This window comes from Brachycentrus maculatus, unplaced genomic scaffold, assembly GCF_059751285.1.
Source record: "Brachycentrus maculatus isolate JH-2025_06_01 unplaced genomic scaffold, ASM5975128v1 h1tg000528l, whole genome shotgun sequence".
NCBI classification, from domain to species: domain Eukaryota; kingdom Metazoa; phylum Arthropoda; class Insecta; order Trichoptera; family Brachycentridae; genus Brachycentrus; species Brachycentrus maculatus.
Window position 1 is genome coordinate 150,344 of NW_028281274.1, and position 122,402 is coordinate 272,745.

At 30.8% G+C, this 122,402-nt stretch overlaps 6 protein-coding genes across 11 annotated transcripts; 1 reads left to right on the plus strand and 5 right to left on the minus strand.

The window, feature by feature from the left end:
* The first annotated feature begins 15,156 nt into the window (after window positions 1-15,156).
* Window positions 15,157-117,335, plus strand: LOC148301693 (glycine receptor subunit alpha-2-like). Of its 5 annotated transcripts, none has more exons than XM_088272849.1 (10): window positions 15,170-15,723; window positions 40,163-40,239; window positions 92,680-92,747; window positions 105,696-105,916; window positions 108,406-108,488; window positions 109,406-109,555; window positions 110,502-110,700; window positions 113,021-113,243; window positions 115,880-116,032; window positions 116,434-117,335. In XM_088272849.1, the coding sequence occupies exons 1-10, from the start codon at window positions 15,677-15,679 to the stop codon at window positions 116,650-116,652; spliced, it is 1,440 nt and encodes a 479-aa protein (XP_088128975.1). In that variant the 5' UTR covers window positions 15,170-15,676; the 3' UTR covers window positions 116,653-117,335. The 5 variants fall into 5 exon arrangements, with proteins under 5 accessions (XP_088128977.1, XP_088128975.1, XP_088128976.1 ...); XM_088272850.1 differs by having other exon boundaries at window positions 15,198-15,723; window positions 116,437-117,335; XM_088272851.1 differs by lacking the exon at window positions 115,880-116,032 and having other exon boundaries at window positions 15,157-15,723.
* Window positions 51,455-56,605, minus strand: LOC148301694 (15-hydroxyprostaglandin dehydrogenase [NAD(+)]-like). The gene is made up of 5 exons (XM_088272861.1): window positions 56,513-56,605; window positions 54,989-55,180; window positions 53,895-54,068; window positions 52,984-53,138; window positions 51,455-51,590 (listed from the first exon to the last, which is right to left on the minus strand). The coding sequence occupies exons 1-5, from the start codon at window positions 56,603-56,605 to the stop codon at window positions 51,455-51,457; spliced, it is 750 nt and encodes a 249-aa protein (XP_088128987.1).
* LOC148301695 (15-hydroxyprostaglandin dehydrogenase [NAD(+)]-like) lies at window positions 61,092-67,542 on the minus strand. Its single transcript, XM_088272855.1, has 5 exons — window positions 67,290-67,542; window positions 66,302-66,529; window positions 63,432-63,605; window positions 62,798-62,952; window positions 61,092-61,775 (listed from the first exon to the last, which is right to left on the minus strand). Exons 1-5 carry the CDS (start codon window positions 67,395-67,397, stop codon window positions 61,643-61,645), a joined length of 798 nt encoding a protein of 265 aa, XP_088128981.1. The 5' UTR covers window positions 67,398-67,542; the 3' UTR covers window positions 61,092-61,642.
* LOC148301696 (15-hydroxyprostaglandin dehydrogenase [NAD(+)]-like) lies at window positions 72,505-78,095 on the minus strand. Of its 2 annotated transcripts, none has more exons than XM_088272857.1 (5): window positions 77,936-78,095; window positions 76,276-76,509; window positions 75,367-75,540; window positions 73,970-74,097; window positions 72,505-72,724 (listed from the first exon to the last, which is right to left on the minus strand). In XM_088272857.1, the coding sequence occupies exons 1-5, from the start codon at window positions 78,026-78,028 to the stop codon at window positions 72,595-72,597; spliced, it is 759 nt and encodes a 252-aa protein (XP_088128983.1). In that variant the 5' UTR covers window positions 78,029-78,095; the 3' UTR covers window positions 72,505-72,594. The 2 variants fall into 2 exon arrangements, with proteins under 2 accessions (XP_088128983.1, XP_088128984.1); XM_088272858.1 differs by having other exon boundaries at window positions 73,953-74,097.
* Window positions 80,886-86,138, minus strand: LOC148301697 (15-hydroxyprostaglandin dehydrogenase [NAD(+)]-like). The gene is made up of 5 exons (XM_088272856.1): window positions 85,972-86,138; window positions 84,391-84,624; window positions 83,388-83,561; window positions 82,078-82,232; window positions 80,886-81,110 (listed from the first exon to the last, which is right to left on the minus strand). The coding sequence occupies exons 1-5, from the start codon at window positions 86,062-86,064 to the stop codon at window positions 80,981-80,983; spliced, it is 786 nt and encodes a 261-aa protein (XP_088128982.1). The 5' UTR covers window positions 86,065-86,138; the 3' UTR covers window positions 80,886-80,980.
* Window positions 117,336-117,623: 288 nt separating the features above from the next.
* Window positions 117,624-119,841, minus strand: LOC148301698 (mitochondrial inner membrane protease ATP23 homolog). Its single transcript, XM_088272859.1, has 2 exons — window positions 119,594-119,841; window positions 117,624-118,097 (listed from the first exon to the last, which is right to left on the minus strand). The coding sequence occupies exons 1-2, from the start codon at window positions 119,798-119,800 to the stop codon at window positions 117,900-117,902; spliced, it is 405 nt and encodes a 134-aa protein (XP_088128985.1). The 5' UTR covers window positions 119,801-119,841; the 3' UTR covers window positions 117,624-117,899.
* Between the last annotated feature and the right edge of the window lie 2,561 nt (window positions 119,842-122,402).

Below are 122,402 nucleotides of genomic sequence, written 5' to 3' on the forward strand. Positions count from 1 at the left end.
ATATTTAAATCTTAAATTAGCAATTATAATATTATGTTAGAGAAAAGGGATAAAATATGTTTACCGTTGTGAAAATATATAATCTAGACCTTTTCATATCAGTATGCCCCTTATGTATCGTAATATCAATCCTAGAGATGTAAATATTTTCTAAATATTTTTAACTGTTCATTGAAATGATTCAGTAAAACGAATTTGTCCAACAAATAATGTTAAAGTAGGAATGTAAGATTTTACGTCCATTGTTCATTATTTATAAAAATACATATTTCACATATTATTCCGTGTAAATGTTATGTTTTTTATGGTTCATATTCCAGGTAAAGTTACTTAAAAGCAGACTTATTAAATTTACGCTTCATGTATTGACAAATGGAACAAATAATGGTAAAGGTAACAAATGCATATTAAAAAAATATCCTGATAAGTCGAAATAAATGTGGAAATATCACTGCAGTACAGTAAACGTGTGTTTTTTTACCTTAGCTTAGCTACCTCTGTTATGGTTATGACAGTATTGAAAACTTTTATTTCGTTAAAGTTTTTAAAACTTTTCTCGAATCATACTATGAATAATTCATGGCTATTTATTTTAACGCATTTAAGTGACTTTTGTAACGTATTGAACAGTATCCAATAAATATAAGTTTATGGCTTGTTATTATTAGCTACTTGTATAAAAGATTGTGTGATTCGTGATTTTAATATACCGCTTTATATTAAACTGGTGTAATTAGTTTTCCATTTAATTTATGAAAATTACTTTCGTTTGAAATTTAAAATTAAAATTTATTTTAATTAGCCCAATCCAAAAAACAGGTCCTTATGAAGTTTTCATTACTGATTTGTTAAAAAAAACTTATTTTCTTTTTCAATCTTTATCTGCACCCAATGGTGCATAGAGTATATCGTATCGACGCAGGATTATGTTGATCGTTAATCGTATAAGGGTAGGTGATGAGTCATGCATTTCTTGTCAGTCCAGATTTGTATAAATAGATATGGGAGTAAAAATTATACATATTTATTTAGACCTCCCCCTAGGAATCGAATCAAAGACCTGCAATACGGTAGCCAAATGTTCTTACTACTATGCAATGGAGGAAGATTAAAATACACAAAACATCAAGCTAAACATATAAACTGAATTCGAATGTTTTACCTTCTAAAAAGCGACTGGTTTTGTTTTCAATGCCGATATTTTCACATGATTCATGATTTTATCCCTTTTCTCCGAAATTATCAACCCTTTACACCATTCAAGTGAGCAACTATGTCGCCTGTTAGCATGGTTCGCGGGTAGGTCGCCATAGAACCCAAATATTTCAGCAGCCCTCTCGAGTTAGGGTGGAATGGCTGTGATTTCGCGTTATCAGATTATCATCCCCTGAACCTAAATTGAGTTCCCCCTGAAATATTCCACTGCTAAAACAAATATACGGAACGTTTCGCTATGATTTAAATAGCAAACCACAAACCCGAACCGTATTCACAGTCGTTTATATTATTACCAGAGGGAGCATAAACACTTACATAAACCCTCATTCTGAAAATATTTTAAACTATTATACGTAAAATATATATATATATATATATATATATATATATATATATATATATATATATATATATATATATATATATATATATATATATATATATATATATATATATATATATATATATATATATATATATATATATATATATATATATTTATATATATATGTGTGTATTTATAAATTTATTTGTAAATAAGGAGTATTGTAAGAAAAATGAATGATATGACTCAATCAATTAAAACATGTCAATGTTTTCATAACCGGAGAGCATGTATGGTTGTAGAGGAAACACCAAGGAAGAGGTTGTAAGAATGTAATGTCACGACAGAAGAATGTGGCATTATATGCATACCCCTGCAGACACGGTGTGATATTAATAGTAGTAGTAGCAAAAATACGATAAGGAACTGCTTGCAATGCAGTTTTTCGGGACTTTTCACACAATCCCTTGTGATTTTTTGTATTAAATAATAAATATGATTTATTTTTAAACAACTTTTTTGAGTGTCTGCATGTTTTTTTATACTAAACGTCAGAGATGTAAGCATTAGTGTGATTGGCCTGAATTTTACTTGTGACATCTGATTTACCACGATGTTAGAAATAAGGTCCTCTTAAGGTGATCAATATTAAGAGTATGTGTTCATTAACTTTTCACAATAATAAAGTATTGTGCGAACCACCTGGTATTTTATTTCGTCTCGTTCTTACGTAAACACTACGAATACGGTGCAATTTTGCTTTGATGGTCTTTTTTGACTCCTCGTATTTTACAGCTCTCGAAACGAAAAACGTTAAGCCAATATTGACAATTTCTGGTATATTTGTTTAAAGAAGAGTTTTAAGGGTCTCACCCACTCTCGAAATGTTTGGCTCGTCGGAAAAAAAGCTCGAGCCAAAAACGCTTGTAATTTCCAACACACGTCTGAACAAGTCAGTTTGACTCAGCCAATGTGTAGGTTTATTGCAAAAATATCCACGTGGTCAAAGTTATTTATAGATAATAGTTTGAGGAATAATCTTAAGTTAATAGACAAAATAGGTTCTTTTGATCCTAAGAGAACTAAGGAAAAATTATCAGACCCCGATTATCAGACACTGAGTGAACCTGAGCGGCTCTATATTAGAAATAAGAATCAAATTATGATAGAGTGGGTTCGAGCCAAGAATCTCTGACTCAAGAGTCCGCGACACTAATCACGGGACCACAGCCCGTTACTACCCGATACATATCGCGCACTCCTTTCAAGAACGTCATAAATAAAAATTTATAATTTTCAGCTATGGATGTTTTTGGAATGCCCATAAAATGTACTATATCCCAGAAAAAGAGCCATATTTTTAACTTAATATTTACCTGCTACAGGGCAGAAACTGTTGTTTTTGCATTTTGAAGAAAAGGTATTGTTTAATTATTTTTTTTAAATATGCAAAATATTTTTGAAATGGAGAAAAAAACTTCAAGTTTTACCTAAAAAGATCTGTTGTCTGTCTGCACAGTAAAAAGTGCAATAAGTGGCTTAATATTTATTTTTAAAACATTGTATTATATTTTTAAGTTTTAAAAAAAATTCTCCTAAAAAATCAAGTTTTTTGATTTATGACGTTCTTGAAAGGAGTGAGCGATGTAACAAATATTCAAGATCCGATCCTTGGACTATATTTACGTACTGAAAAACTCCTAAAAGCGTATAGCCTTAACCATCCTATCACAGGTCATAAGCCCAGTAAATACCCAATAATTACCCAGACTTCCAAATTCTTCTTCATCTATGTTGAGATGTCAAAAATGTAAAAACAACTAAAATAAAAAAAATGGAAAAAAGAGAAAATCCGGATTTTTGAACAAGTATTTGGACACAATCAAAATGTTGCAATATGTTTCCTAAATATAATAGTTTTTTATAAATATTGCATCGATTTTACCTTTTTTATATCCGCATTGCTGCATGTTATTAATTTACTTGTGAATAGTATCCAGATTCTAAAGTGTTGGAAAGTTTCCAGCCGAATTCCTGCGCAAGAGATACGAGTGTGACAACGACCCCTGGCGAGCCAGAATTACATTATTGATTAATATTATATAAAGGTCTTCTTCACGGCAATTCAAATCCCGTAAAAGCTCTTTAATGTCTTTCAAATAAATTCTGTTTTTTTACCGAGCATTTAAATAGCTTTAAAAAATATGCAAAAATGAAATTCCATGATTTTTTTTTTATAAATAATAAGTCAAAACATTTTTTTACTGTACACCGTACATAAAAATTGGTAATTTATGTTTTACTTAATAAATACCAATATTTCTTAAAATCTACTGGAACACGTGTTTCGATGCATTCCGCATTATTTTCAAACATGTTTGAAATACGTGTCACAGTAGATTTTAAGAAATAGTGGTATTTACTACGTAAAACATCAATTAAAAATGGATAGATTTTACCACAAAGTGACTGCCGAATCAATAAATGAATCAAATTGGTAAGTTTATCTATTATTTTCGACATTAATCACGTATTTAAAAATATACATAAATTAAGAAATAAAAAATTAGGTAGCATAGATTCTTCAAACCTTTATCCACACCCCAATGGTGCATAAGGCACTGCATCATATAAATGCAATTTAAGCATGTATATTACATGCTTAAGTCCAAGTGTCACCGCATGTAAACAATTTTTATAGGCCGTGATAATCATAATTTATGTCTCAAAACTTGATTTCTGTTTCAAAGCAGGATTTTTAAAAGCAAGTGCGTCGATATCAAATAGCAACTTGACTTCAGGACTGTCCGAAGACAATAAAAAGAATTTTGTTTTTGTTTTGTATTGTTTATTTACATTTAAATAGAATGTTCATACTTATTTGTTAAAGATTTTTTTTGTATTTACTTTAAACATTTCATTATTTAAAGGACTAAACATCCCCTACCCCCAATTAGTCCGTTATATCGAGGTTTTACTGCACATTATATGTATATTTTCATGCCGCCTTTCTTCCGCTTCGGGTCAGAGGTCATAAGTCACCACCCGGAAGGCTTTTGCAGGGACTGGTATGTATCCAATACATATGTAAGAGCTGAACACTCCATAACCATAAATATTGGTCACAATCCAGCTACAAGCAAAGCAAACACGTAGACGATTTGGCACTAAAACTGAACTGAATTTGAGATTTATTCTGTCTCACAGTGCAGATATTTTGGATCATTTTTGAAAATGCTTTGGCAAGGCATTTAAAACATCTTAAACTTTTTTTAAATGTTACGTAACGATAAACATTATGAACATTATAAAGACCTTAAAACCTGGTTTAAAACTTGTGGAACATGGTATGTATAGTTCTTGTATGTGCTGCACAAACAAGAGCTTATCTCTGAATTTGTACAAACTTGTATATAAAGATACAATATATATTTTTTAAAAATGTGTTGAAATGATCGTATAATCTTACGGACTTAATTAACCATCGTGCCGCTTCCTAGCAGGAGTAGGCAAAGAGAGTAGGAGGCCACACCACTCGGTTATTTCAAACATAAATCACATATTCCGTAATTATGCATTTCCTCATACATCCCCCTAGGTTATTATCAGTGATGATGATAAGATACGATCTAACAAATAATTGTACAACATGTTTTTTTTCTATTAGAATTCCAATAATTTTAAAGATTAATTTAAAACATAATTTCACGAAATTTAAAAATTAATTTCAAAGAAATTATTAAATATGAAGTTTGCTCTATTGTTAATGAAAGTTAAAATCAATAATTGTTGCTCATGAACGCTTTTCTTGAAAAAACAATAAACATATTGTTTTTCGTACATATCAAACAAATGACTAGTATTTTTTCACAATTCCACGATTTTAATGTAATCTCAACTAGTAAATGTATACGTTATATGAACAGAATATTTACCGTAATTTGAAAGAGTAAACTGTCTAGTCTCAAAATAAATTCTTTCAAACGAGTTTTGCAGTTGGTCTCATGATAAGTCTTTAGTATTTTTTTTAATTAATAACTTTGTTTCATTTTCTCATTCAAACCCTTATCCGCACCTCAATGGTGCAAAGGGCGATGCATCATATATACGCAGTGTTATCTTGATCATTAACACATGAAGGAAAGGTGATCAGCCCTCCGCTTCAGATACCAGTCCGGGGTTATATTGAATGAATATTAAAGTGAAAAAATCACAAATATTTATTTAACCCCCCTGAGAATCAAACCCGGGACCTCCAGTATGGTGGCCGAGCGTGCTGACCATTATACTACAGAGGCGGACATAATTAAATTAATACCTAATAAACCAAAATAAATTTCATTAGTCACGTACATTACAATGAAGCAATATCATTTAAGTAATCACAAAAAAATTAAGCGATAGTGGTGAAGTTTGTTCCTTCACAACCATTTAAAATTAGAGGGTAGAACATTCGTTCACCCTCTAAATTCACAAGGATATCCTGAAATGTCCATTATTTGGTCAGTCCACAGAGCTGGAGATGTCGTAGTTTTTTTCTATCTCAAGCCTCATTAGGTAGTTATTCGTTCTTTGCGGGACAAAATATAGAGAATTCTCCTCAAACAAAATTAAACGACATAAAAATTCTTTTCATGAATAAATCCACGAAATATTATTGACACGTCATTAATGAAAAGAAGATGCTTCTTTTACAGAAAAAAATCCTTTGAACCCTAAACAAACGCTTCTGATTTACAAAACGAATGAGTCCGATGAGGGCTTAATCTATCTCATCTAATTGATTCATATATATATATAAATATATATATATATATATATATATATGTATATATATATATATATATATATATATATATATATATATATATATATATATATATATATATATATATATATATATATATATACAGGCAATTTTAACACCTTCTCACCTCTTTGCATCAATATGAAAAAGAAAAACACTTTCATCTCCTTCAAGACAAAAATATATTGCGTGAGACAGTCGTTTGCCAAAATAATGCGGGTTCCGAAAATCCAATAAAATTTACAGGCGAACGAAATTGGACAGATGTGATAAAAAAGTTCGCTTAAGCGCGACAATTGACTTATTTGAGCTTTTTTGAAGGAAAATAAACGTTTATATTTTTATCACCCCTGTTCGCACCCAACGCTGCACAGGGCGCAACGTTGGATCGACGCAGTGTCGATTTTTTGATCGATTACACGAGGCTAGATGATCAGTCCTGCTCTTCTAACTTTTGAGTATAGGAAAGGACTTTTGCTTCAATTAGTTCTCAAGGTACTTATTATGAGAGAGGATTAATAAGCAGGAAAAATAAAATAAAACTGGCATCATCTAGGGTTTTCGGGGTTGCAAACCGAATGGGTTTATCGCGTTTCAACTGTACATAATTTTAATACAACCAATTTAAAAAAAATAGCATCTCAAAAAAGATGAAGAAGAATATGGAAGTCTAGGCATTAACGAAGCTGACAACCGTCATAGGATGAATATGAAAATAACTCCTGTAATTGGAAATAATCGAGATTTTGTGAACAAGTATTTGGACACACAAAAAATTATGGACAATTTTAGTGATCTTTTTAACTTGAAATCTAAAAAAAATCATTTTTTCGGCGTACGAAGCTGGTCGATTTTTTTTATTAATTATCTAGCTTTACATATTTTTAAAGGATTTAATATTAGAGCTAAATGATCAGTTTCACTGTATACTTCCTTTTGTAAGATGTCGATGTTTTTTTCTTGCCGATAATTGAAAGAACCTACATGCGCTGGTAACATAGGTGTAAAATGTATGCAAGGAAAGTGATTTGCTAATGAATATTGAGAAATCCATAGTCATGTTATTTTAAAGAGATGAATGTATAATAGATCTGTGTGAAAAATAATAGTAAATGGGGAAATTGAGGTGAAGAATATTTACATTAAACAGTGTAATTTGGCGTTCTATTCTCTCTGCTTACCCCTGTGAGGTAGCGCTGTGATGGTTACATAGATAGTTTTTTATTTTGAAATATTATGATCCCCTTAATTCTGATTATTGGAAAAGGCAATCATTAAAAATATTTTACTTAAAAAACTATGAACTAAGCCCAAGTTTAAATTATCAATTTACATTTGATCCACCAAGTCACTCATTGTTGTTTAATTCAGTTGTATTTGTGATGAGCATTCATATCGGCGACATCCCTTGAAAACTGAAAAAAAATCTGAAAACTGAAATGTTTGAGACCTTTCGATTTCCAAACACAGATGGCAGACATGCATGTTAAAATAATACAATAAAACAAAAATGACACAATGTATTGTGTTATCTTAATAGCAATAAATATGCTAAATTTCCATTTGATTTATTTTTTTTTACTTTACTATAAAATAAAACATTGAAATCCGAGGTTACTCAAAACTATTGAAGAAATGAGCTTTCAAAAAATGCCAATAGATGACATTTTAAATTTCTTGCTGCTTTTACTTATTCATTTTACTGTTGAGTATTTTGAACATAAAGCATTGGATACAGATATTTTTTTAAATACTCGTATAAAACTTGTTACCAAAATTTATTTTTAATAGTTTAGAGAAAATATATAAACGCTTTTTAAGCGTGTAATAAAAATACATAATCTTACACCGTGTACAAACCATTCAAATTCCATTGCATTTTACATATAAATGATCTAGGGCAACAAAAAAAAACAACGAACAACTAAACAGTTAAGATATTTTAAACTATATAAAATAAAACAATTTTGTTTTAACTACTTTTTAAAAAGTTGTTTTATTTTATAAAAAAAAATGTGCCACAAATTCAAGAAATATTTTAAACTAACCTACATAAACCCTCTCAGATATGATTCGCTATTAGATTAAATTATTGATAAAAAGATAATAATTAATTATATTATACATATACTTAATGCATTTCCTTTATCTTCAAAGAAATGTATTTCTCTGTGGATGATAAATATATATACTTATTTTTAAATATATAACTTCAAAGTAGATTTTTCAAAAAATGCAGTTGATATTAACGAGTAAAATTAATTATTTTGTAACTGTATTTCACGACTACCGGTTTAGGAATAACCATTCCCACGTCAAGTCAACTAAATGGTTTATAGGTGATCTTAGAAGGAAGGAGGGGAATAGTTATCTCGAAACCAGCAGTCGTGAAATAGAGTTTTAGAGTTAATTTAATGAACAATGAATGAAAAGGATATTGTTATAAATCTTTTTTTTTAATCTTTGTATATTTGAACCTTTTAAAAACTTGTTTTTTTAATGAACATTTACAAAAGGGGTGTACAGTTTTATGAAATACTGTAAATACCAACAAGTTTATGAATGAACAATGAATGAAAAGGATATTGTTATAAATCTTTTTTTTTAATCTTTGTATATTTGAACCTTTTAAAAACTTGTTTTTTTAATGAATATTTACAAAAGGGGTGTACAGTTTTATGAAATACTGTAAATACCAACAAGTTTACATACTTTAACTTCAAACCCTCATCCAAACCCAATGGTACATAGGGCGTTGATATGATCCCGTATTATATAAAGGCAATGTGGTCAGTTTAACTGTTCAAGTACCAGTCCATGTTAATATTTAATTAGAAAAAACAATTATGACATCTCAACAAGGCTGAAGAAGAATATGGAAGTCTGGGTATTAACAGGCCTAACGACCAGTCATACGATGTATAAGTGATCACTTCACACACATGTAACATTCACCATTCTTACCATAATTGGTAACCATACTACTCAAAATTTGGACGTCATATGTATACATATATCAACCTTATGAGTCAAACATATATAATAATAAATCCTTTGTGGAGGAACTCACATTTATGAACAAGTATTTCGACACAATAAGTATTGTGAAAAACCACTTTTATTTCAATCCCCATGGAAATTGAAATCGAGACCACCAGCATGGTAGCTAAATGTACTAACTACTAAGCTATGGAGGTAGTGCCAGATAAGTTCAAATCAACAAAGACATCTTTATATAATGAAAATCAATCAAATAAAAACTGTGATAGGTTATTTACTAAAATTACTTCATTATTAATTTATGTAAAAAACAAAGGGTCAGAAGACGTCAATATTATATTTTCATTTGATTTGATGAAAAGCGATAAGGCCTGATTGCACCCCGCTTCCTTCCGGTTCCAGATAACTCGAACCCTCACCAGTCACCTTGTCGGCGAGACGATCGATCACCCTTAGGCAAACAATCATCCCCTGCGATGGAGGTTCTACTTCAGGCTAGTAGAACCACACTGCTAATATCCGGGCATTGTGCCTGCAATTACTAAATTGAATTTTACCTCGCTATTTTTAAAGTAATATATTTTAAGCGTCATTAGATAATGTCTTGGTTGCTAAAATATACTCGTATCATACATTAGTACCTCATATCTCTTATTTAAGACTGACTTTATATCAGTTAGAAATAGTGAGAGTGAGATTATCTTTGGAAAAAACTAAAAACACATTTCGCTCACTCCTTTCAAGAACGTCATAAATCAAAAATCGTCAATTTTCAATTGTACGTGTTTTCGGAATGCCCAAAAAATGTACTATATCCCAGCAAAAGCGGCATATTTTTAACTTGATATTTACCCGCTACAGGGCAAAAAGTGTTGTTTTTGCATTTTGAAGAAAAGGTATTGTTTTATTATTTTTAATATATAGTAATATATATACTAATAATATACGAAATATTTTTCAAATGGAGAAAAAATCTTCAGGTTTCACTTAAAAAGATCTGTTGCACAGTAAAAGTCCAGTAAGTGGTTTGATATTTATTTTTATTACATTGTTTTATGTTTATGAACTTTAAAAACGTTCTCCTGAAAAATCAAGTTTTTTGATTTATAAAGTTCTTGAAAGGAGTGAGCGATTTGTTTACTAAATTATTTCTACCATGCTCATTTTCCCAAATCATTCACAGTTAAGCGCCCTTGTGGAAGTATTTTACGTAAATGGCACTATTTAAATTATCCTAATTTATTGTTATACCGTACATTCACAACATTTTGTGTGTCCAAATCCTTGTCTTTATACCTTGACTTTATAAAGTAGATTCACAACATTTTGGATGTGTTCAGATCCTTGTTCACAAATCTATGGTACTATGATACTTAGATGTATTTCGAGGGTACTGTGAATATCCAGAATCCCATATACTTCTTCATCAATGGTGAGATGTCAAAATGTACAATTAACTCATGAGTGGAGAAACTCAGATGTTTGAAGAAGGATTTGAACACACCCAAAGAATAAAATTAACCGGTGAAATTATAAACTTCATAAAAAAATCATCATATTTTCAGGCGTCTCCCGGTATGTAAAATAAAAATTTGGAAAGGATCTTGTATACATTTTAAATCAGGGTTTCTTTTAAATATACAGATAAACCACAGATACTACAAGGAAATTACACTTGAAACGATAAGTGAATTATATGAAATATCAGTTCTGAAAAGTATGATTGTCAATCACGGGTAGAATAGTCAATGTAATACATGTATAAAATGATCACTTAAACCACCCTTTGATAGGCCGTTAATACCCACACTTCTTCATCTTTGTTTAGATGTCAAAAAACATCGTTAATTATAAAATGTCATTTCAAAATATATGTATCGATTTGAAAAGTCAACCTCTGCTATAAAATCTAAGAAATTATTGACAAAATATTTCATTGCAAGGTTAATTAAGGCTTAAAGTATTTTTTGCTTGAAAAAACTTATGCTACCCATAAATAATACATCATTTTTCAATATAATTAGTTTTTTGTTGATTTAAGCCACGGCAGTCATTTATCATTGCTTTCAAGAAAACTCATATATTTAGGTTAATTTACATAAAATTATTTATCGTGATGTTCTGATTAACATAAGTCCAACCTCACTACCATATTTTTTTAAATATATTTTAATATATTTTTATTTCCTTCAAGTTTTGTTTACGGCGCACACATATTTGTGCGTTTCAGAAATATTACCTTACATGTTCCGGCGTTGTGCACATTTTTGTGCATTGCGGTTTCCTTCAACTTCATATAAAAAAAATACGTATTAAACGTCCAATTTTTTATTTTGCTTTTCTATATAGTGGATAAGTATCACTTTAATACAAAAATATTACCGATTTTTCCTTGTCATAATTCATTCGATGCGATTTAATATTGCCCGCATCAAATTTCATTAAAGTAACATCTTTTACAAACTTCACCGTAACTAATGTGTGTATATTTCCATAAGTGTAACTTAAAGTTATCAAAAAATATAAATTCATGTAAAGGGACAAAACACACATTTATTTATAGTGACATCTAAAATACATGAAGAAGCATATGGAAGGCTGGGTATTTATAGGGATTTCGACCTGTCATAAGTTGTTTTTAAGATCACTTAAAACGCGTGTAACATTCACCATTCTATACATGGTTGATAACCACACTACTCAAATAAATGAAGATGTATTTGATTCTATCGACCCATTCTTTCACGTGTGTTTATGGCATAATTTATGGTTAAGTTGAGTAAGTTATTTATTTAGCAGAGACCTTCAAAAAATGTGAAAGAATGTATCAATTTAAGGATTAATACAACATCCAAAATTTGAGCACTGCAGTGGTCAATCACGGGTGAATGTTACACGTGTATAAGGTGACTAGCGTATGACAGAGATTTAAATGATGTACCCTGATTTGCGAAAAAATATTTGGACACATTAAAATTTTGTGCACACAATTATAGTTTATTGGTATATATTTTTTTAAACCTTCTCTCTACCATATACATATATTAAAAGCAGCGTTTATTTTTCCGTATTCAAGCGTACTAGATAATATTACGAAGAAAATTAATCATCTATTCTAAAAATATCCTTATCTATTGTATATCCTGTAAATAAAATTTTCTTGACACTTCATTTTTTCTATTACTGATGAATTATATTTCTCTTTAAGATACGAAACTTTATTTTTAAACTGTTTCTCACAATGATAAGTGTATAGACAATAATCAATTTCATTAGCAAACATTGTTTGTAATATGTACCCAAACATGGTTTCTAGTGTAACTAATAATTGTGTTACTAAATCAGTTCATTGCTACTATTATTATGTTTGTTGATTGATTTTATCGCAAATAATTGTTTGATATACATATAATCACGATCATATTGATTTACTGTAATTTTGTTTATTAAATGAGTAATTTTATATCCGCTTTGATAAATAATTATATAAATAGTATGACTATTTGATTGTTATTAAATTTAACATGTGTTTTTATAAACTGTAATAATTATAATTTTTGACATGAGTAAAAAAGGATATGGAATTTTAAATATAATTCACCATTTCACCCGCGATTTGTCTATCACACTTCTCAATATAACTAACTATAGATATATATATATATATATATTTATATATATATATATATATATATATATATATATATGTATATATATATCTATATCTCATTGATCACTGATCACTGAGCATACGGTGATTACTTTAATCAGCCTGTGAAGGGTCGTAAGCGGTGTTAATTCCCAGACTTTCATATTCTTCTTCATCTACGTTGAGATATCAATATGGAAAAATAACTCTTTTGTGAACTAACCTTGATTTGTGAATAAAGATTTGGACACACTCAAAATATTGTGAATATTCCTAAAGCAAACTGAGTGCCAGCTCTCAGTAAATCGTACAGTGTCGTTCAGATTAGGGAATCGTTCGGATTTCTTAAGGCTTTTGATAAAAATGAAGAAGAAAAAATAGGTTGATGAAAATGCTCTTTATTTTTCATTTTTATTCTTTACTTTCGAACAAACTGGTGTATAAGGGCTAAATTACGCATTCGTTTCCAAATCATCAATTCTTAAATGTTCTAGTTGACCTTTTCAGCCCAGTTGATTAAAGCTTTCATGGCTTCAGGAGATTTAATATATGGGATGGCATCAGCTGCTCGCCGTCATCAAAATCTCGAAATCGTACGGATTACAGCGCGTTTCGGATTACTGAGAGTTCGGATTAGCGAGCTGGCACTGTATTGCCCTACAAAGGCTAGTAGCACTAAAGCATCAAGCAGAAATACTAGTAACACTAGTATATTGTGATAAACCGTTTGTACAGTCAATGCATATAATAGTAAATAAAATGTAGTAGAAGAGTGGGAGCGCAGCAGGAGAAAGGGTAGAACCACGTGTCTGTCGGGGAAGACCGCCAAGTGTGGACCGAATCGGATTTTCATAAATTAATTTTAAAATATTAATTACCTGAACATTTCTGTGATTTTATGCTATCATTTGTCAACTAACAGTGTTCGCTTGACTTTTTTTATAAAAAAATAAATATCAAGTACCTTTGTCAAATATTTGAAAACGGTGTATGATAGATGTTCGAATGGTGGTATAGGGAAAAAATGCAAGACTGTATAAATTAGGAAATGTGTGTTGAGATGGTTTGAAAATGTAAATTGAATGACTGAAAAGAGAACAAACAGTTACAATAATTAAAGAAAACACTTCGTTTTTTACCACTTGAGTAAAACTTTACTTTAGTAAAACTTCGTATTTACTCAAGTGGTAAAAAACGAAGTGTTTTCTTTAATTATTGTAACATGTCTTACCACAAAGTTAATGCCGAAACAATAAATAGAACAAACAGTTAATCAAATTTTTGAGGCGTATTTGGTTGGTATAGAAGCAGAGGAAAACTTGGCATGATCAAGTATTTCAAATACTTGGGTTTGGTCATGTTAAGAGTTGGGATGATAGGCGGGTTTGTATGAGGAGATGCATGAATGTAGAAGAGACGAATGCTTGTAAAGACAGAGTGGTGTAGCGTTCGATGCTCTATGTTTCCCCTGCGTAGAAGCATCGTGATGGTTACTTAGTTTGTTAAATATCAACAAAAAAAACATTTTAAATAATTATTCCATTCAAATCAAAATAAAAAATGTAATAAAGAGCTAAATCCTTTGTTTATAAATATACTAAAAAACTTTGTGGAATTAAATCAAGAAGTTAAACACTTTAAATATTATTGCTCACCTCCATATAGCAGCGCGTTAGACTACTATGCTGGAGGCCTCGGGTTCGATTTCCAGGAGGGTTAAAAAAATGCTATTGATTTTTCGCTGTAATATTATCTTGGACTACTTATATTTTTTCCCATATTTAAGTGTCATTTGAAAATAAAGAGTTTACGCATGTGTGTGTGTGTGTGTGTGTGTGTGTGTGTGTGTGTGTGTGTGTGTGTGTGTGTGTATCTGTGTGTGCGTGTATAGTAAACGTACTCCTAATTTTGACAGATTCGTTATTATCATAAGCCTTTTCGTTTTATAGCACAAAAAGCTAGGACTATTAATATGGATGTCGACATGAAAACATAAAATAAAATCGTCTATGATAATTATGAATTATGGCAGTACTCAGAACACTCCCAGGCGCACCTGTAAAGTACTCCAACTTGGTCGCTAATGTATCATTCCGCACTCCGGCCCTGTCGCGTCAGGCGTGTAGCTGCGCAGAAATATTGCAAAAGCGTACCTAAAGGTTCTGCCCGTGACCTAGCGAGAGGCGCGCCAAAAGCAGTCGGCGACAATAGCTCGCCAGCACATCCAGCGGCGGTGACTGCATGGGGTGGTCGCTGCCACGGCTCGCCATTTTGGAGACAAAAACGCGGGAACCACTCAAACTGTCAAAAATAATCGCGCGGGAAAACGAAAAATTATCAATTACCAAGTGCCTTCTTTACACGGTAGATAAATTAATGCTATAATGCACGCTGATAACAAGAAATTCTGCAGAAAATCAAACTTATTTTACTAGGATATAGATTGTTAGGGGGTTCTTTGTCGCGTTGAAAATGGGACAAATCGCTGGTGCAAAAAAGTGTTGTGACAATGTTTGATGTTGGTTTTCTTTCCGTCCAAGCAAATTTTCCTCGTGCCTTACTGCAACGAAGATTATGAAGTATTTATATTTTTCGAAACAGAGTGTGCCTTTCATACAGTGAGTTCAGAAAAGTGCCTTTGACTCCTGTTACCGTCGTGCCTAGCTACTTCATCATCATGAGGATCTATGGTTTAGTTGGACTGCTTGCGCTGGGTCTTGCAAGGTATGATAAATTCACTGTAACGTTAAAAAAGCTTCAGTCGTAAAATTTAAAAAAAGATACATTTTCATTTTTAACATAGTTTTCAACATTAAAAGGTGAACATCGTGTCAAAAAGGGTATTTTAACATATTTACTCGTAAATATGTATATTTAAAAAAAATGTATTTTGGTTGTGTATCTTGGGCAGAATTATGAATATTACACGTGTATAAAGTGAATACTTGAACCAGCCTATGCCAAGTATAAAAATACCTGTAAATACTCAGATTTTCATACTCTTCTTCATCTGTGTGCAGGTACTGAGATGTAAATATATAAAAACAACAAAAATTCCACATAGTGATGATCAGTGCTGTATCATTGTCATGCTGTATCAAAAAAGATGCTTAATAAATAACTGTGGTATAAAGCTTAGTAACAATTTTATAAAAATTCCCTGTTAAAATTATATTTTGCATGTACATATTTTTTGTAAAATGTAGTTCTTACAAATATGAAAAAACAAGGAAACGTGAAAAAATAAAAGTAAAATTACAAGTTTATGTATTAATTTTTAAATCAAACACAGATTTTTTGTGTCTACTAAGATGTATTTTACAAACAAAAACACATAAAAAAACTAAGTTGTATTTTATTAACAAAACACATAAAAAATATAATTATACAAATTGAACGCCAAATCAATAAATGAATAAAAATACAAGTGTTTAGAGAGTTTTTAGCAAAACTTACAAATGAACATACTTGTGGAACCTCTTCGACATCTGATGGTCCCTATTGGCACCCAAGTAGTAAATAGACTACCGCTTCGAACGGATTTCGTATTTACTCGATCGAGATTATATGTACAACATAAAGGCAGGGAGATCAACTATATGCTTGATGGCAAAAAAAATAGTTGATGTGATCCAGATAAAGTGAGGAAAACTCAGGGTGAAAGATATCACTGCCATATGGGGAAATGAAGAAGTAATAGTGGGTAACATAGAACAGACAAAGGACGATAGCAACAATGGCAAGGACTCGTACGGGGTGGTAGCTTGTGTAACTTGGATATATAATAATAATAATAATAATTAATTCCTTATCCGCACCCCAACGTTTCATATAAACGCAGTGTTATCTTGATCGTTTACACATGAAGGAAAGGTGATCAGCCCTCCTCTTCAATTACCAGTCCAGGGTAATATTGAATAAATATTACAGTGAAAAAAACACCTATATTTATTTGACCCCCCCTGGGAATCGAACCCGGGACCTCCAGAACGGTAGCCGAGCGTGCTGACCATTACACTACGGAAGCGGACAAAACTTGGATATAGACAGATAATTTGTAAAGGTCTCTTCAACTGTAACTGAACCATTTAAGAAAATAATGTGAAATTGACGAAAAACAAATCATTTAAATAAGTTTAATATCGCTCACTCCTTTCAACAACGTCATATATCAAAAATCGTCATTTTTAAGTTGTGCATGTTTTCGGAATGCCCAGAAAATTTACTATATCCCAGCAAAAGCGGCAAATTTTTAACTAAATGTTTATCCGCTACAGGGCAGAAAGTGTTGTTTTTGCATTTTGAAGAAAAGGTATTGTTTAATTATTTTTTTTTAATATACCTACTTAATATTTTTCAAATGGAGAAAAAACATTTAGGTTTTACCTAAAAAGATCTGTTGCATAGTAAAAAGTTCAATAAGTGGCTTCGTATTTATTTTTAATAATATACATTGTATTATATTGTTAAAATTTAAAAACAATCTCCTGAAAAATCAAGTATTTTTTATTTATGACGTTGTTGTTAGGAGTGAGCGATATGTGTACGATAAAAAATATTTAATATTAGAATCAAACGTTCAACACGAACATCCGCATAAGTAACATACTACTACTACTACTACTACTACCCTCACGCCGTTTCCCCGCAGGGGTAAGCAGAAAGGATGGAACCCCACACTCTTCTGTCCTGACATACACTCCTTGCCTTCTTCACATCCATACTTCTAGTCATGCATGCCCTCCGATTACGCAGACTTTTGACACCACCAGATTTTAGGTTCTGATGGATCTGATCGTGCCAAGTCTTTTTCGGTCGTCCTCATTCTGTTTACCCGCTAACATTTGCCACATATGTTTTCTTAGTCATTCTTTCGTTATCCATTCGCTTCACATGTCTATACCACCGTAAAGACCTCTTCCTAATATTTTCAATTATTCCTTGTTCAGCCTTACATTCTTTTCTTACATCTTCGTTTTTAATGCTATCATACAATGATTTTCCACACATTCGTCTGAGGGAGCGCATTTCAACAGCGTTCACTCTGCTTTCATCCTTCCTTTCCCAGTTCCATGTTTCGCTTCCATACATTTGTGTCGGTACCAGCACACCGTTGCAACGGTTGTGAACCGCTAGCTTGGCTTCCATGGACATATTTTTATTCGCAATCACTCTGTTCAAAGCACCATTTATTATTTTCCCTTATTATATTATTATAAGTTCCCTTATAATATTATTTTAAGTAACATTACATATTATAATCGTTGTTGAAATAAGGGGTTTGAATTAAAATAGTCATATTATTATAGTGCCCATAATGCCGTAAATTATCATGCAATAAGGAATTACGACATAACTTTCTGATAAAGCTATTATTTAAAAATACCTACAGTAAAGACAGTGTCTGATATGTTTGCATATAATTTTTATTTTATTTTAATTAATTGTGTTTTATACACTGTTGTAAACAGAAAATATTGTTTTATTTGCTATAGTAAACAATATTTTTGAGTACTGAACTGAAAAACTGAAGCATATAATTAATTTTAATAACGTTGGTCACTATTAAATGAACATTTTTTTTATTTATTTATTTGGATTTTAAACCGGATGTTGAATTTTAAAGGTCAGTTTCATTTATGTTTGAATTATTTTTTATTTTAAATACAAATTGTCTTTGAAATCTGAACCTAAAACCTTGGTATCAAAGAGTCTACACACATTTCGCAAGACGCTTTAAATGTGTTTTTTTATAGATCTAAGCTTCCAGATATTTTATTATATTATTATTTTGTGCGATGGGTATATATTTATAAAATATCGGGTCTTTATACCAGTGATCCTTGAATTCTAAAATAGATCTTTAATGGCACTTCCACGAGGGAAAACATTGTTTGATTCTGTTTCAAAATAAAAATACATGGTCTCTTCTTTTTCTTGTTTTTCGAGATAAACGTGAATACAAACTGTAATTCTTTTTTGAACGAGTACTCGCTATGACGTTAAAGTTCAAAAGAAGTTACATAAGTGCAAAATAATAAAATAATATCGTGTTACTAAATCAATATTTCAAGTACAGATATAATATTTCGACATCCCTGATATTTTGTTTTAAAATTGTAATATTTTCAGGGTCATCGCCTTCATTTACTTCATTAAAAATCTACCTTCATTTAATTTTTTTGACATCTCAACATACATAAAGAAGAATATAGATGTCTGGGCATTTACGGGGCTTACGACCGTTATAAGCTGGTTTGAGTGATCGTGGGTAGAATTGGTTAATGTTACACGTGTGTAAAGAGATCACTTTATGACGGTCGTAAGCCCCATAAATGCCCAGACTTCCATATTCTTCTGCATCTATATTGAAATGTCAATGTCAAAATATATAGTGAAAAATAACTGCTTATTTGAGATAATCCTGATTTGTGAAAACGTATTTGGACACACTCAAAACGTTGTATAAAAAAACTATCTTTTAATAACGGATACATGAGTAATTATAATTATATCTCAGCGAGTGGAAGTGGAAAATTAAGAACAAAAGAAAAAAAGATCGCGTGTAAACGCACACGTGGAATCTCCTTAAAAAATAAAGAATGGTGTTTAATGTGAGAGAAAGAGACATCTCAAAAGAAATACAAGAATACAAAATTCCCATAAAAAATATACTGAATTTTTGTAAATAATAAACAACAGAAATATTTGTATTTTTTAGGAAAATATCGTATTTGATACTGAACATAGAATCTGAGTGAAACTTAGCAAAGTGTCAAAAATAGTATTTTTGAATATTTCTATGATATATAAAAAAATCAGCTAGTGATTAAAATACGGTGTGTTTTTACGAGCTTCATTGGGCTGTTATTTATTTATGTGTAGTATTGGACGTAGAGATTGTTTCTATTGCCAATTTGAATGCTATTGTCGCGGTGTACTTGCGGTGATGTACTAGAGGAAAAATTCCCCCGCCAAGTCAGCAAGGTCAGGGGAGGGGCGGGAAGGGGGCCGGGGGTAGGAACCAAGGCTGACCAACGAAAATACATCAGCACCCAGCTAACATCCGGCTATTACAGATAAGGCCGTATTCTCAAAATGTCCGCCTCCGTGGTGTACTGGTCAGCGTGTTTAGCTATCGTGCTGGAGGTCTTGGGTTTGATTCCCAGGGGGGGGTGAAATTACATATTTTTTTAGATGGGAATTGCATTTATTATTTATCTTGCTTATTGTGTACAAGGTTTATGGATCATTTAGTGGATTTTTGTTTCTTCTAGCTAATTAAATATGTTTTTATATGAATCTGTGTTGGGAACAGGAGGAATAATCTAGTGTGGGCCAAACAGGAACTTCTCAGCATTTGGTCATTGCTAGGAGGAAAATACATGTTAGTAATGCCCGCCTCCGTAGTATAATGGTCAGCATGCTCGGCTACAGTTCTGGAGGTCCCGGGCTCGATACCCAGCGGGGGTTAAATAAATATAAGTGATTTTTTTCACTCTGATGTTTATTCAATACTACCCTGGACTGGTACCTGAAGCGGAGGGCTGATCACCTTTCCTTCATGTGTTAACGATCAAGATAACACTGTGTTTATATGATGCAGTGCCCTATGCACCATTGGAGTGCGGATAAGGGCTTGAAGAAGAATAATAATTTTACACTGTTTAATATTTATTTAATATTACATTGGAATGGTACCTGAAGCGGAGGGCTTACCACCTTTCCTTCATTGTTAACGATCAAGATAACACTGCGTTTATATGATGCAGTGCCCCATGCCTTATCCCTCATATGAACCTTATAGTCTTGCACACTTCACCCTAAGGTTTCCAATAAACATAAAAATATTTATAAAAATTATTTAATTAACGGAACGTTTCGGGAATCGCACCCGCATTCGGCCATTGAGAAGTTGGAGCCGCCCCCCGAAAAGCGATACCGCTAATCGGATACTAGATAATTTACAGTTCTAAAACATATGTACACTACTTTCTGTTTCTCGCACACACCAATAATATATGAGTATTTTATACCGACAATTTTACTTTTACTACCGCAATTACAGGTAAACTGCTTCATTTGAAAATTAGTCCCTTAGTGAGGTTATTGTCCTGAGCTAAAAAAATAAAAGCTCTATTTTTAAGCCGTTCGTTGTTTTTATGAGCTTTAAAGTTTATTCAACTCAAGCCATTGAATAACATGTTTCTTGACATCTCATCAAAGATGAAGAGGAATATGGAAGTCTGGGCATTTATGGGGCTGACAACCATCATCGGCTGGTTTAAGTGATCACTTTACACACGTGTAACATTCACCAATTGTACCCATTATTGACAACCACACTACTCAAATTCTTGGAAGACCTATATATATGAACCAATTTTTAAACATTGTTCTTGAATCACTAGAACTTCACTAGAGACATCTATTTGTGAGATGAAAATAAGCTTTTTATTGAGCAGAAACTCTTCATTAGTATGTTAGGTCCGAGTCCTGGATTAATCACACACATGAGAAACGCCAGAAAATATCATTTTTATTTTTATCATTTTAAGCTTGTTATTTGACCAGGTAATTTATTTTTAACATTTCGAGTGTGTCCAAATACTCGTTCACAAATTTGGATTATTTCCAATTATAGGAGTTTTTTCATATAATATTTTGACTCTCATAATTTGATGTCAAAAAATAATATGAAAAAACTCCTACAATTGGAAATAGTCCAAATTTGTGAACAAGGACACACTCAAAATGTTGTTAAATTGTTTCTGTTCTTTCTTTATTCTTCGTCTTCTTCATGTATCATGTCAGTTCCCTCTAGTCGACTATCACTAGAGAATATGTGTCCCTATCGTAGGCAGCTCTAAACAGCTGTTACACTCTTCACATGATTTTGATCCAATCCTAAAACATTTTTTTTTAAGAATTTCAAATTTCAAATGATTTTTTCTAATCACGGACAATCATTTTATGCTGTTTATTAAATAATTGTTGCAATAACTGTGAATAATTTGTAGAACGTATATTGTTTAAAAATCAAACACAGAAATGGACAATAAGTTTTGAGCACCAAATTAATGTGCGAACAATTATGTGCTACTGGTAGCTACTTGGCTGGGCACCACATATGTACATATATATGATATGAAAGCACCTGAAAATGTAAGTCCTCATAAACATGAGTATTTACCCTCTAATTTTAACCCCTTATCCGCACCCAATGGTGCATAGGGCACTGCATTTCGAGGCAGTGTTAACTTGATTGTTACTTACACGAAGGAAAGGTGATCATTATTGCGCTTCAGGGACCAGTCCAGGGTAATATTAAAAAAGTATTAGAGTGTAAAATTACTGATATTTATTTTCACTCCCTCCTGGGAATCGACCCCGTGACCTCGAGCATGGTAGGTAAACACGCTAATCATTACACAACGGTAACAGACTTGTGTAATTAAAGTAAGGTATTTTATTAAAAATTAAACACAAATGGATAAAAACATTGTGCACCAAATCAATGTAACAATAATTATGTTTTACTTGTACCTACTTGGCTAGGCTTTATCTGAGCACATGAAAAATTTATTCATAGATGCAGTATTTTATAAATGTGGATTTATTATACGGTAAATTATTTAAAATTAATCGTAGAAATGGACCAAAAAATTGGGACACAAAATGACAAATCTTTTTTACCAAACAAATTAAATATATAAATAACAAGTATTTTCACTAAAATATTCATTGCCAAAAGCACATCTAAATGCACATTTTCCGTTTTTTTCATGTTTTCCAATGCCAATATTCGCATTCTTTAACTATTTTATGTGATTTAATTACGTCATTTGAAATTCTTTCAAAGTAACGTAAAATCAAATGTCATGTTTTAGTACCGGACAGGTGTAACTCACTCGTACAGTAGTAGTGTGCTTTCAAATCTATTTTATGCCATTATCGCAACGTAGACGACAAACATAAATTTAAAAATTATGTCACCATTAATGTCTACGACAACACTTTCCCGCTAATTATGTGTATAAGAGTTTATTCGAATTTTGAAATGATCTTTTATCTTTGATGACATCTGTTCTCAGATTGCCTTTGTATTAAAACATGAGTATTTCTATTTTTAATTAATTTGCACAAATCTATTTAAATATTATAAAATTACTGCGTGCAGAAAATTTATCAAATAAAGTTGTACCCAGTCACTCGTTACTGTGGCTCAGACTGGTCAAAACATAACAAAAAGTAATACACGAATGTTACACGTGTGTAAAGTGATGACTTAAACCAGCCTATCACGGTCGTCAGCCCCGTAAATGCCCAGACTTCCATATTCTTCTTCATTTTGATGAGATGTCAAAAAATATTAAAAAAGAATATACCGCACACATCTTTTTATTTATATTTTTTATGAATATATTGAAAATTTATGAAACAACAGTGCATTCGAGAATATTAAAAATGCTTAATGGCAGTGGTTGTCAAGAAGTATGCTGCCTGCCATGAGTAATGCTGAGTGTTGGTTCCATGTTCTATGAAAGTCTGGGTATTTATAGGGCTTACGACATAGTATGTAAATTACTTGGGCCTACAGCTTTAATCTAGCATGATAAACAATTAGGGCTAGAATCTTACAAACATTTCATAAAAGTATCTGCTAATTAAAAAACTTACTCAACTCGACCATAGATGGTGCCAAGAACTAGCATGTGAAAGAAAGTGTCAATTAAGGTATAGGCAACTTCCGAAATTTAAATAGAATAGTTGTCAATCATGGGTCTTCTTCCTGGCCATATCCCAGTTTATTGTCCCTCTTGACTGCTGGGGTCAGCTTTCCTCGTCCTCAGGTTATAGGTCTTTCTATCCTGGACATCACCTAGGCCATGCCTTTGAATCAAGTTATATTTCAACATCACCCATGAATTTCTTAGTCTTCTTCTAGAAAGCTTTCGAGGAAGATCCATCTCTATTGCCTGGTTAACTACACGTTCGGGTTGTCAATCATGGGTAGAGTGGTGAATGTTGCACGTGTACAAGATGATCACTTATCCATCCTATGACAAGTTGTAAGCCCTGTAAACACCCAGACATTCATTTTCTTCTTCGTCAATGTTGAGATATCAATGTAAATCACCCCTTAGTGGACAAACTCAGGTTTAAGAAAAAAATGCAAATTTTGTAAATTTGACTATTGTTAAATACAAATAAAGTAAATAGCAAGATCCAACTTAAGAATAAAATAACATTTCCGGCAACATTTACAAACGAGCTTTGCGAATTGAAGGTAAAGTTGAACTACTTACAAGAGCTTTCACAGTATACCTAGATAATTATAGAAAACAGTGCCCCACACCAGAGTTAACCCGCGACTTCTGCTGATAATAATTGAAAGCTCGCGTGACAACATTTCTGCTCTGACTTGACGTTTAATTCATTGCGTAAATAACCTTTATTCGTACAAAGTATAAACCATAAAAAACAAAGAGGAGTGGATATGCAAAAATAATTTTTAGCGTTTGTGTTTTAGCTTTAAATAATTTACGATTCAAAATACGCTAGCTCAATTTCAATTTGTTAAATATATATGTATCTTTTTTTTAAATTAAAAAGAAAACTCCACACTTTAGACAAGTAACGACAAATCCATGGCAAGCGAGTCATATGTATATTGTCATTTTACTAAAAATACATCGTTTTATTAATTAATTCGGCATTAACTTTGTGGAATGACATTTAGACTGTTTTTAAAAAATTAACACTTGTTTAATACCACTTAATGAGTTTTATTTCATTACTCACGACTAGTTTCGAAAACAACAGATATATTTAAAACTAGTGTGTGATAAAATAAAACTCAGTAAGTGTTATTATATAAGTGGTGTTTTTATAATAATTATACATCGCACAAAAAAATCTTAATTTTTCTCAAAGGTGATGTTTTATTTGTTCTAGTATAGAATAAAAACCACATTCTTAAATCTCTAAAAAACCAACTCAATTTCTTTTTTTATTGGAGTGTTTTTTTGTATCCTGAATTGATAAAAAGGAAATTCAGTTAATAAAATTACTTTTGATATTTTAAAAGTGATAATAGATCAGAAATCGGCAATGCCGAATATAAAATGAATGATTGATATTTTTTTGAAATTAAAGTTCTTTCATTATGCTGTAATCTTTTCACTGTAATTGGAACTACGCTTATACCCTAATTGATATGACAGATATTTATAAATCTGTTTTTAACTGAGATATCTTCTGATACAATTTCTTCCTTCAACCGGCACATTCTCTTTTATTTTATTTATATTCCTGCGCTTCAATATACCATCAATTGAATACCGCCTAACTTATAAACACCGTAAACGATATTCAATCCTTAATTCATGCTTTATGCGACTTTTATATTACAACTAGGTGCTCTCAGCAAAAAACCATCTTTCACCCCCAATGTGTTGAAATAAAAGACTTTAATTTTACAAATTGTTACGTTCGCAATAAATGTGTGTATGTGTTTGGGTGTGTATGTGTTTGTGTGTGTGTTTGTATGTGTATGTGTTTGTGTGTGTGTGTGTGTGTGTGTGTGTGTGTGTGTAAGTTTGTGTGTGTGTGTGTTTGTGTGTGTGTGTGTGTGTGTGTGTGTGTAAGTGTGTGTTACTACCTGAACGTTTCATTTGCACGAAAGTCACTAACTAATTGACAGTATACTGACCTTTATAAGCCCATAATACCGAACATTAAAACAAAAGATGTAACAATTTTGGGTTTTCCGCGTCATATTTTAGGCAATATTGTTCGATACAGATAAATGTCACTACGGTTTTAATTTGGTTAGATAATTGACGTATAAAATTGACGAGTGAAAGCCAAAATGTTGTATTCACTATTTTCTAATGTCGACTATGAAAATTTTAAATTTAGTATTTAAATATCTGCATTGTTGAATATGCTAAAAATATCTACTTTATAAAAAAAAATTGTGTACTTTTAAAATAAATCGTTGAGTACTTTTATCATAATTTGACGATTAAACATTGAGATTACAATATGAGATTCGTAAACAAATTCCTGACGTTTTTCATGAATATATTTGTATATATTTGGATATATTTGTCCTAAAAAAACATACGTTATCATTTGCATTAACATTTTAAACCATTTATGTTTTCCGAGTTGTTTTTTTTGTAATAGTTTCGAAGGAGACAGTACAAAGTTTTCACTTTCCAGTACTTGAAATCGTCAGCATAATTAATGATACCGCGCCCAAAATAAAATTCACATTTTATAAAAGATAACTCCCAGGGGACCTTCATACATTCCCACGTAATATAACGAAATTATCACGCACCATAATACGAGCTTTATTTATAGATGTTATTAAAAATCTAGCATTAAAAACATCGCCGACAGAATAATTTTTGCTCCTGTCTCACGCAATTATATTTAGTTCTCAATATAAAAACTAATCAACTATCCATATACGAGTATATACTGAAAAACTGCATATAATTATATAGGTTTATACCGTTTCTCATGATAAACCTATGTTTATGGTTAAACTATAAATGCAAAACGAAACAATAATGTATATTTTCTATTTTAATAATAATAATTCGTCAGGATCAGGGAAATATGCGAGATCGAAGATGTCGTTCGGTGGGGAAGGCAACGAAGGAGACAATGGTGTGCGCATGTGAGGAGAATGAAACCATCCAGACTCCCCCACATCGCACTGTCCAGCCAACCCCGTGGTAGACGACTCCCGGGCAGACCGCCAAAGAGATGGATCGATAGCTGGGAATCGACATTGCAGGAGGCTTATCCCTATTAAAAACAGGCCACAAGGCCTACAACAAGATGAAAAAGAAAAAGAAGAATAATAATAAATAATAAACAAACCTCAACCAAAGTACGCTCCACCGCCTTGTTTTTGCAAACAATCTTAGCCTATTCCACATCCACGCCCAAGTATTTGTAATACTAGATCATGCCAAGTTTTCTTCGCTCTTCTTCTGCTGCTGTTTCCAACTATATACGCCTCATATTTTTTTAATTTCCTCCTTCCTCTATAAACCTCCTCATACATTCCCGCCGATTGTTCCAAATCCTGACATTTCATACATATTTAAGATATCACAATAAAAAGAAATATACTCCTAATTTGACAAAACCCCGATTTGTTAACAAAAAATTACAAATATTCAAACACACTCAAAATATTACAAATAATAACTATCATTAAAATTATATTTTCTTAATGAAGAAGTTTTTTTAATTTTACTGACGGTTTGATAGCATTACTTTTGCTCTAAATACAATAAAAATATATTCCATTTAATATCAGCACATTATTATTTGTGTGAACTTAAGTTTTACTTGGTAAATACCACTATTTCTTAAAATCTAATATGACACGTTTCGATTTCGATGCATTCCGCATCATTTTTAAATACCGTATGTGAAGCTAGGTTTATGTCTTGGATTTTAAGAAATAGGGATATTTACCAAGTAAAACATTAATAAAAAATGGAAAAATATTACTACGAATCCGAATCAATCAATGAAATTGTGTCAACTTAACTAAAGGGCACTTGTGTTATTTTTTTACGACAGCAAAAGAGAACAAAGTTGTTGAGTAAAATAATCACTTTTAATGAAAATAATAAATATATTGTCCTATTTTATTGAAGCACTTTCAGTTAAACACTCGTTGATAATATTCTACACATAAGTTATCTTAGATAATCTAAACATGACTTCAAATTCCACGCAATACCTTGGAATATATATACGGATCAAAGATAAATCTCTTTGACACATTATTTTAAAAATAGTTGACCAATGTTTGAACTTGGAAAGAATGTTGTGTTACGAAGTTCAATGCGAAAAAAATCTACAAATAAATAAAAACTCAGGGCTTATAAATGTATCAGTTTAAAATTAAGAATAGTCCAGAGATTCGAGGTTTTTTTTAAGTCGGCTTGTATAACATATCTGCTTTGGCCTATACTTACCACACACTACTGTTCAGATTACTTTTTATTTAAATATAAATACATAGTATTTGTTTACAAATAAGAAAATCTTATAAAAAAAAACACTAATCTGGTAGCCTTGGTACCTATGTGCATAGAGAAAATAATGGAAAAGGAGAAAGTGATTGAAAATAATAAACTCCCGTAAAATATTGATATGATATATTATATGTGTATTATATTATTATATAAGTTTTATTTATATTAATAAATATATGTATACATTTATATATATATATATATATATATATATATATATATATATATATATATATATATATATATATATATATATATATATATATATATATATATATATATATATATATATATATATATATATATATATATATATATATATATATAAGTATATATATATTTATATATATATATATATATATATATATATATATATATATATATATATATATATATATATATATATATATATATATATATATATGTATATATATATATATATATATATATATATATATATATATATATAAATATATACAGTGGAACCTCTCATAACGAGTTTAATTCGTTCCAGCATCTTTCTCGTTATGCGAAACACTCGTTGAGTGAAACATTTTTTCCCACAAAAATCAATGAAAAATACGTTGATGCGTTCCAGGCCAAAAGAAAACTTTATTTTTTATTATTTTAAAACGTAAAATAATTTATTCCTTTTTACAAGAAAACTGTTTTAAGACATTTGTTTTATACACGTGTTTATGTGTGTTAAACTAAAAAAATATATATCTTACAAGATCCTTGTCATATTGTGGACGGTAAAAATTCCATCAGAAATGTGGATTGTTTAATTTTAAATTAACATTAATTCATATATCTAATGAATTTATAGAGAAAATCTAATTTTTATTTAATATCGATTCATAAGATCATAAGATTTATAAAGATATGTTATAAATGATCATAAGTAACTGAAATTGCAAACATTGAAACTGCAAAAACAGCCAAAATAAATCAAATTAGATGTGATATCTACGTGCATTATTAACTTCTTTCATATAAATATTATCAATCAATTTAACAGGCATTTTCAACACGTATATTTTCTCCAACGAATTCAAAGATCAAAAATCTCACGAAACGCGCGGTATGAATTCTAGCCAAAAGGGCAATCGGTATCGGACAATTTTCACATCTATTTTCGGTCAACGCAGAATTAATCTGTATTGTTATACGTTCTGAGACCGCTAAATAAGTCATCTGTGCTAAATACCGGACCAAGAATATCTGCGCTCCCTTCTGATCGGGAAAAGTAGAAATCTTGTCTCAATTGACGTCAATAGTATTGTGAAATTGATTGCCGATTTACTAGCGGCCAACTGTAAAAATAATGTCACTCTACCGACCTCCACGCGATGTCTGATGAAGCTAATTGCCTTGTATGCATTTAGGAAAATCTTAATGGGGTCATTGCAAAATTTAATAATAAAAATCGGAAATATTTTATTAATTTTGATCGGGTTGTTATTCCGTGGTTATTGTCGTGGACTCTCGAGTCTGGTTCGAGCCTGCTCTACCACAAAATTCATATTTTTAATAACAAGATACTTAGACCTACAAAATTAAGTATGCAAATATGTGTGTTTTAACGGGTGCCGTAGTGTGGTTGAGTAGACGCTCGACTGCGAAACTGACGTAGGTGGTTCGATTCCCTCCAATTACAAATTAATTACAAAAATGTTTTCTTTTCAATTCATCTGTGAATGTTTGATGTATTTTTTACATTTACCGTCTCTTTTTTTTTTACTATCCTACCTGCAGACAGGTCTCTTAAAGTAGAGAATATTTGAGTTTTATAATTACAATGTAACTTTGTTTTAAAATCACCATAAATATTTTATTTTAACTTAATTATAATGTCTACCGGTTTCGAAGCTAACCGCTTCTTTATCAAGACTGATTAGTATTGATAACGATGCGGTTAGCTTCGAAACCGGTAGACATTATAATTAAGTTAAAATAAAATATTTATAGTGATTTTAAAACAAAGTTACATTTTAATTATAAAATGGAAAATCACAAAGTTAGTGCTTCAAATATAAATTATATTATAGATATTTGAGTTATTCACTCAGAAGTTATTCACTCAGAGTTATTATAACTCAGAAGAATGTGCGACAAAACGACGTATGATAGATGTGCGAATAGTGAAATAAGGAAGGAATGCAAAGCTGAGATAAGCATTATCGATAAAATTAAGAAAGGTGTGTTGAGATGGTTTGGACATGTGGAACGAATGAGTGACGAAAGAACGGTAAAACAAATTTATGAGGTGAATGTTAGTGGGAAAAGAAGCAGAGGAAGACCGAGAAAAACATGGCACGATCAGGAATACCAAATACTTTAAAGTGGTCAGGTTAGGAGTCGTAACAATCGGCGGGTATGTATGAGGAGATGCATGAACGTGGAAGAGGCGAAGAATGTTTGCAAGGACAGAGTGGTGTGGCGCTCTATTCTCTCTGCCTACCCCTGCGGAGAAGCGGCGTGATGGTTAGTTAGTTAGAGTTATTCAAGGTTTATTGCGGGTTATTCTCATATATATCTCATTTTTGACAGTAACATTATGAGTATATTGAAATTTATGTTCACAAGCATTGGAATAATCCTCTGGAAGATTAATGTCGCGGGAGTAACTTTTCAAGGAAGTCCGGGCATTTTATTGCTTCTTTTTAAGATAAATATTTTTTATGTTAACACAAATATTTAAATTTTATGTTATTTTAATTGGGCAAATCAGTCTATTATTGAAAATAAGAATCAACTTGTAATAGAGTAGACCTGAACCTAAACACAAGGAGAGTTCCCGACACTTATCACAGGACCGCATAAATTGTAGGATACAAATATAAAATTTACGGCATAAAATGTAGCTATAGAAAGTCTTTTCATATAAAATGACTGAAAAATACTGCCTTGCAGTACTTAAACTGAGAACCATAAAATACACCGATTTAAACAAACTATTATTTTTGTTAAAAATGAGTTCGTAAAAATATATTTTAAGTATCACAATGTCGGGTCATTAACCCTAGGTTGCTCATACCTTCATCTTCTTCCTTATAAAAACAATAAATGCTTCGTGTCATCTTGCGTTACCAAAAAGATATATTGAAATATCATCTGTAAAGTGATTAATACATTTATCTCATATATTTCAAATATTTTTTCAAATTATAATTACGAGTACATCCATATTTTTTGTGAATCAGTATGATCTGAATATAACTGAAATTATGTAGAAATTTAATTGGCTGTATTTACAAAACCTGATGCAGTGGAAAATTTTAGGTTGTATATTTTAATTCTAATATTCAGTGTTAACCTACATTTTTTAAAATTAAAAACTTGAATATACCATTTAAGTTTGAGTTTTATTTATATATACGACTAGTTTCGAAAACTTACAGATGTTTTCATTTTCTGGTAAAAATTAAAACTAACGAATAAAAGTATATTTAGGGGTATATATAGGTTAATAAATAGAGGGAAGGGGAAATTAATTTTTATTTTTACTAGAAAATGAAAACATCTGTAAGTTTTCGAAACTAGTCGTAAATATATTGTAAATAAAACTCATGAAATGGTACATTCATGAGTTTATTTTTTTTTAAATAATCAACATTTCATTCCACAAAGTTAATGCCGAATCAATAAATAATATAATTTACATTTAATCAAAACGACAAATTGAATATAATAAAGTAAACATTGAATGCAAACTCGTTATCAAATGGTTGTGTATTGTTAATTTATAAAATAAAAATAATTTCTTAAAATTTATATTACAATTTTTTTAAAGATCTTATTTATTTTTAAATATTTTTTTCTTATTTTTTCACTTGAGGCCTATGGGCTAAATTTCGCTACACGATTTTCACGCTTTGAAAATAATATTACCGCATAAAATCACCAACGATTATTTGTAACAGGCTAAGCGTTATTTTCACTGTAATTTAAAAAAAGATTTGATCTTCTTATTCCTCACGCAATATCCGACTCGACCACTGTTAACCTACCGAAAACATTTACTACCAGTATAGTCGTAGGCATGACTTGACATTTTTTGCGAGTAAAACTACCTCGCCAACATAACTCGCGGGATTTAATTTTTAAGCGTGAAGGCCACAATGAACATTCCATTATAATAAGTCATGACCACGATTATACTGCGAGTACTTGATTAGTTTTCTACAACCCTCTCTTAGTACCATTTACTTATATTTTTTGCGAACGAAAAGGGTAGTTACGGAAAGGGGTAGTTTTGGGGGCATTTTATTTTTTTATTCCATTTAATGCGAAAAAACGTTTTTAGCAATAATCAGATTATGCTCAGGGTGATTTGTAGTAACTGATTTAATTTTTTTGTCGTTACAATGCAATTAAAAGGTAATAACGGGGGTGTGCACCATTTTACAAATATTACTTAAAAAGTAATAAACCACTTAACCTTAATTTTGATACTTATCAACAATTGTTCAAGAAAGTTTTGTTGTATTTTTAATATTAGTTAAGTTTAAATTACCAATTTTTTTTAGTTATATGAAGGCCGTTTCACCATAAAACAATCAATGTAACATTTTCAAACAAACGAATATTTTTCTATTTTAATATTATTAATGTATGATACAAGAAGTTCGTTATTAATTTTAAAATTATACTATCCAAGAAAAACTATAAAGCTTTTTTCCACTTTTATCTTATTTGACCAATGAACGGGTATAATTTTTTTAAAATGAAAAATCGTTATTGTTTTACATACGATATGATGCATTCAAATTTCATTCACCCGATTTTTTGCAAAATCAACATACAATGCCAATAAAAATAGGAATTTAGCAAATTTCTCTGTTAAAACTTAGACTTTTATATTCTTCTTCATCTATGTTAATGTGTCTATGTTATACGCAAAATAAAACTGTGCCAAATTTCAAATTATTCAGTTTTAATAAAATAAATTCCCAAACCCAACATAATGCGTTTGTTGGGTCGTGTCTATAATAGACCGATTATAAATGTTAGTGACCACATAACATCTTGATGACTATACACACATGTGAAGTGATTCGCGATTGTGGTCTGGCCATGTGTAGACACGCTGCGCCCAGACTCGTGTGTCGTCACACGTTGGGCGCGAGCCAGGATCATGGCAGACGTAAACACATGACAAGCTAGCGGCCAAATACTGTACCACCGGGTGGCCAATTAATCTAACACTCGGCTGATGATAACGAGAGAGAAAAAATATGAACAAAATAATTTGTAACTTAATAAGGTGACAGGCGGTAAAACGATGTATGATAGATGTTCGAATGGTGATATTGAAAGCTGTTCTACCGCATTCCCAGATCTGATACAGAAGCAACTAGGCTTCCTGACAGATGCCTTGTGGGATGATTTGTGGGATAGTAAGAATAGGGAAAGAAAATGAGAAAAACACACCACAAACACTCAGACTAATTAAAAATAAATATTTTTTTAATTTATTTTGCAATTGACGGGTATCAAACCCTCGACGCCAGTTTCGCAGTCCAGCGTCCACCCAGTCTTAAATCCTTTACCTACTACTACTACTACTACTACCATCACGCCGTTTCCCCGCAGGGATAAGCAGAGATGAGAGAATGCCTCACTCTTCTGTCCTGACATACACTCCTCGCCTCCTTCACATCCATACATCTAGTCATACATGCCCTCCGATTACGCAGACTTTTGACACCGCCAGATTTAAGGTTCTGATTGATCTGATCGTGCCAAGTCTTTTTCGGTCGTCCTCGTTCTGTTTTCTTTCTCATATTCGCCACATATATTTTCTTAGTCATTCTCTCGTTATCCATTCGCTCCACATGTCCATAACTCTTCCTAATCTTTTCAATTATTCCTCGTTCAGCCTTACATTCCTTATCTTCGTTTTTAATTCTGTCATACAATGATTTGTATATCGAAACTCTACGTTGATAAAAAAAAAATTAAAATGTACTTTATTTCATTCTATGATATCAATAAAATCACTGCAAGAATCAAAGATCTGTACGATTTTCTGTTTTTAAACCCTTGATATCGAAATGCCCACCTTATCTGTAAAATTAAAATTAATATTTATTGTTTGGCAGCCATTAAAAGTCAAACCAATCTAAAACGAAACGGCAATTAGTTCTGTGTTTAAGGTATACCACAAATTACTGCAAAACTCACGTTGTTTCAATCGATTTTTCGATTTCACAGTAGCTTTGTGAAGGAAAACTGAAATTTTAACTCAAACATAACCTTATCCCATTTTAAAGTAAGTGGGTAAATATTATAATTGTTACCAAAGAATCTAATATTCATTCAGAATTAACATTTTAATTTGATTCTTTGCCCGAGGAATAAATGCTATTCATGATACTAAAATCGCATAGTCAAAAATTGACCCTTTATATTTTGTTTTTCAAGTTTTGGCAGAGTGGAGGTCGATCGTAGAGCCACCGACTCAAATTCGACTAATCTCAGAATCGTAACCGAAATCCATTACCAAATAGTTTTTTTGTGACATTTTAAAGTATAATTAATTTTAAATGCATTTCGAAGAAAATTCATGTGTTTTTTATGAACATTTAGGCATTTTTATAATAATATTTTACTCAGGTTTAAAATAAATAAACTGTATTTAAATTTTAACAGAATATAAAAAAATAACCACTTGTAACATATCACTTTTCAGTTTGTTCATGTTAAAAGTTCTATTTCCATCGACAGATGAACGTAAAAATTTAGTTTGTATTTTAAAGTTTGGTTTTTCAACCTTTAATTAGAATATTTATTAGTTCTCAAAACTAGTCATGTTTACATCAATAAAATCAATTGTGGTCTTGTGAAATTTTCTTGATCATGTTTTGTTTTCATATTTTTACCATCGTGTTATTCCATAAGACTATTGCCAAATAAATAATTAATAGAAAGAAAAAAAAACAAATTTCCCTTTTATTTTTTATTTCAATACATAATATCAATAATGAAGAAAAAATATAAAATAAAAATATTTTTTAAAACAGTTTTTATACACATTATTCTTGATAAAAATTGTCTGGGCGATTAATTTAAAAAACCTTTAATATTTATTTTTTATTCAAAAGAAGCTGACCTTTATTATAAGTCCCTATTATAATAAATGAATAACTTTATTATTTGTCTGACTTTCAACCCTTAATAAATATTGTCAGTATTAGCCGATAATTCAGGCCTGTCAAAACAAGATACGATCCTAGGTCAATCCAAATAACTAAATAGATTTTAGGGTTACCGAAACAAATACTTTATATTTTTAAAGAAAAATACAAATACAGATATCTTATTAATACAATGTAATAAATTGTTTAGTTCCTTATTACTTTATCTTAAAGAGATTTATTTAAACTATAATATTTAAAACATTTTGAATGAGTCCAAATACTTGTTCACAAATCTGGATTATCTCCAATTATAGGAGTTATTTTTCATATTATCTTATGACATTTCATCAAAGATGAAGAAGAATATGGAAGTCTGGGACTTAATAAATAGCTTCTTTTCATCACACCAACAGATGTCTCTAGTGAAGTTCTAGTGATTCAAAAACAACGTTTCGAAATCGGTTCATATATATAGAACTTCCAAGAATTTGAGTAGTGTGGTTGTCAATAATGGATAGAATTGGTGAATGTTACACGTGTGTAATGTGATCACTTAAACCAGCATATGACGGTCGTCAGCCCCGTAAATTCCCAGACTTCCATATTCTTCTTCATCTCTGATGAGATGTCAACAAATAATATGAACTTTAATATTAGTGGTTGCCAGACGTAGTACGTGTGTGACTCGTTCTGATTATGAAGACCTACATAAGTATAATATATTAAGATTTAATAAGAAATTTTAAATACACGTCGCACGCCGTGTTTTGGACATCCCTGTGCTGACATTACTTGTCTGCACCAAAGAATAATTATATTTATAATTTCACATTCAAGAAAAGTAGTATTTAACATATTACACTTATAAGTTTACGTGGTTTAAGAATATCTTGAGTGGTTGGTTAATGTTTGATGAAATGAGTTACGTTGCGCATAAGAAACTCACGTGAGGGAGAATCGTGCGCATAATAACGTAGGGCAATTAACAGCGTGAATTAACTGGCACTAGGTCACCGCCAACGTCTAATCAGAAAGCTTTCGAGACAGCTTTTTATACTATTCCCATTATGAATGCTCGAAAGCTCTAAATGCTAAACGCATATCATTTAAATGTAACATTTTATGACTGAATAAATACGGCTCTTCTGGAAAAAAAGTTAAGTTGTATTGTTCATTATTTATTTTGCATTAATTAATTCAAGAAAATATACATATGATCGCCATCAAGAAATAATTTGAGAAATATATCGATGGTAATGAATGAGTTGAAAAGGGTAAAAACAGTGTCTTGCTTTAAATAGTACTACCCCCTTAGGTATACTTTGATAGTTGATCACCATTTTATAAAGTTATCGTTTTTATTTATCTTCATTAAATCGATTTGATTCAATGAAGAAAATAAACGTTTATTGATATCTTGATTATGCAGAAAACATAGCCTTAAACTTATTCCAGGGGTTTTTTATTATTAAGTTCTTATTTTGCAACATCGTTATGATTCCAGGACTATAAAAAAAATACATTAGCTTTAATATTATAAAATTATTTTAGCCTTAACCTAAAATTTCATAATCTCAAATTCCTAAAATACTATGGTATTTTTTTTACAAGGGGATGTCGAAAAACATATTTTGTTGTAGCTTTCATCATATATAATATATATATATATATATATATATATATATATATATATATATATATATATATATATATATATATATATATATATATATAATATATAAATATATAATATATATATATATATATATATATATATATATATATATATATATATATATATATATATATATATATAAATATATAAATATATTATATATATATATATATATATATATATATATATATATATATATATATATATATATATATATATATATATATATATATATATATATATATATATATATATATATATATATATATATATATATATATTAAATATATATATATATATATATATATATATATATATATATATATATATATATATATATTTACATAAATATATATACATATACATTTATAAATATATTGTATATATATATATATATATATATATATATATATATATATATATATATATATATATATATATATATATATATATATATATATATATATATTCATATAAATTCACATTTGGAAGTGACTGTTAACGTTATTTTTAGATTTATTATTACTGGCGTACAAACCTAACGAGTACGACACTTACAGAATAAGATTTATAGCCGCAATAAATAATAGATCCCCTATAATTAAAACATACTAAATATATCTCTATTTCGATGCAAAATATAATAATTAAACTGCAATTTCTTTCAATATTACGATAGTCAAGTAAAATCATTTTCTCTTTATTATTGTTATTAACAGGTGTAATTTTAATTATCAGATTTACATCATTTTTACTACTACTACTACTTCTCCTGATTCCATTATCCACATCCAGTTGGTTTTATTTAAATAAAAATAAAACTAACGTTTTCTATAGAATCAAAGTAATATTAAAGTTATCTACACAACGCAGTTAACGCGTTGTCTTTCGTTTGGAATAGACGACCAGGAATGACGTGATGGAAATTTTATTGAATATCTAGTTACGATGCTCTGAAAATTCTCGGTTCGTATTATGTGATACTCCTTTTTATGAGAAATCAATTTTGTAAACGTCTGTCATAAATTTATGCATGTAATCCTGTTTCTTTTTGTTTATATTACTAGTAAGAAATATTGTTTATGTTTATGGTACCTTTGTATTTTTGTAATACGGACTCCGCACGTGACCTCCATTGACTAGTAGTAAAGTTTTGATGTAGTATAATGGGTAGATAAGAATTCAAAGATTGCCATTGAATGAATAAAAGAAATCTAAGTGTTACTAGATCTAAACCAAATTTTAATTTGATAATACTCAATCAATAATTAAAACCCTTAACTACACACACACACACACACACACACACGCACACACAAATATATATGTTCTTCTTCTTTCTTCTTTCTCTTGTATATATATATATATATATATATATATATATATATATATATATATATATATATATATATATATATATATATATATATATATATATATATATATATATATTGTGTCCTTCATTAATAGACTTATCCTTACTTAAATCTTTACTCAAACAAGCCAATGTCAGGTCTGTAAATGCCTTGACTTCTTTTCCCCTTTCACAATACCTTCTTTATTTTTCTTCAGACATTAATAAAAATATTGATTACAACTCCTTTGTTGGGCTGTTTTTGGTAATGTATATGGAAAACACTGGAAATAAATGTAATGGTTATTTTTGTTTTATGTTTTATTTATTCAAAAACCAAGGAAGTTTATATTGTATCCGGTTAAACCGCTCTTACATGTTTTTTTATCTTTGATTTTAAAACATGTCTAGTGTTGAGTTTATGTATGTTAATATTTTTTGGGCAAGTTAATATTTTATGTAAGTTAATATTTTATCTATTAAAAATTTCAAATGGGCGTCATATGAGACTAATTTGTATTTTAGGGAGCATAATATGGGATGTTAACATTTTTATGATAATGTTAATGAACGATGATAAAATATATTTAAAGGTAAAAAATGTATTTTTTTGTTTTACATAATATTACAAAAACAATCTGTCAAATTCAACAGTCAAATAAATATGAATAATGTAACAATTTATTGAACAAATGATAATGATATTAGAAATAAACAGATGTTATTTGCGTGAATGAAAATCTTAAAAACACTTTAGCCACAATGGTTCTTTGTTACATCGTTTGCAAACGAGTTTTCTTTCTACAGCCCCTGTAGTGGCATTTTGATATAGGAAATTATAAACTAATTTCTTGTGAAAAAAATTGAAAGATAAAAACTTTTTTAAAGAATTTGCCAGCACATTTTTCAAGAACTTAGCTATTTTAAGATCTCAAGCTAGGAATTAATGTGGGAGAGGGTTAAATGACGACAAGGGTTAAAATATTAACACTTCTGCACTATGATTTCATAACTCACATATGTGATTGACCGTCATCCATCTAAAACAGAATAATATTAGCATTAAAAAACATTTCCATAAACCCTTAGCATTTATGTAAATGAAAGCATTAAATGTAGCTATTAGTGTAGTTTCTAGAGCAGGAACCATAAATTCATATTTTTGTTTTGACTTATGTTTATTTTACTGACGTTATTTAATTCATTGCGTCATTCTAAAATAAATAGCAAAGAATTAAAATGATTCATGTAGAGATATTAATAGCAATCCAGTTAATTTTACCTGTTTCAATTTCTACTAACGCCTAGTATTTTTTTATGTTTTAAACTGTCAATGAATATTATACCGTATAACACGCTATTAAATGAAATTTCTTCTCGGTTTATAGTTTAGATATAAATGTGTATTTGTCAAAAGAAATTTATTGCATATTTATTGAAATTGATGACCCACAATGTTAACAAAACAATTAATCCTTATTCTGATTTAAATAAAAAATATCATACCCTCGTTTCATTAAACTTCCTATTTATGTGAAATACTTCCACTATAAGGTAAGGTGATTTTAACACTACAAATGTACACTGCAGTATAATAAAGGTCCTTATTGGACACCTTTAAAATATATTGATAATTCAACAGTAGGGTGAATAATCCTGTGTTTGGTAAATAATAATAAATATAAAAAGCTGTATTATTATTCTAACAAATCTATATATGGCTACCTGAATAATTTTTTCATGAAACAAGTATTTTTGGTATGTAACGAGCATATTTAAATTTCTCCATAATTTATTTTAAAATACTTCAATTCAATTCACTTGCAACCTTTAAATGAACGTAGAAGTAATGGGAAAAAATATAAAATAATTGTAGATACATCACATCTAATCGAAGTTCTCCTCTTTTCAGTGTCCAGTGTTCTCCAAACATATCTGATAGCAGTGGATTTACCTTAGATCCAGATTATAATAAAAATATACCACCAGGTAAGCTTAAAAATTACATTTATGTATTGTTTTTTTTAAAGCTAAAATATTATATGTACCTACTTTTTAAAATTTCTCCCACATAATGCTTAGAGAGTAAAGGCTTAAATGATCAGGGCTGGTCGTCTTTTTGTTCGCTCTTTTTTTTCAAATGTGAAATGGATTTTTTTGTTTTTAAGAATAAACTTATTTTTTAACTCATTACCTTTCAATAACTCTTTTCTTTTCATATAATCAATTCGAAGGAAAAAAAATTTTTCAATGCAAAAACGATGATTTAAGAAAAAAAAACATTTACGCTAAATGTTACCTGGATTTAGAGAAAATAAAGTTGTGACTTAACGAATGCTTGACCTTAACAAGAATGAAATCATTTCACCCACCAAAGAGTTGAAATCATTTTATAATAAGAAGAAAAAAACTGATTTTAAACAAACATGAAGAAAATATAAACTTTTTTATTAATGAAGATAAGAGAAACATAACATTAATTGAATACTCTTAAAATAGAGGTTTTGAAAGTTATTATTTTTCATTAAATTCTATTACTTTCCTAAAATCCTAGCGGATTCATTTTAACGTTCTTTAAGGTAAAGGCTAATGAATGCCTTTTTTTGGTACTCGGAAACGCGTTATATCAAATAATGGTCCGAATAATTTATAATACATGTGTATGTACAAATAGCAGTATGACATGGCCAGTGGTGCGTGCGCCTGAAGTTTTTTTACCGCAATCAGTTTACCTCACTGACACTTAGATTGCCGTATTACAGGCGCCCTTCATGCAAGACGAAATAATAATAATAAATAAAAATTTGCCAATAACACATTACATAATTTATGTTAATAATTTCATCTTATTTTCTTCCCCTTATCTGTACCCAATGGTGCATATGGCACTGCATCTTATATAAGCAGTGTTATCTTGATAGTGAAAGAAAGGTGATCATGCCCTGGGTGCTATTAAATAAGTATTAGAGTAAAAAATCATTTTAATTTATTTTGACGTTCTGGGATTAGACCCAGGACTTCCACCACGGTAGCCAAACGCGTTGACTACTACACTACGAAGGTGGAATAATAAATAAGATACTGTTTACTTATTTTAATCGTAAAAGTTAATAAATTGTGTTTATTGTGAAACCTTAAAATATTAATTAAAAAAGAAAGTTCTTTGAATAATAAAATAAACTATGTCATATACTCATTGAGTGTTATTTTTATGTATTAAAAGTAAACATTATTATTGTTTATATTCTCGGTTTTATTAGAGTTTTTCAAACAACATTTGTTTTCCTATTTAAAGCATATGGAGACCACAAAATCCTGATGGAAAAAAATCACCTCTCGAACCTTCTGTCGGCTCCCAGTTTTCTTGCCTCCTTAAAAATACAGACATATTTTAATATGAATAAAATTTATTTATTTATGTAACATTTATTGATATATGTATTTTTATTGCAAAGTTGCCAACGCAACCACTAGTTTGAATAAAAAATATCTACGTAAAAACGATTTTTTTTTTATTTCTACGCAGTTTTAAAAACTGTTGTATAGACCATTATCGTGCAAAAATTAGTACATTTAAACTTTGTGTGAAACAAATCAATCAAAACTGTTGTAAATACAGCTGATTTTAAAGATTTATGATTATTTATATGTACTTATACTGTTTTTTTTTTACCTTCGTTGTACTTAAAACATTATTTTAAGTTATATATCATGGATCGGATTTCCTTATACGGAAATACAAAAGAGGATATATTTCTGTTTTGCGTGCCCGGAATAACGCAGTGCCGCATATATTCTCTCACCTTTCATTCGATGTGTTTAAATGCTAATTTAGAAAATAAAAAATGCCCATACACGCTTCGAAAATGCCAAAGGTCTTGCAGAGTTAATAAGCGACAATGTTATTCGCAAACGGAACTCAACCTTACGATGAAAATGGTTTTTCCAACCGTAATGGACAGAACACTTAAACAATGCCTTAACGACTTTTTTAGAAATGTTTTTTCAAAACTTTTTTGCAGTTCTGTTACGGTGAATTAGCTTTTGAACATTTTGTTGAAACTTTTGGTAAATCAATTCAACGTTAATAAATACCTTTGAATGTCAATTACTCTTTTGTTTACATTTTTTCCGCCTACGTAGAGTAATAATTAGCAGATTCGGCTGTTATTTTATATCAGGTCTCAGGTTCGATTCTAGAGCCAGAGAAAAAATACATAACTGATGATTTCAATGTTTATTATAATAAAATAATAACTGTTTAAAACAAATTACAAATATTTTATCTGACCAGTGACCGCGTTTCATCGTTACCGACATCATCAGACTGGTTCCCACATGCCCTTCCGAATTGACGAAATTGTCAAAATGTTATAATATATCAAACTTCTTGTAAACACAACAAGGCAAGGGTTGGAAAATATGATTTTATATATTTTTTCTGAAAAAATTTAATTCATATTTAGTAAATTTAAATTATGTTTTTTAATAATAATCACATAAACCTTATGATAAAAGTAAGTGTGACTTTATATTTTTTTATTATAGAAATGGATGTTTATTTAATATGTTAATCGTGACTTCTAATTAAATTACATGATTTATCAACATCATGTAATTTAATTTATATAAACCTGTAAAATCAGCTGTTTTATTTTTAATTTAAGTTTTACTAAGTAAATACCACTTTTACTTTCAAACACCGATAAAAATGATACGGAATGCATCGAAACACGTGCCACGGTAGATTTTAAGAAATAGTGGTATATACTCAGTAAAACTTAAATTAAAAATGGATTGATATTACTACAAAGTGACTGCCAAATCAATTAATTAAATTGTATTTAGCGTTTTAAAAATACAAAGATACAATAGTTTTTAAATTTATTGATTTCCAAAGGAAACATATTTATCGCATAATTTTTTTTTAAACCTGTCCACACCCAAAAGTGCACCATCAGATCAATTTTTTGCTAAGTATTATTTTCTAAATATTTAGATATTTAGAAATTGTTAACACAATTTCTAAATATCAAAATATCTAAATATTATTAACCAAAAACTTTAGAAAGGTTTGAAATTTCTAACCATGCTCAAATACCAGTCAAAAGTTGTGTTTTTGTGATAAAAATCCATTGACTTCAATCAAATACTTTTTTGCTTAGTCCTAAAACTCAAGTTATATTCTTTGAAATAACGAAAAGTTTAAATTAGTTATCCAGTTTTACCCGTTTCAATTTCTACTAACGCTTAGTATTTTTTTTATGTTTTAATCTGTCAATGAATATTATACCGTGTGACACAACAACAAAATATGTAAATATTATTAATCAAAAACTTTACAAAGGTTTGAAATTTCTAACCATGCTCAAATACCAGTCGAAAGTTGTGTTTTTGTGATAAAAATCCATTGACTTCAAATACTTTTTTGCTTAGTCCTAAAACTCAAGTTATATTCTTTGAAATAACGAAAAGTTAAAATTAGTTGGTTTTTGAATAATCTACTTCCGGGTCAAAAAATTGTTTAAAAAAATTGGCAGTTTCTTTGTGATTTATGATTGTCGGCATTGATTTTCACAAAGCATAAACGTAATGATGCAATTTCAAATAAATTACCCTTATTTCCATACCAGCAATCTATCATCTTAGCTCCGAGTAGCGAAGTGAGTGTAAAAATAACGCTGCTAGTTTTGATTTTGACGAATATGTCGCAGTGCGTGCTAAATCCATACCTTAATCCTAACATACGATATCAGAATATTCCATACATAATTAGCTACTTTAATGTAAACAGGTTTATTTGCTCTGTTACCTTCAATTAATTTAATTGTTCTGTTATTTATACATATATATTTTTATATCTGACCTGTTCAATTAACACGTAGACTGACGTCATAAAACAAAATGTAGTAATTTAAGAGTTACATGTATGGGTCTCCTTTAAATTATTAACTTCCTCGACGCACACACTTATCCCAACGATGTTTCCATTCCAGGAACGCTTCTTTTGTGATATCCTTCATCTCATTTGTCGCATTTGCCTTAATCTCGGTAATCATCTCTAACCTTCTTCCTTTCCAAGCTTTTTTGAGTTTGGGGAACAATAATAAGTTAGTATGAGCGAGACTAGGTGATTAGGGTGGGTTGGGAAAAACATCCAACAAAAAAATTACTTATAATGGTAGTCAAGATTTATGATTTATGTAGCTGTTTTAAATGAGTAGATGAGTAGTGCTTTTCATAAAAGTAAAAATAAATCGGCATTAATAACAGAGTTGCAGTAAGAACGATAATATTGAGTATGTATATAGATATTGATAAGTGCTCTGAATTTATATCAGTAATAAATAAAGGAGGAAACAAAAATCTTGTCACATCAAGAAGTTTAAAAGAAGCTATGGACAGAAGTTCACATAACGCTCTTATAAGTCAGTAAAAAAATCAGAATAATTCTCTCAGTAATCATTTATTTTAATGTTTCGTGTGCGTATACTTCTTCAAGTTTATTTCATTAAACTTTAACCCGTTCTTTTTTAAAATAGTTATCGGATGTTGAACCCGCAACCCACACTAACAAACACTCACCCAAAACATCCACTTCGTTCAACTAGTGAAAAAAATATATGATACAAAATTATATTGGAGATATCTCCTGAAAATGTTTGATTTCTGATTTCTATTTATGCGTAAACTATCAATGTATAGATACAGTTCCCACGCGTTATCGTGAATACTTCAATATTTCACCCACCGAGGAAAATACTAATAACGGTCCTTCCGTTAAAGCATTTTGACAGTAGACCATCAATAACGTAGGCGCTCAAGGCAAAACGTCATCCCTTGTACCTAATAATCCTTGCGTCTACCATTTGTCGTGTATGGAAACACAATAAGTCCTTCAATAAATAAATGATCCGTCGACCTCGTTAGAAAATTTGAAAAACGCGCCAGTCTTTATCGCCATAGAAATTGTTATAAGCTGGCTTCGGGCGCTTCAAATTTGCGAGAAGGCTATTCAGCAAAAGGGGGAGGGATTTCAGAGATTTTTATTGTGTCTACTGCGCGTTTTTTTGCGCGGAGCCTCGGTTTTAAGGGCGGATTTTTTTGCGGTTTTCGTTTTCAGCCTACTGCAGCTTTATGTTCTCCCGACCTTGAAGAACGTCACGCGACATTCTCCCCGGTTTTCCTTGTGACCGCACGGAACTTGGCGTGTCCCGAGCGGTTATTATAACAATGGCCGAAGTATAAGCTCCCGAGCCACGACGTTTTCAAACGAACAAAGATTTCGACTTAACCCGGTCCAATAAAATTTCCCTTCAACCGTTCATTTGTTGCAAACATGAAAAAACCCTATCAATGTGAGTTAATATCCCGATTTTACATGAGACATTCTCGGAACTAATTTTTGTAATAATTAATTCAATTTATTTTTCATGCTTTTCCTTATAAATTTCTTGAAATAACCAATTACTAGAACTACTTTCTTATTCAACCTAAATAATTTTTAAAAACTGAGTACGGTAATTTGATTATTTCGTATCAAAACGCCACAAAAATATTTCTTTATGAAAATAAATAAATCATTTTCAACCTAAATAATTTTTAAACCTGAGTACGGTAATTTGATTATTTCATATCAAAACTCCACAAAAATATTTGTTCATGAAAATAAATAAAAACGTATAGTTATATTAAAAATAATCCATTTTTTTTGCTGAAAGTAGAAGTGCATGTGTTATGAATATAAATTTTTACCATTCTCTATTTTTATGGGAAATGTCTAAATAAGGCTTTACCGAGCTTGATTAAAAATACTTTAAAAAATTACGCTATAAGCGGATAATTTTATATTTATAAATTGTCAAATCAAAGACTGATCAAAGGATCAGATCTCGTTCATTTACACTTTAATTTATATAATATCATTAAAACGAAATAAAATGCAAATTCAGATGTAAAAATATGAAAAAGTTAGTACACACTCCGCCTCCGTAGTCAAATGGTTTGCACGTTTAGCTACCCAGGGTTCGATTCCCAGGAGGGGGTCAAAATAAATATTCTTTAATAATTATTTATGTAATATTTCTGGTACCTAGCGCAAGATTGATCACATTGCCTTCATGTAAGTAACGATAAAGATAACACTGCGTCAGTACGATGGAGTGCTCTATGCACCATTAGTTAATAAGGATTAGAAGAACAGGAACCTTTATTACGTTTATTTTTTTTTTTTAAATAATGAAAATAATATTTTAAGTTTCGAGACGGACTCTCACAAACCAAATAAACAAAAAAATACAATTCATGACAGTCAAACAACTATATGTTTAAACGATCCTTAAATATGCATTGAAGAATTACTCTTACATTAGACAAGAAAGCACCTCGTAGTAAAACACAAATTGCAATTAATAAACTTTATGGAAACGTTGATAGAACTACGAGATCCAAAACACAGAAACACATTAAACAAAACCTAACACATAACTCTTTTGGTCAAAGAACATTGATTACTTTGCAAGAATTTTTTTAAATCATGCTTCCATTAAGTTAAATGTAGTAACGGATATAAAATACCTATTTACTAATTAATAATAGAGGTGGGTAGATAATCTGAAATAGATCGAATCATGACGTATTTGATTGCGTGTCATAAACAGTTTTGTTTAATATAGTTTTCTAAATAAGTATCTTATAATGTGCCGAGGGCACGGGAAAACTCAGTGAGGGTACATTATTGTAACTCATTATTGTTTTTAAATTACAATATTTTAATATTAATTAAAAAATAATAAATAAATATAAAAATCAAACAGAATCCCATTATAGAATTGAAATGTAATATTGTTTTAAAATCACTATAAATATTTGATTAAAAGTTAATGATAATGTCACTGCTGGCAATTCGTCGGCAGTTCTCGTCAGAACTTCGGGACGCGGATCTGACTTGGGAGGATGCAAGGGAGCTGGCCGCCGACAGAAGAGCCTGGAGACAGTTTGTGGACTCCATATGCTCCACCTAGGGAGCGGATATGGTTGAATTAATTCATTATAATGTCTACCGGTTTCGAAGCTAAACGTTTCTTTATCAAGCTACATGAGACCTACCCAAGGTCCATTGCCTAACCGTCAAAATATTTTGAATTTCGTTAAGTAGATAGTGTTTTAGTATTAATCAGGCTTCTATTTATTAATAGTGGTTAGCTTCGAAACCGGTTGACATTATTATTAAGCTATAATAAAATATTTATAATGATTTAAAAACAAAGTTACATTTTAATTATAAAATTGAAAATTACTAAGTTAGTGCTTCAAATATAAATTATAGAATCCCATTATTTATATTTTCTACTTCAACCAAACGACGTTATCATTATTATATCACTTATAAGTCGAGAGTGATTGAGATTTCAATTTGCAACCGGGTTTCGGGTCTGGTTTCGAAGAAAGTTTGCATGTTCAACAACAGTAAAACTAATCAGCATATTATTTTTATCGGCGTTGACTTTCCGCGACAAATTTTTACGTCAAACATCAACGTTTACTAGAGCCATACCGCACCCAGCGTACAACGTACACAATGTATGCATCCACATAATAAATAATGAGTAAATATATTAATAAAACATTAATAAAAGCGAAACAAATAAACATTTCCTCGTTTTTTCATTACAAATATAGTATTTTGTTTTGACAAATGTTTTGTTTTATTTAATGCAAATTTAATCATGAATACAAGAAATCCCTGCATTGGGTATACAGAAACAAGACTTGATTTATTTATGCGTCAGTATTAAAATAGTAAAATAATAATAACATACGTTTTTTACAACAAAACTAATATAAATATAATTTCTATTGTTTGCATCTAATTAAGCTTTCCGCATTGAAATAAATTTGTCTACATTTTCAGCTTTATTTGAAGAACACGTTTTTAATGATTTAATCGCCTTTACAGTAAATAAATTAGGTTTATATTCGTTATGTGGAGACGTTTATTTTAAACTTAAATAAATCATTTCTCATTTTAATAATGTTTCTTTTTATTTTTTTTATTTAAACTTCATGTGCAGAAAAAATAAATAAATACATTAGCGGACTTATTGCTAAAAAGCAATATGAAGATATTTTTGGTTGGTTGGAAGCAACCAACCAAAAACAGACTAGTGATATTGATCAAAACGTTTGATACCATATAAAGGTATTGACAGATTTTTTTTATTTTTTATTTTTATTTTATTTTTAGAGAGATTTATTTTCCCCTTGATCACTCTCCACGAGACCATACATCTAGTCCTAGACTTTTGACACAACCAGATTTTAGGATCTGATTGATCTGGTTGTGCCAAGTCTTTTTTGACTATCCTCGTTACGTTCTCCCGTTCACATTTTCCAAATATACTTTCTTAGACATAATCTCGTCATCCATTTGCGCCGTATGTCCATACTATCTTAAATAACTATTTTTAATCTCTGCAACCATCCCGAGTTCAGTCTTACGTTTTTTCTAATATCTTCATTTTTTATCCTGCCATACATCGATTTTCCCACACATTCGTCTGAGAGAAAGCATTTCAACGGCTTTCTCTCTGATTTGATCCTGCTTTAGACAATTTAATTTTTCGCTTCCGTACCATTCGGATTTATCAACAAATACTGTAAATAAAAATTTTTCAAAAAAGTTTTCATAAATGGGTGTATGGAATATTGCATACATAGAAAAACATCAATCATTCGGTACACAGGGAACAGTAAAGAACCTCATAACAAATGTTCACTGTCCACTGCTTCCGGTTGCACCGGAATTGCCACCATAAAACCCTTTCCTACGAGTGAAACTTCCGGTACAGCTTAAATATAGGTCAAGGTACAAGTCTAGTAGAAATATACCTCTATATAGCCGCAATTTAAATACATTTAAAACATTGCATTGAAGACTTTTAATTTTAGTAATATTTTTTCTTCAATTGATTTTGTTTCAAATAGTAAATACCACTTTTTCTAAAAATCTATTGTAACACGTGTTTCGATGCATTCCGCATCATTTTCAAATATGGTGTTTGAAAATGATGCGGAATGCATCGAAACACGTGTCACGATAGATTTTAAGCAACAGTGGTATTTACCAAGTGAAATTCATATCATAATATCGTAATAGCATATCATATAGTAAAAGCAGTCATGTGGTCAAAAAAATTATTCTTAGCACTCCTTAATTTTTTATTACTTTTATATGTAAATCGATTTTAAAAGGGGACATTATTACAGTTATAGCGTAGTGTGTTCATTTTTTAAATTTATATAATTTTTTTTAAATTTTGCCAAATTAATAAAATCGAATCAGAATTGACATCAGAGTAGGCGTAATAAATACAATATCAAGCCACACTCGACATAGGAGAGCTAAGGGTCAATATTATTACAAGTACATCACCAACATGTTTATGTAGCGTATAACGATCCCATTTTATGTTAATGTTATTTAGCCATGAGTACTTACACACGTACATTTGTAGCGCATCTTTGTGACACCACACCTTCATAACAATCCCTCTTTGTTAAAATAAATAAACCACCCTTTTTCATACATTAATCCATGATAGAATTAAATTAAATCGCCATATTTTAAGTGTATGTAAATCATTCATTACAAATCTGGGTTTCTCCACTTATAGGTTAATTTTATGAAATATTTGTGTTTACTGGGTTTATGACCTGCCATAGGCTTGTTAAGTGGTTACTTTACACACGTATAACAAAGTGCTTTTTTAGAAGTAAAGTAAAATTTATCTACGCTTCGTAAAACTACCCTTAGTGATCTTTCTAAGACTTCCTCAAAGACTGGCATATTCTTCTTCATCTATGCTGAGATGTCAACATGAAAAAAAATCTTTAATTTATTTTCCAACTACCAAGAATCGAAATTTTTAGTTTTGTAAGTCGAGAGTCCATCCTACAACGCTAAGGAATGACGCCGTTTATCAAAATTATTAATAACCATATGTGTTATGTGAAATGGAAAAAAATCCATTAATATTTTCTCGAAACACAAGTTGACAGACGGTGGCCTCGACTGTAACACCAGCCCATAATCTGCACACGCAAACATTGCATTCCAGAACCTACCACAAGGTAAAGTACCTTCATCCACACAACCTCAACCTGTGGGACGCTGAACAAGAAAGGGGTTAGCCCCTGTATTGCTTTCTCAGCGAAAACCAAGCCAAGCTTAAAAGACAGACATTAGCATTAAATTGTAATTCTGTATCTATTTAAATTGCTACATTAAAACTTAAATAAAAACTTTAAAAATTTATCTATTAATATAGATGTAAATTAGAAAAACTGTTTTTTTTGTCTTCAAAATAACAAATAATTTAAATACATGTACACATGTATAATTAATTAGGATGGTTCTGATGACGAACGGAGTTCACAAAATCTTTTTTCGTATTTATTTTATCAAAACTCCGCATGTCTCAATATTTCAATCAACATACGAAAGGAATCTTACAATAGTAAATTTATACAACTTTTGAAATAAATGTTATTTAGATGTTTAATAATGAGCAGAATGGTAACCGTTACACTAGTGTATAAAGTGAATACTTAAGTCAGCCAAATACCAAAGCATAAGCTCTGAAATACAGACTTCAATCTTCCTTCGTAAAAATGTGCTTCGTCTTAGATGGGGAGTAAAAATCTTTTTAAAAAATCAGATAAAGAGAGAACAAAATATTGAAAAATTTAAGATATCAATACCTTGTTTTTTTTTCACATTTTGAGAATCACTTCAAGTTTATACATTTTAATATTTTTTCTAGGCTTCATTAATTGAAAACATAAGACCTCTGCACACAGTAAATTGAAGAACGATAAAACACAATATTAATCACGCATGCAATAAAGTACGTCATAACTTATTATTATTTACAAATTTTTCAGTAAAAATGTTTCCGTATTTAAATCAGTATGTTATTACATTGATGATTTATTTTTCAATCGAACATATATCAGAACTTAATATGGGAAACAATTGTTGTGTTTTTTTATGAATTTTTAATCTCATTTATCAATGTTTCACCTAGAGTGAAGTTTGATTTTTAAAAAAAATTAAATAAAAACAATATTTCAAAAACTTTTTACCTTTATTTTTAAAAATATTAGATTTTTTTTATATGGTTATCTGAAATCGAAAGAAACATTATGTTTTGTTTGCAAAGAACTTAACATCTGGCATAACTAGTTGGTAAGCTGGCTTATCTCCATCCACTGACCACACGGATCCATTGTCAGCCTTTTTGACCATTTCAACGAGTCCCTTTGCCACCGTTACAACCCTGAAAAGGCGATATAATTAATTTTAACTAAAATCAGTAAAGGTATGTATTTACGTATGTTTTTATTGAAAGCTGTCCCACCGTATTCCCAGATCTGATACAGAAGCATCTAGGCTTATTAACAAATCTTCTCTTGCATGGCAATTTTTTTAAACTAAGTTTCGAAATTTATTGAAAATGTGAAACAAAATTGTATCTTGATTTTACTGTGAATTTACATTTAAAAGCTTATAATATCCCACTGCCAATCTAAATAAGTACAAGTTTGTAAATCCATCACCAAATTTTCTAGAAGTACCCCGGTGTAGGCAGTGAAAGGGATCAGTAGTTTTATAGTATTTATGTATGCCTTAATTGAATATATCACATGTAAACAGTACCGAATTGTGAATGAAAACGAGATATTGCAAGGAACAAAATCTTAACGTTAAATTCGGCTTCTTTCTTAAGTTCCAACTTGGTGGATGCTGAAGGTTTCGACCTTTTAATATTTTCGTACTAGAAAATATTAAAATACTTTGAAAAGAGGCAAATACGGATAATACTATCAAATTATCGTTAAAAGCCTCTTAGAAAAGTTAGCCTGAGGAAACCACGAAGTGTAAGACCAGTACTACTTATAGTGATGTTTACTGACACTCACGCACAAACTCAATTAAAAAGCCTAGTATACGTATATTCTTATTTTTCTTCTTCAAACCCTCATCCTAACGTAATGATGCATAGGGCACTGCATTTAAACGCAGTGTTATCTTTATGCTTAACACATAAAGGAAACGTGATCAGCCCTCCGCTTCAGATACCAGTCCAGGGTAATGTTCAATAAATATTGAAGTGAGAAATCACTAACATATATTTGCCCTCACCCCCCCGGGAGTAGAACCCGGCACCTCTATTACGGTAACTGAGTGGGCTGACAGAACGGCTGGCTTAAGCGATTACTTTTAACAGTATAACAGTGTAACATATACTTATTTTTATTGTATCGCTCACTCCTTTCAAGAACGTCATAAATCAAAAATCGTCCATTTTCAGTTGTCCATGTTTTCGGAATGCCTAAAAAATGTACTATATCCCAGCAAAAGAGGCATATTCTAAACTTAATATTTACCCGCTACGGGCAGGAAGTGTTGTTTTTGCATTTTGAAAAAAAGGTATTGTTTAATTATTTTTTTAACTAGTTTTTTTTTAAATGGAGAAAAAACCTTCAAGTTTAACCTAAAAAGATCTGTAGCACAGTAAAAAGTTCAATAAGTGGCTTGATATTTATTTTTAATAAATTGTTTTATATTTTTAAAAATTAAAAACGTTTTCCTGAAAAATCCATTTTTTCATAAATGACGTTCTTGAAAGGAGTGAGCAATATCTTTGGGATTTAAATTTTTTAACGTACTCTTGTGGTTTTCCATGGTCTGACAGGACTTTCATTAATTCTGCTCTCATTTCTGCATCCAAGGATTCTCTTGCTTCTTTTTGCAAGTCAGTCGAAGTGGAGCCAGGACATAAAACTGCAACTCTCACGCCAGATTTTCTCATGTGAATTGGAGCCTTAATGAAGCAAAATATATTAAGAAAAAATATTTTTAATCAATCTCTTTTTTAGAGTTCGTACACATTAATAAGTTTAGAGCAGTGGCCAACTAAAGCATTTTTTTATTCTTTTTTGACATCTCATCAAAGATGAAGAAGAATATGGAAGTCTGGGCATTTACGGGGCTGACGACCGTCATAGGCTGGTTTAAGTGATCACTTTACACACGTGTAACAAACGCCAATTCTACCCATTATTGACAACCACACTAATCAAATTCTTGGAAGTTCTATATATCGTAGTCATACAGGAGAAAGTGACCAAGTGCATTTTTTACAAACACGTAATCATTGACTATTTTGATATTTTACCAGCTTAATATTGCCCTGAAAAAAATCGCAAACGATTTTAAACTTCGAAGTATAATATATTGACTTGTTAAAAATGACTGCATTGATGTTAATTTTCTTGCCAAGAAAAAGTGACTTAAATGGCCCTCCTGAACATTTTACGTTTTGTTAGTTAGTCACTTTCTCCTGTACGACTACGATATATGAACCAATTTTGAAACATTATTCTTGAATCACTAGAACTTCACTAGAGACATTTATTGGTGAGATGAAAATAAGTTTTTATTGAGCAGAAACTCTTATATTAGTATGTGAGGTCCGATTCCTGGATTATAATCACACACATGAGAAACGCCAGAAAATTTAATTGTATTTGAAATACGCGTGTATTTATATGGAATATGTTAAAAGTCATATATTTACCCCCATCGATCTGCTATATCCCAGGATAGCATGCTTACTACTGGAGTAGATTGGAAACCATGAAGATGGAATATAACCTAAAATCGATGACATGTTGACAACACAGCCTCCATTACCGCACGTATCCAACCCCATGTATTTGAAAGCTAAAATAGTACCTCTGATCGTGCCTTTCTAAAAAAAACATGGATTTATTGTAAAATAATAATGTACTCCATTTAAACATACATACAAAAGTACTTTATTTTTTACAAATATCATAGTCTTCAAGAAATCAATAAAACACACAGTTTATTTTTAAACACTTTTATCTTAGGTACTATTATTACAACAGGTTTCGACAAATACCTTGCCTCAGCAATGGAAACATAAAAAAATATATCCCTTCTAGTACGTTAACTCCTAAACTCGTATTTTAATTAAATGTATTGTATTTAACACTATAAATGCACAAAGAAAGAAAGCAGTTAAAATATTATATAGGTTTTTTTCGAGCCCTTATCCGCACCCCAATGGTGCATAGGGCACTGCATCATATAAGCGCAGTGTTATCGTGATCGTTAACAAACGGAGGAAAGGTGATCAGCCCTCCGCTTCAGGTACCAGTCCAGGGTAATATTGAATAAATATTAAAGTGAAAAAATAAATTGTAAAGTGAAAAAAATTATATTTATTAGACCTCCCTATGGAAATCGAACCCGGGACCTCCAGAACGGTAGCCTAGCGTGCTGACCATTACACTACGGAGGCGGACATATAGGTACTATAGGTATTATAAAGGTACTTTCATATGTTCAAAACCTTTTTGGTTTGAAATACATTATTGTATTTTTGTGATAAAAATATTTAATTAAGTGTATTTACAAGAAGAAAAAAAGCAGATGGTTTTATTCAAATTTGTTTTTGTTACAATTACATCTAAAAAACATTGCCTTACAAGTAAATTAAACGTATTAACTTCTTTGTTTTTGTGATAATTTTGGACTTACAGCTCACCTTTATATATTATTTAAAGATCAAAACCACATTGCATCTATGTCATAACTTACCACATTTGTGTCTATAGTTTTTTCCCAATTGCGTGGTTCACATACGATCCCAGCGTTATTCACAAATATATCCAAGGATCCGAATTCAGATATGACAGCCTTGACAGCATCCTCGAAGGACTCGTTACAAGTCACATCGCAACGTACAAAAATCACTCGATCTGCCCCATACTCTGATGCCAAATCTCTTCTAATTGTCATCCCCAACTCTTCGTTTAAATCCAGTATAGCGCATTTCTGTTTCAGTCCAAATTAATACAATTGTTATTTACATTACGATCACTCCTTTCAAGAACGTCATAAATCAATAAAAAAAACGTTTTTAAAGTTTAAAAATATAATACAATGTATTAAAAATAAATATGAAGCCATTTATTGAACTTTTTACTGTGCAACAGATCTTTTTAGGCAAAAACTGAAGGTTCTTTCTCCATTTGAAAAATATTTAGTTTATTTCAAAAAATAATTAAACAATACCTTTTCTTAAAAATGTAAAAACAACACTTTCTGCCTTGTAGCGGGTAAATATTAAGTTAAAAATATGCCCCTTTTGCTGGGATATAGTACATTTTCTGGGCATTCCGAAAACATGCTCAACTGAAAATTGATGATTTTTTATTTATGACGTTCTTGAAAGGAGTGAGCGATTATTCAAATACATTTCTATTAGAGTTAAACGACAAAATTTTTTTTTTTCATATTATAGGTGTCTCAACTTGAGAAGAAACATTTATCGTTTGTATATTAACGAAGATGGATTCATCTGAGTGAATGACCCAGTGTCTGATCATTCACTCAGAATGAAAATAATTAATTGTTGATAATTCACTGATCAAATAGAAGTATCTAAAAAATAAAACGATAGTTTAGTAAAACGATATTTCTCCTAAAATTACATGTAAACTTATTCGAAATGAATCTTGCCTATGTTTGTTCAATCGGATTAAGCTGTTATATAAAATAAAAGTTTAAAAACCCATTTAGTAGTTTCATTATTATTTGAATAGACTCCAAGAATATTTAAATACTTTTTACTACAGTATGTTGTAACAAATTAAATAAATAATCCTGCCTTTTTTAAAAGGTAATTTTTTACAACATTTTGAGTGTGTCCAAATACTATATAAAATAATAAAATAAAATGATATATAATAATAATATATAATAATAATAATATATAATAATAATAATATATAATGCATAATAATATATAATAATAATAAAATAATACACAGGTAATTTTTTGTTGTTATTGATATTTGTATTTTCATATTTTCACATGTATGATTTTTTCAATAAATATGTTTATGTAATAAAATAACCATTATGTATTTTTTTTCACATGAATTTTATTTGACCAGCAACCGGGTCTTGTCGCAACCAACATCATCAGACTGGTAATGATGTCGGTGACCCAGTCTTATAATGTCGGTTACGACGAAACCCGGTTGCTGGTCAAAAAAAATTAATGTGGAAAAAATTAATAAGTTGTTATTTTATTATATAAAATGCAGTTCCACCAAGGAATGTCAGTAAAACACTAAAATGAAATATGTTTATTTTACTTACGGCAATTCCTTCGTTAAGCAATTCTTTTATGCACTCTAAACCGATTCCCTTGGCACCCCCAGTCACTAAAGCATTCTTTCCTATCAAATCCATTGTCGAAATAAAAATTGATATTATGTTTAATTTTGTTATAACGTAACTCACAACCACAAGAAAAACTGTCTTATTTTAAAATAGTTTAAATCAATTTCAAACTTTGTTATCTTATCAACACGAGATAAAATTTGTTTCAACAATCATGTCCATCATGCTTACATTTTGTGTATTTCAAGTGGAACGATTATTTTATTTTACTGTTTTTTTTAAGAAAGAGAAACACAGAAACGTCATTACGATTTCTACATTAAAAACAAGAATATTACGATGAATAAATCATCGAAACTCATTATTAAATTTTAAAAAATATATTTTTTTCTTTTGGTGATAAACCTCATAATAATATTTTGTTAAAGAATTATCAGAATAAATATTACTTGATTGCGTCATAGTTATTATTTGATGTACATAAAATACATTGTTGATTTACAGTAGAGCCCCGAAAATTCGAAATCCCGGGAAATCTAAACAGTTGTTGACAGGAAAACACTCGAAATTTACATGATACGCGCGAACTTAACATTTGATCCCGAAATGTGGACTACGGATATTTTAGTGTGTCATTTAAAAATAATAATATAAACTAATTAAACTAGACCGCCTTGCATACATTCATGAATAAATGAACCAACAAGTGTAAATAGGTCAATGTCAATGAATAAAATCAATCAATAGGTCATTCAATTTAAATTCGGTAAAAAATTTTTTTTGTCAAACTATGACATATGTTTAAACTGATACAAAAGTACATATAAGGAAAAAAATTGTAAATGCAACTAGGCAACAATCTAAGCAACAATACTATACATTTTGACATCTCAACATAGATGAAGAAGAATACGAAAATCTGAGTATTTACTGGGCTTATGACCTTTCATAGTGTGGTTATGTTATCACTTACACACGTGTAACATTTACCAACCTATACATGATTGACATACGGCATAGAAACAAGAGCTGACACCACGAGAAGAAAAAGCCTTCCACGAACTATCGAAATGAAGACCCTACGACCCATTGCAGGTCTAACACTTCGCGACAGAGTAAGAAACTCTGAAATAAGAAGAATCTGTGATGTTGAAGATGTTGTGCGATTGGGAAGAGTAAGAAGACGTTTTTGGAGAGATCGTGTGGGAAGAGCAAATTCGTATCGAGTGGAGAGGATAACAGCAGACGAATGCATAAGAGGTAACAGACCCCCAGGAAGACCACCTAAACGATGGAAAGATGGAAAGATAGCTGGTCTTCCACCTCCGAAGAGCGGACTCCGAGAATAGCAGGACTTAGTCCTATCTAAAGAAGAATAAGAAGACTTTTCAAATTTTTGGTACTATGACAAATATGATAAATTTCATGTCGCTTCATGTTTGAGATCACGGTAGCATCTGTAGTTAGTTTGAAAACGTTTTTATTTATTTTATACATGTATTGATAAAATGTTAAAATAACTCCGAAATGGAGAAATCCAGATTTGTGAACAAGGACTTGGATACACCTAAAAATGTTGTAAACATTACTATAAAAATAGGACCCATTCGGGGATCCAAAATAAATGATGTGGAAAAATACTTTATGGAAAGATGTAGTGTTTAGTCATATTTTCTTAATTTGTCTTAACTTTATCTTTTTTTCTCGTTTGTTTCTTTTAAATATCATCCCTCTGAAACCGAGATTGCAGGCTTAAAATATCTCATCACACCGATCAACCAAACACATCGATACATACAAATCAAACACATATAAATATAAGAGTTTATGCTCAATAAAAAGACTTCTTCATCTTACCAAGACATGTCTCTCGTGAAAATTCTAGTGATTTTTGTACAATGTTTCGAAATTGGATCATATACATACCGTAGTCGTACAGGAGAAAGTGACCAACTAACGTAAAATGTTCAGGAGGGCCATTTAACACACTTTTGCTTGGCAAGAAAATAAACACTAATGCAGTTAGTCATTTTTAACAAGTCAATATATTATACTTCCAAGTTTGAAATCCTTTTTTTTCAGGGCAATATTAAGCTCAAAATATATCAAATAGTCAATGATAACGTTTTTGTAAAAAATGCACTTGGTTACTTTCTCCTGTATGACTACGATATGCTTCTTACCTTATATTTTTCTCATTTATTTCTTTTAAATATGCTTCTTATGCCTATTTATTATACCTGTTTATTGTTGTTATATTCTGTCATGTATTAGTTTTGGTTATTTTTCAAAAATCTTTTTGTAACTTTATTATTTGTGTACCAGTCTTGTTTACCTCAATTCCTTGTCCCAAAATGAGAAATGGAAATTACTCATCGGGAATGTAATATATATGACTTATATATGTAAAATGTTTTGAAAAATAAAAATAAAAAATATCCTGTTTGTATGGTGATGTCGTTTCAAAAATAATACGCTGGATATTTTTGTTAGTCAAGATTTAGACCCGATTAAGAACCGACTGATTTATTCCTAGACAGTAGTATCATTGAACTAAAGTCGGGTTCGAATTTCATTGGCACATCTCCATGTCAAAACTCGACAGAAGTGTTACTACGTGGCATTTAATTGTTTTTTGCCTTATTGTATTGTAGACCTTGTATTGGAAAACCGTCTATTCGAATATGCCGGTTGAGTTTTGAAAACTATTAAAGTGCCACGAAAAAGACTGACGGCAGACATTTTGTTGAATGCTCGACTTTCGTGGCAGACAAAATACGCCACCCCTCCTCCTTGTAACTCTACAATAAGTTTTATTTTTGGCACATAAAAACCGTACCGAAATACGCGAACCTCTCGAATTATCGATTCATGAAGTCCAAGTTACTACATGATGTATTTCACTTTTTAAATGATTAAACAGTTTCAAAATCACTTTGTATTTTATCGAAACATCATATTATTTTTTGACATCTCAACAAAGATGAAGAATAATATGTAAGTCTGGGCATTTACGGGGCTTACGACCGTCATAGGCTGGTTTAAGTGATCACTTTACATACGTGCAACATTCACCAATTCCACCCATGATTGACGACCACACTACTCAAATTCTTGGAAGTTCTTTATATATGAACAAATTTCGAAACATTTTAAATGAATCACTAGAATTTTTCACTAGAGACATCTATTGGTAAGATGTAGAAGCTTTTTTACTGAGGAGAATCTCTTATATTTGTATAAAGGGTCTGAATCCTGGATCATAATCACATTTTCAAATAATCCAGATTTGTGAACAAGTATTTAAACACACTGGTTTGGCCGGTACTTATCGGTAGTACGTTTTGAATTTCGAACGACGCCCGACTGCCCGAATACAAGACAAAAGAAAACAAAAGTAAAAAACAGTTGCAATTTGACTCTTCACGCGGGCGCTCTATATATTGAATTGTTGTGAATACCTCGCTGTATTTTGTGACCCCATCACCACCGTCAAGAGAGAATCGCCCTGATCCCAGCGCTGGATCAAGACCAACCATAAGAATAAAAGGTTAGTTCTTTATTCATACGTGCTATTTGATATTTATCGAACTCGCCGTCCCTTAGTACTTGAAAGTTCGAGCATAAATCATCGAACTAACTCGGGAGAGTAACACGACTCCAAATCGATCTAAATATTTCTATCTTGTAGAATCGTCGTCTTATTGTTAATACCATAAGACTGGTCCTTCGAATAATTATTTTTTTTGAGTTTCATTTCGCACTGTGGCGAAACCACACACTAAAAATGTTTTAATTGAAACTAAATTATAATGTCAATGGGTTTCGAAGAAAAGAGACTAATAATTCTCCCAATACATTTCTTTTTCAATACCCTTGACAACTCCTTGATTATTTTTCTGGAAAATTAATCAAATAAATCTAAGATTTAATATTTTAAATTGTATACATCACAAACTAGCAATACGTAATTAATACAAACAGGAAGAATAAATAAAACGCTTGAAGTTTGGTTTGAAATGTTTAATTATCAAAATTTAGACAATGACATATGAAACTAATTTAAATAATTTATGTTTAATTATAGTTTCTACCTTATTTAAATAATATAATATAAGAATATATTTATAAACCACACAAGCAAAATGTTTTGTTTTAATTCAATCCATATCCAGTCTTAGTTTTTTTCAATTAAAAATTAAATATGTATAAATATATATGTATATAAATATATAAATATATATATATATATATATATATATATATATATATATATATATATATATATATATATATATATATATATATATATATATATATATATATATATATATATATATATATATATATATATATATATATATATATATATATATATATATATATATATATATATATATATATATATATATATATATATATATATATATATATATATATATATATATATATATATATATATATATATATATATATATATATATATATATATATATATATATATATATATATATATATATATATATATATATATATATATATGAAAAAAAATAATAATAAAAATCTTGGTAAATGCGACTTTCAAAAAAACCTATTCCGAAAAGTGTTCCCATGCATTAAACATATTTTTTTGTTGAATGTATCGAAACATATGTCACAACAAATTTTAAAGAATAGTGGTATTTACCATCTAAAATTTAAATAATAAAATCAATGGGTATTACTACAAAGTGATTTCCAAATCAAAAGTGTAGAAATTTTCAATGAAATAAAAGTTTATAATGTGGTATAATTATGAATAAGATTATATTATTATTTTTTTGTCATATAAAACCGATATTAATTTTCTATTTCGAAAAGCAAACAGAACTATTTATGCAACTAAAAATAAGTATTTATACAAATAAATACATACAATTTCATGGATTTCAGATAACTATAAAAATATTTATTTATATTGTTTTCTTTTCCCTCTATCGGCATCTTTTCGTGAAGAGAGTATAATTTTTTTTCAAAAGCTGCCTTTTGACGTATGTATCATAAGGCATATTTTAAATGAATTTTACTGGAAAAATGGATGTTGTTCGTCTATTAATTTCTGCTCTTTTATAACGATCTTGTCTCCTCTTGACTGACTTTGTTGACTTCATAAATGGATCTTCCTCCCTCGCTGACCCAAGTACTACCATTGTACCCGTGCAGCAACATGTGAGCAACACCACTGGCTACATTCTCTGGTCTAAAAAGTTATAAAAATATGCATTCTTACATACAACGGTCTCTTGAAGTAGAGAAATATATTTTTGTTAGATACCCGTAAGAAAACGTCACAGCTATCATTATTTTGATCCTTTTTTCTAGACGGTCAAGTAACAAAATTATTTAATATGCGTGGATAACTAGTCATATCCTAAATTAAGGATAAAACGTAAATTATGATAAATATTTCATTGCAATAAACTTCCGGTCCTGACTTAAATAATCCTTGAATTTAAATGATTTTTTTCTGTATATTTAAGTGTTTATTCCAAAAAATATATATGGCAACCTCTTATCTGTTCTGAATTATTTTTTTATATTACTCAAATATGGTTTAACGCGATTCATAATTTAAAAAATATATATACATCAATGATCGCTTCCGATTTTTTCATTTCGCATTATAATGTTCTGCAGTTTTATTGTAAAATATTGAAATATACATTTACTAACTAAATATACATTGCTGACTAACTATCTAACTGACTAACTATTTACTGAAGGAGTAGACAGAAAGGGTTGAACGCCATGCCATACAAACTCATTATCATCAAACATTATTTGCCTCTTCAGCATTCTTGCATCTCCTTTTACATCCCCGTAAATTATTTCAACTTCTGACCTGTTCACTTTCAACTATTTGAAATACTTGATCATGGCAAGATTTTATGGGTCTTCATTTGCTTCTATTTTACCTACATTCTCCGTATATAGTATGTTTTACCGTTCTTTCTTTGCTCATACTTTATAGATGTCCAAACCATCTCAACATTTTTTTTTTGGTTATGCTTATCTCAGCCTTGTATTATTTGCTTATTACACCATTGGAATATATATTTTTTGCAAACCTTACATCATTTCGACTACAGTCAGTCTATTTTCCTTCTTTTCCCGACTCTTTGCTTTACTTCAGTACATTAGAAAGGTCATCCAGAACTCCGTTTTGCACTATTAAAATATACATCTCATATTCAGATTCTCAAATAGACGTCATCAACTTACTTTTGTGTTGAAGTGGTAGAAAGCTCCTTAAGCCACTCTTTCCCAATATCTGGAGACAACATTTTGTTACTGGCTCCAGATATGATCTTGGTGTATGTTATCCCAGGACACATGGTCATCATTCTCACTCCAGTTCTTGAGTAATGGAACGGCATCTTAATACAAAAAAAAACTTCATAAAAAAACAAAAAAAAAACTAAATATATATATATATATATATATATATATATATATATATATATATATATATATATATATATATATATATATATATATATATATATATATATATATATATATATATATATATATATATATATATATATATATATATATATATATATATATATATATATATATATATATATATATATATATATATATATATATATATATATATATATATATATATTTATATATATATATATATATATATATATATATATATATATATATATATATATATATATATATATATATATATATATATATATATATATATATATATATATATATATATATATATATATATAAATAAATAAATACATTCAATATTCTAGGGTTTATTTACAAAATAGTTTTATTATTCATCACATTTTTATATTTAATTTAATTTATCATTTGATATACGTACCGAAAAAGCTGTTGTCAGTCCGATGATTCCGTTAGAAACTGCCGAGTAGATGGGACATCCGGCGGAAGGACGAATACCGGAAACTGATGCAACATTCACGATAGTTCCTCCTTCCTTTCCCTCCAGTTTACTCATGTACTTCAAACCTAATAATGTCCCTCTAATGGTGCCATTCTGCAAATATTTTGTCTCATAAAAACTCTCAGCAACAGCTAAACTGGCAATACAAAACGGAGTCTTGCTTCTAATCCTAATTTATGGCAGTGAAGCATGGAGTTGGCAAAAGAATGATGAAAGTGACTTAATGTAATCGGCAATGTACTTCTATGTTTAGAATCCTTTGGGATTTTTTTCAGGGCAATATCAAGCTAGTAAGATATCAAATAGTAAACGATCCCCTTCTTTGAAATAAATGCACTTGGTCACTTTCTCCTGTATGACTACGATTTATTTATTTCAAATAAAAACTTATTATTTAATACAAAAACGGTGTATAAGAAAAAACATGTAAATTTATGTCAAACGTAACCGGGATTTAAGGAAAATTAAGTTACGTTTTAACTTATTTTGGACCTTAAACACTTTTTCTATTATACATTTCATATATCGCTCACTCCTTTCAAGAACGTCATAAATCAAAAATCGTCAATTTCCAGTTGTGCATGTTTTCAGAATGCCCAGAAAATGTTCTATATCCCAGCAAAAGTGGCATATTTTTAACTTAATATTTACCCGCTACAGGGTAGAAAGTGATGTTTTTGCATTTTGAAGAAAAGGTATTGATTAATAATTTTTTTAAATATACTTAATATTTTTCAAATGCAGAAAAAACCTTCAGGTTTTACCTCGAAAGATCTGTTGCACAGTAAAAAGTTTAATAAGTGGCTTGATATTTATTTTTAATACATTGCATTATATTTTTAAACTGTAAAAACGTTCTCCTGAAAAATCAAGTATTTTGATTTATGACGTTCTTGAAAGGAGTGAGCGATATAGTATGCAAATGAGATATTAATTTGAAGCCCAGAAAGACCTCATTTTCTCCGGACGCAATGTGTCCGACATATAAATTATTCGATACTTTTAACTGTACAATATAAATGACATAATTACATGAATCGCTTGACCTTTACAATGCCGTACATATTGTGAGTATTATGAAAACGACCAACCATAGCTTTCTTATTTTACATAAATCTACATTCATGTTTAATTGATTTTAATTTCGCCGTAAAATCAAATGTATGAAAACATTTGAACGTTTAAATTATTATTCAATATATTACTAGTACTGAACGCTGTCCGCATTCAGTAGTGCATAGGGTACTGCATCAAATTGACGCAATATTTATTCGATCGTTTATTATATGAAGGCAAGTAGATCATCCCTTCGCTTCAGGAACCAGTCCAAGGTTAAATTAAATAAATTTTATCAATTCAAATCTTCATCCACACCCTATGGTGTATAGGGCACTGCATCATATGAATGCAATGTTATCTTGATCGTTAACACACGAAGGAAAGGTGATCAGCCCTCCTCTTCAGGTAATATTGAATAAATGTAAGCGTGAAAAAATCACTTATATTTTTAAATAAATATAACAGTGATATAATACATATTTATTTTAACCCCCGTCGCCCGGGAATCGAACCTTTTACTTCCAGTATGGGAGCCAAATATGCTTACCACTGCACAACGGAGGTGAATAAGATTATTGTACATACCAAAAGTTATTTCGTTTTAATAGTAACATCATCCCTTTCAATAATATAATATATTAGATTTGTCTCTAAGTTTGTTCATAATAATTTAATTAATTCGTCATTTTCAGAATAACTCTTAATTTAATAAATTTATCATAGTACGAACATAAAAAAAAAAGTAGAATATTTGTTTTAATGCCCTATATTTTTTTATAAAATACTTGTTTTGTTAATACTAAAATGGTATATGGTTATGGATATTATTTTTTAAATAAATATCGATATTGACATAAAACACCCACAGAGTTATCACATTTCTCAAAAGTTTATACATATATTTCTCAGTTAATCATGATTTCTTTCATGCTTAATCGATGACATCACATAACATGCTTAAGTATAAAGCATGAAAGGTTTACTTGTCAAAAAGAAATTCTAAATACTATGCTTTAACGCCCAACATACGATAAATCGTAACTTAATTTTCTTTAAGCCCATGTGACATTTGACGTAATGGAATATTTTGCTGAAAATACCGTTTTGTATTGAAAAAAAAGTTTTTATTCTAAATGAATATATGGTTTTGAAAAAAAGAGTTATTGAAAGGATAGGAGTTAAAAAAATATATTTATACAGTAGCGAGCACTTCAAACGTTTCCAGACTGAAATATAAGGTTTTTTAAAAAATATTTTTCTGTTGTTGAGATTTCTTGATAGATTTTCTGTTCAAAATATTTAACAATATTTTTTTTTAAATGATATATCAAAAAAAGTGAGTATTAAGTGAACAATTTTTTTTGTGCGAAAAATGGAAAATCTGCAAATGAACATTAAAATCATTATTTTTTAAACAAAATTTTTGATCGCTAAATAGTCACTTTTTTTGTTTATCATCTTTAAACAGTGTTGTTGAAAAATTTAAAATGACAATCTATCAAGAAATCTTGACAAATAAAAGTATTTAAAAAGAAAGCTGATATTTTTTGTCCGGAAACATTTGAGTGCTCGCCACTGTATATTCTAAAAATAAGTCAAATTCCGATGTATATTAGAAAAAAATATAATTCACGAGTGATGAAATAAAAGCGTGTGGCTTCTTGTGCAGCTGGACGCAAACTGAATTGGATGTACTCCCCCTTAAGTATCGAATTTTATAAAGTACTAACCAGATTGATAGCGATTTCCTTTTCCCATAGTAAATCATCTAATATTCCCGCGTTGTTGATGACAATATCCAAAGCTTGAAATTTTTCGTAGACCGTTTTGAAGGTCTTCTCCATCTCGGCTTCTACAGAGACGTCGCATTTCACCAACATGATACGGTCCTTACCGAACTCCGCTACCAGCCTTCTGCACGTATCCAGAGCGACCATTTTGTCAACGACTGCCAGTTTCTTCAATAAAAGCAAACAACAAAACATAAAACAGTATTAACATTTACAATACCAAAAAAAATATTCACTCGAAAAAGGAAGCATTATTTTCTTTTTCTTGTGTATTTAATTTGAACCCTTTTGAAAATCTGGTTTTTTACTTTTACTTAATTGTATTATTAACTTTTTCTTGTATTTAATATTTGAAATAGTTTTTAAATTTATGTTTTGAATTATAGACTTTTAAAATATGTCAAAAAAACGTTATGAAAAATATACATATTCATATAAAATATTCAATATAAAAAGGTTGAGAAGGACTTACGAAAATTTTTATGTGCAAAATTTATGAATTAATATTGTAGCTATTACGTTCAACAAATGTCCCCGCCATTTGGAATAAAAAACTGTTTTTTCAATAAAATCATTTTTACCCTTTATCTGTTACTTATTCAATTTTCAAAAAAATTTATTTACATTCTTATATATTATTTATTGATTCAGCATTATTTTTGTGGAATGACTTGATTATTTTATTAAAATTAAACACTTGAATAATCCACTTTTCGAGTTTTATTTTTATTTGCGACTAGTTTCGATAACGACAATTGTTTTCATCTTCTGGTATAAATTAAATTCTGGTTTTAATTGAAAACAATTGTCGTTTTCGAAACTAGTCGTAAATAAAAATAAAACTTGTAAAAGTGGATTATTCAAGTGTTTAATTTCACATTCTTATAGTTTTGATACTTTCAAAATACAAATAATGTATTTTTATTACCGATATACCCTTTAACAGCAACTCCCTGGAGACATGAAGTCCTATTCCGTTAGCACCTCCCGTGATAAGGCCACACTTCCCTTCGAACTCTTCAGAGATGTACGCCATTATACTTTTATACAATCTATAAAACCAACCTAAATAATACTTCTTAAACTTCGAGCTACGTTTGATACTTGCAATCAATAAACGTTTCTACTGTTACGCTGGTTATTTTACAATTCGATTCAAAATATGTGTGAACTGGACAAGCGATCAGGAGTCAATGGTGACTTGTAGCCTTAACGGTTTACTATATAAATGGGTTAACATTTTTTTTCTAGAGTACAATTTACATAATTTATTGGAAGCATTAATGTGATTGACGGAATAAAAAATTGTGAACGGTGAAAGCTTGCTATTCGCTTTCGAAAGGAGCGCTCTTTGCAATATTACAAAATATAAAATTGATTTAATTTCATACATTTTTTAACATCTCAACAAAAAAGAAGAAGAATATGGAAGTCTGGGCATTTACGGGGTTTACGAACGTCATAGGCTGGTTTAAGTGATAACTTTAAACGCGTGTAACATTCATTAATTCTACCCATGATTGACAACCATACCTCTCAATTTTCCCAGATATATTGATCAATTTTCATGTGTCACGAATTTCTCCGACACCTATGTTGGAAAAGAGAAAACTTTTGTCAAGCAAAGACTCTTTGCATTTGTATGCAAGGTCCAAATCCTTGATTGAATTCACAAATTTGAGAACCGCCTGAAAACATGATTTAAATTTTCTTATAATTTGATCTGTTATTTTATTTTCAACATTTTTAATTGAGTCCAAATACTCTTTCATAAATCTGGATTATCTCCGCTTAGGAATTATTTTTGACATTTTTATCTCAACATAGAGATGTGTTGAGATGACCCGATATATATTTCGTACTCGCATATTTCGTTTCGGTAACTATTCATCAAAATACTAACTAACTAACCATCACGCCGCTTCCCCGCAGGGGTAGGCAGAGAGAATCGAACGCCACACCACTCGTCTTTGCAAACATTCTTTGCCTCTTCTACATTCATGCATCTCCTCATACATACCCGACGGTTATTACGACTCCTGACCCGGCCGCTTTCAAGTATTTGACATACCTGATTGTGCCAAGTTTTCCTAGGTCGTCCTCTGCTTCTTTTTCCAACTACATTCGCCCCATAAATTTGTTTAACCGTTCTTTCTTCACTCATACGCTCCACATGTCCAAACCATCTCAACACACCTTTCTTAATTTTATCGATAATGCTTATCTCAGCCTTACATTCTTTCCTTATTTCATCATTCGAACATCTATCAAACATCGTTTTGCCACACATTCGTCTGAGGGATCGCATTTCGACTGGATTCAGTCTGCTTTCATCCTTCTTTTGCCAACTCCATGCTTCGCTTCCATACATAAGGGTTGGAACCAGAACTCCATTGTGTACTGCCAGTTTAGCTTCCGCTGATAGATTTTTATTTGCTAAAACTGATTTTAGTGCACCATCCACTCTGTTCCCAGCATTCACTCTCCTTTCTATGTCTTTATCAATCTTTCCATCCCTAGAAAACATACTACCCAAATAATTTTAATAAATTTAATTTTTTTACTTTCAAAATACAAACATTATATTTATTTGGTCTTTTCGCACAAATCTCCCAATTTTTACCGTATTAAATAACAGCATTACATACGTTATTGTGTCATGTTGTGTCATTTCTGTCACACGCACAAAATGTACCTACACAACGCATTCATGTTTATGCATTTTATAAATTCAGGAATCGTTTTAAAATTATTATTCTCGGACTAGCATTGTTTAAACATGAATAAATTTCGCCGATAACAATGTTTTTTCATCCTTTCCGTATTTATTTATTTATTAAACAAACTAACTTACTTACTTACAATCACGCCGCTTCCTCGCAGGGGTAGGCACATAGAATAGAACGCAACGCCAATCTGTCTTATATATTCATGCATTTCCTCACACATATCCGCCGATTATTTCGACTCATTCTGATCCGACAATATTTCAAGTACATATTTTACATATCTGATCATGCCAAGTTTTTCTTGGTCTTCCTCTTCTCATTTTTACCGACTACATTCGTCTCATTATTTTTTTTACCGTTCTTTCTTCACTCATTCGTTATACGTGTCCAAACCATCTTACAACACCCCTCTTTATTTTATCGATAATGCTTATCTCAGCTTTGCATTTTTTTTACTTATTTTACCATTCGAACTTCTATTATACATCGTTTTGCCGCACATTTGTCTGAGAGATCGCATTTCAATCCATTCGGTCAGCTTTCATCCTTATTGTGCCAACTGTATACTCAAACTTATAGTGAAGAAACTCACAGCTATGCATTGAGCTATTTTGTGCTCTGACTTATTGCTAAGACTCAATGCAGCAAATTATTTTAAACAAAAAAATGTTATTGTTTAATATCATAATTTTTTTAACGAACCCTTATTATCAATCTCTTGAAAAATCATAAATTTTGACATATGATGTTGTTCTTATGAAAACAACCGCTAACATTCCACTTAAAAATGCATGCCGCTAAAAAAAATAGTTATTATTAAATGTCATTATTTTTAACTAACAAAATTATCGCGCTTCAAATGCGTCATAAACGAATTTTGAGTTATAACGTAATTATTATGTCGCCTTAAAATGTTTTTAATGTTTTTATTTTATTCTATATGACTCCTTGAACTTTTACTTGAACTCTATGTTCCTGAATTTAATTTAAGGGGGTCCTAACTTGTGTTGCAGGCGATTTTATTTCTTTTTTAGTGTATTAATTGTTAAATAAAAAAAAAAGATTTTTTAAGTCCACTAAGTTGTATTTTATTGTTTAAAAAAAAACACATAAAAATTAATATTGTGACAATTTTTTCAAACGAATGTGAAGATGTAATTTACTGTTTCTTGAATGTATTTCGCAGATTCTTTATGGCACATTTTATAAACTTTATAAAATAAAACAACTGTATCTTAACCACTTTTTATTGGTACACTTTATCCAACCGGTTTCGACAAGAACCTTGTCATCATCAGGGTTTATGTACTAAATTCTAAAATATTGAAATACTCAATATTTTAGAATTTAACACATTTAGAGTATTTCAATATTTTAGAATTTAGTAGGTACATAAATCCTGATGATGACAAGGTTCTTGTCGAAACCGGTTGGATAAAGGGTACCAATAAAAAAGTGGTTAAAACAAAGTTGTTTAATTTTATAAATGAAATAGACTGACTTAATTGTACTGATTGATTAAATAATCTTCACATTCGTTTGAAAATGTTATAACTAGGCGAAACAATTGTCACAATATTAATTTATATGTGTTTTTTAACAATACAATACAACTAAGTAGACTCAAATAATCTGTGTTTGATTTTACAATGAATACATAACTTAAAATGGAGTTCTAAAAATTAAACGCCAAATCAATAAATATTTCTTCTTTGTTTATACGACCAAAAATCTAATTAAATAATAGAGAATCACTTACTTACAATTTTATGAATTGATTTAACCAAAAATCTCATGGTCCATTCCCTATGTGAACTAAAAATCTATCAAATAACATTACTGTTTATAACATTGTCCTGACGAAGAGACGGGTACGTCTCGAAACCGGTAGACGTAAAAATCTCGGTGAGTGGTTATATACTAATTTTATTAACATTTTTGTAAAAAAAATAAATGAGTAAAAATGACTATCCACAAAGTAAATGCTTTAAATATTAATAGTATTGAGAATAAAATAACACTTAAGACTTGCAAGTATTGCTTTTATCGTAATATATAGGGGCAGTGTCATTGTCAGTCTTATTCAATTTTTTGGACTCCAACCATTTTCAACATGTAGCTGTACCCGCTTGTGAGAAATTTAAAACTTTTCGGCGAAACCAACTGAAATATCAACTTGTTTTTTTTTTATATTTAATATCCAATATCCATAAAGTGATACTTATCTCCATCTGGAAATTTAACTGATTGGAATGGTTTAAAAAAAATTAAAAGAAAAAACATCAGGTATAATTATTTTATTTGCATAACTATTGGAAAACACCAAGTGTAAATTAGGTATTACTTTTTTCAATTAGAAAAAGACTTATTTAAATGAATTTATATATGTAATATGTATTGTGGATTCGTGATACAGACAGTAAATTTTAAATGCACTGTTGATTCACAACTTGACTCTTAAATCAGTGAATGTAAAAATATTATTCTAATATAATACGATTCATTTAAATTGATTGAAGTGGTATATTTTATAAACTAACTAACTAACTAACTAACCATCACGCCGCTTCACCGCAGGGGTAGGCAAAGAGAATAGAGCGCCACACCACTCTGTCCTTGCAAACATTCTTCGCCTCTTCCACGTTCATGCATCTCCTCATACATACCCGCCGATTGTTACGACTCCTAACCTGACCATTCATTCGTTCCACATGTCCAAACCATCTCAACACACCTTTCTTAATTTTATCGATAATGCTTATCTCAGCTTTGCATTCCTTCCTTATTTCACTATTCGCACATCTATCATACATCGTTTTGTCGCACATTCTTCTGAGAGATCGCATTTCGACTGCATTCAGTCTACTTTCATCCTTCTTTTGCCAACTCCATGTTTCACTTCCATACATTAGAGTTGGAACCAGGACTCCGTTGTGCACTGCCAGTTTAGCTTCCGCTGATAGGTTTTTATTTGCTATAACTGATTTAAGTGCACCGTTCACTTTGTTCCCAGCATTCACTCTCCTTTCTATATCTTTATCAATCTTTCCATCCCTAGAAAACATACTACCCAAATACATTTTATAAACTTATAAAAATAAATAAAAAGTAAAGACTGTTTTTTAGTGACTTAATTTTTTTATGTCCGGCTCCGTAGTGTAATGGTTAGCACGCTTGACTACCGTACAGGAGGTCCCCGGTTTATCACCCAGGGGTTAAACAAATATTAGTGATTTTTTTACTCTAATATGAATTTAATACTACCTTGATCAAAAAGTTCCCGGCTAAAGCGAAGGGCTCATCACCTTTCCTTTATGAGTTAACGATCAAGATAACACTCCTTTAATATGATGCAGTGCCCTTTGCACCATTGGGTGTGGATGCGGGTTTGAATGAATGGATGAAAAAAATAAATTACTTTTTTTAATGATTCATATTATTTAATATAATATTTGGGCGCTTAATTCTGAGTACAAATTATTTGTATGAAGATTAATTGATAGTTCACTTCTTCATCGCCATCCGTTCTGGGATCTGAACCTCGTACACTGGTTCGCCTCCCTCGCTTACCCACACTGAGCCATTTTCTGCGGTCTTCAGAATGTGCATCATTCCCTGGGCTACATTGTCGGTTCTGAAAAATATTCGATATTTCATACTCTTTTAACATAAATATTTATTTCCCTACAATATATTTTTTTTCATTTTAATGTATTGTTTGCGAGAAACGATTAAAAGCGTCATTAACATACTGTTGGAAGAGAGCGGGAGACGGTTATAAGCGTTCTATTTGCTTTTTTTAGTATAGTGCGAACCTTATTCCGTAGAACGTTCCTTGAGCATCAATATGTTGATATATAAACTAAAAAAAAAAATTAAAAATAATAAATATATATATATATATATATATATATATATATATATATATATATATATATATATATATATATATATATATATATATATATATATATATATGTATATATATTGTATTTGTCTTTTATCTAAATAAAAATATATTTTGTAAACGAAATGCTCTTCGATACTTCTTCCTAAACGAATTACATCTATTTTTATATTTAAAAAAAACTTATTTCACCAATTCAGTTATTTTTGTGTTTAAGTATAATATTTGATTTCTTTAGGAAATTATAAAACATACATACAAATGTATGAATATATATACTTAGCGTATCAGAAAGGAAGAGAAGACTCTTCGAGATAGAATAAAAAACGTCAGAATCTGGGAAATATGCGAGATCGAAGATGTCGTTCGGTGGGGAAGGCAATGAAGGAGATAGTGGTATGCGCATGTGAGGAGAATGGAATCATCCAGACTCCCACATCGCACTTTACGGCCAACCCCATGATAGACGACTCCCGAGCAGACCACCACTGATAGATAGAGATGGGTCGATAGCTGGGAATCGACATCGCAGGAGGCTAATCCCTCTTAAAAACAGGACACGAGGCTTACAACAAGATAATGAAGAAGAAGAAGAAGACATACCAATCTGCCAAAAAAACAGTTTTCTCCGTTCCAGATTTTTCTTCCATATTCTTATTTATCTACATATATTGAGATGTCAAAAAATGTAAAATAATTCCTACGTAAAGAAATCTTTGTAATGTAAAGAAATATTTGGTCACATTAAAAATAGTCTCTCTAAGCGTCAACTATCAAATTACTAACTTGCCTTCTTCTGGTGTCCAGTATTGAATAAAGGCCTCCCCCTTGGACTTGCACAGTTCTCTGTTGGACGCGACTTTTTTCCAGTGCAGGTCCATCACTTTCTTAATGTCATCGGACCATCTTGTCTGGGACCTAACCATTTTTAAATTGGGCATATGAAATTAATTACAATGAAAGGTTATTTACTGTTGGATGGGAAATGAACTCATTTCTCTGTGGCACTCAGGATCAGCCCCTGTGACCAGGTCAGTAGTGGTGAGTCCGGGACACATCACCAACATGCGGATACCCGTCTTCTTGAAGTGGTACGGCATCTGGAAAGAACAACTCTCATAGAAACCAATACAATAATATAATTAAGTATTATTTTTTGACATCTCATCAAAGATGAAGAAGAATATGGAAGTGTGGGCATTTATGGGGCTGACGACCGTCATAGGCTGGTTTAAGTGATCACTTTACGCACGTATGTCTTATGTCTCTAGTGAAGTTCTAGTGATTCAAGAACAAGGTTTCTAAATTGGTTCATATTTATAGAACTTCCAAGAATTTGAGTAGTGTGGTGGTCGATAATGGGTAGAATTGGTGAATGTTACACGTGCGTAAAGTGATCACTTAAACCAGCCTATGACGGTCGTCAGCCCCGTAAATGCCCAGACTTCCATATTCTTCTTCATCTTTGATGAGATGTCAAAAAATAATATGAAAATAACTCCTGTAATTGGAGATAATCCAGATTTTGTGAACAAGTATTTGGACACACTCAAAATGTTGTAAATATAATTAAGAAAGAGAAACAGTTCTGTCTTTCCCAAACTATCTTGATCATTAAATACACGAAGGAAAGGTGATCAGCCTTTCGCTTCAGATACCAGTCCAGGGTCATATTAAATAAATGGACTGAAAAATCTTCTTGAAATATTCAACAAAACATTTTTTTTAAATAATGAAAAAGATTATTGAAAACTTTCAAAATATCGTGTTACTGTACAAGCTTACTCAACTCAACCATAGATGATGCCAAGAATTTACATAACGTGTCAATTTAAGGATATATACAAGTTCAGAAATTCGAGTAGTGTGGTTGTGAATCATGGGTATAATAGTAAATATTACACGTGTATTGAGTGATCACTTGGCAATGATAGTCGTAAGACTTGTAAGTACCCAGACATTAATATTCTTCTTCATCTATTAAGATGTCAATCATGTTACTGTGTTAGTTTGCTTTCATTAATTATTTGTCATGTCCACACGCGGTTTCTCAGTATACGCATATGTGTATTGCAATACTTATCCTCACAAAATTGAATTTACCAATATCTGTAAAATACCGTATTTTTGTATGAACTCACTTCATGTCAAACTTTTTACTTTAAAAAAATATTTCATTACAATACCATATTTTATCATTTTGACAAATTATTTAAATATACATTGTAATAACGTAAGTGCAAACATTGTTCCGGCTAATTGATTTAGAAAATTAAAAATATATATCCGAATTAAGGAAATAAGTGCCGGAACGCCACCGCGTTACACGAAAAAAAAACCTGCTAGTACGTATGTGATGTTGTACTTACCGCCCAAGACCTGGTGAGACCGACTACTGCATGCTTGGTACCAACATACACGGGACAACTAGCCGTTGGAGCCAACCCCAAAATGGAGGCAATGTTGACGATAGTACCGCCATTGCCACCTTTCTCCTTGCTCATGATGTTCATGGCGAGCATCGTCCCGAATACGACAGCGTTCTAGAAAAATAAAATACCATGTAAACACCACTGAGCCTTCTTTAAGTTCGGGGGCGGCTAGAGGCATAACTGGGGAATCTAGAAGGTTGAGATGGAGACCTCGGGAGAGTAAAAATGGCCGCGGAAGACTTCAAAAAGATGGTCCGCCGACATAGTCACTGTGTGGGGGTATAAACTGGCTGCAAGCAGCAACAGACCGGAAAAAATGGAAAGATACGGAAGAAGCCAGTAGTGGAGATGCTTACTAAATAAACCAAAACAACAGCGAGCCAAATGGATAGGCCATATGGATCATATAAGACATCCAGGTCTACTTCTTACGATGGTGGAAGATATATGCAAAAGCATATAATATAGAGGATAACCCCGGTCAACCTCCATGGACCATTATCTCCGATATGCGTTGCAGTGGATACGCCGAGTTGAAGAGACGAGCGGAGAATGAAGGAGCATGGAAAAATCGAAGATGGCTCTGATGGCCATACCGAAAACTGATTTTAAAAATTGTTTCGAGGATTGATCAAGCGCTGGCATTAGTGCGTTGAAGTCGATGGAGAGTAATTTGAAGGGGACAATAGCGATTTTGATAAATTATCTTGTATTTCTAATTTTCTGAACACATTCCGGGAATTTTTTGATAAAGGAAGTATTTTAATTTAAACAAAATCTTCTAAGTGGATCAAACCAATCATGATTTGGACACACTCAAATTTAGGCAAATCTAAATTGACTTACGAAATTAACGAAGATCTGTTTCTCCCAGAGTTCATTGTTAATGATGCCAGCGTTGTTGATGAAGATGTCCAGGGTCTTGAATTCAGCCATGACCGTCTTGACAGCTTTCTCGAACTCCTCGTTGTTGGTGACGTCACACTTGACAAACTTCAAGCGGTCCTTTCCGAACTCTGCCCCAAGAGTGGTCGAGGTTTTCTGGCCAGCGGTGACGTCCATATCCAAGATGGCGCATTTCTGAAATGGGAAATCGTGTCACAGATTATATTTGGTTCAATATAATTCACAATAAAACGCAGGTTGTATTTAAAAGAAGTAATAGTTCCATCTTGGAACGAGTAGGCCTATTTGGCTGTAAGTAGCAATTAATTCATGAAATTGTATATTATATGTGTTTGAAACTATGTATGCACTCTCCGTTCATATTTATTTTACCTCTGATTTATTTATATTCATATTTATTTTATTTCATATTATTTATGTTCATATTTATTTTACTTTATACATATTTATTAGAAATATCTGGTTATACAGGAGCTTCTTTTTACAGCCACGATGACGGTCACTGTGCTCAATTCAAACTTCCTCAACCTTCGTCAGTTTTTACTGCAGAATGCTTGGCTATAAGAGAAACTCTTTCCTACATTATGACCAAAAAGTTTGAAAGGTGCCTCATTTTATCCGACTCTAAGCTCCCTTAAAAAATTAGCAGGAATCTATCTAAACAATCCCAATTCCGTATAATATTAAATTCGTGATAAATTATGTTAATTGAAAGAAATAAACGTTCAGGTTTCTCTCGCTTGGATTCCAAGTCACCTAGCATTCCGGGAAATGACAAAGCTAATTTTCTAGCTAAGGAAGCTATTTTAAATGGAAGTACAAATTTCTCTAACTACCCATCTGATGACCTTTTAAAACTCCAAATAATAATATGTCTTCTAGCTAGTCATCTCCAGAATTTCAAAAGGCAATCATTACTCTCTCATTCAGCCTAATGTTCCATCCCGTCTTTAGTTTAGGAAAATTTCGATGAACGAGAAAGATAATTTTAAATAACACTATTTGTCGAATGAGGATGGGACATTGCTGTACGAGAGAGCACCTTGCGAAGATTGGTGTCTTTGACTCCCTCATTTGCGAATGTCGTTTTAAACAGGAAGACCTTAACCATATATTCTTTGTTTGCCCAATAAATAACCAAATGGCAAAATTTTTCAAAATTTTGATCCCGTTCATTCCCCTCCCTACAAATATCCAACTCATCTATAATCTTTTCCTTCCTTGTTTTTTATTTAACGTAATAAATTTGTAGTTTAATATGTTTAACGTTATTTATATTTATAATAATATTATTTAATTCTAGAATTCAACAAATTCTAGATACAACGCCATTCTATATAAAAATAAAATAAAAATCCGTATGTAAATATCTGCAATTTTTCCTAGATATGCGTAGTAAAAGTGACCAACTGCTTTAAGTATTTTTAAAAACTTAGGTTAATATACATCTTTATTCGCCCAAAAATAATCAGAATCGTGAATACATTATATCTTTGTCTTTAATTGATAACAAAAGTGTAAAACCGGTGAAATGGCCCTCTTGAACATTTTACATTTTGTTGGTCATATTATCTCCTATACGTCGACGATATGTACTCACTGCGACACCGGTTTTTAACAATTCCTTCAGATAACTGGCGCCGATTCCGTTGGCAGCTCCGGTAATGATGACAAACTTTTTTTTAAGATCCATCTTATTACAATTTGAAAATCAATCCAGTAATTTGTCGTCTAACCAGGGTTGCCAGCGGGACAATGGCATTTCGCATGTCACAGGTTATCTTATATACTCTCGTCGGGAATCGCTCTGCTAATGACCCCACCACTCGAATAACAAAATTTATCAATAAGTAAGTATGCATTTAAAATATTTATTTTTCCGATAATTCGGTTCAGCTGAATAGCAAAAAAAAATTTATTCGATAGCAATGTTTAAAACTGAAACGGCTTAATTTAAAGAAGACTCTTTTGTGTTAGAAATAAAACTTTTTATTCTTCTTTAAACCCTTATCCACACCCCAACGGTGCATAGGGTACTGCATCATATAAACGCAGTGTTTTTTATCGTTTACACATGAAGGAAAGGTGATTAGCCGTCCAGGTAGTATTAAATAAATATAAGAGTGAAAAAATCACTATAATAAATAAATAACAATTAAAATTAAAAACATTTTGTTTTCTAGAAACAATTGATTTTGTTGCTTTTTTATCTTTAATTTTGAAACATTATTCTCGAATCACTAGAACTTCACTAGAGACATCTAGTGGTGAGATGAAAAGAAGCTTTTTATTGAGCAGAAACTCTATTATTAGTATATGAGGTCTGAATCCTCGATTATAATCACAAACATGAGAAAAGTACACATACATCACAAAGTGATCGCTTAAACCAGCTTATGACGGTCGTCAGCCCCGTAAAAGCCCAGACTTCCATATTCTTCTTCAGCTTATATTATATTTAATTGAGAGGTGATGTGAACTGGCCACCAAGATCGTGCGATTTGACCCCGTTGGACTTTTTCTTGTGGTGTTTCCTTAAGTCGCAGTTCTATGCAAAAAACCTACAAACCACAGTGATCCTCATCATTGGTCAAATTCAGCCTGATTTATGAAACAGAGCCAAGGAAAATTGGACATTTCGGATTCTTCTTCATGTATTTAGGGATTATCAATATGGCAAAAATTACTCATGTGCATTATTAATTTTTATTCTTAACTTATGATGTTGGAAGCTAAACTGGCAGTGCACAACGGAGTCCTGGTTCCAACTCTATTGTATGGAAGTGAAACATGGAGTTGGCAAAAGAAGGACGAAAGTAGACTGAATGTAGTCGAAATGCGATCTCTCAGAAGAATGTGCGACAAAACGATGTATGATACATGTTCTATTAGTGAAATAAGGAAGGAATGCAAAGCTGAGATAAGCATTATCGATAAAATTAAGAAAGGTGTCTTGAGATGGTTTGGACATGTAGAACGAATGAGTGAGGAAAGAACGGTTAAACAAATTTATGAGGCGAATGTAATTGGGAAAAGGAGCAGAGGAAGACGGAGAAAAACATGGCACGATCAGGTATGCCAAATACTTGAAAGTGGTCAGGTTAGGAGTCGTAACAATCGGCGGGTATGTATGAGTCGATGCATGAACGTGGAAGAGGCGAAGAATGTTTGCAAAGACAGAGTGGTGTGGCGTTCTATTCTCTCTGCCTCCACTGCGGGGAAGCGGCGTGATGGTTAGTTAGTTATGATGTTGGTGACGTTATTAATATCATTGGCAATTTATACAAAAAATAAAACTTAAAAATATGCATAGTTAGCCAATAATTAGTTCGTCATAAATATTTAATAATTTGAACAATAAAAATCTTAATATTGACCTTCCGATTATTTCCAACAATTTGTTATGCTATTACTATGAACTTGAAAAGGTCATCAATAGCACACAATGTATTCGAGAGATAAAAAGTTATTGATCTGAATTTTCGCAAGAAGAGTTAAAACTGATAAACAAAACATATCGCTCACTCCTTTCAAGAACGTCATAAATAAAAAATCGTCAATTTTAAGTTGTTCATGTTTTCGGAATGCCCAGAAAATGTACTATATCCCAGCAAAAGAGGCATATTTTTAACTTTATATTTACCCTTTACAGGGCAGAAAGTGTTGTTTTTGCATTTTGAAGAAAAGGTATTGATTAATTATTTTTTGAAATGTACTAAATATTTTTCAAATTAAGAAAAAACCTTCAGGTTTTACCTAAAAAGATATGTTGCAGATTAAAAATTTCAATAAGTGAAATAAAAAATTCATGAATCCTAATATAGTTTCCAACCTGCGTATATTTATATTACATTTTTACTTTATTATTTAGTTTCCCAAAAGCATGGTGGGACTAACAACTCGCTCTGCATGTTTTGCATGTGTAGTGATAGTGTATGTGAATAGTACTAAGTGGGTGTGGTGTAGTGTTGTTCGCATGATTGTTAAATTGTAGTGTATGTCCTGACGAAGAGACGGGTACGTCTCGAAACCGGTAGACAGAAGTAGTCGGTGAGTGGTTATTTACTAACATTACTAATATCAATTAAAATGTTTGACCACAAAGTAAATGCTTTGAATATAAAAAATATTTTAGCGCTTAATTTTGAATAAAAATAATGAAAAATAAAAAATAAAAAAAAATATATTAAAAGGTTTTTATTTATGATCATACATATATTGTAAGGCTATTACAATCTTAAGTTACAAAGGTAACATACATATGTATGCTCATATTTCATATATGTGTATATATATATATATATATATATATATATATATATATATATATATATATATATATATATATATATGTGTGTATATATATATATATATATATATATATATATATATATATGTATATATATATATATATATATATATATATATATATATATATATATATATATATATATATATATATATATATATATATATATATATATATATATATATATATATTTGTGTGTGTGTGTGTGTGTAAAAATATGTTTTAGCAAAAACTCATTACATTTTTTCAAATTAAAATGGTGTTTTATTTCTTTAAAAAAATATTATTTGGTTATTTATATCATCTTTATTAGTTTTTTGAAGATTAATTGATAGTTCACTTCTTCATCGCCATCCGTTCTGGGATCTGAACCTCGTACACTGGTTTGCTTCCCTCGCTCACCCACACTGAGCCATTTTCTGCGGTCTTCAGAATGTGCATCATTCCTTGGGCCACATTGTCGGTTCTGAAAAATAATAAAGGTTTCAAAATCTTCCAACTAAAATATTTATTTCTCTGCAATATTAAGTTTTCATCTTAATAGGTATATTGTTTGCGAGAAACTATTAAAAGTGTCATTTACATAACGTCATTTACCAAATATAAATCAAAGGTAAAATAAATATGAGCGGGAGACGCTTATAAGCGTTCTATTTGCTTACTTTTGGTATTTGGTAGTTCTATTTGCTTACATAAGACGTCAAAAAACGTTGTGGTACAGATCGAAATAGGTTTTGCGGTTACTTGTGATTAGTATTCGACCCTAATTAGTATACTATTTAGGGTAGGGGTTAAAGAAATAACCACCCGATAAAAATGTGTTAAGATATTCGTTATTTGAAATGTAAAAATTAACACTTTTTTTTTTAACATTCCTTTAGTTAGATCTTTCTGTGATTAAAATTCATGATAATTTAATTAAATTTTAAATTTCAGTAAGTAAAATGTAATGTGTCAATTAGAAATGATTATTAAGTATCATTTAATAAAAGTATATTCGAATAAAATTATAAACATTAATCCGATGTACCAAAATATAAAATCCGTTATTCGCAGACATACGAATAGGAAAATTGTAAGATTGCAACAATAACAACATACCATATCACATTTTATTTATTCTACCAATGCATTACATATCGCTCACTCCTTTCAAGAACGTCATAAATCAAAAATCGCCAATTTTGAGTTGTGCATGTTTTCGGAATGCCCAGAAAATGTACTATATCCCAGCAAAAGCGGCATATTTTTAACTTAATACAGGGCAAAATACTGTAAACATTTGTGTTAGTTAAGTAGATTCTTTTCCATCAGACAGTAAAAGTATATGTTCTTTTTTTAAGTAATAACCCGCATATTCTTCTTCATCTTTGATGACATGTAAAAAATATTTAAGTAATGTAGTCAAAATTTAAGTAATGTAGGTTACTTACTGTTGGGCAGGCAGAGAGCTCAGTTCCCTATGGCACTCAGAGCTCACATCCTCAGCCAGCTGTCTCTTGCCAGCTCCCGTTATCAGGTCAGTAGTGGTGACTCCGGGACACATCACCAACATGCGGATACCCGTCTTCTTGAAGTGGTACGGCATCTGAAATGCAACAACTCTCATGGAAACCAAAATCCAAATATAATTAAGAAAGAGTGACAGTTTTATCTTTCAAACTTCACAAATACGTAATTTCTTCTTCAACTTCTTCTTTCAACCCTTATCCGCACCTGATGGTGCATAGGGCACTGCATCGTATAGAAGCAGTGTCATCTTGATCGTTAAATGCACGAAGGAAAGGTGATCAGCCTTCTGCTTCAGGTACCAATCCAGTGTCATATTAAATAAATATTTAACTGAAAAATCACTCATTACTAATATAATTTACAAAAAAAATATCTGGGTATTCTAGACATTCCATAAATTGAACAAACTAAATTATAAAAAGTTGTTAAAAATCATAGAAAACATTTCAGAATATCGTTCAACTCAACCATAGATGATTCCAAAACCTCATATTATGTGTCAATTTAAGTATATATACAAGTTCTGAAATTTGAGTATTGTAGTTGTGAATTATGGGTAGAATAGTGAATATTACACGTGATCACTTGGCAATGACAGGTCGTAAGAGCTGTAAATACCCATCCATGTTGAGATGTCAATCATGTTACTACGATAGTTTGCTTTAAATATGTACTTCTTCATCTATGTTGAGATGTTAATCCTGTTACTGTGTTAGTTTGCTTTCAATATGTCATGACCACACGCGGTATCTCAGTATGTGCATATCGCTCACTCAAGAACGTCATAAATAAAAATAAAAAAAATTTAGGAGATCGTTTTTAAAGTTAAAAAATATAACACAATGTATTAAAAATAAATATAAAGCCACTTATTGAACTTTTTACTGTCCAATAGATCTTTTTAGGTAAAACCTGAAGTTTTTTCTCCATTTGAAAAATATTTAGTATATTTAAATAAATAATTAAACAATACCTTTTCTTCAAAATGCAAAACAACACTTTCTGCCCTGTAGCGGGTAAATATTAAGTTAAAAATTTGCCCTTTTGCTGGGATATTTGGGCATTCCGAAAATTGACGATTTTAGATGTATGACGTTCTTGAAAGAAGTGAGCGATGTCTATTGTACTTTTTCTGATATAATTGAATTGACCAATATCTGTGATATAGCATTTTTTGTATAAAGTATTTTCTATACGATGGTGTCTAGTACGTATGTGATTTTTTACTTACCGCCCAAGACCTGGTGAGACCGATTACTGCATGCTTGGTACCAACGTACACGGGACATCCAGCCAATGGGGCCAACCCCAAAATGGAGGCAATGTTGACGATAGTACCACCATTGCCACCTTTCTCCTTGCTCATGATGTTCATGGCGAGCATCGTTCCGAATACGACAGCGTTCTAGAAAAATATAATACCATGTAAATACCATGTAAATACCATGTAAATACCATTAAGCCATATTTAAATTTACATAGAGGCGTTATAGGCGCATGCATGTTGAGGATTCTTTGCTCAGAACATGAAGGGAACAAGGAGATATTAAGCAGTGCAGATGAAACCTTAAAATTTTGAGATGGAGACCTTGAGAGAATATAAGAGGCGTCGGAAGACCTTAAAATAGATGGTCCGACGACATAGCCGCTGTGGGAGGTAGAAACTGGCTGCAAACAAACCGAAAAAAATGGAAGTTTACGAAAGAGGCTTTTATCTAGTAGCAGAGAACAGAAGGCTAAATAAGAAAAAGGGGAAGAAGATGGGGAGTCTAGATGCTTACTAAATGAAGTGAAATGGTTAGGCCATAATTGAAGACACCCAGGCCCGCTTCTTACGATAGCGGAAGATAACTTAAACTACAGCGGACAACCCCACTTAACCTACATGGACCAAATTATCTCCGACATGCATTGTAGCGGTGAGTTGGAGAGACGAGCAGAGGATTGAGGAGGGTGGAGACTGACCATGAAAGAAGGAAACCAATCATCAGACCTCGTGCCTTACTCGGTCGCTTAACATGTTTTCGATTATGCATCTTAATGACCTCATTTCTGAAGTTCTTAGATAAGATTTGATTCTCGCTGTGTCTGCTTTGGTCTATGTCCAATGTGCCAATCGGTCTTACATATGTCTTGTATATTTTATTTAAATAAAATATTAATATATGTTACTCCTTAGTGGAGCAAATCATGATTCGAACACACTCAATTTAGGCAAATCTAAATTGACTTACGAAATTGATGAGGATCTGTTTCTCCCAGAGGCCATCGTTCATGATGCCAGCGTTGTTGATGAAGATGTCCAGGGTCTTGAATTCAGCCATGACCGTCTTGACAGCTTTCTCGAACTCCTCGTTGTTGGTGACGTCACACTTGACAAACTTCAAGCGGTCCTTTCCGAACTCTGCTCCAAGGGTGGTCGCGGTTTCCTGGCCAGCGGTAACGTTCATATCCAAGATGGCGCATTTCTGAAATGAGAAATCGGAAAAATGTAAAGATGTCCAAAAAAAATTTACTCGATAATCAGTGAATGCTTACTAACTAATAAACCGTCACGATAATAGAAGGCCAAACCACTCTGTTTTTGCAAACATTCTTCGCTTCTTCCACATTCATGCATCACCTCATACATACCCGCCGATTATTCCAACTCCTGACCTAGCCAATTTTTAAGTATTAGAAATGCTTGTTCGTAATAAATTTTTCTCGGTATTCCTCTGATTCTATTTCCAAATACATTCACCTGGAGAATAAATGAGGAAAAAATAGTAAATAGATACAGAGGAAGTCTGAGGAAAACTTTTCATGATCAAGAATTTCAAACACTTGAAAATGGTCAGGAGTCTGAATAATCCGCCATTATATATGAGGAGATGCATAAATGTGGAAGACTAGAAGCTTCTATTCTCTCTGCCTACCCCTGTGGTGGAAGTTTCGAGGTGGTTTGTTATTATAGTTATTTTGTGTGCAATTCTCACTCCAATCAAAATAGTTAAGTCTCTTTTGTACACAGCGTAACTACTTTTTTTTATAAGTAAGAGAAATATTTGTGTTTTTATTATATACACAAATATTACAATTTTATACTATTTCTGTGAGCCTAAGCGGCTCATTATCAGAAATAAGGAATCAAATTGTGGTAGAGTGGGTTCGAACCGAGAAACTCTGACTTAAGAGTCCGCGACACTAACCACGGGACCACAATCCGACATAAGATATTTTATGAAATAGTAATGTTTACTTAAAAATTAAAGTGTAATGAATTTTATTACAATATTTAATTAGTAATTAACATTTTTTAACTTTATAGCTTTTAAACTACTGAACACGTGAAATTGATTTCTCTATTCGAAATTATATTACCTTCAATAAAAAAACACTTTGAAATAGTATTGTCGCAAGGAACAAAATAAACACTAACGAAATATTATATTTTATTAAAATTAAACACTGGAATATACCACTTTTATGAGTTTTATTTATATATACGACTAGTTTCGAAAACTTACAGATGTATTCATCTTCTGGTACAAATTAAAAGTTTTTGAAAATAGCCGTTTATATAAATAAACTCATTAAAGTGGTATATTCATGTGTTTAATTTTAATAAAATAATCAACATGTCATTCCATAATGCCGAATCAATAAAGAAATATTACATAATTTTTTTAATTCATTCATGATTCTGATGAACACCGTGACGTTTGAAAATGATACGAAATTCATCGAAACACGTGTCACAATAGATTGAAAGAAATATTTTTATTTACTATTTGAATTTTGAATAAAAAATTTAATATTGTTTATGTACTCACTGCGACACCGGCTTTTAACAATTCCTTCACATAACTGACGCCGATTCCGTTGGCAGCTCCGGTAATGATGACAAACTTTCCTTTAAAATCCATCTTATTAAGATTTGAAAATCAATCCAGTTATTTGTCGTCTAACCAGGGTTGCCAGCGGGACGCGAAGTGACTATGGCGCCCGCATGTCACAGGTGATCTTATATACTCTCGCCGGGAATCGCTGTGTAAACACGATCCCACCACTCGAATAACAGAATTTATCAACAAGCATAAAAAATATTTCTTTTTTATATAATTCGGCTCGGCCGAATAGCAACCAATTTTATTTTCTAAAGCAATGTTTAAAACTGCAACGGCCTAATTTAAAAAAGAGACACCTGTGCGTCAGAAGTAAAACTTTTTAGGTTCTAGAAACAGTTGATTTTTATATATATATATTTTTTATCTATTTATTTCTTCGGCTAGCTTATATTGCATTTAATACAAACTATTATAAACACGCAATTTACATCATATTTACTTACATCTTCTTACATATGTATACAAAACGTTACGTATACAAAACATTACTTTTTAAATTCTCTCAAACTCATTTCATTCATCATGCATTCAGGCATCTCATCTTAAATTTTGCAAATCTGTATTGACTCAGGAATTGCTCTTTTTGCATGTATTGATAAGTTTATTATTTCAGAATTACAAAATAGCTGTATGGAGAATATCTTGCTTAATTTCACGAAATATTTCTCTTATTAATAGATTTATATTATCCACTGACACGTGATGGAATTGCATTTTAATATATTATTAGATTAAAACTAATATTTTTAGCTTTTCCACTTTATTTATATTTGACCAGCGAACGAAGGTAACGACGAAATCCGGTCGCTGGTCAAATAAAAATAAAGTGGAAATACTAAAAATATTGGTTTTAATCTAATAATATATTTCTCTTATTCGTAAATTTCTATTATTCATACTGTAAAAAAGACATTACGATAGCTGAAATGTGATAAAAATAACTTACAAATGATTTTACAAATAACGAGAGAATACTGCGTCGCTGATAGTGCCTGATATGGTTGTTGACTGACCTATGTCAATGTTTAAATTAAAAGCGTCTATTGGTTCATTTTCGACATGTATATTTTTTTAAAGTAACCTGCAAAATTATTGCAAATAACATTATGAAAATATTTTATTTAAATTTAAATAAATAATATACGATTTTTTTCACGATTTTAACACGTCAATTTTTTGGAGAAGTTCTTCAGTGTTTTTTTACTATAGGCCTTTGTACTATTCAACAATATTGAATATCATATTGTAGCATTTTCTTCTAGAACAGTTTGTTTTTGTACCTACTTTATTATTTGGCACAATCATGAAAGTAAAAATACGTGATCTCGAACAAACGTTTATACTAAACATCTTTATTTTCTCATTAGATACCAAGAACTAAAGAAGCTATTTAATTCTATTAGCCGTTCTATATACGTTATATAAATTTTCCCGCCTTCATATAGCATGTCATCAAACGTATTAGTTAGCTTGTTTTGTCACTGTTCACGAGGTCCCGGGTTCTAATCTCGACAAACTGAACGTAAAATTATCAACATTTTGAGTGTGCCCAAATACTTACTCACAAATCTGGGTTATCTCCACTTAGGAGTTTTTATTTAAATTGATATCTCAACATAGATGAAGAAGAATACGGGAGTTACAAAGAATATTTACAAAGCTTTTATCGACTATTTTTAAGTCATCACTTTATACACGTGTAACACACATTCTAACCATGATGACGTCCACACTACTTAAAATTTGAATTCTTCTTTATCTATATTGAGATACGAATATGTTAGTGTCGTTGTGAAAATCATTGGCAATTTATACTAAAAATAAAACTTAAATTAAATGCATAGTTACGCAATAATTATTTCATCAAAACATTGAATGTTTTGCACAAAACAATCTAAATATGGCCGATCTTCTACATATTTCCGAAAAATTGTTATATTTTTACCATGAACTTGAAAAGGTCATCAATTAGCTTACAATTTATGCGAGAGATAAAAAATTATTGTTCTGAGTTTTCGCAAAAAGTGTTAAAACTGATAAGCAAAAGAAATGTTTTATTTATAATGAAATTCAGCGGTGAATCTTAATTTGAAGGTTATATTTTCAGCACTTTTTTTTAACAATCTAAGAATAACCCGCAAAGACACTTTTTGAAGCCTGTCTGCAGGTAGGATAGTAAGGATAGGGAAGGTAAATGTAAAAAATACATCATAAATACCCAGACTAATTGAACATAAGACGTTCTTGAAATTATGTTGCTATTGGCGGGAAATGATCGACAACTGATTGGAGATAATCCAGATCTGTGAACAAATATTTGGACACACTCAAAATGTTGTAAATATCATATAATCTTTATAAAGTGCATTGAAAATAATTAGATCTATGAAAAATGCGCAAGTTCTGATTTTAGTTCGTTTTAGTCTTAAACACCATTTGAGATGTCTGTCCCGCGTGTGTATGTATTTTTTTCATCAAATAAATATTTTTAAAATATCGTCTGATTTTTTTTTCGTTTGTACTTACATATTATATCGATCAATTTACCTAAGATTAATAACAATGATATGTCTGCTGTTCGGAGTGAACAGACTGTAAATATTTACATTTAATCAGTGAGGTACCGCTGCGGTATTTTGTATTGTGTTCATATTGTATTTTTATCTCGATAAGCTTACAATCACCCCTGTATATTGGTTTTTCACATATACATACCGTGTAAATAAATATTGTGTATATGCCCATATATCGATAGTTGACATACCTACCTACTGTGTAAGAGAGGTGTAATTATAAGCTGGTGGCAGTCGACTTTTTTAGTTTTTTTTTTTAAATATATAAATGTATTTAACGTATATGTTATATTTTCTCTAGTTTAATTCCTAGCCATTGATTGGCAGCAAAGCCCTGCGTCTTTTCCTCCACTCCGCTCGACCTTAAGCGTTCTTCTTCAGCACCGTTTAGGAGGTACAGCTATATTTGGTGCAGATACTTCCGGCAAGGACACCCTCTGATACGATATCCCAATCATTCCCACTAATATAGTGTACAGGAGATCTTTATCCCGCGGCACATTCTCCTCATTCTCTCCGTTCACTTCTTCAATATGGTGTTTGATAACTGCCTGGTTTTCTTTATCCACCTGAGAACCTCGTCATTCGTAATGTGAGATCTCCAGGAAATTCTTAGTATTTGTCAATAGGTCACATCTCTAAATTTTCCAATCTTCGATCTCTTAACCATACAAAAAAGTCCATCAAAATACTCCACATAAATGTCTGGACAAGTTACTTGCGGAGCTTAAAGTCCACGTTGTTGGACTCGAAAATATTAGGTTTCTTTTTTATTTAAGTTTTACTTGGTAAATGTGTACTACAACTTCTCTTTTTGTACTAGCATCCCATGCACCCTGCTTTTAAGAGACAAACTAATAGCTTTACAAAAACGTATGTTTTAAATGTGTTAAGTGGGTAACTAATATTCAAACGAATATTGACATTTTTTCATTTTATTTATTCGGGAATCGGTAGAAAATATTTAATTGATTAAAGAATATAGTTAAGAAGAAAAAATAAAAACATAAGTTCATATAATACATCTTAGTTAAAAAGATTAAATTTGACATTTTCTCCCTAATATAACACAATTCATCCCGTTTTTAAAAAGTAATCACCCATTGTGCAGCGAATATTGCACTAGACTTAATTAATTTTGCATTTTTTTTTAAATCATGCATGTAGAAGAATGCTTATGATTTTTTTCTCAGTAAGACGACTTAATAAAAATAAAAATAAAAATAAATAAAAATAACAAATTTCAGGTTAAATTGTTATTTTATTACATAAGGACATGATCAGTCTCTTCTTCGAATTCCAAACAACTATTTAATTTTAAATATTAGAGGAGCATTAAAATATTAATAATGACCCGGAGTCTCACGTTAGATACCAATCGCGCAAACCACTTCACTAGAAGGTGGACACATCGCTCACTCCATATGCTTCAATAACGTCATATATCAAAAATCGATAATTTTCAGTTGTGCATGTTTTCGGAATGCCCAGAAAATGTACTATATCCCAGCAAAAGCGACATATTTTTAACTTTATATTTACCCGCTACAGGGCAGAAAGTGTTTTTTTTTGCATTTTTAAGAAAAGGTATTGTTTAATTATTTTTTTAAATATACTAAATATTTTTCAAATGGAGAAAAAATCCTTCAGGTTGTACCTAAAAGATCTGTTGCACAATAAAAGTTCATTAAGTGGCTTGATATTTATTTCTTATACATTTCATTATATTCTTAAACTTTAAAAACGATCTCCTTAAAAATCAAGTTTTTTTATATATGACGTTGTTCAAAGGAGTGAGCGATATGACTCAAAGGAGTGAACGATATGTTAACATTTTACAAGAATTAAATCCGCTCGGCGATCCACCGGTGGAATACGATTAACCCGTTGGCCATTCCTGATGAAACGTCTATTCAGATAATACCCTATGTTGAGATTAGTAACTGATAGCGCTAATAAAATTATTGTTTAGCATGGTTGATTACAAACGCTTTCCATGTGGATTAAATATTTATACATGCTAACGTGTGTATTTCCTGAAAAAGATCATAAAAAAAATAACAATGCAATAAAAAATATTGCATACAATGAAAAATGCAAATAAGAATATATCATTAAAATGATCAAAAGAAATAATAGTCCTTCCAAATAAAATTAAGTTTTTTTTTTTTTCTTTATTTAAAATTCTTTTGCATTACATAAATTCAAAAACAAAAAATATTTATAAAAAATAAAAATAAATACAAAAAAAGATCCCACAAAGGCATGGCCTGTGTGTGGGTATACAAAATAAATAGTCATAGTACAGGGTATAAGGGTATAGGTTTCTAAGTATAATTAGTTAATACAAAATACAAAAAACTTAAATTAAATACAAAAAAAAATAAAAATAAAAATACTTGACTCTCAGTGAGCAATTTTTTATTTTATTTTTTTTTAATTAAAACTTAAACATAAAAAAGATGACAAAGTAAAAAAGTATAAAGCTAGCGATCATGTTCTAAATGAAAAAGGAACTTAAATCTGTCTCTTTTATAAATAATCTAAGCAATTTTTTTAATTTACACGAACTTAGGGAATTAACATCTAACAAGTAGTCTTTGTGGAATAAGTTGAATAGTTTTGGAGCTATGAAAAATGAGTGTCTTTGCGCAAGTCTGGATTTACAAAAAGGGATTTCTAATAAATTATTAATTCGTTGGCTAGATCTATTCTTATTTTTAGGAAATAAATGTTGGCGCAAATAAACATATTTTAGACACTGTTGGCAATAGATTTCTCGTAGCTCCAAAAGTTCGGCTTCCTGAAATAATTGGTTGGAAGGAAAAGTAGAAGTGAAATAAAAGATTTGTAAATATATGTCAGTGAATACATACAAAGACATGCACATGTGCACATACAAACACACACACGCACACACACACACACACACACACACACACACACACACACACACACACACACACACACACACATACATATGTTTGTGTGTGTGTATATATATAAATATATAGGATTTTAATTATCTCATCGCAAACTGTACGTCGGGGACTATATACATGTGTCTGTAGCCCTAATGGTCTAAATTGTTGAGTTCTCATTTATTGATGCAAGCTTTGTTTATCAAACGTTCCAACTGGCGCTTACGATCTTCTGTCGGGAAGAGCTCAATATAGCACTAGAAATATTTACACATAATGCATAGACTTATAAAAAATACTTTGGCATGCATCGTGCATTTTAAAAACGTTTATCTTACAGGATTTAAAAAAATCTTTATCTTCGTTCTTGTAGGTATATTTATTTATCAAACTTCTTATACAAAATAATTTGCGAGCTTGTTACTAAGAAGCAGTATCTCTCGTCCAACCAAAAACAGACTAATGATACCGGTCAAGGTCAACCTTATACATATGTATGAAACTTAGTGGGCAGATACAGCTTTTACATAAGAAAAATGAAAAAAGAACATTTATTATAAGTAGTTCCAGTATGAATGATCCAAGTAGCATCATTTAAGGTGTTCAAGGGGGAGAGGTTTTCCAATGATTGTATATATTTCTGGAAGAAATTTCTTGAAGGAAAAATGTGCCATATTTTTTATACGAAGAAGTAATTCGTTACATTGTCTGACCATTAGGCAGAATAGAAGTTACAACATTTTGAGTGTGTCCAAATACTAGTTCACAAAATCTAGATTATCTCCAATTATAGGAGTTACTTTGAGGTTATTTATTTACAACATTTTGAGTGTGACCAAATACTTGTTCACAAAATCTGGATTATCTCCAACTATGGGAGATACTTTCATATTTTTTAAGTAGAATGGAATAATAATTTTAATAGGGTAGAATTGGTGAACGTTACACGTGTGTAAAGTTATCACTTAAACTAGCCTTTGACGGTCGTCAGCCCCGTAAATGCCCAGACTTCCATATTCTTCATCATCTTTGATGAGATGTCAAAAAATAATAGAATAGAAGTGACTGAAGAATAGTGTGTTGGAATAAATGTCATATAACAATCTACTTTTTCTCATCATTTTTATTTTTTGTTCCAGGAAAGAATACAAATGTGTCCATATCCTTATTTATCAACAGAGTGGCAGCTGTGGATGAAAGCAAAGAGGTAATTAAATAGCTTTTAATTTTAAATTAAATCAAATCACATTTCATAATTGTGTTTTACCTATCAATAAACTGATATTTCCTAAGCTTAAACGTATGTTGGCTTCTTGATGAATGTGTAGTGTTTAACGACTAATATGTGGGTATTCCCAGTACAAATTTAAAATGTTGAAAGTTTCTTACAAAATTTTTCTTTACATTTCAAACACATTTGTTGCAATTTTGGAAAATATACGCATAATAGGGGAACTATGCCTGATTCGTACCATCGAGAAATCTCAACAATTAATCCTGTCATACATATTTTTCAATAAGTATGAAACAAATAACAAGTGTAAAATTTATTTAGAAAATTAGACACAATAACACTCCACCTATGCTCCCATGTGGTTAGTTCTGTTATAAATATTTTTCGGAATCTTTAAAAAAATACAAGTTAAATCGGTGCTTTTGTAGTTTTTAACTTATCACAAATTTGTAGCGCCATCCATGAGGATCAATGTAAAAATTAATTAATAACACTGAATTGTAATTAGTTATGTTACAGTAGTGTGTGACATCTAACCTTTATTACGATATTGAGAGGTAGTTCAGTACACAAATAAGCTAGTTTTGTAATTTGTGCTAGGAAGATGTAAAGGAAAGCATGACAAGACTCTTTACTGGCGTGGATAAGTCTGATATAAATTGTGTGACGTATTAAGTATGAATTAAACTTATTGGTCCTAATTCGTAATTTGTTACCTTAAAAAATACATACATATGTGAGGCATAAATATAAAGTTGCTCATCTTCATCTTTACCCTTCTGTCCTTCACTGTTGGATGTAGGCCTCTTTCATATTCTTTAATTTTTTGGTCGGTTGCTGCTTGCAGCCAGTTTTTACCCCACACAGCGTCTTTGTCGTCGACCATCTTTTTGAGTCTATTTTTATTCTCCCAAGATCTCCATCTTAGTATTTTAGGGCTCCATCTAAATCCAGTTACTCGTATTAATTATTTTTATGTAAATCGTAAAAAGCATTGTTTTTTTATGTAAACTATATTTCTAATTTCATTAAAATGACTTCAATATAATAAAAATAAATCACAAAAACGGTACGAATGAGGCGTAGTTCCCCTTTGAGCTTAATACTTTAGATCTGTAAATTTTAAAAGCTTCACGCATGTAAATATATGACCTTATTAATGCTAATACTTAACCATATATTTCTTAAACCAGAAGAGTTATATTCTAGACAACATAAAAATTAATCAATTGAAAATATTTTCAAGTACCTATACTATGTATGATTCTAAATACATATTTTACTTGACACAGTATTTGTTATAATGTTTCGAGGAGTAAATATGTATATATATATATATATATATATATATATATATATATATATATATATATATATATATATATGTATATATATATATATATATATATATATATATATATATATATATATATGTATATATGTATATATATATATATATATATATATATATATATATATATACATATATATATATATATATATATATATATATATATATATATATATATATATATATATATATATATATATATATATATATATATATATATATATATATATTACAAAACACGTGTATCAATGATATAATAAAAATAATTACATACGCATTCATTTCATGATTTATTCTTAAACATCTTATCAGACTACTAATAATAACAAGTATTAATATATTTTTTTAAATATTGAATTTAACTTCTTTTATTTAAATATTTTAGAAAATATCTATCAACACGAGAATCGTAATTTTTAAAATATAATATGTCGTAAAAGATTGCTGTATTCGCTGTTTTTTTTTTTTTTTAAAAAAAGAACATCTATCACTCAGTAACAAACAAAAAGTCGTGTAACTCATCGACTTACCTGTTTTAGTTACAATAATTATTTTAGAAACTTTGATAAATTGATAAAAATAAATCTTTGTTGTTAACGAATTTTATTTTTATTTTATTTGTAAGCAACTTGATGGATTCGTAATTAACTTAAAACAGAAGAATATTCCTAGTTTGGCGAGAAGGCTTACTATGAACATCTTTTTTTAATGTTAAGTACATAAAGAAGAAAAGGTCCTAGTCAAAACAGATTGAAAAAATATTACTAATAATAAATGTGGTTAACACCAATGTTTAAGTTTTTATTATTTTATAAAGTTTATAAAATATGCCAAAAAGTATCAGCAAAAAATATTCAAGAAACCGTTAATTAAAATTCATTTAATTAGGAATGTGACAGATTCAGTTCAAATTACTTATTACATATCAATTTTGTGCATCCTCCTTTGCTATCTTAGCATACTTAAAGATAAAAAAAAAATATTAACATTTTTTTACGAGAGATTATATAGTATATTTCAACACTTATATTTTAAGCACTTACAATTTCAGCGGAGCGTTAAAACTGATACGCTTTGTTATAATATTTTGGGAATACGATTCACTAATTAATTATTTGAACTGCAAGTTATGATAAAAATATATTTTATATATTCCATGAATTTGAGATACGAATATCCACTTTTCTGATAAATCGTTGGAAGAATAAGTATTGTTTTTTTTTATTACAAAGTGTTAAATAAGAAGATAATTTGGTAATAAAAAGATAATTTTATAAATTTTCATTTTTTATACAAAAAGCCAAAAGTATTGGAATTCAGGGAACCACTTCTGATCGACTGAAAAAACACAATTATATTTAGAATAAAAATATGTGAGCAATATTTTAAACCTTTTTTATATAAAGAAACTTAATTCTAAATGTACAAGGAATTCAAATTATCTATTTCCCAAATGAATTACTTTAACCTTGAATTTAATTGATTGAAAGCTCTGTTTTAATTATTTTTATACGTGTTTTGTTCATTCTCTGACATTTTCATCGCTCAAACTGTTTTGTCGATGATTGCTTCTTATGGAAAAGTTAGCTTTTAGACTCTCCATAATTTCCAAAATCTGATAATACATGCAGAACCAAACGAAATTTTTCGCTTTATTTTAAATTTCATGGACTTTATTACATCAGTAATTTGTGTAGTTTTTCTGTATTCGATAGGTTCCACTGAGATTTAAATACATGAAATATATTTTTTTTAAAAACAATGATCGAAATCCACCTTCCTTCGTATTGATAACTTTTTTTATACACTTTAACTTAAAATATCACCCCCGTGAAGATATATGTATGTACTTACAATGAATCTCTCAATACATTAACTCGCACAAAAATAAAAACAGTTTTTTTCTCCTACGTACTTACGTATTCTGTTTTTCTGAACTAAGAATCATGGGTGAATGTCACACATGTATTAAAAAAAGTAAGCTCAAAATACCCAGACTTCCATATTGTTATTTATCTATGTTGAGATATCAATAAAAATGTACATTTAGAAACCAGAAATTAGTTTTTTGTAATGTTTTTTTTATGATTATGAAATTATTAAGAAAACGTCCCCCAACTTTATGAACTGTTGAACTAGATATCGATTTATTTTTTATCCCTGGAATTTGTAAACATGTAAAATATTTTTTTTATTTATTAATTAAAAAGAGTCTTTTTTATAATTTAATTAATTTTCTAGACATTTTTACATTACAATATCATAATTAATTATCAATTCTCTCCTATAAAGAGACTTAGCTCTTGTGTTTGCAGAGGGAATTATTATTTATTGTTTATGTGGGTGATATAATTCATTTTATTATATTTTAATAAAAACAATATTTTTCATTAAATTCAACACCCTCTAGTCGAGATTTAGCGCATATCGAATACAGGAAGTCCTCTTGGCACTTACCCTTCGGCTGACACGAATAATCTTTACAAAATTCTCCCCCGATCGCGATATTCCGAAGTGCTTCCGCAAGCCAACAGTTAGATATAAATACGAATTCAGAGCCGACCACGCAATCAAAGAAATGTTTTTTCAATACCTTTTGTACTGAAAATAGGTACCTACAATAATCATTCACGCTTGCTGACTTTATAATCAATAATCAGTCCCCTGTAGTTCTCGTTCCCACATAGTGCCTATCGAAGAATGTTTTCATTTTTACTATGTTCAGACATTTGAACATTTAAATTTTCACTCAATACATATTGATATATATTTTTAATTTACATTTTAACGCTAAACATGTCGACAATATTTTATGTTTGTATTTTAGAGTTTCATAATTTTAGTAGTATTTTTTTAAAGGTGGCAATTGCATTTATTATTTACCTTGCTTATTATAATACAAGGTTTATTGATCATTAAGTGGTGATAATTTGAAAATAATAATAATAATAATAAATTGAGTGGTGTGGTTATCAATCATGGGTAGAGTGATCACATAACCAGCCTACGACACTTTCGTAGGCCCTGTAAATGCCCAGACTTCTATGTTTATTCTTTTTCATCATGTCAGAAATGTCAATTTGCTGTATTAAAACAACATACCGGGTTTCATAAACATATTTTTAGTAAATTTATGGATGAAAAGAAAGATGAAAGTATACTGCATGCAGTCGAAATGCGATCTGTCAGAGGAATGTGGGGTAAAACGATGTATGATACTCAAATGGTGATAAAAGGAGAAAATTCAAGGCTGAATGATTATTCTTCAACGATAAAATTAAGGAAGATGTGTTAAGATGGTTTGGGCATGTTAATCGAATGCGTGGAGAAGAGCAATAAAACAAATTGATGAAGCGAATGTATTTGGTAATAGAAGCAGCTAAAGACCGGGGAAAACTTGGCACGATCAAGTATGATGAATACTTGAATGTGGTCAGGAGTCGGAATAATAGGTGGATATTTATAAGATGTATGAATGTAGAATTGGCGAAGAATGTTCTTGAAAACAGGTGTAGGTGTTGCATTCTATTATCTTTACCTACTCCTGCGAGGAAGTGGCGCGATGGTTAGTTAGTTGGTCTGTTTAAACTGTTGAAATTTCTTTTTTTTAAATACTTTTAGTCAAACTATAGTGTAAAATTCGCGATACTTTTATATGTTACTTTATTAAATAACATATTTGTTGTGCGAGGGATAGCGTCCCGGTCTATGGATCAGAAGGCCCGGGTTCGATCCCGACCGAGGGGAGGCTAAAATCACCTACAGGGCTCAGGCCCTTAAGCATGGCCCGGAGGTTAGTAACAAGGCATGCTCATTCTATCAGTCAGCTCATTTAGTTCCTGGTGGTGGACCCAATACCGACATTTCATCCTGAATACGTAAGGTAACGGATGCTATTACCGTCATACATTCTTGTGTTGTAAAAATAGTATATGTTCACTGACTTCTTGGTTTAAGCCTTGTAATCTGTTTTAAGAGGATAAGCCTCCTGCGATGTCGATTCCCAGCTGTCAATCCATCTATCTGCCTTGGTGTTGGGCGTACAATTCAATGTGGGGGAGTCTGGATGATTCCATTCTCCTCACACGCGCATACCATTGTCTTATTCGTTGCCTTCCTCACCTAACTACATCTTCGATCTCGCATATTTCTCTTATCCTTGTTTTCCTTATTATTTTTTAGTGACAATGTTCAAATATATTCAAGTAATCTAAAAAAATCGTTGATTTTTTTAAATTCCGTAATGTTAAACGCTTATGCGACACCACTTATTATGGCCTTACTTAGACTTCAACTGTATAAGTTTTAAAGACTTTATTCACGAGTGAAAATTCTAGGCAAAAACACTCGCTATCTCGTTGAAGGTCTGATTTTAAACAATTTAAAGATTGAAGCAGTGAATTTATGTTTATAAATTGCTGATACATATAGCATCATTCTCAATACTATGAATTTGGTTTAGTGAATATCAAATAAGAGTTGTAACTTATATGATAGGCCCTCGAAACGACTAATAGTGCGAAGTCAAATGGGGCGTTCAATCTAAAATAGCACCAGAAGCCAAAAAAGTTCAAATAATTTTGAGCGACAATCTCTTCTCCAATCGACGAATTTCTTTTGAACTCATTTTTTGATTTAAAATCGGACTAAAGTTTGATCTTTAACCGTTTTAGTGCTGAGATTTTTTCATATATATTTATGCGAATATTACTGAAGACTTTTTTTTCCGACAATAGTCCTTTTTATTAGGTGTAAAATAAGTCAACAATATTATTCTCAAATATTGGCCGATTTCTGTTTTTCTTTCTGGTATTGGTGAGGAACATATCAAAGTACACAAACAAAACGTCATTGTGTTCAATAATAAATGTGATTTGAGAAATTAACACATACTTTTCATTCAAAATAATTTTTAAGGTCGTGTGAAATCGGCTCGCCCTTTGAGTTTTCATCGTCGATGCACGTCCTCCAATTGACCATTTTAATATCATCGTTACTTTCACTTATTTGAGTTAAAAAAAAATTCGGGCGATGTTTGAGAATCATTTTTAATATCACTTTTGGACGAATTCAAAATTGAAAGGGCAAAAACAATAGGTTTTATCATAAAATTGTGTCGGTAATGGAGTAATTTACCTTACACCTATTCAGTTTCACAAACAACTCAATCTTTGTACTAACCTACATTCATTTTTCGTCTCAATCTGTACAATGCTTAAATCATTTCGGCATCATGAATATAATCCAACTGAAATGAAAATTGAAAACAACAATAAAATTTGGATAAAATAATATTTTTTAAATCATCTCACCATAGCGATTTAGATGCATGTTATTAGTTTTTAGTGTACCTTAAGTCTTTTTACATCATTTATTATAAATAAAAATTAAAAGGTCTTTTTTTATTATAATTAGTTCGGATCTTGGTGATTCGTTATATACTAAACATTACTATCATTTTTATTTAATAAAAAAATGAAAAATAACTAACCACTATGTAAATGCTATTCTACAAAAAAAAGATTATGTGACATTCTGTTTAAAATAACAGCCGATAGTTAAAACCCGTCAGAATCAGCGACGTACCTTGGTTATTGTTATCCATTCGGTATATTGTGTATGGTGTATACAAATTTTCTTCACAATTTTTCGTTGCCAGTCACTCGATAAACCTCAATATAACCTATCTATATAAAGATATCGCGTATTATCGAACCTTTCTGACGTCATTACTTCTTGTCATGAATCAAATCGCTGTTCAAAAGAAATGGGTTAAATCCAATAGAGTGAATATTTTTAATTTTTGGCTTTTTTTTTAAATCAAATTTTCAAATATATTTCATGATTCCGTTAGATTTATTATAATAATTTCTCCCTTAGACACCCTTCGATCTTGTCTCGAACAGCTCAAAAGAGATTTTTAATTTATTTTGTTCAATATATTTTTTTATCCTGAGTTTACATTAACTGACTGAGAAAAAGTGTATTTAAGTAATATTTTGTAATGGTATGACATTTTGAAAGCTTATAATATATCAAAAGAAAATCCCTACGTTTTGTGTTCTTATCCATTTAATTTCTGAAATAAATCATGTCCACGAACTTCTTATTTGCGCATCATATCAGATCTTCCTGATGTCAACATCACTCGAGAGTCATTGTCCTTGTCTTGGGCAGCTCTAAATAGTGCCTCGACGGTCCTGATCCCCGTCCAATCTCGTTATATTCCGAAACCAGGAGATATATCTTCTGCCCATACCTCTATTTGGCCTTTTATGATTAGATACAATAGCTCGTACTTCTCACCTTTTAGCACATGCCCCACATAGGACACCTTCCGGACCTTGATATCAATCAGCAACTGTCTCCCTGCTCTTGCTATTTGGAGCACATTTGGGTTGTTGACCATATCGGTCCCTTTCCCAGTCTGCAGATTTTGTATGGAGGATAACGAAATACCAATCTACATTCTCTATAACTGTGACGCACTCGCTCGCAAACGGAGTCACATCCTTGGAGGACCACTAGTAGACTCCGAGAAGGTGAAGCTCTTACCACCAAGCCAGGTCGTGAGCTACATGACTCATGTAGGTCTTGAGAGTGAGCTATGATACAGAGGGAGGTCACAATAGACAAAATATTGTCGCAGTGACATAAGGGACGCAAGATCGCTTGACCTCATATAAAAAATATTCAAAAAATATCGGCCTATGGAATGCGTAGCATTCTACGAACACTTTATGTCAAACAGCTGCCAACATAGATAAATTTATCATTTTTGAATGAAAGCAAAAACGGTCATTGATTAGTGTATTTTTCGACGTAAAAATGTTCCTAAAGTGGATGTAAGATTTGGCGCCATTTGGTTTTGTTGGACGTATAGAAGGTGCCGTGAGGCTTGTATCAAGGTTCATTGTATAAGGATTATAGCACTTATGCATAAGTCAACATGGCGGCCGAACGATTAAGAACGAAGCCCTATAAAAATAAACATACGTATAATAATATGTTCAATGTTTTCCGGCTTTCTCCTAGATTAGGTACTATTTGCAGATACAGTTAGGTAATTTCTTTACGCTGGAAAATTCATTTAGCAAATAGGCTTTCCATGATGATGTTATTCATACTAAGCAATTTTATTTAGGGCGACGATGAATAGTGTCTATGATCACGTTAGTCGAAACTATGGGTTTCGGTAAAGTCGAACATGAAAAAAATATTTAATGGTCGCTGAAATTTTAGATAAAAAAGTACGCATGAAATATCGATTTGAAGTTTTATATTTTTTATCCCATGTTCACTTGTTTACAATCTTATAAATATATAAATGCGTGCATAATTATGTAGAAAAAAATCAATTTTGTACAATTTTCCAACATAATCTTAAATTAGATTACTTAGATTAAAGTTTTTTTTTACATACAAAACAACAACAAAATAGTTTTTATTTCTTTTTTTATTTTATTTGACAAGTGACTGGGCTTATTCGTTCCGACATCGTCAATCTGATGATGTCGGTTATGACAAAACTCGGTCACTGATTACATGAAATAAAATAAAATAAAGGGGGAAAAGCTAAATAGTTATTGTTTTATAAAATCTTAAATTAAAATCATATCTCGCTCGTAATCCATTTTCACATACGGTACAAAAATATATATAGAGGTTATTTTAGAGTACAAAGACGGCCTATTTTAATATTGCTTGTGTTACTATAAAATAATAATAATGAAATATCATTTTTATTTTGGGCAATTGACTAGATATTATCTAAAATCTATTTTGTATTTACATATCTCAACATCTACATTTATCTAACACAACCTGTAAGAACTTACATAATAAATACGTCACTCTGGCGTGAAATACAATTATAAGAAAATATTCAAAAGTTCAAAGAAAACGAAATATTTCGAGGAAACTATCGAAACCGTCACGAAAATCAACATTTGTGACAGGGTAATTGAATTTTCTTGCAAATTCAGCGAATTATTCAAGTAACTATTATTTCATTATTCTACGAAATTAAAGGGCTATTTGCGAAATATAAATTTGATAACATAACATCTCCAAACTGCATAAATATTATTTATATTGTTACAACATTACGAGAAGTTAATATATAGACAATGGAATGCATGTTAAAAAAAAACAAGTGTTAATGAGTCAACAAATCGCTCACTCCTTTCAACAACGTCATATATCAAAAATCGACAATTTTCAGTTGTGCATGTTTTCGGAATTCCCAAAAAATGTACTTTGTCCCAGAAAAAGCGGCATATTTTTAACTTAATATTTACCCACTACAGGGCAGAAAGTATTGATTCTGCATTTTGAAGAAAAAGTATTGTTTAATTTTTTTTTAATATCCCAAATATTTTTTAAATGGAGAAAAAACCTTCAAGTTTTACCTAAAAAGATCTGTTGCACAGTAAAGAGTTCAATAAATGGCGTGATATTTATTTTTGGGAGATTTTATTTTATTCTTAAACTTTAAAAACGATCTCCTGAAAAATCAAGCTTTTTGATATTTGACATTGTTGAAAAGAGTGAGCGAAATGTTAGTCATTTCTTACACCCATATTATTTTTAAAAAAAAAAAAACAATATTGTTTTCTTCATAATGTGATGAAAGAACCAATAACTTTTGTATAAAATTTGATCAAGTTATTTCAATAAAAATATATAAACTTGTTAGTATTTTCCTTGACAAAGTACACATTCAAAACTCAACGGCAGCGTTACGACTCCTGTAAGATTACAAATGAACCAAGTGACTACAAACGTAAAAAAATTGCCACCTATTTTGTACTGTATGAACAGTATTATTAGTGTCCTTATTGCTTTGTGGAAACATTTTAAATAACGCAACTCTAGGCCTACAAAAGCGCATGCGCATGTATTTCGTTCCTTGATTCAAAATATTCAAATGTATATACATAATTATTAAAATATTGAATCAACTTCGTAGGGCGGATAACAGAAATAGGTATACGTTTTGTACACAGAAAAAAAATATTATTATATAAATATTACAGTTTATTTATATTTATATTTATATATGCAAGTAGCATTCACATTAAAAAGATTACGCAAAAAAATATCCACTAGCCCACAAATATATTTTAGAAATATATTGCACTCTGTACAGTAGAGAAACACAGAAAATCTTTCCTTTGAAAAGATTATACAAAAACAACGATTTTTGTAAATAAAAATATATTTTTATTAATCCATTGTGTAGTGGTTGATGCATTTGAATATCTTTCTCGAGGTCCTGGGTTCGAATCCTAAGGGTAGAAAAATAAATATTATTGATTTCAATCTAATATTTATTTGATATTACCCTGGACTGTTACCTGAATCGAAGGGTTGGTGTCCTTGTCCTTTTGTAATTTACGATCAATATAACACTGTGTCGATGCGATGCGATGCCCTATGCACCATTGGGAGTGGATAAGGGTAAAAAGTAATGAAAATTAATACAAAATACAGTATTAAAAAAAACATGTAAATAAAACATAGTTGTGGTTAAAAAAAATATTGGTTAATTAATTATAATGCATATTATTTTTTGACATCTCATCAAAGATGAAGAAGAATATGGAAGTCTGGGTATTTGCTGGGCTGACGACCGTCATAGGCTGGTTTAAGTGATCACCTTATACACGTGTAACATTCATCAATTCTACCCAAATAATATGAAAATAATTCCTGTAATTGTAGATAATCCAGATTTTGTGAACAAGTAATTGGACACACTCAACATGTTGTAATTATAATGCACACTTTAAAAATGTTAAATTACTTTTTTGTGAATTTCAAAATATATTTCCCTATTTTGGGTTAATTTTATAAAAAGTAATTTATTAGATGGTAGATGCGTAGTCAAGCCAAGTAATAGGGAAGTTAGAATGTTTTCATTTTGTACATGCATACAATATCACAGAATTCCATATTTTAGGACTCAACATACTTGCTCACTTGGTTGAGGGATAGCAAAGAAATATTTTATCAGGTAAGTAACGAAATTCACTCACCACATATCAATATTGCAAATTAAGTAATAAAATCACCCTGTAAATAATAATTGGCCACTCATCACGTTGCTAATGTTACTTGTGTACAATGTGTTGTAGTGTCATTATATTGTTTTTTTTGTTGTTGTTTAAAATAAAAATATTTTATTCATTTAAATATCGTGAGTATACTTTCAAAAAACGTTAACTCTTAAATCCTTGTTTGAATAATCACTGTTATTTAAAGCTTTTAGCCTGAATAAAATACCCATTATTAAACTTAAAGTTGAATTTACTTTTAAAACCACATAGGTATATTTGACATTTCAAAATACTTATGTATTTTTCTAGTTTATAGAACGTTGAAAACTTAATAATATGCATCATTAAGTCAAAATTGCATATTTTCGAGTTAACGTTTATGCCAGTAAACCCACGGTATGTATTATAAAATTTTGCTTAAAAATATATATTTTTAAATATATTAATGTATCTTTTAAACTTATTGAATTGACTTAAAACTCTTAATTCGACGATTTTAATTCAACTATTAAAAATTAAAGCATTTTTTTAAAGAATTGGTATTAATTTTAAAAATGGGACATTATTACAATATTATTGGGATGTCTTACAGGACGTCCTCGCACAGCGCGGGTGTAAACTGTGAACCTCGATAAAAAACAACTTTAATAAAGAAATAATAAAATATGAATTCTAAGTAATGGTTTCATCATTACCTTCGTTATACCATAACTTCTTATAATTTATTTTTATTTGTTTGAAGTATTGCTATTTCATAGTTTTAAATTATATCAAAATGCAATACCAGACAATTTCAACAGAACTTTGGGAACCAAATACTTCAACAACCTTCCTACAGATATTTTAAACAAATTAAACGACTCATTTAATCGAAAAAAACAACAAAAAACAGTATTATTTCACTAATAATCATAAACAATAAACAATGTGTGTAAGTCCCTCTCCAAGCACCAGAGCTTAGTCTCTTTATTGAAGAGAACAGCTTAACTAATTTTAAGATTGTTAAAAATAAAAATGTCTTGAAAATGAACTAAATTGTATAAAAAAATCTTTTAAATTAAGAAAAAAATTATAATAAAAATTAATGTCAACTCCCATAAACCGCGTTTAGACTCATCCCTTGTCTTTTACCATGAATGACGATAAACCCATATTGTTTGAAACCTAATTACTTATGATGGTATAAGGTCTGGTTTCAATTGCAATTATTTATCTTATGATGTATCTTTTTTCATAATTATAATAAATCAATTTTCAGAGCGCCGTTTTCGTAAAAAATTACCTCAAGGGCGCTCTATAATTTACAATGTCGATGGGAGGGTATTCTCTAGAAACAACATCCCGAAAACATGATTTTCAATTTATTTTAGCTTATAATTTGACCAATTTTGTCGTAAATTCCCAGACTTCCTTCTTCTTCCCCATCTTCTTTGATATGTCAAAAAATAATTTAAATTGACCTTTAATAAAATCTCATCAATATTAACGCTGTTCTGAACGCATATCCAGGAGATATCCCTGGACGTCTTCATGCAAGTGTACTGGGAGGACCACAGGATGAAGGCCGTGTCGGAGCTACCCTTTGTGGAGCTGACCTGGGAGCAGCGTCACCAGTTCTGGATGCCGGACCTGTACATCAGGCAGCTGCGCGAGATGAAGGTGCTCTCCGTTTTCCAGGAGATGGCTTCCCTACGCCTCTACAAGAACAGCACCCTGGCTGTCAGCATCGGGTGAGAACACCAATATTTGTGGAGATCCTCACCAAAAAGTTACATTTCCAATATTGCACAAAAAATCCTTTAAATGCAAATCTGTTATGTTTACTGTATTCTATCGAGATCTTAATTAAAGTTGCGACAAAATGTGACCAATCCTGTGTTGAACGAATATGAAATCATTAAATAGAACCAAAACGTAACAAATTTACAAGCTAGAATTCATTCTTCTCCCCTGGCTACATCCCAGCTTATCGTCTTTGTAGACTGCTGGGGTCAGCTCTCCTTATCCTCACGTTGTAGGTCCTTCTGTCCTGGACAACGTCACCTAGACTATGCCTTTGAATCATGTTATCTTTCTGCAGCACCATGATTTTTTTGGTCTTATTAGATAACTTTCGAAGAAGATCCATTTCTATTGCCTGGTTAACTACATCTTTGGGTTCTCTGTCTACACCGTGACACTTCTAGAAATTTTGGTGGTGGTTTTACAAACTTGTATTTATTTAGATTGGCAGTGATAGGTATATTAAAAGGTTTTCAATGTAAATCAACAGTAAAATCGGGAGACAATTTTGTTTCACATTTGCTATAAATTGCGCAAGTTCATTAAAAATTTTGCTTTGCAAGAGAAGGTCTGTCAGGAAGCCTAGATGCTTCTGTATCAGATCTGGGAATGCGGTGGGACAGCTTTCAATATATACATAGAAGCTCTGAAAGTTCCCGACATATTCCCAAGACCGGTGTAGAAACTTTTAGTTTCCATTTGGAGCCATCTATGTAAAAACTTTTTTGAAATCTTATATCGCTATTCGGCTGTCCAAACATAAAACACAGTAAGGGACATTTTTTGAGAAAAACGTTTTTTTGCAAGTAGAATTTACTTAGTCCAAAAATGCAAAATAACGTTTTTCAAAAAAATGTCCCTTATTGTGTTTTAAGTTTTACAGCCATATTCAATCAATCATGCAAAATCAAAAAAGATTATTTATGCTTTCAAAGTCCCTTTTATTGTCAGCGGGGCATGTAAGTTAATACTAACTAGTGTGCAAAATCCACCACGATGTTCTAATACCCTGAGTGACATCGGTAGCAAAGTAAACCTACTAGGGGACCCAAAACCCGCTAGAAAACCACCCGCACCGACAAACCAACCCCTAACGCTCTTTACCCGTTTCTAAACCCAAAACCCAATAGATATGCTCATAATACAGACAGATTGTTCGCAAAGACATATAGGTGCGGCGTTCTATTCTCTCTGCCTACCCCTGCGGAGAAGCTAGTTGATGGTTAGGTAGTTATTCATGATATAAGAATTCAAGCCGAAAATGAGGCGCTCATTGTCAATATAATGTACAATTTAGTCACTCTCGACCTTATTTATAGTGAAAATATTTATCTATAAAAAAATTCACAAAAAAAATCCGTGGCACAGATTACTAGCTACAGCACGGCTGTCCAAATTTAAAACACAGTAAGGGACATTTTTTTGTAGTAGGTTTTTTTTGCATTTATGGACTAAGTAGACTCTACTTAGTCCAAAAATGCAAAAAAAACCTACTACAAAAAATGTCCCTTACTGTGTTTTAAATTTGGACAGCCGAGCACATGCGTGATGAATAGATATTGAGAAAAAAAACTTTATGATTTGATGTTACTCCCACCAACCTTGGCCTATACATATTTGAGCAAAATATTTCCTTTAATAGCCTGGCCTCATTCTCTTTTTAATGTGCCTACATGGCCGCACAGGGGAACGCCTTATTTTTAACTGAAATAAATTTTCCACCCTATTTTTAGATACGTTCGCTGAAAAATTATATTCATATTATGGGTGTCGTTGGGGATTGTTCGTCTATTTTCATACATAAACTGATATATAATATATTTATGATTAAGTTTTACTTTATGTATTCGTCACCATTATATTACAAATAATAAATATGTTTGACTTCGCATATAACTCATATAATATGTAAAAACATACGTATAAGAAATTAACTGACGTTCATGGTATTTTATTCAACTATGGGAATTTTTTTAATCTTTTGTTATATGGTATGTGCATTTTTTGCAAATATCTAGCACATTATGAATTACTAGCTATACCCGGCCACGCGTTACTGCGACCCAGTCTGGCAGAATGAAAAATAATCAAAATAGAAAGCACACATTTGTAATTTTATAGTAACAAAAATCTATGAGACAAAAATGCAATTGAAACATTGAAAATGCTCAATTACGGGATCTGTCAAGAAATACGCTAACCGCCATGAAAAATATTTAATATTATTTGTTACGTTCAACAGATAGCGCTGCCATTGCGGTAAAAAGAATTGTTTAAAATAAAACAATTATTTTAAGTAGTCCGTTACAACATTCAAGTGAGATCACAATAAAAAAATATCTAAAACTATTTTATTATTTACTTATGTTGATATTTTTTTGAAATTGTATATATATTTGATATAACATTATTTATGCTTCATTATTTAACGTTTCAGGGCGACAGTAATCATCAGATGCGATATGAACTTCGTCCTGTATCCACTGGATGTCCAAATTTGTCCCGTGGATTTCAGCAGCTGTAAGTGAATTTCCGTTGCAATGAGCAATTTTCTTGATAGGTCGGGCGTAATCCGCCAAATGAACAAGTCGAAACTTTACCCTAACTAAATCGACTGGGCAAATTGTGCTAGCCATTTCAATTTGATATCTCGATCGTCTAACAATCGATATCAATCTATATTTTTTATACAGTAATTAGAATATTTTTATAAATTTTGCTAGCTATTTGCTAGACTATGTATATGTAAAACAAAACTAATTAAGAAAAGAAAAATAGTTAACGACTAAATGACAATATAACCAATCGTTGACGGTAAAATTAGCATGTGGTTGAGGTCATATTTCGATAGTTTTTTTATAGGTTAAACCCTATTTTACAATGACGCATCTACGGGTTATAAAGGTTGTGAGAAATTCTGGTTCACACAGAAAAATGATTTTTTCTTTCATTTCTACCACCTCCCAATGGTTCATAGGGTACTAATTATTTATGTATAATAATGATTTATAAAATAATAAAAAAGCCTCCAAAGCTTTTATTGTAAATAGGTAAGACAATAAGGATAGGGAAAGCAAACATGTGAAATACATCAGAAACACTCAGATCAATTGAAAAATTATAAGATTCATATTGCAATTGGCGAGAATCGAGTCAGCGACGCCAGTTATAATTTAAATACGCCCAAATATTTATTTAACAATTACCCTGGACTGGTACCTGAAGCGGCCATCATTCATTGTAGCCTTTATGTTATAAACAATCAAATTAACATTCCATCAATTTGATGCAGTGCCTTATGCACCATTGGATGCGAATACGGGTCATTAGTGTGATTAAATACAGTGAGTAGTTAAAACATAATATGGTGATTATTTCACATTTTTAAATTGTATACAATGATTATAACCTAATTTATTGCAATGATTATTTTTTAGATAAATACATGATGCAAGATATGACCTTCAGATGGAAAGGGGATGATCCAGTTAGTTTCCCGAGCGACTTCGGCGATGGCTATCGACTTCCGAAATACGTCGTCAGATTTAAAATTGATCATGAATTGCGGAATATTTACTACGGCGAAGGTTGGTGTATATTTGTAAAGAAATTTATTCCTTTATTTAAACGCGTTCCACCGGCAAAGCAGTGTGCGACAGAGAAATTTCAAGATGGCGACACTACTTTTTTTTATAAATGTATTCCTTTATTTTTTAAATTTAAAAGTGTTCCGCCGATAAAACAGTGCGCGACAGAGGAAAACCAAAATGGCGACGTTACGTCAGTTTTGAGATAAACTTGATGAAATTGTCTTTTTTTATTTTACAGACCAACATGAATATTTTTATCGATGATTATTATTTGTAAACTTTTAACAAGCAACTAGAAAATGAAAATAAAACTTCGATATAAATATGCATTTTATCATAGAGACATTTGGTAGTAGAATTCTCGATTAAGTCTTCTATGGGAGTAAAAATAATCAAAATAGGATACTTTTGCCGAAAATTGGCATATATTGTAATAAATGGTACAATATGTTCTATTTGCAATAATGAAAAGGGTATCTTATTTTATTGTATTCAATTAAGTAAAATTAATTTCAAATTATTAGCACACATTTTATCCACTGCCTTTCCTCACTAGGTATAGTAAATATTAATTCATAAATTGGAATGGAACGGTATTGCACTCAAAACAAGTGACAGTCCGTCTTCTCCTAATGAATTTTCTGTGATTTTCCCTTCACTAAGGAGAAGTTCCCATGAATAGGCCACGGCCCAATCCCTACACCAAGTTATTTAGGTAGAATAAAAGTCCTACTAAATGTAATAGGCTTTGTACATCATAAATAAGGCAATCAAGAACTCCAACTTCAATTTAAAAATAAGATAAATTAACGGATTTTTAAAAATAAAATAAAAAGTTTTTTTTGGGTATCATTAGTTACTTAATTCACCCAACCATTGATTGTTCAATGGGATAGTTGATTATTTTTTTCAAATAATTAATATGGATGCAATTTCTTTCCAGGTAACCACTCAACGGCTCGCCTCATAATAACCATGTCTCGAGAACTTCGAAGCTATCTCCTGGAGTGTTACCTGCCCTCCACTCTGTTTGTCGTCATGTCGTGGGGAGGGTTCTGTGTCATCCCAGAAATAGTTCCAGGGCGAATGGTTCTGCTTGTCACCACATTGCTTTCACTGGTCACCATGATTGATACGGTTAGGTAAGTTAACAGACAGCCACAGTAGACAGGACTTAGGGTTGCATACCCGTAATCATACTAACTCGTGTAAGTTGTACAAGCCTTTGAGACAAGGTCTCCTTCATTAGTCATAAATTGTATTAAGGTTGTTGCACATCTAAAACTTCGGCACCATATTACTTTTGCCTTAGGACTATAATACCATTGCCTCGAGACTATATCACCATCGCCTTGGCACTGCATCATTACCGCCTCAGTACTGGATATTTATTGCCTCGACTCAAGTCATCCTAATTTCAAAGGCGGCTCGTTGATAATACGGCACTGATAAGTGTGCATCGCTGTATGGAACTCCATGCAAAGAAATCAGAAATACTCGAATTGTTGCCATGATTATACAGAGCCGAAGCGATGATGTTACAGTCCCGAGGCAATGGCAATATGATGCCGAGGCATTAAATATGCAACAGCTCAACACAATGAATTCATGACTAATTAATGAAACCTTGACTCTTGCAACTTACACAAGTTAGTACGATGATGCGTATACAATCCTGAGTGCCCTATCCATTGCTGGTATACTCCTTTTCCTCTCCCACAGTACCAGCCTTTTCTCCTTTATATCAGTAACATCCTTCACCCTAAGCTCGTTCACTTACATCATCTGCATCCCATCAGACATACTCCACATTTATATCTATGAATCTGGAGAACACGGCTGATCACTATTACTTCATTAAATCTGAGTTAACACTGCGTCGATTCAATGCGGTACCCTAAGCACCATTTTGATGAGGATAGAACCCAGAAAAGTAAAATCATATTGGGATTGCCTTGACGTTAAAGCTCTTCATAAAATGTGACCAAATGTCAGCGCTCAAAAGTATAGACATTGTATAAGAGTATAAATATAGAACACTGCGAAAAATGCTCCTGAATATTTGAAACCACGGTAAAATCAATTATTCTTAATATTAAAAACCAATAAATATCTGTATTATATCCTTGTGATACCACAAACCGAGGCATTAAATATGGATCTTCTTCGAAAGTTATCTAAAAGAAGACCAAAAAATTAATGGGTGGGTCATCATAAGTTGTTATGTAGCCAGGAAAAAGATCCTGGTGATACTAAACCACCCGAATAATAAATTTCATATAGACTATTGCAAATCATTCAAAAATCCAAATTTTATACTATATACCATCTCTTTAGTCATTATAAAATCTGTGTACTCAAATAAAAGGCATTGACATACTTTGGAGGTATTGCTCCAGTATCTATTTTGGCCTAAATTTGAATATTTACTAAATATTTTGAATTTTAATTGCTTCCTCTATTGTTTTATAAAACAAAGACTAGATAAGTACCTACTTTATTAAGTATTAAGATGTTTTGTATTGTGAGACCGCACAGCCATAGCTGTAATATTATTTTTTTAGTTCTTAAAATTTAATCAACATCATAGCTTTTATAAAAAAAAAATCATATAGAAATCTAATTACTAAAAATTGACACCATAGACAAACAATCCTCTTATATATTATGATGCTTTCAATGGATTTCATCATAAATTATTGATTATTTATTTGAGATTCAGTTTAAGATCTCCACACTAGTACTAAATAAGGAGAAGAAAATGTAATTATGTACTCTTTGGTTGACCAAAGTGGATTGAAGGGGGATAGAAAAGGGTTTTTACAAAAAAAATGCATTTTGATTTTTGTCAGTAATAACAGATATCGATATATCGATGTTTTTCAAAGTATGCAAGAGTCAATATACTGCTTCTCAGCAGTCAAACGGTTAAATTGTCGTAATTATTTCTCGCATAAAAACTTGACAGAGTTGTAAATATCAGGAACTTACTGGTAAAACTAGTAAAAACGGTCACATTACTTTTGAAAGTACATATTTATGATTTTTTCATACTTCCCAATTCTCCCAACAAGACAAGCCTCTAAGATAACGGCTTAGAGAGGATTCCAAAAAAAAAGTCATCTTTATCATTGTTGGGTAATATATCCAAAATTAAACAAGGTTTATTGGATTGAATTCTACGTTTATTTATGTATATGTTAATATGTGACGCGTTTCGTCTTATTAAGACATCAAACATATCTGAGTGTTTGATAATGTCTTAATAAGACGAAACGCATCTGAGTGTTTGATAATGTCTTAATAAGACGAAACGCATCACATATTAACATATACATAAATAAATATTGAATTCAATCCAATAAACCTTGTTTAATTTTGAATATATTACCCAACAATTCAATATTGAACTGTCTGCAGTTACAATAAATAACATCTTTATCATGTTTTCTCTTCTTTCAGAAACAACTCGCCGAGGGCTTTGGAATTAAAATGCATAGAGGTTTGGCTCATATCATGCACCTTGTTTGTATTTCTGGCATTGATAGAATATTTCATAGTTCTGTTTGGCATCCGGTACGACAAGCACTGGAGACATAAAAAGAAAGAACTCGAAAAACTGACTGATCCGCCACCGCTGCCTTCTCCACAGCCGCAATCAACAGTTCTTATCAATCACACTCAGGTAAATAATACTGCCAACACGTAATATCAGGTCAACATTGTAATGTCACATTGAAACAATTATGCACTCTCACTCCCTAAAAATAACATGAAGTAATCATAATTAATCTACTTTAAATCTGCTAATAGACAGTAAGCTGTGCTAGTGATTTTTGTTCTTCATTTCGTGTTATAACTCTCACGCAAAAACATAATATCACAAAGTATTAATTTGCAAGATATTATTTAGACATGCTGAGCAATTTTGGACCCAATGCTTCCGGAAACGGTAAAAACTTTCGTAAAAATGTAATTTAGCAGCAAAAAAGAAACCATTTATTTTATTTTACAATATTTAAATTACACAGAAATAAGAAATTCTGTGAAATGAAGTATGTAGTAAGTTACTTCAAGGGACTCGTACACATTAGCAGTGTATAAGTTGCACAAGCTAGTATTCAACACCAAGTTACTGCTGTTCTCTTTTTTCATACTTACTAATCCTTTTCCATTTCTTATACATAGTAATGTCCTTCACATTTAACTCCTTCACTTACATCATCTGCATCCTATGAAATATATTCCACTCCTATATCTATGAACCTGGGATGCAGAGCTGATCACACTGCAATCACATAATCACTATTGAATTGATACCGCGTCGAATTTAAACTATTTCTATTTCTGAAACTATTCTATTACTGAAACTATACCCTATGCACTACATATTTGGGTATGAATAAGGACCTGAAGAAGTAAGCAAGATACATACAAAGGAAGAATGTTATTTCTTTTTTATTATGTATATAAAATATATACTGATAAATGCAAACACCACCACTAACTACATTGTAATTTCTTCGTTTCTTTTATTTAAATCTAAAAAACTAAATTATTTCAAATGCCATGTAGAGCTTTTTTATAATGTGCATTATGCAGTAGCAATATTTTTATTGCATTTTGACTTAGTGTTATTATTCGTAACAACCATTATATATTTGATAAAACTGCTCAGTACTCCAAGTCATACATTTATTCATACAAATAAATTCAAATATTGCATAAAATTATAGTAAGTATGTTTTAATGTTTTATTATTATTTCCATTACATTTCTAAATGTGGCCACACTAGTGGCCACAAGAACTAACAGTGAGTTATGTATAATGTATTTCACCTAATCCAAAATCAATGTATATAACTTAAATATACATATTTTTGATTTGTTATTAAATTAAAAGCATGCCTATATCGTGTAAGCGTGTTTGACTACCATGTTCAAGGTTCAGGATTCAATTTCCATTCTAGTCAAGAAATGAAAATAAATTATATAGGACTATGGACTGCACCTGAAGGGTAAGAATAATCAGATTGTCTTCATGTAAATTAGAATCGAAATATCACAGCATCACTAGAATTCAGTGCCAAATTTGCTTTTAGAGCAGATTAATGAAAGATTATCAAGTCACAATAATCTCACTTGCTCATGTCTAATCCTAAGTATGTAATACTTTTTTCTTTCTTTCAATAGACATTTTATTTCCCATTATAATTCCTAGTTTCCTAATAAATTTAAAATACGCTCCTGCCAGCTCTCGCAGTCCAAATGTGCAATGTTAAAGTCAGGGATTAAATAAGTGTTCTAAAGACAACCACAGCTATGCCGTAAGCTATTATTGTATACTAAAGCTATACCCGGCCATGCGTTGCCATAGCTGAGTCTGATTAAAGCACACATTTCTAATATGTACAATTTTAGAATACTTGTGAAGTGGGGAACAGATTAAAAATCTACAAAACAACAATGTAGTCAAAATCATTGAAAGTTCTAAGTGACAGCAGCTGTCGAGAATGCATTTTTTTATGTATCGCAGATAAAAACACCTAGTGCAGTTATATAAAAACATGTGTGTATTTGAATGCAACGTTGTGTCAAAATTCCAAGGCATTCGGCAAATATTTTTAGGTGATTTTAACAAAATAACATCTATATTTCTATCTTTTTAGATGTGCCAAGACTTTAATGTCATGCCAAGACTTTATTCCATTGAATAATTCTAAAATATACGTAGGATAGTGACAAATGCATCTTCTGAATAATCATATCTTTCAAGTTGTGAAGTTGTCTCGTAATGAGCGATATTTTAACCCTTTCACTAACGTATTTTATAATGGGAAATTTTCTGTCAATATCCAAATTTGATCTATAAGCCAAATCAACTTTTCACAGTAAAATTGACATCTGGTCATCTATGTTTCTATGGTTAACAATTCAAATCAACCAATTAGAACCATTTCCACAATAAAATATATACAGGTTTAAAATAAGGGTTACAAAGATCTTCCATTAAAAAGATACAAAATACAGCTCATTTTCTGTGCCATATTAATAACTTTATAGTGTTTAAGGTTTATACCTTACCTTAAATTACCCCGTAAAAGTTAGATAAAACTGACATATGTGAGGTTATCAATGGTATATGTTAATTATCTGATGGCGTAATAAGCTAATAAGATCATTTTCATGAAATGAATGTTCAACCGTGCAGCCTTAAGCTTCTTTAAAACCAAATGGGTCACTCGGAAAACTCTATTGACTGTAAATTCTGCTTGTGGATATCTGGCTAAGGATGACCATGAGCTATGTATAACTTGACAGGCTGTGATGCAAGGAACGACAGAGTTGCCTCCGCTGATACACCGAGGTGAGAACGGAAACAGAATAGAGCTCCAAAGACTCGGTCAGAGGAAGATCAGTCCGGAAGCTTCGCTGCACAAAGATACCACATCCATTCCGCTGCCCCTGCACACAGTATGTATACTTGTAACAAAACCTACTTTAACATGGAAAACTACAACTTTGATCATTATTCCAAAAAAGTAAGAAACTTTCTTGGAATGGCTTTTCAAATTGCATTACATTCATCTGTTGTATTCATTAAGACAGAAATTATACTTCGCATGCTGATTTTTTATTGTTTTTAAAAGCTTGCATTGTCACCACATTTGCTTGAGGCTTTTCAAATCATTTCATGATGGAATTTTCATGATTTGTTGATCTTCTAGTGTAAACAAACAAAATTGTCTACGATTTATAAATATAAACAGGTGGGGGATAAGAGAATCCACTGATTGGATATATTTAGTCTGAATAAATATTGTTTTCTACCATTACTGTTCGGAAAGTGAATGATGAGTTTTCTTAATGTGCAGCAGGAAGCGACTCTGGAGTCCACGGAGGCACGCAGAGAGGAAGTTCGAGGAGCGAGGTTCCGGGCGGTGGCTCAACAAGCCGTGCTGTACTGCGGCTCTCAGCGCGGGATGGTGGACCAAGTGTCCCTCATCATCTTTCCAATCTGCTTTCTCCTCTTCGCCACGGCCTACTGGATCATCTACCTCAGTGCGTCTACCAACCAGAGAATGAAACAATGACCCGAAGACCACTTCACGGATGACGGATGCTTTCTTCGCTAATACGTCCAGTAAATTTTAAGTCAACCTCGTTACTAAAATCGCCTTTTGTTACATATTTTTGTATTAAATATTCTTATATAAACCATTTTTATGACAATATGTGCCTCGAGTGGACAGTGATAATTTATTTTAATTCTAGCTATTTATAATTACGAATTTAGAATGATGATAATCTTTTTTCGAACGTTGCTTCGAGTGCTGTTATAACTATTTTGTGATTATTGAACATTGATAACGCAAGCGATTATATCTAAATTGTATATATTACCGTTAAAATATACAAATAGTTTGGGAGAAAGGTTGTGATCACAGTGGTTTTCAACAAGTGAAAGAACTAGAAACTTTTTGAGGTGCCAAAAAGCTAATATTGTTGAAACAAAACTGTTACTGAAATTACTTTACACTTAACTTATTCACGCAAGTGCTTTAACACCTGAACAAATGTCCATTATATTTCAATTGTATCATATCAATCACCAAAATACCTTTAAATTATTGTAAAAATTTAGTCATAGCACAAAGTAATAAAAACATATTTGAACAAATTATCAATCACATTTCCCTAAGTACATTATGAAGTAAATACATTTAAATTTAAAGTGCAATTCTATTTAATCTTAAATAAATTTAAATTGAAAACAGTATTTGAATTTTTATTTCCTCATTGTACATACATCCATATATAAAAAGATCCTATTTTTTACTGAAAACTGCCACCAAGAATCTTATACACATTCACAAATACCTGAACCGTTTACCTGGGATGTGAGTGCTTTCCGGAAATTCTATATAACTCACAATCAAGCTGATACTGCATCACCAGTTATAACAAGCACAAGTGAAACTTCGTGCTTGGCTTCAATATGTAAGGCTAAAATTGATTTCAACAAAATTTATGAAAGGTTTTATAAAAGAAAACAAATGTATAATATGCTTAGTAATACATAACATGTATTTAAAACTTAGAACTAAATTTATCTACAATGATGCAACAACTATTTAGCAAATATGCAACTACGACTTAACTGATGAAATTATGCGATAATTGATTCAGAGCCTCAGTACATTTTTGCTAAGTATGTTTGAAAAGATAAATGTAATAAATAAGATATATTAATTTTACACCATTTTCTTAGCGCAAATCAGAGAAACTTATCAATCATTGCTTAACACCATTCAAATACCAATCGTTTTTTATATCTTCTTCATAAATCATATCCATACATAGGACCTTCGATAAATGCTTTCTGCATATCATTAGAATTTCTTCTGAGTCTTCTTCCTACAGGTTCAAGGTCAGCGTAACATTTGGGGAAGACTTTTTCTACTGCTGCCCGAGCCTCTTCCATTGTGATTTTCCGTACTGCTAAAACTGAATAAACAGCTTTCGTCTTCACACAATCCTAAAAAGTCAGACATACTATATTTATTATTCGAACAACAAAAACATATTGAAATGTAACAAATACCACCATTAAACGGTACAGTGGAACCTCTCATAACGACTAATTCGCATAACGAGCAAAAAAAACTGAAAACTTGCTCCCTTAACGAGCAATGTTTCGCAAAGCGAGTAACAGAGGAAGGGCAAGTCCCTTTTTCACGACATTCACTTGTGAACCAGGACTTTCGCAGCTTGGGAAGGAGGTTTACTAAGAGGACCCTCACTTCTTCTTGGAAAAAACTTTGGCCAGAGTGCTGTCAAATGTGATTTTAACCTTTTAACCGCGTTCACTTTGTTCCTGAGAGACGCCCGTGCGCGGCGGTATTTCGCCGTTTTTTAAATGATTACTTTTATCATGTATTTAGTTAAGAAACGATTTATTTTCCTAAGCAAAAACGTTCAATGGGATTCATTGTGCCTTTTTGGTACTCTATAATACACTCGTGTCACATTATTCTTGAAATATATCGTAATATAAACAAATAAGATCGTAACATAAATAAATCAAAGCACGCATCGTGTGTCACTCTTACCCACTGGCGATGCGTAGCGTCGAGAGTGAGACAGATATAGGGCATGATTGTGGCGCGGACTAATTACCGACCGCAAGAAAAATGAGGGATCTGTTCTTTTATTTATCCTTGTGATGTTACAAATTATTAGTCAGATATTTCAACAGATGTCATAAGACCAAGGATTGACGTATTATTTTATCCAAAGTTCCACACCATGAAACAATCCCTCCAAGTGGAACTGAGGTTCGAAACTTGGAGTAAAGTAAAAACACAAATGGTTATGTCAGCCGCGTACAGGGAATGTTTTGTGAAAACACATACGGTTATGCGAGCCGCGTGGATCCGGTTAAAATAGTAACTGTGGAGTCTACAGTCAACGTGATTGTGTTATTAGCCAATATCATGGGACTAGAGGTGGATAACGAAGAGCTTGTGAAAGAGTACAGCCAAGAGCTGACCACCAAAGAGCTTGGAAAGCATGGGAAAATGTTGCATCATACATTAAGAACCATCACCCTAATAAGGAGGTGGCTATTCGTGCTACAAATTTATTCAATGACAATGCTGTGACACATTTTTGCCAAATTTTGAAGCGTCGGCAAAAACAAATGTCTAAAAACAGTTTTCTAGTTAAAAGAGATTAATTATTTGTCATAAATTCACATTTTTATTTAGGTTTTTTTTCAAATATAAATAATATTCCAAGTTTTTACACTCCTCAACAATTTATAAGTAATTTTATTTGAAAAAAGGTTAAAAAAAAAAATTATAAAAAATTGAGTTTTCTTCGGGCCTGGAAAGCATTATCGTATTTTACATACATTTGTATGCGAAAAAATGTTTCGCTTAACAAGTAAGATGCTGGAACAAATTAAACTCGTTATGACAGGTTCCACTGTACTTAAGTTCTTCAGAATTTATAATTTGAAAATATTTTTACCTGATGCGCTTTCTTAATCTTAGTTAAAGAGGCATCCATTTGAGAATAAGCACTCATGAAGGAACAGTGCGTGAGATTGGCAGCTCTAACCTCGGTGCAAGCTAAATGCTCCACATTCGTGAAATCCACATGGTTTCTACAGAAATCAAACATGTGGACCATCTCATGCGAAAGCACTCCTTGTATAATACCCTCTGACTTGCACATATTCTGACAAACGACAATCTAAAAACACACATACAAAACCTTTTTTTACTATAGTTTAGTATGAAAGATGGACATATTCCATTTTTTTTCAAATATGCATATTTTGGTTGATTATGATGTTATTGGATAGGTTTCTTCCACAGAACAAATAAAAATGATTATAAATGGCCGTTTAGTACATAAATTCAAATGTTAAATCTTTGTAACAAAATTGAATAGACTATACAAATTTTGATAATCATATATCAAAATTTGCATACGCCATTCAATGCTTTAAGCTCTCTTTCTAAAAATCTAACGCTTATCTACCCGTTATGGGACATAGGGCACTGAATCAAATTAAAACAGTATTTAGTTGATTGTTAATTATATAAAGGCAAGGTGATCAATCCTACTCTTTAGGTACCTATCCAGGGTAATATTAAATAAATATAGAGTTAAGTTTGTACTGATATTTCTTGGTGGAACTGCATATAGAATAATGCATATCTTGACTATATAATTTTTTCCACCTTAATTTTTTTCATGTATTTTTTTTCCACATGAAGCTGGTCAAATAAAATTAATGTGGAAAAAATTACATGGTCGTTATTTTATTCTATAAATATAGAGTGGAAAAACAGTGACGAGTATGTACCATTGACTTAAATGAATGGATTAAAAAAAAGACAATTATTTCCTGTTTGATTTTCAAAGGAGACAGCAATTTTCAATGGTTAATTTTTTAACAAAAGTCATTTTTCTCAATTTATAATAATTTATTTCCTGCAAACATTAATTACGTATAAAAGATAAACCCCCGATTTATAATTCAAACAAATAATTATATCTATTGAAAATTTATGGAGATTACTTTTGTCTGATTTTAATACTTATTTTCTTCCTTAAAAAACTTCATAATATATACAGCAAAACCTCTATCCATCGTTCCTCAAATAATCGTTTTCCCGGATGATCACATCGATTGTTTCTATCCACCATTTTACCATATTCATCGTTTGAATTACGCTGCATATTTGATTAATTTTGTCTGTTTTATTTTTTTACAAGCATTATCGATAAAATTCAGAAAGGTGTGTTGAGATGGTTTGGACATGTAGAACGAATGAGTGAGGAAAGAACGGTAAAACAAATTTATGAGGCGAATGTAATTGGAAAAAGGAGCAGAGGAAGACCGAGAAAAATTTAGCACGATCAAATATGCCAAATACTTGAAAGTGGTCAGGTTAGGAGTCGAAACAATCGGCGGGTATGTATGAGGAGATGCATGAACGTGGAAGAGGCAAAGAATGTTTGCAAGGACAGAGTGGTGTGGCGTTCTATTCTCTCTGCCTACCCCTGCGGAGAAGCGGCGTGATGGTTATTTAGTTTTTTTTTTAGGTTTTTATTTTTACATTGTTCTCAATTTTGTTACATTCGACGATAACCAACGTGTGGGATGCAGACTATCGGAAACTTATGTGACCCAAGGTTGATGGATACAGCAGAAGAGGTCTGAAGTTTTTTCGGCCCTGTTCAGCTTTGTATTTTATTTAAAAATGAATAGATACAAATCATATATCTAATTCATCTAAGATTCTTCTTGGAATTTTAACCTACCAATGGTTATGCAGACTGGGAGGACAGTATCTTGACTCGATCGTATCTCCTTATGTATTGACCTCTTTATCCCGCATTCATCGTTTTCCTGCATTAATAGTTTATTTCAATAGGTCCCTTTTAAAAACGATAGAGGTTTCACTGTATAACACTGATTTATGATTGTAAGTTTATGATATGTGTATGTATTTCGATATCTAATGACATTTCAGCCGTAATACTTTACATTTGAAAACCGATGTGTACACCAGATTTAAGAAGAACATGTTGATTGATAATCAAGCTTGGAAATATATATATATATATATATATATATATATATATATATATATATATATATATATATATATATATATATATATATATATATATATATATATATATATATATATATATATATATATATATATATATATATATATATATATATATATATATATATATATATATATATATATATATATATATATATATATATATATATATATATATATATATATATATATATATATATATATATATATATATATATATATATATATATATATATATATATATATATATATATATATATATATATATATATATATATATATATATATATATATATATATATATATATATATATATATATATATATATATATATATATATATATATATATATATATATATATATATATATATATATATATATATATATATATATATATATATATATATATATATATATATATATATATATATATATATATATATATATATATATATATATATATATATATATATATTATATATATATATATATATATATATATATATATATATATATATATATATATATATATATATATATATATATATATATATATATATATATATATATATATATATATATATATTATATATATATATATATATATATAATATATATATATATATATATATATATATATATATATAATATATATATATATATATATATATATATATATATATATATA

Excerpts from the sequence above, each read along its gene's own strand:
- LOC148301693 (XM_088272849.1), top strand. The coding sequence starts at position 15,677 with ATGAGGATCTATGGTTTAGTTGGACTGCTTGCGCTGGGTCTTGCAAG. Across the intron at positions 110,701-113,020 it reads ACCATGATTGATACGGTTAG|AAACAACTCGCCGAGGGCTT; the intron begins GTAAGTTAACAG and ends CTCTTCTTTCAG. Across the intron at positions 116,033-116,433 it reads TTCCGCTGCCCCTGCACACA|CAGGAAGCGACTCTGGAGTC; the intron begins GTATGTATACTT and ends CTTAATGTGCAG.
- LOC148301694 (XM_088272861.1), bottom strand. The coding sequence starts at position 56,605 with ATGGATTTGATAGGAAAGAATGCTTTAGTGACTGGGGGTGCCAAGGGA. Across the intron at positions 54,069-54,988 it reads TTGTGAATAACGCTGGGATC|AAAGGCACGATCAGAGGTAC; the intron begins GTATGTGAACCA and ends TGTTTTTTTTAG. Across the intron at positions 53,139-53,894 it reads GATATAGCAGATCGATGGGG|GCTCCAATTCACATGAGAAA; the intron begins GTAAATATATGA and ends TGCTTCATTAAG.
- LOC148301695 (XM_088272855.1), bottom strand. The coding sequence starts at position 67,397 with ATGGCGTACATCTCTGAAGAGTTCGAAGGGAAGTGTGGCCTTATCACG. Across the intron at positions 63,606-66,301 it reads AGGAAATCGCTATCAATCTG|AATGGCACCATTAGAGGGAC; the intron begins GTTAGTACTTTA and ends AAATATTTGCAG. Across the intron at positions 62,953-63,431 it reads GACTGACAACAGCTTTTTCG|ATGCCGTTCCATTACTCAAG; the intron begins GTACGTATATCA and ends TTTTGTATTAAG.
- LOC148301696 (XM_088272857.1), bottom strand. The coding sequence starts at position 78,028 with ATGGATCTTAAAAAAAAGTTTGTCATCATTACCGGAGCTGCCAACGGA. Across the intron at positions 75,541-76,275 it reads AACAGATCTTCGTTAATTTC|AACGCTGTCGTATTCGGGAC; the intron begins GTAAGTCAATTT and ends TTATTTTTCTAG. Across the intron at positions 72,725-73,969 it reads AGTTCATTTCCCATCCAACA|AACCGACAATGTAGCCCAGG; the intron begins GTAAATAACCTT and ends AATATTTTTCAG.
- LOC148301697 (XM_088272856.1), bottom strand. The coding sequence starts at position 86,064 with ATGGATTTTAAAGGAAAGTTTGTCATCATTACCGGAGCTGCCAACGGA. Across the intron at positions 84,625-85,971 it reads TGTTAAAAGCCGGTGTCGCA|AAATGCGCCATCTTGGATAT; the intron begins GTGAGTACATAA and ends TTCTCATTTCAG. Across the intron at positions 83,562-84,390 it reads AACAGATCCTCATCAATTTC|AACGCTGTCGTATTCGGAAC; the intron begins GTAAGTCAATTT and ends ATATTTTTCTAG.
- LOC148301698 (XM_088272859.1), bottom strand. The coding sequence starts at position 119,800 with ATGTGCAAGTCAGAGGGTATTATACAAGGAGTGCTTTCGCATGAGATG. Across the intron at positions 118,098-119,593 it reads AGATTAAGAAAGCGCATCAG|GATTGTGTGAAGACGAAAGC; the intron begins GTAAAAATATTT and ends CTGACTTTTTAG.